The sequence below is a fragment of the Rhipicephalus microplus genome, unplaced genomic scaffold, assembly GCF_043290135.1.
Source record: "Rhipicephalus microplus isolate Deutch F79 unplaced genomic scaffold, USDA_Rmic scaffold_18, whole genome shotgun sequence".
Taxonomy (NCBI): domain Eukaryota; kingdom Metazoa; phylum Arthropoda; class Arachnida; order Ixodida; family Ixodidae; genus Rhipicephalus; species Rhipicephalus microplus.
Window position 1 is genome coordinate 7,407,686 of NW_027464591.1, and position 144,179 is coordinate 7,551,864.

The following is a 144,179-nucleotide window of genomic DNA, read 5'->3' on the forward strand; positions in this document are numbered from 1 at the left end:
CCAAGTCGCTGTGCAAATCTCGTTCTACGTGCTGCTGCAATACACCAAGAGCTGGTGGCCAGAGTAGCGATCCTTTTTTTCAGGCTGATAAAGATGTAGGCTCCGGTTTGTTCGAAATCCATACGAGGAGGCTTATATCGCAAAGGCGCAAAGATCAGAAAGACGACGTCACACTGTGTCTTATCTTGCCTTTGTGTCTTTGTGCTGTAAATCTACGCCTTTTTAGCCACCAGTTGCCATCGTGGGAGGCGATGCGGGAAGGCACTACGAACATTTTTGCAACGCACATTGTCATTGTTTTTACCGGGTGCACACAGTTGCGAGCTGTGAGGCCTTCGTTACCTCTGGCAGGTCTATGTGTTTTTAACTGCTGGTGAGTTCCACCAGTGATCCACTGTGTGACAGTGCTAACATTATTTTTTCGATTTTCCCGTGAAGTTCACATTCCTTTCGCTTCATTTTAATTCATTTTTATGCAGGCGTGCTGTGTGGCACTTCAATTTGTGAGTTTCAAACAAGTGCTGACAAGGACGTAGGCAGAACTTTACTTCGAAGTGGGGAGGTAGGAACGGGACGGGCAGGCAGGTGTTGCCGATTGTTTTTCTGCTTTTTGAATATCATGGCAAAAAAAATTTTGGGGGGGGGGAGGGGCGGACGAAGGGGGGTGGACGGCTCTGGTGTATACCACCTCCTGACTACGTGACCGATTGCATTTTGAGAATAAATGCGCTTGTGTAGCTTAATCCCGAGTCACCTTGTAACTTCCACAAGCCTAATACAAAGGATGGCTTAACAACTTCGGAGAAATTATTGTTCAAGGCAAATATAAAATGCAAAACGATCAAGAAACCAAGAAGGTTCACTCCCGAAATTAATTGTCCAGGAAAGACGGTGTTATCCTGGCTCAGATCTTGCGCAGCGGCCTTTCACTAATCCGCACGTTACGTCGAAGGATCACATCACTAATGGGACAGGCGATTTTTAAGACATTGCACGTGTGATGAATGACCGGGCTCTGCGACGCTGCCGAATACGCGGCGCCCGTGCGTGATTGTTCTTACAAGGCTAGGGGATGATACCCCACCAGAACAGATTGAGGTGCTCGCACGGTCATTACCTGGATGAGTAACGAAGCGCGTCCCTGAAAGGGAAGCTTCGTGATGACAAATTTTCGGAACGCTCTGCCTCCGCTGGCTTCTATACGAGAACTGATGCGTTTCCTGAAACGTCACCTGCGGCTTGGCTTCTCGCCCAGCAGTGGGATGAAGAAAACAAAATATGGCAGGAGTAATGGAGGTTAACCAAAGAAACATATATTTGCTAACGCTCGAACGGGAAAAAAAAACTATTTCGAGTCTTCTATCAGAGTGCTGACGAGCCACTTGTATATCACTCCCTTCAAATAAACACGTATATAGGGTGCAGAAACAGAAGAGCAATGGTTATCAAATGAGAGGCCATGAACTCCAAGGGTTGCGTGAAGCCAGTTTTAGCAGTCCACAATATGCGGGTTGGGAAAGAATAACGTGCACCCCCCTAATTAGAAATCATTATTACATGAAACTTGTCTTTATAATAGTTGCTGAGCGTTTATTGTGCATTGTTTTAGCAAAAGTAACAAATTTGGAAATCCCGTTAAGAACGGCAAGTAGCTTGAAACTTCCAGCGTACACCTCCAGCAGAAAGCACGCACCAAATAAGCGCACACAGGACAGGCATGGACTGGCACTTGTCACAGTTCGAAAGTTGAAGCACGCTGTTCAAACAGAAAGAATGGTGCACAAAACGCGCACCTAGATATACTCAGGACACGTGCGAACACTTGTCGCAGTTTTTCCTGCGTCGTGTGTCGGCAGTGCGCTCCTTTCGTGAACGCGGCCGCGGCAGCGTTCAAAGTGACCTCCGTCGTCTTCCGAATTACGAGTATGAAAAGCATGCGCGCAGGAGAGACCACTTTCTGTGGAGGCTGCGCTTCTTCGAGGCGACGACCTTTAGAGCGTGCCCAACGCGAGTACGTTACGCCATTTGCCACGAATCACTAAAACGTGCTAATTTTTCGAAGCTTTGAGAACTGCCAAACAGTGTATGGTCTTTATAAATGGCTTCGCGTTAGCATTCCCGACAAATCGCGCTCTTTGGCGTAGTAGATAGCGCCGCGCGCTGAGAATCGCGAGGTTGCTTGTTCGGTTCCTCACGACAAAAAATTGCTTTCTGTTTCTTTTTCTCTGCAATTTTTAGTGTGTATTTCTCAATGCCAATTCTGTGAAGAAAGTACGTCAGCAGAGCCATGGTGGACCCTGGCACGAAACACTTTCGTTTCAGGAAGGACAGTACGTACCGTGACCATGGCTTGGTATGATTTAAGTGCGCTTCACCAAATAGCATATTTGCATCGCGGTGGAGCTGACTGAGTCTTTCTTCCTCGTTTTTCGCACCCACACGAGCGCATAGTTTTTCTAGGCTTGTGTATTTGAAGAGCAAATATAGCTAAAGACAGGATGCATAAGGCTGCTGAGCACGCATCTAACTGACATATTGCTTAGTTTGAATAAGCGTGGCACTCGTTCTTGATTGTTCTTTCACATCAAGAAATTAAGGCACCTGTCTCATGCTGCATTTTGCGTTAGTTCAATGCGTCTCCCCCATCCCCTTTTTATTCACTGCACGGGAGCCCTCATTATTTCCACCAGGTGACAACAAAGCCGGCTCTCATATACCTATGGCTGATAGTCACTGCAGTAGAGACACAGAGAGCCGTGGGGCGAGGTTCCTCCCAAAAAGAGTTAGTGTGCGTCTTTAAAGGGTTAACGAAGAAGGTCCAGCTTTTTTTTTTTGTTACAAGTCTCAAACAAGCTCGCTAATTCACGCGGAAGGCCGACTGGAGATTACCGCAACGCGACGCGCCGTGCAGGCACTCCATTTCGAAAGCGACCCCTGCTTCTTACCCATGGGACGCATTACGCAGCGCCGACTAAGTCGATAGGTCATTCGAGCTACGAAACGGTGCTTTGGGCCTGTAGTGGCTGCTTTCGCCGTGCATTCCGCGTTCCCATGCTGCCCTTAGCCGTTTTGGTAGAGCCCCGAGACATGGCAGACAAGAGGTATCACTAAAACGACAACCTTGAAGACACCTCTTTATCCACGGCCGTTGGATAAAGAGGTGTCTCGCGAGTTTGCGTCTAAGGGAATTTGGCATGCGCCCTCACATATATCATTACTTCACACAGCTCGCCCCATGCTTCCGCACCATGGCCCTCTGACAAGAGTGATACGTAGACGAAGCCTTGATCAGTCACTGGCTGTGCGTCGATGGCGTAATTGCAGGCGCTCAGTTACGTTACGAAAGTCGGCGTAGTCAAGCCGAAGGGCTACGCATACCCCTTTTCACTGCCAGGGTGGCTTTAAAGACCAAGCGAGAACCCTAAACCAGTTGAAAATGGTTGTTCAAACACCAGGTAACTTTTTATTACTGCACTAAACCCCATAATCCTTCTGACAGCACGTTCAAATCTTACAAATGCAAATGCATTTCTTGCACCGGGAGGTTTTAAATGCGAAGCATTTTTTAGCAAACTTCGGCCACTTTGAGTGTATCTAACTATCTATCTATCTAGACGCTTACGTTTGGATGCTTTCGTGGTCACCCCTCTTAACTTGGCGTGCACCAAAATCAATGTGGGAGGGTAAGATGGTTTGAAGAATATGACGCGCTAGTGAAGACATGAAAAATGTCAAAGTCCTGTCTCTTACGTCGTCAAACACTTTCCGCCAGACAAGGGCACATACCCACGGGCGTGTATGTGCCGCTGGTATGCGGGTATGTGCCACAGGTGATGTACATTTAGTATCTAACGAGGAACGACGAGAACACAAGAGGAAATTTTAACGCGCGGGCGTTGAGAAATACCCGACATCGGTAAACAATGTCAGGGTCCCAACTGAAATCAAACCCAAGCATTCTTCATGGCAATGAAGCATTTTACAACAGAGCTACGCCAGGACTTGCCACTATTTTTCAAATAGATGCTAGTCTTCATGAAACGTCAATAGTGGTGGCAGTGATGCCTAACCAATTTTATAAACAATACATATGTACTCCTTTGATACAGCCATCACGTCGGGCTACCGTCAATTGTAGTAAGTTGCCATGCGCTAAAGTAGATTTCTGTTGCAATGTTCAGGGCCAGCATCTTGGCGAGCATCTGCGCTTCATATCAGCTTCTGGTGTAGCTAATACGCATGTTTCAGTTCGCATCGTTGCGCAAGTGCAAACAACTGGGTATATCAACATTTGCAACTCCACAAGATATGTTTCTGCGTGCAACATTTGTACATACATTATGCGTCATTTCATGACGTGTCGCTTAATAAAAAAATGCAACACGGTCACCTTACCCTCGGATGCTTCACATAACGTTGATTCCAAGGTACGTGGGTTCTACCAAATTTCTTTTACTGGCCCTGCTAAAAATAGTGCACATTGCGCGCGCTAGAAAAAGAGAAGAGCGAGAAATGGCGCATCGCACGTGAAGCTTTAAAATGCGAAGCCTTTCTTAGTGAACTTCGGTGACTTTGAGCGTATCTATCTATCTATCTATCTATCTATCTATCTATCTATCTATCTATCTATCTATCTATCTATCTATCTATCTATCTATCTATCTATCTATCTATCTATCTATCTATCTGTCTGTCTGTCTGTCTGTCTGTCTGTCTGTCTGTCTGTCTGTCTGTCTGTCTGTCTGTCTGTCTGTCTGTCTGTCTGTCTGTCTGTCTGTCTGTCTGTCTGTCTGTCTGTCTGCCTATCTAGCCGCCTACGACTTTCAGCTCTCCTGGCCGTTTGGATAATGGTATCAATACAAAACTTGGTATGACAAATAGGATGACTGTATGACGAGCATATTTGACTAGTCACAACATGAAAATGAAGAAATGTATGTCATAAATATCATGATTTACTTTTCATGGCCTTGCTGCTGTTGCGGTAGTTTCGTCCACATGACATGTTGCAAAACTGGTATGGTTTGACATGATTGCGTGGCGAACAGAAACGGCAGACCCTATCATGAAGATCATGACATGCATGTCAAGTAACATGACTACATGCCACGCTTATGATGTACTCTCGGCCATTTCGCTAGCGTAATATATACTAGATCTGGTATTACGGTACGTGAGTGGATGACGAAGGTATCTGACTTTCGCAAACATGATAATCATGTCATTCGTGTCATGTAACAACATGACTATATGCCACGCTCATGATGCGCTGGTGGCCATTTCGCTAGCTTCACTTACACCAAATTTGGTATTACGGGGCTTGAATGAATGACGAAGGTATGAGACTGGTGCAAACATGATAAACATGAGATGCGTGTCATGTAGCAACATCACTATATGCTACGCTCATGATGTGCGCGCCGTCATTTTGCTAGGTTCACAGATAACAAATTCGGTGTTACGTGACTCGAATGGACGGCATAGGTAAATGACACATCCAAACATGATAGTCATGACATGCTTGTCATGTAACAACATGACTAAATGCCACACTCTTGATGCACTTACAGCTATTTCGCGAGCTTCACATATGCCGAATTTGGTATTATGTGACGTCAATGGATGACGAAGTTACGTGACTGGTGCAAACATGATCAATCATAAGATGCGTGTTGTGTGAGAACATGATTACATGCCACAGTGAAGGTGCCATTACAATTAGACGAGACCCTGCCACGTGCGCGCCGGCGTTCGTTTCGTCACGTCACACCATCGTTGAGACACCAGGCGCCGGTCCTGCTATCGTTGCTTTCAACTCTATGATCTGAAGGCCGCCCTGTCCAAAATGACGCGAGGAACGGCGCTGGGTAGGGATCGAGGGACAGTTAGGCTTCTAGCCAAATCTCAACCCTCTCCAGCGCCTTCGCCGCCATAACCCCTTCCTGCACCCTTGCCTCATCTTCACCCTCTTCACTCTGCATATGGCAATGGAATTGCCGTGGATTAAGAAATAAGAGAGACAACCTCTCACTGTATATACAGGGGTTCATGGGCCCCTGATGTCATGTCCGTACAGGAGCCTTTAAAAGCTTGCAAACCCCTCGGCTATCAGGCTGTACATTCGCATCCTAGCTCCCCATGGGCTACCACATATATACAGAGGAATGTCTCGTTTATAGCGCATGATATTTCCGATCTTTACAGTGACTGCCTTCTTCTTGAACTTCTCCCACGTCATACAGGACAAGGCAAATGTTTTATTTTGAATATTTATTCTCATCCTAGAGATGGCCTCACTGCTGTTTTTGGAACAATCGATAGGACCATCCAAATAGCAAACTCTGCTCCCATAGTTGTAACGGGTGACTTTAATGCCACGCACGTAGATTGGAGTTACAGGAGAAACACTCGGAAGGGCACCAGCCTTTTTCAATACATTCAGCGAAACAGGTGCACTCTAGTCACTGACTGCATGCTACCAGCCCGAATTGGCAACAGTGTGAGCAGAGATACTACCCCTGACCTTACTTTCACTAAAAATGTGCGACAAGCTAACTGGACACACAGTGGGTTCAACCTCGGCAGTGATCATTAAATCCTAACAATTACACTGTCCATGCCAATTTTCGTCAACAGTTTCAATTAAAACCTATTGTTGGCTTGGACAAATTTCGCGAAATCCGAGACCGAAACCCGAAAAAAGAAATTCAAGACTACAAAGACTGGGCGTCTTAGCTTAAACAGGATGTAGCTCTTAGCGAAAAAGTAGCCCCAGCAGCACATACCTGTGATTCAGTAGACAGCAGGCTACTCCACCTATGGAAGGCCTATCAGAGCTTGGAGAAACGATGGCTCAAGCAAAAATATAATCATAAACTAAAACGCAAAATTTCACAAACACTCCAGCTTGTAACTGAACACGTGGCCGAACTTTCATCGCAGCAATGGAACCAGATATGTAACCGACTCGACGGTACTCTACATATGAAGAACTCTTGGTCCCTGCTTCGCCATATGTTAGATCCATGCTCCTCGCGATGTGAAAGTAAAAAGCGAATTACGAAACTCTTGTTTGAAGTAGAAAAACAAGGGCAAGACGTTGAAACTGCTCTTAAAACTACGTATTTCCCTGGCCCAAGGCGATAATCGCTACCAACCTACAATGGAGCTCCCAATGCAGACTTGGATGCACCAATTGCAGAGGTGGAAGTTTGGGCTGCCTTAAGCAAACTTCGCACCACATCTGCTCCAGGACTAAAAGGAATTACTAACAAAACACTCCGAAATTTAGACTCCAAGTCAGTGGCAGCTCTTACCGATTACATGAATCAACAATAGGAGCAGGGCACGCTGCCCAAGGAATGGAACTCAGCTAAGGTGACTCATACCCAAACATAATAAGCCGTTAGACCTTAATAATTTGAGACCGATCTCTCTTACCTCATGTACAGGAAAACGGATAGAGCATGTAATTCTCAATCGTCTTAATCGCCACATGGAACAAGAAAAACTGTTTTCCTCCACCATGTACGGCTTCCGAGCGGATGTCATGCTCAGGATGTCATGCTCAGGATGCCACTCAGTATGTCATGCTGCAGCTTAAGGAGGACGTACTAAATCCTACTTTTCCACACATCACAAGAGCCATCCTTGCATTGGACTCGACTGAGGCGTTTGATAATGTTTCTCACTCCTCGATTTTACACTCTCTTAGTGAACTAAACGTAGGCTTTCGCACGCACAGGTATGTCTCTGCTTTTCTCAGCAATAGGTCCTTCTGCCTACAGTTAGGCACTTTCAAAACCGATCCCTTCACGCTAGGTAGCAAGGGAACGCCCCAGGGATCGGTTTTGTCCCCGTTCCTTTTTAACGTTACTCTAATACCGCTAGCACGGGAACTTGCCAAACTTTCTTCCGTCAATCACTCCTTGTACGCGGATGACATCACAATCTGGGTCAATACTGGCAACCATGGCGAAATCGAATCGAAGCTTCAGTTGGCCGCTGACATTGTTGGTAAACACGCCAACAATATTGGGCTCACCTGCTCGGCGGCTAAATCAGAACTTCTAGTAACTGACTTTGAAAAGCAAGATACATGTCACATTCAAGTCATGCCTGATTACACCCCTATTTGCAGGGTCAATAATATCAATATTTTGGCCTTATTATTTCCCACAATGGTTCGAATTCTGACACGATAAAGTTAATCCACACCTCAGTTCAAAGTACAGCTTCCCTCATTAAGCGCATATCCAATCGTCATCGCGGCATGAGGGAAGCAGACACACGCCGCCTCATACAGGCCTTTTGCCTATGCAGAATAACCTATTGTATCCCCTACCTCTATCTCTCATTTACGGAGATCGAGCAACTTTATAGAGTCATTCGTAATGCCTATAAAACTGCGCTCCATTTCCCTAAATCAACAGCCACGGATAAACTACTTCAACTTGGGGTGCACAACACTCTGGGAGAGCTTGTAGAGGCGCATCTTTTCAGCCGATATTGAAGACTATCACTCACAGAAACAGGACAGGTACTCCGGCGCCGACTTGGAATCAACGTTCCTGGTCACACCACGGCCACGCACGCAGTTCCCGTCACTGTTAGCAGCAACCTATTAATCCCGCCACTCCCCAAAAATACTCACCCAGAACATAATGGGGCGCGACGGGAAGCTCGAGCCAAGTCCCTTCAGAAGCGCTTCCCTCCTAATTCTCCCGTAGTCTGTGTAGACGCGGCCGAATATGTAGATCATCGAGCTTTCGCGGTAGCCGTCGTAGATGGATTTCAAAAAATGGTCGCTAGTGCGTCCCTTCCAAATTCGACAGAATCCCTGGAAGCATAGAAGGCGGCAATTGCTTCAGCCATTTTTCACTCCTCCGCTGAGTATAACTTTTCCGATTCAAAAACTGCAATTCGTAATTTCGCCACTTTCCGAATTCATTCTCCGGCTGCTAAAATTCTTGAGTCATCTCTTCCGCCTGATCACCTCATCACCCTCCTCTGGGTCCCTGCGCACTGGGGACAGCCAGGCAACACGGCCGCTCACACCCAAGCCCGAGCACTCGCCAACCGGGCTCACAGCGACCTGCCTTCGCTTCGAGGTGCCAGGGATCAACTCCTCAGCTTTCACGATATCACGCTATTTTACCGAAATTCCCGCCTAACGTATCTCCCACCACAAAAATCTCTTTCCAGAAGTGACCAGGCTTTGTGGCGCAGACTTAAAACGGCCACAGTAACGACTCCTTTTCTCCTCTCCCTTTTTACACAAGCGAAACCTCGCCTCTTTGCAACTCATGTCCTAGCACCAGAGCCAACTTCCAGCACATATTTCTAAATTGTCCAAACAAACCCAAGCCCCCGTGGCAAGGGTCAGAACACCAGGAGCGATGGGAGGCTGCTCTGTGCAGCTCGCGACCGGGTTTACAGTTCCGGACAGTGAGCTGGGCCAGAAGGGTCGCCGAAGCACAGCAGTGTCCGGCCACATAGAGCGGCCCGAGGGCTCGTCGTCATCCTGATTTCAGTTCCCCTACCACAACCCCCCCCCCTCAAATGATTCCTTCGTGAATCAATAAAGTTGATTACCTACCTACCTAGGCTTCTAGCCAATCTCCCAGACCACGCATATCATCAGCTTTTCGACTACTTGAATCAAATTTGGGAGGGGCATGAACCACGGGCGATTGATTAGAAAACGGCTTAGGTAACGTTTTTTCCAAACCAGGCAAGTCTGTAAACATCGAAACTCTACGACCCATTTCCTTAACCTCCTGTGTAGGAAAGCTTATGGAAATGATGGTTAGGGATCGGCTCTTCGATTACCTCGAGGCGCGGCACATCTTTGCCGACACTATGTATGGTTTTCGATCACGTTGCTCAGCTCAGGACATACTCCTTGAACTCCATCATGACGTCGTTGAGCCGATCAAGCATCCCAGCAATGATAAGGTAGTCCTCGCCCTGGATATCAAAGGGACTTTTGGTAACGTCACCCACAAAATTATTCTTGCCCATCTGTTCCAAACAGACTGTGGGCATAATGCCTTAAGGTACATCCGTCAGTTTCTGACGGAACGGCACACGTACCTCCGCATCCAAGACAGGGAGCATGAGCCAAATTCTCTGGGTACTCGAAGAACACCACAGGGAGCGATCCTCTCTTCTCTTCTGCTTAACGTCGCCATGGCTCATCTCCCTTCACTGCTGAACGATATCCCCGGTGTACGCCATGCTATGTACGCCGATGATATCACGCTGTGGACAATCCAGGGTTCTCTTGGCAGCATTGAGGCCAGCCTGCAACAAGCAGCGTCAGTCATGGAGGACTCCGCCCGTCGTTGCGGCCTCGAATGCCCTCCAACAAAATCTGAGTTTGTACACGTTCGCTCCAAACCCAATGCCACGACAGAAATCGTGATTTCGTTGTGCACCGGGCCGATTCCGGAACGCGAAGAAATCCGCGTCTTGGGGCTTTTTGTACACAAGAACAGAAAAGCTGACACAACCTTGCGCAAACTACGTATGGTCGGAGATCAAGTAGGCTGCATGGTTCGCCGGATCTCGAACAAGTGACGGAGTCTCAGAAGCCGCGACATTCTGTGCCTCGCCTATGCTTTCGTGACCAGTCGGATTGAGTATTTGACACCATACCTACGTTTGCGCCAATGTTATGTAAACACACTCGAATGCATTCTCCGCGACTTATACAAGCGTGCCCTAGACCTCCTGATCTCGACGTCTAACCAACGCCTTGCAGATTTGGGTATGACCAACACGTACGGGGAACTCAAAGGGGCCCATCTCAACAACCAGTACCTGCGGCTTACCAAATCGCATGCTGGGAGATGTCTTTTACACCGCCTCCATATATCCTACACCTATCAGGCGGAAGAGCGGACCACGATCCCTGAGGACTGGCGTAGGGCGTTGAATATTCAGCCTCAGCCCCAAAACATTGCTAGGGATACTCACGAATTAAGGCGAACTGCGCGGGTTACAGTCTTGCAAGGACGATATGGGTCCCGTTTTGGAGAATTCTACACGGAGACGCCTGGCCTCACCACGCCGGCTGGTATACGGCAGGCCTAGTCCATCAAAACGTTCCCGTTCAAGGACTCGCTTTTTGAGCCCCAGAAATTACTCCCGCGGAGGAAGTCACCATAGCTCTCGCCGCAGTGGACCCCGCTTCTAATAACATCATTGCCGATTCGCGGAGAGAGAGTTTGTCGAAATCTTACAAAAGGTCGCATCACCAGTCGCACCGCTCGAATCATGAAGGGGTGTTATTATCTAGACGCCCAAACACACGTTTAGTGATCTGGATGCCAGCTCACGCAAGACTAGTTAGAAACGAGGCTGCCGATGCCTCAGCACACGCACTTGATTACCGGGAACCTCCTCGTTTTCCATCGCCTGACGATTCAGAAACTAATCCGGTCACCTCTTTTCGCGAACTTACAATCATGTACAGATCGAACAGGCTCCGATTTCCGCCCCCGGCGACGGGCCTAAATAAGGCGGACGAGCGCTTGCTGTTACGCCTTTACACCAACACAGTATTGTGCTCGCCAATACTTAGGCATTTAAATCCGGCTTTCACAGGGGAATGCCCATACTGTGATCATCCGCTCTAGGATACTTTCCGCATGGTGTGGGCATGCCCATCTAACCCGGCGGTCCCCCTAATAACTTCCCCTTCACCCCCTACCCGAAAGTGCTGGGAGGCTGCCCTGCTTGGCTGCCCTGCTTGGCTGCTCGGCTTAGGAGGGTCCAAGAGCCTTCGTGGCCAAGGCGCGTGCCGCCGCGGAAGACATAAGCGTCCCGAACGAGGGACTCCTCCTAGAGTTTGTACAGGGTCGGGCTTTAAGGCCGCCCCTATCTCTCTTACTTGCAAATAAATCTTTTTAGGGGCGAAGCTCCCTATAGCGGCACCCGTTCGTCCCCCGTAGTGTGTAACAAGTATAACATTTTGACCTCCAAGGTGGTGCCGGTGTGAGACTTCTTCCGTGCATTGTTGAACAATAAAAAATAGTGCTCCATGTACGTGTCAATGGCTGCCAATGGGGAATGAGAGACAGGAGCATTCGGCTTTTAGTTAACGCGCAGGCTGCTATCACCATTAGCAGCCATTGGCATGTACATTGAGCACTATCTGACAAGAAAGGGTTGCTACGTTATACTCGCTGGGTGTAACCTCCTTAGCTTTAGAAAGGTTTAGCGAGCGTTGAGCCGCAGTGCCATGAATACAATGAACTTGTATATACCATGAATGAACTCGAGGTGGTTAAAAATGGGAAGTAGATACGAAGCGCAAGCCGTAACAAAGTAAAAGCCGAATTCTCCGCCTCTCATTTCCCATTAGCAGCCCTTGGCATGTACATTGAGCACTATCTGACTGAAAAAGTTAGCTACGTCATACTCGCTGGGCGTAACCTCCTTGGTTTTCGAAAGGTTTAGCGAGCGTTCGGCCGCAGTGCCATGAATACAGTGAACTAGTATATACCATGAACTCGAGGTGGTTAAAGGTGGGAAGTGGACCCGAAGCGCAAGCCGTAAAAAAGTGTGCGTGTGCCACCTCTCGTTTAGTCCTTGGAATGTCCGCTGAATGGCGGTGCTTTTATATGGGGAATATATAATGAAAAGATGCGAGATGTGGTACTTGGAGTGTTGAATAGATGGACGAACGGACACATAGACAGATGCATGGATGGACGCATGAACGGACGCAGGGGCGGCTGCATGGACGAACGCAGGGACGGACGCACGAACAGACGCATGCACGAACGGGCTGATGTACGCGTGAACGGTCACACTGACGGACGCATGGACGGACGGAAGCAAGAACGAATGGACGGACGAATCCTTCGCCACACTCTCCATCATTCACTCCGTGGATATGCTGCCATTTTTTTCACCACCACCACCACCACCGCGCCGCTCTGCGTTGCTGTGACACATGCGTGTTTCAAGGCGTCCGGCGTCCCTCTGTCTCGAAAGGAGGCAGACGCAGTGCGGTCATGGTAACGATCAGAGCCAAATGCAGCTTGTCGCATTTCGCACCGGTTGCCGTCGGGCCGCGCCGACGGACGCTGGTCGCACCGGTCACACCTGACGTCATACTATACAGTGCTCGCGTTTTGTTAACGTAGCGTTGCTGTTCCCAGCGTGCGCGCGCGTCAAAGTTACGTTGGAGTATATTGGGCCCTTCATGATGCACACGAAGCCGTTTCACAAGGTCCACATATACGAAATTTGGTGTTACGAGACGTAAATGGATGATGAACGCATATGACTGATGGAAACATGATAATGATGAGACGCGTGTGATGTAACAACATGACAACATACCACGCTCATAGCGTGCTCACGGCCGTTTCGCCAGCTCTATATACTGAATGTGGCGTCGCGTGACGTGAATAGGTGATGAAGGTGAACGACACATTCAAAAATTATAATCATGACACGGAAGTCGTGTACGGCATAATTTACCTCCACCTCGTAACGTCGTGCTGGTTTAAAAGTGACAATATCAACATTTCTCATTTGTGCTTCGCATATGAACGATACCCACTGTACGTGGGATCTCCCAATTTTTAAAGGCGATAGTCTTTCTTGGGGACCTTCGACGCAAAAATTTTGGTCTGTCTGTCTGTCTGTCTGTCTGTCTGTCTGTCTGTCTGTCTGTCTGTCTGTCTGTCTGTATGTCTGTCTGTTTGTCCACGCTTAACGCGAACCGGGTACTCTAAACAGCACCAGCCGATACCCCAAACGGCCGACCCCATCCGCAGCGCCCACCAATGTTGCTCAAGATTCAGCATTCATACTTGTGCGATTGTCAATTAATAAGCAAATATTGCATATATCTGAGGCACTATAACAACACGTATATATTCGGCTTCGTGTTTTAATAGAAAATGCATACATCAATAATTCTAAGGACCGTAGCATTTATCACGCGCTGAACATGCAACTCTTGCACGAAAAGGCGAGCGTTTCCAACGCTTTGCTAAGACGACAGCGTGGTGGCACCTACCCGCCGCCTTGCGTTCTACACCTTATCCCCACTGAGACAGGTGCGTACGCCCATCTCAGAGCTACGCGCTTCGTTTTCCAAGAAAACTGCAAGATGGGGCTCATGTCTCTCGTGTTACGTGACTTGATGCGCTTGTTCGCCACCGCTGCAGCCTCGAGGCACTCTAACGCAGCGCCCCCAGAATAACATTGACCAATTTTCTTACGCAGAACATCAAATAAATGCTTTGTTCACTCTCTCCACATGCAAGACTATCGTCGTTTGACGACATTTGCACATTATTATGCAGATACGGGGCCAATTTTTTTGTATAGGTTAAGTGCTAAAATAAACGGCGTCGTCGAGACACTCTGTTCTTCATCTCTAGGCGTACTTGTCATTTGAACCCGGTTATCTACAATAGAAATGTTCAGATTTTACAGGCCCTTTGAAAGCATGTGTCAGGACTCCCTTTTTTTATTGCGATAGCAAGTATATGGGCACTCTCAGCTGGATTTTGCCGCCGGCATCGTTGTTGACCTCGGCGTCACCGTGTATTTACACGTATCTATAAATATGAAAATGCAAGAAAGAAAAAAAACGAGGAAAACATTGCCGTGCGCGGAATCGAACGTGAAACTTCTGCGTCGTGAAAACGAGACGTTAACCACTGAGCCACCCTCGAGCACGACCACCACTGTTCAAATGCTGAAAAGTTATTTATATCTACCACTTACCGCTACTCAAGAGCATCTCGGGGGGAATTCTGTTTTCAGCATTATCAGCAAGATGGCGCAATGAGCACGCGTTGCCACATCGCGCAGCGCACCCCCTCTAATCTCCTACGCGTATATCGCCCGGCTTAGAGAAGGGTAGTGACGCTCCCTCGCGCGCCCTTATCTCGTGGTGGCGAGGTGGTGGTAGTGGAGGTGAGTGGTTGTAAGGAAGAGGAAAAAGGCACCTAATTTCTGTCTGCCTCAGGGGCGACACGGCGCAGTGCGTTATAGGGGTGGGGGGAAGGAGGAATAAAAAGAATAGAAGTAAATAGATGAAGAAATAGACAAGGCAAGTGACGGAAAGTAGAAGAGATAGGAAAGTGTGGATCCTGTCGAAGCAGTCCAAGGGCGGGGCACCACAATGCGGGAGCTGCACGGCGGCACGAGACCGCAGAGGGCGAACCAGTCGGTGGGAGCTATACGCTGTCGTCGGAGATCGTGAGGGCACGACCGTCCAGCTTGAAACCCTCCGAGCGAATCCGGTGGCGAGGAGGGGAGGACCATACGTCTTGGCTGCCCTCGGGGTTTACCCTGAACAATTCTGCTGTAATTACCGGGCGCAAAAAGGTCACTGCAATCATTGAAGTCTCCATTTATGAAAAGCACGCGATTTTCAAACACAGCCAAATATCAAACGAGATGCTTATTCGCGTGCGTCCGCACCTGTGAGTACGTTTTATGCGTCATTTGTGCATGAGAAACGCGGGGAACGTTTTGATCTGCTTTCCATTGTGCGCGCGACCTTTCAAGTTTGTTGCTATCGCATTCATTGTTTCACCTTTGCGGCAAAGCTGTGACTTTTTGCATGTGTCTTCTAATGGAAGAAAGGAAAAGTGCAATAGACAGATGATATCAGCGGCAGAGAAAAAAATAGAAAGCACACAGAACTTCCGGAGAGGAGCGTTGTCTACAGAGGGCACAGTAAACGTTTCGTTCTCTCTAGTTTTGCGTTGTGCAGAAATAAAAATTAAAGGTAGGACCACAGGTCGTGCGCTCAAACCCTGAGTTAGAATCCTCGTCAAATACTTTCCTGCTTTGAGGAAGATGAAACTCATGTCTATACATTAACCCTAACATTCCCTTCAGCAGTCTGAAGGCTACATGGTTCCTTAGCCAAAAAGAAGAAACATTAGGTACTCCACATGTATTTATCCACTTCGCGTCGTCTGTTCAGCATCTTTATGGTGTCTGCTTGCACTAAAGCGAACAGACAGCGAAAACAACATAGCTGCACCAGTCGATGCTGGTGCCCTCCACTTTGAATTTCATTCGTCATCGTGGGCTCTGTGACTCGTAAGTTACAAATTGATGCTTGTATTTGCTTTGGAATATTGTGCTAATGCTTCGACATTGATGTATTCGTGACCATTTCTCTGTAATTCTAGGATCAAATATCAAATTTTCGGCTCGTTAGAATGATCAGGCGCGGCTGAACAACAGCACACCTCACAAATCAAGACAAATTGGACTTTATGCTCTGTCCTAAGCCTGCGATAGCACAAAACGATATGGGGATTCACCATTAATTTGTTGCTGCCACAGCAAGAGACGAATAGCAAGTGCAAGTTCAGGTCGGAAAGGGCGTGGTCGCTTCTGCATGAACGCTCCCATGTTGATATGTAACCACATTTTTACCACCGTTTCTTGATACTGCGATTAAAATAATAAACATACTAAGAAGAAAAGAACAAACACATCCGGCATAGATTTGAAGTATTACGTGGCAGAAAACCGCAACTATGTCTAAACACTGTCAATTGGAGGTTAATCAAGAAGCATGTTTTGCTACGGAAGCGTGTGCCTTGCCTAAACCCCGTAGCCTTGGTAGGGATGATATCTAAGACACAGAGTGCAGACGGTGGCTTCAGCCAAAGGTATACGGGACTGAGGATCCGACTGGATTTTTATACTGGCCAGACTCGGTGAGCTGCCTGAAAAAAAAATGAAGCTAGAACACAACTATACCGAGAATCACAAGTGCTACGTTATGTAGTCCAGCTGCCACCTAACTAATTGTAGAGTTAGATGAGACTTGCCATATGTGTGCAACTACCTTCAAAGCTCTTTCAAGTAACCCCTGGTTAGAAGTTTTCAGCTGTGGCAGAACATCCCGTTGAAATTAACTCTATTTTGGCGGCCTAGAGATCCCTGACATTGCATTTGCGAGCTTTGTGCACTTGATGTTTGTCTACTTAGGCCGCCTAACAATATCGTATCCGAAAAGAAAAAAAAACTAAGTACAGACCGTGCTTCACATCCGCCCGGAAAAACATTGGTACTTTTTGACTAGGTTGACGCAGCACCTTTCATCGGCGCGTGCCCTCGTCTAAAGCAGTCAAAACAGCAAAAATAAAAACAAAAGGTGACCAGAATAATGACAATGTTGAAAGAGCGCTTGCGTAAGCACCTTTTGTATTTTTAGCTACCACCACAGCAGTGCGCCAGACCGGCTGGCAAGGAATTTCTAAGCGATGATCTTTATTTACGAACAGTCCAAATCTTCTTTCGCTAAGAGGCAGTAATTCTTTGGCCTTTGAACGGATGTTACCCCCGGTTCCCGCCAGAGAAACACACACAAAGCCACGAATTCTCTGTGAACTCGCAGCAAGCTATCCGTTCTGTTAAATCATGCAGGTGGGGAAAAAGTGCACTTTTGAAATTTTAAGTTCGTGCCTTACTGCCCCAGGTTTAACTGGCAGAGGCGAGCCAGTGGCGCGAAGTGTTCAGTAAAATCTTTGTTTATTTCGCAAACACAGTTCCTCGCTTCGAAATGCGAGCATTTTCAGAAACGTAACTCGCGTACCTCAACCCCGCCACATTCGGTGCATTACTTAGCCTGCGAAGACGGCAGAGAAATGCAGCGCTTACACTCAACTTATCATATCAGTGCTGTGGCTCAAAGCTATCGCATGAAATATTTCAAGTCAGAAAAAAATGTTTGAAATGAACGTTATAGACTCGCAGTTGTCATGAATGTGCAATAAGGCTTGATTGGAAGAGAAAACAAGAGAATTACAAAATACCCGTAATGGTCTGATTGGACTAATGGTGTCCATAGACCCCCACGTTAATTTTTTTTTCAGGTACTCTCCTGGCCTTACATGCATACGCTTAACATCACTAGAAAGCGAGAGCTGTCTCATTTTTCTGCACATCCGGTGTAATGATCTTCCCCATGCTTCTCTCCGAATGCTTTCTGCGTATGACCTGGCTTTTCATTCATTGCGCCCGTGCATTATCAGCCTGCCTTTGACGAATCTACGATGTCCCCGCGTTAATTTTTTTTCACGTACTCTCCTGGTCTTTGATGCATACGCTTAACATCACTGGAAAGCGAGAGCTGTCTCATTTTTCTGCTCATCCGGTGTAATGATCTTTCCCACGCTTCTCTCCGAATGCTTTCTGCGTATCACCTGGCTTTTCATCCATTGCGTACGTGCATTATCAGCCTGTCTTGGACGAATCTACGATGTCACGTGACGACGCCACGTTTGAGGTGTTATCGTGACTTCATAATGGCACCACATGGACACCGCGACACGTGTCATCATAAGGTGATTACATAACGTGACTATGATTTCTTTTTTGTCACTCGTTTTTGACGTCGATGCCACGGGACTATATGCTCGACGCCTTCGTGCGTTTGGTGAGACCCTTTCAGCATCCCGATGACTCCGGTAAGGCACAGGGCGATGTCATCAACTTGCTGTGCAGGCAAGGAGCACTTGGATTCAAGCGAATCACTAGACAAAGACCTGATCTACGAGAACGTTGTTGTGACACCTTCGGCGTGATGAAAGCGGGACAGGGATGTCACCGTGCGTAGAACAGGTGCAGTCGTTGTACTGAAAAAATGATGTGGCGTTCTACTGCACTCTTGTCAAGAGGGTGTTGATTGATTGATATGTGGTGTTTGGCATTCCAAAACCACCATATGATTATGAAAGACGACTTAGTGGGGACCTCTGAAAATTTCGACTCCCTGGGGTTGTTTAACGACCCCCCTGGGGCTCTTTAGCACCAAAATCTGAACATACGAGCCTACAGCATTTTCGCTTCCATCGAAAATGCAGCCATTGCAACCGGGATTCAATCCAGTGACCTGCGGGTCAGCAGCCGCGTACTTTAGCCACAAGGACACATTGGCGGGGCGTCAAGGGGACGGTCTTATGCTAGTAGGCTGCTTGTCGATTAGAGTCTTGTTTCTGACTGTAATGGTCGTAACAGTGCGGGATCTGTGATTGGAATACACTTGAGAAGCACGGTCTGTTTGGTCAGTTGGTAGCTGATCCTATCTCAATAATGAAGTCTTTTTCTTCTCATCTAACAGCTGCTTCAGCACGTCTTCATGTAAACACTTGTACTTGTCTATTTCAACAAATTCTCAGTTGTTAGTGGACGCTGTGTTTAGTTCTATTCCTTTTGTGCTTCATTTTTTTCGCAAACCACCGTAAAACTAAGATTTCAATACGTTAGGTCAATCTTTTGTATCTGCACGTGACAATTTACTTCCTAAATAAGCCACTACATTTGATAAGAAGATTAGGTGAATTACTCGAGATGTCATATGTGCAAGCTATTACAGAAAAAATTAGAGCTTGAAATAAAATGACATTATGCGTAGGTAGCTGGAAGATGTTATTTAAAAGTGGGAGCAACCTTGCAAAATGTGCAAGCAACTACCCGTTTTTGCTGCCTCTTTTTCAGAAGATATGAGCAACATCTATACTCTGAAAATATAAAATATCGCACCTGGTACACTTCAACGCTTTCGCGCTAAATAAAAAAAAACGTTGATTGGAATAAAGCGTACAAGCCAAAACAACTGACGAAGCATACGATTATTTCATTGTTTTATTCGCGAAAATATATCATGAATGCTTTCCTATATTTACAATAAAAAATTGAAGTGATCTCGTAAACCTTGGGTTACGAATTATTCCCTCAAATAATTAAGAAGACAAAGAAGTTGTTTGAAAATGCTTAAGTACACGCCGCCCCAAAGGCTGTGAAGCGTTCAGACAACACAAAAATCAAACTACCTAACTTCTTCTTAATGCTAAAAAACCTATTTGCATAATTTTTTAAGTCACCACAATTCTAAACTAGCAATTGTGCTAAAAATTGAGCCCTTAAATTGTCCCACTTCTGATGAGGAAGTCATCACGTTAACATTAAATGATCAAACTTTGTATGGTGATGATTGAGCTGAAGCGTTAAATGAATCATTTGCCACTATAAATACCAGTTGTCACCACTCAAAAGCTGCGAACGCTATTAGAGAAATGACAGTAGTCTTTACCTGAAACCTTCAAGTTCATCTGATGTGCAAGCTCTCTTAACTTCGTTTAAAAATAGCTCGGCTCAGGACATTGACGATTTACAAATATGATCGATAAAGTACACGGCAGATTTAACTGGATAGCTTTTTGCCCATATTAACAACTTAGCTTTTCTGCGGGCACGATATCACAAAAATGCAATTTTCGAAAGTCAACGTCATTTTCAAATGCAGAGACAAAATCAGCCTCATCCATTATAGTCCAATTTTGATACTCCCAGTTTTCTCTAAAGATCTGTAAAAAGTTGTTGCACGCTAAAATTTACAACTTCGTAAACAACTTTGACTTTATGAATACATGTCAGTATGAATTCCGCAATGGTAGGTCCAACGAACTCGTTTTATTAACCCCAAAAGAAATATTTCTGCAGGTGTTTCAAAAGAATCAGATTGTTATTGGTGTATACATAGATATTCAAAAACGTTCGATTGGTTTTACACCATGACTCAGTACTAGAAAAACTTGATAGTTATGGAATGGGAGGTATACCACTCTCGCTATCGACTTATCACCTGCAGCGCCGCAGGCAATGTGTGCGGATAGGTGATAACATATCGTCTCAAAAAACTACGAGCACAACATTACCTCAAGGGTAGTATTCTAGGGCTACGCCTGTTTTATCTATACGTAATAAATATTGCTAAAATTAGTTCCAACAAAAGTACGTCCTCTATGCAGATGATTTAGACTCTAAATGCGAAGCATTTTTTAGCGAACTTCGGCGACTTTGAGCGAATCTATCTATCTATCTATCTATCTATCTATCTATCTATCTATCTATCTATCTATCTATCTATCTATCTATCTATCTATCTATCTATCTATCTATCTATCTATCTATCTATCTATCTATCTAGCCGCCTACGACTTTTAGCTCTCCTGGCCGTTTCGATAATGGTATCGATACCAAACATGGTAGGGTGTAACATGACTGTATGAGGAACATATCTGACTAGTCATAACATAAAAATCATGACGTGTATGTCATCAATGTCATGATTTATATTTCATGATCCTGCAGCTCTTGCGGTGGTTTCGTTCACGTGGCATATTGCAAAACTGGTATGGTAAGACATTATTGCATGGCGAGCACAACCGACGAATCCTAACATAAAAATCATGACATGCGTATCCTGTAACAACATGACTACATGCCACGCTCACGATGCGCTCGCGGTCGTTTCGCTAGCGTCACATATACTAAATTTGGTATTACAGAATGTGAATGGATGAGGAAGGTGACTGGTGCAAACACGATAATCATGAGATGTGTGTCATGTAACAACATGAATACATGCAACGCTCATGATGCACTGGCAGCCGTTTCACTAGCCTCACGTATACCAAGTTTGGTATTACGGGACGTGAATGGGTGACGAAGGTATATGACTGATGCAAGGATGATAAATATGAGAAGCATGTCATGTAACAACATGACTACGTGCTACGCTCATTATGCGCTCACGGCCATTTCGCTAGATTCACTTGTACCAAACTCGGTTTTACCCGACGCGAACGGATGACATAAGTAAATGACACATACAAACATGATTATCACGACATGCCTGTCATGTAACAACATGACTACAAGCCACAGTCATGATGCGCTCGAAGCCGTTTCGCTAGCTTCACATATGCCAAATTTGGTATAACGTGACGCCAATGAATGATGAAGGTATGTGACAGGTGCAAACATAACAGTTATATGAGATGTCAGTCATGTGAGAACACGACCACATGCCACAGTGAAGGCACCAATACATTTCCACATGACGCGGTGTGCGTGCTCGCCCGCGTTAATTTCGTCGCCTCATGCCAGCGTTGCTACGCCAGGCGCCAGTCCTGCCATATACTCGCAGTCGCGCGCCGCTCTACGTTGCTTTGACGCATGCGCGTTTCAGCGCGTCCGGCGTCTCTTCGTCGCCATAAGAGGGAGACGCAGTGTTGTCTGGGTAACGCCTTGGCATAGAGTAATGTTGCTCTATGGCACCAGGCAATGCAGCATGTCGCGTTTCACGCTGGTCTCCATCGGGCCGCGCCGACGGACGCTGGTCGCGCCTGACGTCAGACTATAGAGAGTGCTCGCGTTTTGCTAACATAGCATCGCTGCGCCCAGCGTGCGCGCGCGTCAACGCTACATAGGAGTATATTGGGCCCTTCATTATGCGTTCGCGGCCGTTTGGCTAGCTCCACATATACCAAATTCGAAGTTACGCGACTTCCATGGATGAAGAAAAATATGACTGGTGCAAACATGATAATCCTGACACGCGTGCCAAGTACGAAAATGACAACATCCCACGCTCATAGCGTGCTCGCGGCCGTTTCGCTAGCTCCACATATACTAAGTTTGGTATCATGTGACGTGGATAGATGACGAAGGTAAACGACAGAATAAATCATGATAATAATGACAAGGAAGTAATGAACGGCATCATTTACCTCCACCTCATAACGTTGTGCTGATTTTAAAGTGACATATCAACATTTCTCATTCAGGCTTCGCAAATCATCGATTCCCACTGTACGTGGGACCTGCCATTTTTTTTTACTAACAGAGAGCTCGAAACTATCCAGTCAGTTGTCAATAAGCGCCTTGAAAGTTTAATTTAGGCACAAGGAGTGTTCTTACTTCTTTAGATTTCATTTTCACTAAAACATAAGCAGTACTTTTCTCACCAAAACATTCTCGACGCGAAATGACACACGCAATCATTCTTGGTCAGTCGGCTATTGATAATGCGCATTGCATAAAAACAATGAGTGTATACTTCTATTACAATATGTTCCATATGTTCCATTACCATGTATGACCAAACAACTTTCTACGTGTCTTGGCGCCATGGACAAACTACGTACACTTCTAGCGTCATATATAACCATTAGGATTTATATAGTTTTATTTAAAAAATTATATTTATGTATTTTATTTACTGCTTTTTAGTCTGCGTCATAACCACTTCATTCAATATATATCCCCTGCACACACCTGAAAAAAAAGGCTATTCAACAAAGAGCCGGCGTACCATACGATGCTCATACGGAAGAATTGTTCACCATGTTGCATTTTACCTCCATGCTGAGTCTTTACTCGTGTACCCTGTCTACTAGATACAGTGTTCAAGGATTAATGAACAAATATTACTTGCCCTAGCTTAGTTAAAAACAGAACACCCCTGCATGATCCACGTGAGAATGAACCCCGGCAAGTACCATTTTAAAAAAAACAAGTACGGTGAGTAAAGCCTTCGATATATCGTTCGTGTTTTGTTAAATATGTTCTCCCAACAAAGAATAAAAACAAGAAAACCTATCTGCGCAAGTGATTTGCAACAAAATTTTAAATAATGGCATCAAACGCTTCATTTCATGTCACTGTTTTTTACCTGCTTGTGTTACTGGTGTAGCAGTGACGGATAGCTTTGAAAATATAGAGCAAATTGCACGAACTGTTTTTTTTTTCATGTTTCAGAGCTATATTTGCATTTTTTTTTCTTGATGTGTGTACCGATCATTGCAGCTACATTTAATTTGCACATGCCGATTGTCTGCAATTTCTGGGATAATTAATTTTCTCCTGTACATTTGTGTATTATCTCTCTTTTCTGTAAGCCTTTTATAGGAGGCCTGAATTTTTGCTGAGTGGTAATTGCCATTTTTTTTGTTTACATCTTCCTTCATTTTATATGACAATATACCGAAATTGAGTTTAAACATGAACCTTTTGAAGTGACAGCGTGGGCAGCGCGCAGGGTGGCGAGACAGTTCACATGCCGTCTGCCCAAGAGGTATCTGGCATCATTCTCATTACATCAGAATTGTGTTATTGTTGCTGATAGCTGGCTAGGTCTGCATCGTTAACGAAAAATAAAACGCAGTTGATACACCTGATTGTTGAATGGTAGCATAGAGTGAGAAGGCTATGGTGTAGCGCCTCGTGAAATGAAAGCTTTAGGTTCTTAAGTTCCTTTTACGGCAATGAAAAATATTCTCTATGGCGGCACGTGGCTGATGATTTCATCTGCGTCCATAATATATGATTACAAAGTGACTGATACAACTATTACCTTATGCTGTCGTAAAGAAACAAGTTTTATTTGATCAATACTTCTTTATACAACCGACTTGATTCCAGTTGGAAACTGCATTTTGCGTGGACGCCACTGGCTCTACTCGTCATTTTGATAAGGTTTGATGCTTCAAAGTAATCTCTGCCTCGATTGCTTTTTACCTACTGCAGGCGCCTTTGCACCACTCATGCCTTTATGATAATTATGTTTTCAAATATCCTTGCATACTTACGTTCGTAGAAGACCCGCGGAATAAATCTGTTTGAACCATGTTAATAACCACACGTTCGCGTCGCTTTCGGCTATCTTTATTTCTCTCTGCTGTTCCAAAGTTGCGCGTTCATCCTACAGATGGTCCATAATGTCCAGCGCTGGATGTTATAGTTCTTAGGAAACGTTCGCCCAGTTTAACAGAACAGCGGAGGAAAAAAATCATGCAGCGGGGGATCTGTTTTTCTTTCTGATCTACGCCGAAAAGAGGCAGCCTGAAGTTCCTTCCTCACATCTTGGCTAGGCTTGGCGGCCTTCCTTGTCTGTCTTTATTTTACTCTTTCTTTTTCTTTCTATCATATTTATCTGTACTTTGTCTTTTTTTCTATTTATTTTTTCATCATTTGTTTTTTTTTCTTGCTCCCGTTTTCCTACTTCTCTGTGTCTCTTTCTATTCAATTTTTTGTCTTTCTATGTTTATTTTTGATTTATTTCTCTATCTCACTCTGTGCCTTTTCAATGGCCCATCCGAGTTATTGCATTCCATGTGAGATGTCCAACCGGCACAGCAGGAAAGCATGTGCTGAGTGCAAGCGTTCGGGAAACGAAGCAGAAGTTGGAGAGGTAGAAGATGGCTCCTCAGAAGACGAATTTTCTCCTCGGGGATGAGATTCTTTCACACATGCAATTAGTTAAGGCTACATGTCACTCTGTGCCGTAGATAATTACACGAATAATAGACTCGGCAACCTACAACGCGAGACTACATGTGGCGAAACTTCTTTATATCTCAATTTTGCATTCGGAGATAAGATTCTTTCGGAGATGTGGTTTGTTAAAGCTAACGTAAAATAAATATTGAACAATGAACCTAGTGTTAGGCACACCATAGTTGAAATAAAAAAAATGAATAGATATGGTCATGGCAAATAGTGAGTAGGCAGTATAAGCTTTGGGGATTAGGGTAACTGACTGAATTTCAAGATTAGGGAACCGAGTGAAAGGAGTAACTGAAAATTAAGTGGCCATATTAGAATGGTTTGCAAGTACAACGTGGCAGCAAAAATCACAAGACCAGGCTTATTGGCGCAACATACGAGAAGTTCTTGCCCTGCAGTGGATGACTGTAATGATTATGATAAGTACTGATTGAAAACGGAAGCTGCTTTCTCTGTCCCCGCACCCTGTTCAACGGCTCAAAAAAAAAAAAAACGCTTCCATTATAGCGCTCCGACAGGACAAGGAAAATTTGGTACATTCTTTGTTTCTTTAAGCATTAGTACTTTGCGTTGAAGAATTTGGCTCCCCTTCTTACGGCTATGACAAGACGTGAAGTGTGGGACATCATGGGCACTCAGATCTTACACCTAATGTTTTCATTCAGGCATTAACTATATTGCCCTAGAGTGAAACGGTCACTGCTGCCATGTGGTCTTGAAGTGACCTTCAGATTTTTTTATTATTTGAGAGCAATTAGGAGATGCAATGAGCTCGTTTGCTGGTTATGACAGGTTGTTTGGTGTACAAGTTTCCCGAGTATATCGCAGTCTTGAGAAACAGTTGTGTTTCTCACACTTGGAATGGAGTCATACTTGAGTCGCGTGATATAAAAATGTGTCTCTATATGTTTGGGTTCAGGAGTTGATAAATCATATACATTCATTTACATTTTCTGACGTCTAGTCCTCCTTAATAAGGCTTGCGGCTGTGTGCATGAGCAGTATTTTTTTCCGCCATGTGCGTGTAGTGGCCGCACATAAATAAAAACATAATAAAAAATGCGCTTAACAAAGCTTATGTCATGCATTTCTTCTTGGTGTTTACACGCTTTCTTTACGCGCTGCTAAAATGCATAAATTAAAGCTTGTCCGCTGTGCCATTACTTTGGAGTGCACACTAGCATGCAGCCTTTGCATGCGTGCGCAAGGCATTAGTTGCGTGTTCTGCGAGGAAAGAAGGGATGGCGCCAGCAGTTTTTTGGTTTGGGTTAGTGTTCTCCCTAAAATAGGTAGCTCGGCTGTTTCTGAAGCGCCGAGCGACCTTTCATAATACTTTGATTTTCGGCTTGTTTTACCATCTGGTAACCATTGCATCCTGCCTATTCACTTAGAGTTCAGTCTGACGCAGAAGCTTAATTTGTTCACGTTATGTTTTACGCAACCATTTGACGGACATCATTATTTGACATAAGATGTTCCTCGGGTGTTCATACTGCCACGCTGTCTTGGTGGCAGAAGGAAAGAGCGTAGAAGTCTCATTTAACTCCGACACGGCCAGGCTATGTCAGAAACAAGAGATGGCTTGACCGCTTACACAGCAACTATTTTTGTTTATTGACTGTTTTAGCTCTAAACTATTTTTTTCAGATTGACTTTATTTTAATTTCAGTTTCATTTAAGTATCCTGCCACCCGGTTCTTCGCCCATCACCCTCTGTGGGTGAGCGCCATCCATCTGAGATAATCAGCATCAGCATCAGCCAGGCTACGCTTTTACTTACAAACTTCGTTGGCGCATGCATGTATTTTGCGAAACGCACCACCAAAGATTACTTGGAGGCATGTAATTTAGACGCCGTTCTTTTGGTCACGACGATCTTGACTGCAGAACAGCTGCGGCACCGACGTGACTATAGTCGCCTAGGCGCCAATCGCCAGTTTGGACAACCTCAGGGGGTAAAGCTCCCCAATCTCCTGTCGCCCTTTAGGGACTACTCCCGTACGTCGACGTGGGCGCTCATGGAAATTGTTATGTCGAAGCCCACCGTTGCTTCGGACCCTACCGAGTTGTCCATCGCCATGGTGAAGTTAACCACGATGTTGTGCCAGCAGAAACATTGCATTTTTTTTTTCTCGTAGACTAAGCTCCTCGGATGTGGCTCATGTCTCCAGGATGAATTCGCTTCATTCGCGTTGACTGCAAGTCACGAACGTGGTGATCAGGAACTCACCTTCAGGGCTATTGTGCATTTTTTTTCTCGTTTCTTTTTATATCGCCCTTGTGCTTCTCAACGGACGCAAACATTTTTGGATACCTTCCAGTGTTTTTAGGGGCATTCATATGATGCTTCTTTTTTCTTTGCAGAGAGGGGGTAATGCCAAGCTGTGTTGGTGTCAAAAGAAGAGAGCGTAGAAGAGAGTGGCGGCTGTAGACGAGTAAAAAAAAACGTTCGCATCGAGTCCCTCGTTCCTCTTGCGGCAATATGTAGCACGCTCGCACTTCGAAACTCTATTTAACCTGTTTGCTGCTGCTTGACTGTTATGCGAGATCATAGTTAGGGGCCAGAACTCATATTATGTCCCCATGTATATTAAAGAAATTGCAATTTTTTTAAATTAGGAATTATTTATGAACGATTCTTTTAACAGCCAAATATAATGCGGCTGGGCAGCACAATGTTTGAAAAATATTAACAATATCGAGATCTTTTGAACTGTTCATTCACAAATAGTCTGTCCGATTGCCTGAGCATTAGGTCATACTTAATAGAACATCTGAAGCAAGGGTAAATATTTTTGTTGTTGGCAACGAAGAATGTTTTAAATGGAAGCGGGTGCACAAGCATATCTCCCTCTATTTTTTTTTTGCTCTACCAGCACTGTGTCTACTCCGTTCAAAACAATTCATCGTGATCAAATAATTAATCTTGAACATATATCTTACACTGGCGACATATTCGAGTAGTAGTCCACAGGGGGTCATGACACTGCTTCAGCCAAAGGGCTCGACCAATTCATTCGCGGCGACCACGCTGGACGAGAGGGAGGGTTGATGGCGAAGGTTTTTCGCATCACCAGTAGTTAGAAAATAGCTCGGTGGAGAGCGATGTTCAAAATGAGATTACGCAAATCTGCACTTTAGACCGGAAAAGATATAGAAATAATGAGAGCAAGGATGTATTGGTGTCAGTCATCATTGTCAATGTGTCAACTCCACCTCATCGATGGCACCTCTGCCGTGTTGGAAGAAAGCCTAGGCTGACGTGCAAGAGCAAACCTTTTTAGAAAATAACCGCTGTCGTCTTAGTTCCGCTAAGTGTATGAATGCGCTTTCTTGCACATGGTACATTCTCCAAGGCGTTCTTTCCCGCCTCATTATGCGTGCGCCTGGGACGTAATGGTTAGACCATCGGTAGCCTGCAGTACTACTGGCTGAATTCAGAAGCTGCACGTTTGGTTTATATTGATACATAACAGTCGTCACAAAGCGGCTACATGAAAGAAGAGGACGAAGTCAGTTTTGGTTGATGCTGGACTGGCGTCATCTTGTTTGCCGAGTTCTTTGCATTGTGAATATGTTATTAAAGAAGGTACTCGTAATATTATATATATTACAGCGAAAGGTGTTATGAGATCACAACTCGGGCCACACGCAGTTGTCTGCCGCCACTGCCGATGTGCGTAACAACATCGCGTGAAATTAAAAAAAAACATACAGCCAATGACACAGTGGGGCTTGAACCCCGGTGCCAGGCCAGTATTCTACCACTGAGAAACGCCGGTGCTTGTGACTTGTTGTCAAAAATGCCTTAATATGACTTATAAAGCGTTTTAAAACAGCGAAAGAACAACCAGTCATCACACAATGCGAATAGCGTGACGAGTGGGACGTCCAATGCTCCAAACCATTAAAAAAGCTTGTTCTTGTTCCCCTAGTTACTGTGGCGCATACCCGCTTCAGCCATAAATCTTCATCGTCGTCAGTGACTGCATGAACAATTGGCACAAAATTTCTTGCAAGTGTTTAGCGGACACCACGCTTCTCAGAAGAATGACGAAAAATAGCATAGCGAATGTCAGCCTTCTACCCAAAAAATCTTATTAATGCCCTAGTGGGCGTCAAGCAAGTGTCTTTGCAGTAGTTGTTTCGAAAATGCTCCCAAAGGCGAAAGATTGATGCGACCAGCTGAGGAAGGAAGCCTTCAGAAGTCTGCTGCTTGAGAACGCAAGCGGCACTATCATGGCTTCACCATCAGCAAGATTTTGGGTGCATGGAACCACACATACAAGTTAATGCAACGAATGTGCTCAATTGATTAAGACACGGGTGTGACTCATCGTCTGTGATGTTGAGCACAAAGCTGCCGCTTTGTCGACGGCATGAGTGACATTCCTTTCTCTCTCTAACTTTTATTCCCCTTACCCTCTCCCCAGTGCAAGGTAGCCTACCAGGCTCAGCCATGGTTAACCTCCCTGCCTTTCTTTCATTCGTATTCTCTCTCTATCTCTCTGAAAGGCCGCTCTTCTAGCTTTCGCGGTGAGTGTGCTGCGCCTTCCGCGCAGGCCTGGTGTTTTTATATATAACCGCCAACGTCTTGGTGCTCTCGCTATCACTTCCTTAACTTGGTGTAAACTGAAATTAGTATGGGAGGGTAAGATGGTTTGACGAAGATGACTCGCTGGTCATAACATGAATAATGTCACAATGGCGTCGCTGATTGATTGATTGATATGCGGGGTTTAACGTCCCAAATCCACCATATGATTATGAGAGACGCCGTAGTGGAGGGCTCCGGAAATTTCGACCACCTAGGGCTCTTTAACGTGCACCCAAATCTGAGCACACGGGCCTACAACATTTCCGCCTCCATACAATCGCGTCGCGTACATCGTCAAACGCTTTCCATCAGACACTAGCACATACCAACAGGTGGTTATGTGCCACAGGTTATTGACACTTTATATCTACCTAGGAACGGCAAGAACTCAGGTATGTGTATTGTTAACCGCGTGAGCGTTAAGAAAAAAGCTGAAATCAGCAGCCTTCACCCGATGAATGCAAATAATAAATTTCAGCGTCCCAGCATAAATCGAACGCCAGCATTCTGCGTGGCAATCAAATATTCTGCCACAGAGCCACGCAATGATTCGGTACTACTTTTCATATAGATTCGAATGTTCGTGATGCGTCTATTGTGATTGCAGTACGGGTTATTGAATTTCAAAAGCAGTACGTATGTACTCCTAAGATACAGCCGTCACGTCAGGTTGATATCAATTGTAGTTAGGTGCCATCCGCTGACGTTGAGCTATGCAGCAATGTCCAGGGCTGCCATCCTCGTGAGCAACAGTGCTTCATATCAGCTTGCTGCTTCTGGTGTTGCTAATATTCATATTGCTGTGCAATATGCGACTGTAAACAACTGCAAGTGTTAACTGTAATATTTATGTTGCTGTGAAATATTCATGCAACTGTAATCAACTGATTATATGAAGCATATGCACTGCTTAACGTACATCGTTGTGTGAATTTGTACTTATCATTACAGCCACTTCCTAACGTTTCGCTCCATAAAAAAGTACAACTACAGTAACCTTACATCGACATGCTTTGCGTAAAATTGATTGCCGAGATTCGTAGAACCTGCCGAATTTCGTGGTGCATAAATATGAGCCCTAATTGTTATAGTGAAATGTTCATGAATACGATGAAGACTCAGAGAATTTGAATGAATGCTTTTCTCTGACTCCGTTCACTTATCAGTCACACTTGCTCTTGCGCAATTGTGTTCCTAGTAGTTCACGGATACCTTTATTTTGCGTACATTATCTTGCGCTATACCACCCACCCTGAGTTCTGATATCAAGAGATGACTTTTGTCTCATGCGGTCGGGCGTCGTCAATTTCGTCGGCCTATTTATTTATTCTCAAATTCTAACGGCTTTGTGGGGCGCTAATACGAGTACGAAGATGCAATGTAGCACTTCCAGCGCCACTGCCAATCCTTACGACGTTCAACTTTTTTTTTTGTTCGGGAATGCTCTTAGTCGCTTTGCTCTCTGCCGTGCTTGTGAGTAAATCGGACCATGATCGAAACACGCTTTCACACACAAGGCAGACACTATGAGGCAAAAGTGCCTGCTGTACGACGTGTACCACTACGTTTACTCGTCAAACTCCGTGCATTGAGTTTAGAAGAGAGTGGACAGCTTGTTACGGGTCAGAGGCTTGGCTTGCGCGAGAATCCGGTATTGTGCGAGCCGTCCACCCCTCTCGCTTTCTGATAGCCACGTTTGGCATCATAGGTTGTAGGCCTCAGTATATCCGAAAACATTGCTGCCGTTGCTACGGCAACAGCAACGCTCGGATGTCAACACGACTAGCTGCGCGTTACAACTTCCAAGTGCCTCATCAGCTGAGCAGAAAAGCGACCCGGGCTACGCAAGAATGATCATAGAAACTCCATCGCGTGCCATAACACGCACGAGCGCTTTAGCATAATTCATCTTGCTTGTTTATCACGGCTGTACTTCAACGCTATCATGCGTAAGGGTTGGTGTTGGAGGTTGTTTTGCACCAAATTGGCTACTTTTTGAGAGAGATTGGCGATCAAAATGTTTCAGTTGGCTGCTTGGCAATACTTCTTGGCTACGTTTAAACATGCGCATGCGTGTCCACCACCCACCAGCATACTGGTGCGCATCGAAGCACTCTTGGGTACCATTCGGCCCACCGGAAAATGCGGAGTATTGAATTTGCATGCAGGGTGACAAACCTGAGTTCAGCACGCTGCTCACGCTGCCCGACATCTTTGATTTATATGTGGGGTTTAACGTCCCAAAACCATCATATGATTACGAGAGACGCCGTAGTGAAAGGCTCCGGAAATTTCGTCCTCCCGGAGTTCTTTAACGTGCACCGAAATCTGAGCACACGGGCCTACAACATTTCCGCCTCCATCGGAAATGCAGCCGCCGCACCGGCATCAATGCTGATGCCACACACAAGTTTCTAAGAGTAGTTTTAATGCGCAATGCGTGTTTGCTGCAAACTTTACATTAGCGAAGATCCTACAATAAAAAGAAGCTGATAACAAAGGTGGGGGGGGGGGGGGCTAAATACACAACACCATAAAAGAGACATGGGACGAGCTTCTAGCAACTGAATTGTGGATTCACGAGAAATATTTGTGGCGCAGTTATACCAAATAAAATGTGTTATACGGTGACGCACAGGTACGATGGTTGAGGGAAGTCAGGTCTTTCTTATCGGGTTGGAGGGGCCATGTTGCATCAATCTGCAGGAGGGAGAGATCGCCTTGCTTGAACGACAAAATATGTTATCCTGCAGAGCATTTGTATGTTTTGTATTTTTATGTCGACTTATTTGGTTTTGTCTGGTATGATTGCAATATAAATATGTTTACTGCTAAATAATAAATTCCATACCTAGGAGCGCTTCTTCAATTGTCCTTAGTTCCCCGCGTGCTGTGTCTTATCAAGAATCAACGCAAACTTATTTAGGTTTTAATTTCAGGGAAATGAAGCGCGTGTGTTCATCCTCAAGCAGATTTCGCTAACTCAAGCTAGACTTGTATGATGTCAAATCCACTAATCAAATTCAGTCTGACGCTTCAAGCAATGTTCTCATGTAACTCTGTCTGCCAAGAACTTTAGCTTTCCTGCATTAAATATACCCATGCGCAATCACTTTAATATAGCTTGTACATTTAGTTGCAACTAATTTGTTGCTTGAAGACCAACCAATCTGGAAAAATTGTACTTTTTTGTCCATGGTGTGGCCTTTTCTTTATTGTAATACTTACTTTTGAACACTCATTTTGTCACAATTTGGCTATCAATTTAGCGATGATAATAAAATGGCCACATAGGCTATTTTTAGTTTGAGTTCTGGCTTCTTTATAGGCCCTCCTAATGAAAATTTTGCATGTGATACTCCTCCAGAGTTTATTTTGTTTCTTTCTTCCAAGCAATCACTGAGCAATAATTCCCGAGTGTTGTAACACTGACCCTCCAATTCTCGTCTTCCCTCGCATGTTTACTTTTTTCAACACGGAAGTCTTCTATGCCGAGGTTCACCAAGACTCCACTGACGTATTTCTGTCACAGAAGTGACGTTGAAACAATGCAACGATCGTCAGATAAAAGTTCTTTCAAAGAGAAGTCGAACTCAAGACTTCTCGGGTCACGATCACAGACCCCGGGCACGCTATTTACTGCGCCACGTTCACATTCTTCATTGGTTTTATAAATGCCCCTCACAGTACTCTTGCTAAAACGTAGTGATGCTTCATCACCATGACATTCATGATTAATTCCTTCAAATCGTGCTTTTTTACGCACCATACTCTTCAACGCTTTTTCAATAGGAAGAGTGCAATTTTGTAAACGCCTAACGCACCGCCACCTGGCAACCTTACCGAAAGCGTCGGCGTGGCTCATAGCATCCATATATACCGAAAATAGCTCTGCGATGCACCTTCTTCACCTGGACGTAACTCCGCATTTCCCGCTTGTGCACGATCCGCGAAAAATCCTGGCCAGGGCCAAAGGAGAAGACACAAGGCGCGTTGCGTTTCCCTCTAATCGGGCAGTGACGCTCAAAAACTCTAAGCTGCCGTTAGTGGGCGACCTTGGCTCAAATTGGCGTACAGCCACTCACGCTGTTCTAGTTGTCCCCCCCCCCTTTTTTTTTTGGTGGTTCTACTCTCAGCGTTAACTACTACGGCTACCACAGGCTTCTATGACCACAAAGGCATGTATATACATTATTCAATCTCTAATCACAGACGTTAGTCGTCGGGATGAAGAGGCATCACTAAGCGTCGACGCAGATGCAATTACATCAAACAGTGTTTCTGTTGCCAAACTCCAACATATATTGTATAAGCTTTCTTATTGGATCTGCAGTAATCAAACAACTAACTATGTAAGTAGACGTTTTCCTTTTTTGGTATAGAGATGTTTATGACGGGCCCCACCGCGGTGGTCTAGTGGCTAAGGTACTCGGCTGCTGACCCGCAGGTCGCGGGTTCGATTCCCGGCTGCGGCAGCTGCATTTCCTATGCAGGCGGAAATGTTGTAGGCCCGTGTACTCAGATTTGGGTGCACATTAAAGAACCCCATGTGGTCAGAATTTCCGGAGCCCTTCACTACGGCGTCTCTCATAATCAAATGGTGGTTTGGGACGTTAAACCCCACAAATCAATCAGATGTTTATGACGGATGGATCAACCCCGTTTTTGGTAATGTTCTATTGAATTCTGTTTATTTATTATTCAAAATTTATTCCGTTGCTTATCTTCCCACTGCCACGCATGTTACGTCTGCCCATTCCCCATTCTTCCTTCGAAAGCCGTGAACAGTAGGAAGTTGGACGAAATTACTGGAATAAGCGTTCTTGAAGAAGTCATGATCGGCACAGCAAATCATCGCGTACGTCCACCAAGCGCAAACTTACCTTTGCGACTTCATGTCGATGCTCTCGAAGCATTCGCAATCTTTCCCCACGTGTTTGGCCTTTTTTTTGTGTCAGTTTAGATAAGAAAATTCACCGGCACTTTTAGCCTCTGAGACCTTCAATGTTACACAATTGGCGATATATTTCATAAACAATTGGCACTCGTAAGCGCTTTTCTTGCGTGAACAGCACAGTCGGTGGTTCAACACACACCTCGGAAAACAGCAACATCGAAAACGAAAAACGAGACTAGGTATATGCAAACAGAAACATTAACTAAACAAAAGACAAGAAATTGTTTGTTATCTATTGTCCGATGCAGTTGTTGTCGATGTAAACGGTGAATAAAGATGGTGTCTGTCAGTTGATATGCACATCGCGACATCTGTAAGCACAGTGATGTCTCCACGCAAGCACACTTGGGTATGATTGTTTGGCCGTGTAACCAAAAAAGTTCACATCGCCAGTGCATATCCTTGTCTGCACAGCGCAATTGTCCCGCAGGGTATCAGATCCTCAAATGACGAGAACGTCAATTGTCCAGTCTTTTTTTTTCTACGCACAAACTCCCCGCTTGTTTTCTTTCACAGCATGGTCTGCTGATGGTTGGGCTACACAGACGGACTTCTGCCGTCAGAGGAACGTCTTGGAAGAAACTGCAAAGGAAACGACTAAGCTGTGAGGGCGCCTTTCGTTACGTGTTAGGAGAATATATGAAGAGTTTTAGCCAAACTTGACAAACGAAGCGTAGAATGCTTCGAAAGGTATGTTTCGGAGCAGAGCAGTTCTGCAGCTGTTTAGCGCACTTTAAAAATACTGTGTACCGGTGGCAAACAGAGACAAAAATCTGAATTTCAAATTGTTTATAGCGCAGCTCATGTTTTGTAATAATTCACGTTATTATATGCGCGCTTGCTTTTTTTCCTCGGCGCCTTGAACAATCTTTCTCCTGCTGTTTATCTGCTTTGCTTCTCAACCCTTTTTATTGTAATATTTCTTCCTGAAGTTACGTGTAATGTTTATTCACCACTTTTCAAACCCTCCTATGAGTGCGATAAAATGGCTTTAGACGGACCCACCCTCCGCCAAAAAAAAAATTGCTTTTTTAAAACATGCCTCTTCCAGGCTTCCACCACCAGTTTTCTAGACTGCGAGACATGCCTGCCTTATAATGGTTCTTCACCACTGCGGTTGCTTTTCAAGATACGGTCATACTTGGCAGTTACAGTATTTTACGTATATATTCATCAAAATAACAGCTGTCACAATACCATTCAAAATGGTTTCGTGTGGCAGATAGCTCACTTAGCATAGTTATCATTCGATTACACCTCAGCTACTCTAACCATACAACGAGCCATCATTTCAAGATGCCAAATAATGCATGATCAGTCTCTTATACCTAAAACTCTAAGTGGTATGTCTCTAAAATAAGCAGTTCAGACGAGGTGATGTATTTTAGGTGACGTGCTGAATATCACAGACTAAGAATACATGCAGGTTAAGAACACATTTTTGAAATCGTGCTAGTTCGAGCAGTTTAGCAGCATACAGGTTGTGTACCTATGACTACGGGCACCGGAACAGGAGTGAGTGTATTGCACGATGCGAAGCAAATGTCATCGTGAACTTTCATGCTTTATTGTGCTCCTTTGAACAGAACAAATATACAATACATATATACTACGGGAATCAGACAAAAAGTGAAGCAACACAAGGCTCTTGCAGTGGCGAACATTTGCATTTCTACAGCTATGAACAGCAATAGTTCATTGATACAAACGTTATACAGACATATGATATACTACGAACATAGAGCCAGCATTGCTGCAAGAATCTAAGAGCTTGAAAGAACAAATGCGACGTCATCTGCTCAGTCAGTGAAACATGGAGGCCAGTCTCCGTGAACATACATTGGTTATACGTTTGACACACCTAATGAGACGAAACTCTGCGGTCACACGAATCGTGTGCTTCAGACGCAGAACAAAAATCTGTACAAGTGAAGAATCTATGTAACATCAGTTTAGAGCATACAGGTGTTATAACACATGACACCTTTTTTGGCAATGCGATAAGAGTATGCGGTACAGGTTTTACGAAAATATGTTGTGTAGAATATAGAGAACACCGTGCATGAGCGCACGTGGTTATATATTCTCTCGGAACAAGGAATACTTTGTCAACACAAAATGTAGCTCGGAGAATGGCGTATGCTTTCGATAGCCGACACTGTGAAGCAAGGCACATACGCTTCTATAATAGTATACGCGTACTTCACTAGAGCTGGGAAATGCTTGGGCTTGGGATATGGGAAGGATAACAGGAATGAAGGCGCTGGAAGAAGAAAGATGATCATTACACGTTCTTGCTAAGCATGCAAGCACTGATCTTCATTGTGATGTACTTCAAGTCGCCGCATGGCAGACCTGTGAAAAAGGGTGGGCCACCAGCAATGTCTTCGTTACGCAAACCACTACAACTGAATATGTCCAGCTCTGACCGTCAACCTAGCGATGATGTCTTGGTGCGAGAGGTGCGGATGATGGTGACGCAATAAATACTAAACACACATTATTGGAGTGCATTTCAGGAACACAGCAGCACGAATCTAGATTGCAGTGTGAAAGTGCGATTCCATGTATGATGATGCCACCCTCCGTTTGCCCCACAAAACAAAGACGAAACAAACATTCTCAAATCTACAACTGGATGTGAAAACATTGCAGTATATTAAGATGCTGAAACAAATTTAGCGTGACGTAGGAAGTATTTTACAAACGCGCTATCTTTATAAGCAGGTCAGAGTTTACGGCATCGAAGGGTTCCCGAGATGTACTATGTACGTCAAACGCTAGCGAGGTTGTGGAATGAAACTAAGATCTTACTGCATTACGCAATGAAAACGCGCGATGTAAATCTAAGACACAGAATTACAATCTGTTGCAGGCGCCAGAGTGAGAAAAACATTGCGCGCAACAACATACCCTGTGTGCCGGATCTTCCGCGTATCACTCGGCTCACTGCTAAAACAAAGGGGCAACCTCTCATTGCAATAGCACTTACGTCAATGTATGTACATGACTCAACACATCTATGAAGTGTACTGCGCCAAACGAGGCAGTAACGCAATAGAACCACGGGGATTCCACTAGTACTCTCGCAAGCCACACCTCATCTTAACTTCGATAAAGATGCGTATGCATGCATTTGATGGAAAAGTGCCATGCACGCTGGCTCGCTGTACACAGGCGGCAGCTATCGGGAAGCACGCGGAACGCAAGAGTGTCAACGCTAGCACGCAGCACACGTAGCCAAGGCACGGTGCTCAAATTACGGTCACGCATTTATACTTTTGCGGGGGCTTCCTAAAGCGACTTACGCTGATGCTGGTATTCGCGTAAGACATCCGTCGGCCATCGTTTCTAAAACATGGAGTCTGCGAGAGTGTCTTCCGAAGGACGCCTAGAACCTGAGAGAGGAGGGAAAATGAAAAGAAAAGGGATAACTTATTAGTAGGAGAACATGTACTTCAGTTTATGAAGGAAGACTGATCACAAGTGAAACCGAAAATTTAGAAACCGTTCCCTTCTGGTGGTTCAACTAAGAACCCTTCGTTACTGTCATATGGGGCCCTTTATCTTGAACAATAAAACCATTCAAGAAATTAAACAACTCATTATCAATTTCATCAGAGATGTCTTACCTTTGAGCTTTATTTATTTAACGTGAAAATTCACGATCTAAGGCGCGTATTATGAATCTGTCACAGAGGCTAGGAAATCAGCATCCGTTCCTTGGTCGTGTAATACTAAAACGCCGGTCCCAAAATAACAAGCCCATTTTCCATTACTGGTTTATTGTAATACGTATAAATTTTGAATTTGTGAGAATCTAGGTTTCCTAAAGTTCATGTTGGATAGTGCCACTTGGTAAGAACCACCTAATACAGACAGAGGGCAAGCCAGTGCGAAGAACTACAAGTGCGGAACATTTATGCCTTTAGTATAATATACGACTAAGTGCGGCTTTCATGCAGTCCAAAAATGTTGCGTTCAATTTTAAGAATGACATTTCGGCTCACCTCTCCGTTGAAGAAGCAGAACAGGAGAGCAACACAAAGACCCTGAAAAGTAATGAAGAAGATGTGATTCAGAATTTTGACTGGTGGAGACACAACGAAATGAAAGCAAGATGATTTTCACATATGAATTGCGCACTTTCCTGTCCAAGTGCTCCCATAACTTTTCCACATACTTAGTTGAAATTGGGGTTTCAACAGACGAAAAATCTAATATGGTCATCATATTCAATAACAAAACACATTGTTAAATAGTTTATTGGCTACAATATAAAAGCTCTGGCCACTTTGGTGTTAAATTGAATGGCCACCAAAGTCAAGCTGGAGATCACTGCTGGTAGCTGGCGCATGATCATAGCAAATGTCACTGCGATGAAACATTACCGGCACAATATGGTACTTGCTGGGCGTGTAAAGTGCACAACGCTGACTTGAACTTGCTTGTTTAAATGGTCGCGAAAGACCCATGCTTCAAATTGGCAAGAGTTCTCACCTGTAATGAGGTGACCAATGCTGAGATGATCTCGTAAGCGAGGAAGATAGATCCTTTGTCTGGTCTGAACGGAGTAACCACGTAGTACAAGCCCAAAAGAGGAAGCAATATCACTGTAGCCCGCACAGCTTTCCTGGAATGTAATGCATAGTCTGAAGTAAAATTGCAGAAAGATTCGGTGACAGAATCACGACAGAAAAAGTTATGTGATTGCTCAAAGGCAGTTGTTTAGCAAAAATAGACTGTGCGACCTGAGTTTCCGTCAAACTTCCAAACTTAAGCTTTCAAATAAAATTTATTTTATTTGAGTTAACGTGCAGTTCCCAGAAAACGCTTAAATGTAAGCACTTCGCGTTGAACGGATATCAGACTAAGTGTGTATTGTAAATATTGTAGGTCTTCATGAGAGTGAAAAAATTAACGAAGGCTTTTGGTAGAATATGATCATGCTTTAGCAGGTTTCGACGGGGTTTAAACAAACTTTTAATCTCTTAAATGACAGCCATTCCTGATTCCACCTTTGCTAATGTGCTGTTCAAGCATTATGTGCACTCCTAGTATATATGCTGGTCTGTTAAAGTGACAACGTCAAAATTATTCCATGTATGACACGACCGTTGGGAGAAACTTCATAGCACAAAAATCATCAATAGTGACGTTTCAATCTTACCTTGTGCTCTCGTTGTCAGGGGAATTGACAGCCCGAAGCTTCGTCACCAGTACCCTTACGATGTTGACGAGAAATGCGAAGCTAAGCTGCAGAAAACGAGAAAGATATAACATGAAAACATAGTGTACCAGTCTACAGTTTCAAAATTCATAAATTAGATTGCTCTCGTTAGCTTCTTTTATTGTTACTTTGACATTTTCTGCTTAGTTGGTGTTTATTTCTAGTTTAATGTAATAGCAGCTGAATATGCTATGAAATTTTACGTTTGGCGACTGACAGGAAATAATCCACAAGCGTGTACTTGTGGCTTCTCATTTATGCATTCCACCGTGCTGCTGTCGCTGTTTACGAAAAATAAAAGTTCATTAATTATGAACAGGCAGTTAAAGTACACACATTCTTTCACTCAGCCAATTCCAACAGATTATTTTCTGATCCAATCACTACTTTATGGTCTCACATCAGCTCATTTGCTGCGCAAAAGTACTGAGGAAATCATTTTTTTTCTCAGCACAATAGAAGACATGTTAATACACTTGTCACTCATCTGTTCAATCTCCCCTGCTTCTACAATGTTGTATGCAAACTGATTTCTATTCCTTTTTTACAGTTCTGAAAATGACAAACGCACGAACGCAACCACACTTCTTACGGTTCACTGCTAGGAAACCAATGACGCGATTATCACGGGGTCCAATTCGTAGGCATGTTAATTTCAAAGGAGCGAGTTCAGTTAGGCGAAAACATGAGGAGTCATGACCTCATGGCTCTGTTCATCACGTCGACGCACCGAGCCCCCCCAGCACATTCCCAGCGTAAAAAGAAACTAAGTGGGTGAAATGTTAAGTAACAGGACACTTAAGCGTACTCAAAAAGTCTGAACGTGTGTACGAACGTGTTGAGATGATTGAAGAGCGATGCAGAGAATGCGTACCGACCATTCCGGGGCGTCAGGCGCGCGGTCGCGTTAAACCTAATTCAAGGGCGAACTTTAATAGAGTATATGCACAGGCTGCCAGATGTGCGCCTAAAAGCAGATTTCTGTGGACAGCATTCGTTGCGATGAAACTCATTCTGTCTTTCTCACTTGTGTCAAGAGTTGTGAAAGCTGCTTGCCGTCGAAATGGCATTGCAGCCGAAAGACCGGAAACAGGCGGCGCGCTGCTCGCCAGCTCAAGCCAATCAGTGCAGTCCTTATGGAACATGTCCACGTTCATCGTGAGAATAGCTCCTCGGGTGGTTTCTCTGGAATGTGTTGTAAGACATGTGCATGCCATCCTTTCTTCAACACGTGCAGAAGTGTGGAAAGAACTAGAAATCAGTTTGCACGTGAGATTACAGGAGCAGTGGAGATTTAAAACGTGGGTGATACGTAGTAACAAGTGTACTACCATGCCATCTATCGTACTGACGAACAAAAATTTTCCTTTATGCTTATATTAATGTCGAGTAATGTTCTTGTTACTTTTGAGCAGCAGATGTGCTAATGTTCAGCTATATAAGTAGGATTGGGATCACTAAATAAACTGCTGAAAGTTTACCTGCCAGAGTACATGTAAGTGCCTTCATTCTGTGTTCTTCCTCAGTGCGCTCTTACAGTTCGTAAATATCCATGGACTACCAACGTGCCCAGACCTTCAATGCGCGTTTAGTGCAGGAATCAAGCATCCGAATTTAAAAAAAGTATTGCTTCACAGACTTGCGGTCGTTTTCCTTATCCCTTAGTCCCGTTCTTTCATTAGATAGTAATAATGTAATATAAAAAAAACTGAAGTTAGGAAGACTAATAACATGTACTTAAAAGTATAAATACATAAATAATCACAAGACCACACCAGAAATAAATACACCTACCAGTATCGAGAAACAGACATGAATGCTCAGAATGTAAGTGTACCACACGTCGTGGTCCACCCAGCACCTGTAAACATAACGAATTAAAATCATTCAGTGCCCATAATGGCTCAGTCACAGTGGGGGGTGACAAAATTCTGAAGGGGACAAAAAAAAGTTCGTGATGTTTTAAAGAGGTTCTGGCTCAAAATGTTAACTTGGGGAACTCTAAAGCACAACATCCTGGCATTCGTTTGATTAATGTTCTGCTTGTTGAGGACCAGCCGTAAATTGTATTCTGAGACGTCGGTTGTTATACAATATGCAATGGAACATGAACGTGTACAGGTGAGCTTAATTTTTTTTAATTGAACGTCTTAAAGTATAGTTTTTCTACACCAACGCTTTTTACGAGCTAGCACAACACAGTGCCGTTCTTGAGGCGCAAACTCCATGCTCCTCATGACATGCTGAATATTTGTTCATGAGGTAGCTACTGTCTGCCTAATGTGCGGCTATAGCAATACAAGACAAGACTAAGCAACACGAACTGAGGTCATGTACTTACATTCTTGACGCCTCTGGATCTAGGCCACGCATTACAGCGTAGCCAATGGTTGGAAGCAGCGGAAAACCTGGACAGGGTAAATACACAGTGACATGTTATGAGGATGAGTAGATACTCTAGGGACACACAACTTTTTTCAAATCTCTAATTATAAATACGTAGGCGACACAGAAGGACGTTTCCAACACTACTGGTGTTCATCGAAAGAACTTAGTGTTAACAGAGACTACCACTGGGGGAACAGAAAGAGATAGATGGAGACATAGTGCAATTCTAAATTCTACACGGGGGAGTAATTGTTCTTGCATCAGAGCACGCAGCAGCAGGGGGATAGAATGGTGAGACATACACTGGGACACATTGTTCTCAGATTTTTCAATGTTGCTTCTCTATCGGACGTACGTTTTTTTTTTGTGTGTCAAGTGGGGTTTTTGCGAATTCACTTGAACCTAGCTTAAATGGCCCCAGCCTTCCGCAAGAAACTTGCACTGCAAAATGCAGTGAGCGTAACACTTACCCCATCCAATGACGAGAAACCACTTGAGAATTTTATCTTCGACAATGAAAGCCATCACGAGTAGCGTGTGTAAGTAAAGACCCTCGCAGAACATCCAGAGGTAATTGCACAAGAGGAAGTACTGGGTCACAACGTGCAGGGCCTGGCACCAGCTCTGATGCAGAAGAGGAACAGCGACAAAGTTAATCACAATAAACACCTTATATTGATCTTTTTTTCTGGTAGATTTATTATATAAATGCAAGCAACGCTATTATTGACTTACCGGGCTTTCTTCTATCACATGAGGCTGTGCAATGACGTGTATGTACCACAGTATCCAACATAGATTATTGATGATGAACAAAGTGAACAAATTTTTGTGAATAGTGATTCTCCTACAGCGAAGAGATCTGAAAAAAAAATAATGGTAAGGCTTGAAAAGAAGGAATAGGAAGGACAGGGAGGTTAGCCAGTTCTCAGACCAACTGGCTACCCTGTGCTGGGCAAGGATGTAAGGGGAATAAAACATGACAGAAAATGACATTGCATGAACTTCTAATGCTGGTGGTACGATATACAGAAGTACACAGACAACCCCTAGCTAATGTGTTGATCCGCCTTAGCGACATACCACTATAGCAAAAAAGTCAGAGCTAGAATGCCGATGTGAACTGCAGTCACACTGAATATCAATCAAGGCCTTATTGCGCTTTCTGGGTAGTAGTGACTTATTGATTAGTCTATATTACTTTCGCTCTGCGCTTGTTGTTTTTTTCTGCGCAGCTGCTTTTCCTTCCACTCTGTTTTCAGTTCCCCTCTATTTAGTAAGGAACCCCTAACCACAGTCTATGTTTCTCACTGACCTCCTCGCCTTTCTCTCATCTTGTTACCTCTTTTCCGCTCTCTAATTGAACAAAAACGTTACATAACAATATTTAGCTGCACGACAAACTCATATAAAAATAAGCTTTAAGCGAGTTCGATACCTGTAGAAACAACGTCCGTCACTCTCACAGTGTTGTTTTTTTGTTTGCATTGTATTCATGCTCCAAAGTAAACGAGGACTTATTGCTGAAAACTTTAACATCACAATTCATAATTAGGGAATGTTTTACACCCATCGGCCGAAAAGCCTAAACATCTGTTCTCAGGTGATATCCGGTGAACGCACGTGACGCGTTGCCAAGCAGCAAGAATATCCAAGCCCACAACATATCACCATAAAAAAACAGGACCTTACGATTTCACCCTAGTTTGGCTGCGAAAACATATTCCGGCTACCCGTGAAGCTTCACTGTAGCACCAGCATGATCTACATGGAATTTTGCTCCAACAAGGCAGTTCATCATTTTCTTCTAGCCACCCTTTCCTAGATAAAACGGTTATGTGTTCTAATCTATTTGTACGTGTAGAGAAGAAACATGGAAGTTATGACCTCTGCCCCTCGCACAAACGCACTAGCTTCATTCTCCTATTCCCTTGATTTCCTATACCAGATTCGATGAAGGCAGGGCCTCTTTTTAGGCCACAGCATCAGGAAAGAAGAACAGTCCGTAGTTGCATAAGCTTTCTGGGTCAATTGCCTAAGAAAAGATGCCTGGTATCACTGGGACACTATAGTTAATAAATCATTTATTTGCCACAGGTAACCTTACTGGAAAGTTTGGTCTGACTGTCCGGAAATTTCATGTTTGCGTGAGATTAGGATGGAAATATATGACAAATAAATGGTCTCTAAATTATTTTCGTGAGAAAACACGAGAAAACATTGAAATAACATGTATGGCTTGATATTGTAGGGGAGGGCAGGTGGGTATGTGTGTTTTTGAAACTGCGGAACAATTTTTCTAGAGGCCTAAATTTCAATGAGCTATTCCGAATCGATGTTTCGCGAGCTAGTACGAGCATTGAAAAGCTGTAAAAAGCTAACTCACCTGAAGTAACAAAATATGAAAAGTGACAAGAGTAGGGCAACCAGTGATATGGAGTATCCCGTGACGTAGAGTGAATTCACCAAGTTTCGGAACTGCAAAAAGAAAATAAAAGTGTGAATAACAATAGGTCCAGTTAATTGAAGCAATACTACCCAGACTGGTTTGATCATCATCATCATCTTCGTCGTCGTCGTCGTCATCATCATCATCATCAGCCTGACTACGTCCACTGCAGGGCAAAGGCCTCTCTCATGTTCCGCCAGTTAACCCGGTGCTGTGCTTGCTGCTGCCAATTTATACCCGCAAACTTCTTAATCTCATCTGCCCACTTAACCTTCTGTCTCCCCCTAACCCGCTCGCCTTCTCTGGGAATCCAGTTAGTTACCCTTAATGACCAGCGGTTATCCTGTCTACGTGCTACATGCCCGGCCCATGTCCATTTCCTCTTCTTGATTTCAACTATGATATCCTTAACACCCGTTTGTTCCCTAAAACACTCTGCTCTCTTCTTGTCTCTTAAGGTTACACCTGCCATTTTTCTTTCCATTGCTCGCTGCGTCGTCCTCAATTTAAGCTGAACCCTCTTTGTAAGTCTCCAAGTTTCTGCTCCGTAGCTAAGTACCAGCAAGATACAGCTGTTATATACCTTCCTCTTGAGGGATAGTGGCAATCTACCTGTCATAATTTGAGAGTGCTTGCCAAATGTGCCCCACCCCATTCTTATTCTTCTAGTTACTTCAATCTCGTGGTTCGGCTCCGCGGTTATTATCTGCCCTATGTAGACATAGTCTTTTACAACTTGAAGTGCACTATTACCTATCTCGAAGCGCTGTTCTCCTCCAAGGTTTCTGTACATTACTTTCGTTTTCTGCAGATTAATTTTAAGACCCACCTTTCTGCTCTCCTTGTCTAATTCCGTAGTCACGAGTTGCGAATCGTCCCCTGAGTTACTCAGCAATGCAATGTCATCGGCAAAGCGCATGTTACTGAGGTACTTCCAGAATTTCTTCCAGGATGTTTATATATACTTCATAGACGCCCTGATTCCGCAGTGTCTGCATGACGGCTGATATTTATACTGAAATAAACGGCTTCTCGTAATCTATGAAGGCTATGTAAAGTGGTTGTTTATATTCTGAGCATTTCTGTATTACCTGATTGATAGTATGAATGTGGTCGATTGTTGAGTAGCCTGTTCAAAATGCTGCTTGTTTTTTTGGTTGATTGAATTCTAATGTTTTCTTTACTCTATTAGCCATTAACTTTGTAAATAGCTTGTATAGAGCAAGCTGATCAGCCTGTAATTTTTCAAGTCCTTGTCATCTCTTTTCTTATGTATTAGGATGATGTTAGCGTTCTTCCAAGACTCTGGTACTCTTCCCGGGAGGAGACACCTCGTAAACAAGGTGGCTAGTTTTTCTAACACAATCTCTCCTCAACCTTTCAGCAGATCTGATGTTACCTGATCCTCACCTGCAGCTTTGCCTCTTTGCATGCTCTCCAAAGCTTTTATGACTTCTTCTATCATTACTGGTGGGGTGTCATCTGGGTTACTGCCAGTTCTTATAGTATTAAGGTCGTGGTTGTCCCGGCTATTGTACAGATCTCTGTAAAACTCCTCCACTATTTTATCTATCCGATCTATATTGGTAGTTATTTTGCCTTCTTTGTCCCTTAGTGCATACATTCGATTTTTGCCTATCGCGAGTTTCCTCTTCACTGCTTTGACGCTTCCCCCGTTTTTCAGAGCGTGTTCAATTTTCTCTATGTAATACCTTCTTACATCGCATACCTTACGCCTAATAATTAACTTCGAAAGCTCTGCCAGTTCTATACAGACCGGTTTATCTAAGGTCAAATAAGCAGCAAATGCGTTTTTGATGAATTGACAAAAAGAGTGGCTTTATTTCCTTTTCTTTATTTCATTTAAGACTAACTAAGGAAATCAAAGAGCACATCGCAAAGCGCCCTCTCTTGTGAGTTATGACTCATAGCTAGAACTTAGTGTACGCAAAACACCAGCGGTAACAACACCTTGAGTTCTCAATGTCCGAACAAGGCGCTAAGTTCTCAAATGAATTAAAGCATATGTGACCCGTCGGGACCGTGGTAAGTTGCTCCACCCTACACGAGATTAGACTCTCGCTCAATAAATTTAATTTTTTTTCTGTTCACTATGCCACAGTATGCTACATGTGGCATCGAACTTATAAAGCGGTACTCATCTCCGGTAAAGGTTCTTTTTTTTTCAATATTTTCACGATCCCTTTTGTCTTCATCAAACCTGGAAGAACCAGTTTTTTCAATGCCACTTTGTATGCGACACGAAAGTTTGCACATGAAAAATATTACATTCCTAACTTCTTTGTTATATCTCAAGTTAAATGGCAGAGGCACCCAAATCTTTGAACATTAGGCGCAGGGGTGACTTTTTTGTGTGTCAGCCTTATATGATAAAACTCAGTTCCGGAAAATTGTTTTTAGGAAGTGTGCTTCGTGATTGATTGATTGATTTGTGGGGTTTAACGTCCTAAAACCACCATTTGATTATGAGAGACGCCGTAGTGGAGGGCTCCGGAAATTTTGACCACCTGGGGTTCTTTAACGTGGACCCAAATCTGAGTACACGGGCCTACAACATTTCCGCCTCCATCGAAAATGCAGCCGCCGCAGCCGGGAATCGAACCCGCGACCTGCGGGTCAGCAGCCGAGTACCTTAGCCACTAGACCACCGCGGCGGGGCAGTGTGCTTCGTGGGTATGTCCTTCTTCGCTCTTTTTGGAGTGATTCAGTTATGGCAAAGATACACTGAAAACTTCGTCACTCGCATCGTATACGTAAAAGATTTGGGTGACTATACCTGCCAACGATTGTTATACTTAACGTAGCTTACGGCGCGAAAAAAAAAACACGAGAGAAGGACAAGCGCAAACTATCAACTAAGTTTATTCGAAAAAAACACACACACATATATATACAGGTCAACAAAGTCACAAGTCATACTAGCGGAAAATAAGTACTTTTAGTGGCAAGCACTCAAGTAATCTATCTCGGTGGTATGTAACGTGATTAACGTGATTGTAACGTGGCATGTAACTTAATGAATTTTGTTGATAGTTTGCGCTTGTCCTTCTCTCGTGTTTTTTTGTCGTGCCATGAGCTACGTTAAGAATGAACCAACTCGCCGAACAAGTCACTCTGCTGTCATGCATACGTTTACACTCTGATCAAAAACGTTTTTTTTTTAATTTGGTGAATGTGAATGCACTGCATTTTGCTGATGACTACTTGTCATACTCTTTTATTTGCTAGTTCGGCAGAGGAAGCTGCCCAATGAAAAAAAAAGCCCGTGCACTCAAAAGAATCTCTACGCGATGGAGATCGTCGTTGCCGCGACAACATCCCAGGTTAATTCCGGTGAGTCAACTTATCGATCAGCCGCCTAACTGATTTGCTGCAAAACAGCTTCACCATGAGCACTCAGCATATTTCTTTTTTCAAGCGTGCGAATAAAATCATTCGGCCAGAATTATTCACGTAACGCTCACCTTCCTGAAGTAATAAGGCTTGAAAAAGATGAAGACGTCAGTTGACTCGAGTAATGAAATTTAAAACGCAACTTTCACAAAGAAATACATATAGACGTTTAAATAGTCAGTGGTCAAGCTCACGAAGGAAACAGGAACGAGGAACAAGGTACGCTGGGAGATATTTTTGAACAATTTGTAATAAAAAGAGAGAGCGGAACGATCACTATGTTAAAACGGCTAGTATAGACCACACAGTCCAAATCAATCTTTACACCTCACACGATGTAAAAACAGGTCTTTTAATGTTGCTAGGTTATTTTAATAGATACGAGTTTAGAAGAAGTACGTGTCTTAATGAAGAAAAGAAGCCTTCGTGTTGTTATGAAATGGATGTTACGGACAAGCCTGTAGACACTTACCTGAAGGTCGTGAGTGTCGACGCATGCAGTGTAGTTGGACCACACATGACCAGTAACGGGATGCCGGAACCACGTTCCGTTTGACGTGCATAATTTGTGCGCTTGCCCTGTGGGGAAAAATATATACGACGGTGAGCTCAAGGCTCTAGCCTAAAACAACATCAAGTGATTACTGTCAGTGCCAGATCGCACTCAATCGCACAAGAGGAAAAAAAGTGATATCACTAAGACATATTGATTAGTCGCTGTTCGCGAAGAGTACCGCAGCTTTACTAAAACAAACTTATTGAAACGCCGGAGCACAAATACTAATTTAGAATAGTGCACAGATATGCGAATTTCCTACATTCTCACTTCGTATAGCACACCGTTCTACTTTGCAGTATGAAGTTCTGACGTGGTCAAGAAACAGCCGTTAGCACTGTTTTACGAAACATGGTTCTCCTCAGTGTTCTATGCACTGAATTCGTCAAATTCGATATTCTTCGCTGACTTATATGAGAAATATCAAATTGAACTAATTTAATTGAAGTTTGATTTTATGGGCAATACTATCAACCTTCTTCTCTTCCTGTTTACCGTGCACTTGAAGCTACCCCAACTAGATACCTTTTCGGATTTTTTGCTGTATCGTTCTTAACGAAGCACGAGCACACTCCTCGGGAGCGCCTTTGTGGCCAAAGTGGTCAGCCTGAAAAATTCACTCACTAGAAGACAGAAATCCGGCCACAAATCGGGGGCATGGTGCGAACACAGTCTGTCCAGGTGGGGTGTCATCCCGGCAGTTCCAGCCATCCCATGTTCGTGGGCATAGGGATTCGTTCGCTCCTGCGAAGGAAATCAATGAAGGCATCGTTCAAAGTTATGCAGTATTCATATACTGGTTGATTGATTGATATGTGAGGTTTAACGTCCCAAAACCACCATATTATAATGAGAGACGCCGTAGTGGAAGGTTCCGGAAATTTTGACCACCCGGGGTTCTTCAACGTGCACCCAAATCTGAGCACACAGGCCTACAACATTTCCGCCTTCATCGGAAATGCAGCCGCCGCAGCCGGGATTCGAGCCCACGACCGGCGGGTCAGCAGCCGAGTACCTTAGCCAATAGACCACAGCGGCGGGGCCGGTATTCATATACGATTTCGGAACTTGTTTGGAATATTAACGCATCATTCCAATTATGCGCGTATGTTACTGTTCGCTTGAAACGAGAAAAGAACCTTGGCGTGAGTTATTAAAATCTTAAATCCATCATATCAGTCAAAGAGACAATACAGGAGACAAAAAGCCGTCGGAAAGAGGATGTCAATGAACTTCACACTTCGACACTTCGTCAAGACAGCAATTGCTGTTGCTACCCAGACAGTCTTCACCTTTTCGCAAAACAGCTTCAAACACGCAGTTGTCTGTGGCATAAACTCTAACGGCCGGTTCAAAGCTCTCACCATACTGTCGCGCTTGGTATAAGCTATACCGCAGAAATGCGTAGCCCAGCGCAATGTTAGGTTCCATAGTGGCATTCGAGTTGCCATTGCTTTGGTGGTCTCTGCGAGCGCGCATCACCTCCACCTTATTTAACGCTCGTCCAGGTTTCACGCCGCAGCAACTGAGAGTGCTTACAGCAACAAAGTGCTTACTTAACAGACGCGATAAATAAAAAAAAATTTCGCTGCCGCTTACAGCGAAATGGGTCATTTCCAAAAAGAGAGCAGTAAACCACAGGTGCGAAAGGTGAACTCGTTAAGCGACCTCTATCAGTGCTCACCGAGCTCAGGAAACGGCTTGAGCAGTACGTGCTCTAGGCAATGCTTGAAGTGGTCGATCTTTTCTTGCCACATCCAGTTCTCTCCTCTAGGAGAACTCTGTTCCCAAGGAACGTACTCTCCGATTTCTTCGGCGATGTCAAGGAGAAGCTTCAGTTCGGGGTCCTGGAAAGACACCATGCTTCAAATACCCTAGAATAATGGCCACTAAATTAGACATACGGTTTTAATACGTGGGTACCTTTGTAAATGTGCAGTTAGGAATGTATGTTTCGACGAATAACCAAAAAACACAGTTCATTGAATTTCATAATTTGTACTGACTTAACGCCAGTACGTTTGCTGTAAGCGAAATAGAAATAGACGTTGTTTAGTAGACACGTGACACGTATTCCGTAGTCATGTGCCTGCCGTGTCATATGAGTATGAAACATGAGATGTGCATTCTGTCTACAGTAATGCAGTATTACATAGACTATACTCTCATGGGGCTGATGGGTGGCAACACAACGAAGGTGGAACGTTTGCTGTATGTCAGTGTGCCTTAAAAAGTGGAATGGTGCTTTGTCCTGTATTGGAAGCCCGCTTCGTTCCACGTTAAGGTGGGCAACATATTGTGGAACTCTCAGGAGGTTACACGTAAATTATTATCATATTTCAGAACACTTTCGAAGCTGTGAGTTGCTTGAGGCATAACAAGTTAGCCAGTGCACACAAATTAATACTCACAAAGTATGGCGATACTGTGCAGGCGTCATAGTTCCCCATTTCGTCTTGCCAGGAGCCCCTTATGAGACAGTGGTACGTAGCGGTAGCTGCATTCACAACCCAATAGAGAAGAAAAAATTCTTAGCAAGCGTACATCTAGTACAAACATAAGCAAGTAATGCCCCGAACACGCCTAAATACTGCTGTTTTGACAGGTATTGCGTTACCGTTTTCATTTGAATAAGAGCAAATGAAGCTTCTATGAAAAAGGTACATGGCTAATCTTAATAAACTATGGGCTCTAACCCGTTCTCAAACCAGTACAGTAGCGAATAAAAATGTTAATATTCAAGTTACGCCATGAAAAAACTCACGTGATGACTTCAACGGATCACTTGAATTTAATGGGGTGCTATTACTTTTTACCTTGACTAAGAACGGTTAAGTAGCAAGCGCTAATTAGTATGCATCAACTGGGTAACTGTGCTATTGTCACATAACGGCACTGGCACCAAACTACACAGGACACCTAAGATAAAATGGGAGATTGTTTGCACGTGCGCACATATGCGTGGTTCGTCACCCCAGCAAGGACGTAATAGACTCGTTTTCACCGCTAATCACCACGTATCGGATCGACGGCACTGAGCACAGACAAAAGTTATTAAATGTACTCAGTTCACGTGAGATAAGTGGTCAGTGACGTGGTCTCTGGCGTGCCTCAAGGATAGCTTGCCATTCATTACCTTCGGGCATGGAAGTGCATGACGCCGGTTTTCACGGCGTGTTTGTGCAACCTGCCACGTGGCGCATGTGTTTTTCCACAAATGAGACCAGTGAATTCAGCAAGCAAGCTTAGATTCGTGCTTAGCGTTCACGTTACAGAAAGCAAAGGCGTAAAAGACGAAAATGAATGGACAAACTGTCAACAGGCTGGGTGCACTGCAACATTTCTCGTTTACTCCACTTTGATCTGATAATGTCACATCGAGTTTACGTGAACGCGCTTATTACCCGAGACGTTAACGTTGCCAGGCAGCAGTGTCGGACATGGTGCCTTAGCCGTCATTCCCCGCGGCGTTGGTGGCCAACACTGCCTTCCGTCAAACCTCCAGTCACATCCAGCTGCATACGGGAAAAATTAAAAGTTTAATCAAACTTGAGTGGCGATTTCTTACCAGATAACTTCAAAAGAAAGTTGTACGTATACTGGAGCGAAAATGAAAGTATTTTTGTACGCAGAAACAAAAAGCAGGCTTCAGCATGTCTACTCTCTCCGAGTATTTCTAAAAATATTGAAACACTGTTGCAATATAAACTTTTTAACCATATATTTTTTTTCTTCTCAGGCCGGGGCCACTAGGTCTCGCGTGCATTTTAAGTTACATAAATTAAACACTTTCAATATGTAGAGGCTCCTTTTTGTAGAGTAGGACTTGGGCTTAGCTTTGTTCAACCACACCTTGCTAAACTGGGGGTTTGTTTTTTATTGTCTTGCATTACACATGCTCGTGTGTGCTTATTCTTAAGCTCAAACCCGCTTAAATTGCGCAGTGAGACGTGAGATATGTAGCGTGCTCCACTGGGTATACTATCGTCGCCACTGTAAATTCCTCACACCAAACTCTGAAAATCACCCCACCTGTCGTTTAATTAGCGATTAGCGGTAACTAGCCAGACCAGCGTGATGAAACCAAATAGCAATGAGTCATTCACCAGTGTCATTGTCTCCGGCCTCGAAAAACGCCCGCTGTTCGCACTCGCGCAACGCCTTCAGCTGGGCGAACACCCGTTCGGTGCGGGAACCGAATACACTGAGGCAACCCCAGGGCAGCAGGCAGGTGGATAGTATCTGTGTGAAAGCAGAGAAACCGTCGAATATGATGTACAAGGTGACGGGAATGCGGGTGACTGAGATGAAACTGACAAAGTAGAAAAAAAAGCCTGTTGCTCAGTTTAGGGCTGTCTTCATTTATTGACTTACACGGGGTGTTCCAGATATGACGTAGCTTATAATTTAAAGCAAGACGAACGTCGTTACGTGGAACACACCAAGTGCAGGCTGTACTCTGTAGGCACCTGTAATTTTTTTTACTAGTGTGACTTAATAAGTAGTGCTCATTATATTTCTAACTTTACAAATGTTTCCCAATTCATCAAAATGTCAATGAGGCAAACGTTGACATCTTCAAATCACATCTAACTGGGCTGTTCGCCACTATGTACCGAACCCGTGCTCGTTTTTTTAGGGGGGAGGGGTGTGGGGGGAGGGGGCGAAATGGGGGTTGATGAAAACAGCCCACGTATCCTGAAAAACGACAGGTGACTATACTCACAAGGAAGCAGGGCCCTCAGACAGGATTATGGTGAGGTAGAAAGTCAGGGCTATATGCTCCCACCTTTTGCGGGTGCGAGCGTATTCATGTGCTACTTTTCATATTTTGCGTGCTTTCTTTATCAGCCGGAACAAAATGTGCATGTCAATAGTACGTTGCTAAAAATAGCGCAATTAGATGACAATTGAGCATACCTTCACATGTCTCATTGACACTTTAACGATTAGGTGAGCACCTATTCATCGACTTAGAAACACAGTAATTACTAATTGACCAAGGCGCATTGCCAAACAATAACTGCGTAGTTGGTGAAGTTTTATTATTACGAATCGCGTTTTTTTCGAAATCTCAAAGTACCTAAGGGCTCTTCCTAAAAGGGACTTGAATTCATCCCTTCGACCACACTCCTCGTCCAAACGAAGTAACACCTTGACTCATTATTTCTACAACTACTTCCGTAGTGACGAATTAATTATTATTATTATTATTATTATTATTATTATTATTATTATTATTATTATTATTATTATTATTATTATTGTTACTACTACTACTAAAATAACAGCTCTTATAGTTTAACGCTCCAAAAATATTCACATGTATGTTGCCACAGAACAGCTTGTTCGGAAAGCTGCTGACAAATATTTTATTTCCCTTATCTTTGTACATCTTTGGGCACATTTCTTAAAATACCCAGTATATATTTCAAGTCAGGATTCTCCGAACAGAGTAGCAGACAGACAGACAGACAGACAGACAGACAGACAGACAGACAGACAGACAGACAGACATGCCGCAATGTGGGCTCTGTGGGTCGATAGTCATTTTATTGTGGTCATTTATTTATATGGACACTCTCAACTGGATTTTGCCGCAGGCGTCAGCGTCGGTGTCGCCGTCATTCACCGTACGTGTATACGTAACTATATGCATAAAAACGCATGAAAGAAAAACAATTCAGAAAAAAGCACCTCAGCGTGGAACCGAACGTGGCTCCTCTGAATTGTGAGTGCGAGGTGTTAACCACTGAGCCACGAAAGAGCACCTCCTCCAACATTCAAACAGCAAGCTATATATATTTACCGCTTACCGCTGCTGACGGGCATCTCAGGGGGAACTATCGTGTTTTCAGCATTACCAGCAAGATGGCTCAATGAGCGCGCGTCGCCACATCGTCACGACGCGCGCTCTCATCTCTCGCGCGTACTTTGCCCCGCGGAGATGATGCAGGGTGGGCGCTAACGCGCGCGCCAGTATCTCGCCAGTATCTCGCCAGTATCTCGCCAGCTAAGACGTACGGTAGGACCGTACGTCTTAGCTGGCCTTGGGCTTTCACCGGGACGAATCTGTTGCAGTTACGGGGCTCGCAAAGGTCACTGAAATTGTTACTCAGTCTCCGTTTGCGAAATAAGGCGTGCTTTTCAGACACAGCGAAGTAGCAACTGAGACAGTTATTTTCGTTCATCGGTACCTGTGAATACGTTTCGTATGTCATTTGTGCGTGAGGAACGCAAAGCACGTTTCGATCTGCTTGCCATTCTGCGCGTGACCTTCCAATTTGTTGCTATCGCGTTCATTGCTTCTCCTTTGAGGCAAAGCTGCGACTTCTTTATTAGTTTAACAATACCTTCAAGAGCACTGTTGACGTTGATAGTGTTCGCGAGCACTGTTTTTATCACGTGATAGAACAACTTTTTCTCATTCTGTGCCGGTTACGCAGTCCACATAAAAAAACAGAAGATACGGTAAATGGACAGGACGCAGCACCCCGAATAGAAGACACTCTTTCTAGAACCAATAAAGTAGAGCGAAATGAAAGCAAAGCAGTACGAGAGGGCAATACGAAGGGCAATACGAAAAGGGTACACGATGGTGTTTCTCGCAAAGCTCCGTACATCTCGCGAACTCGCTAGAAAGAGTCACCTCGAATCCGGGAACGTGAGCGGTGCGCGAACGTTTTACTGACAACAAAACTCAATCTGGAATATGTCGTGTTTTGTGAAGACATCATCCGTTTCGTTTATACACTTCCACCATCTCAAGAGAAAAAGGCACGCACGTAACAAACAAAAAAACGGACAGATGAAAACTTGTGAGCGATGGCTTTAAGGTGTAACTGAAAGTGAGATTGCTTCCACGGTGCAAGACGTTCGCAACTGCTGCGTTGAACCTTCCAGGACCCTCCGCAGCTTCCCACGCACAGGTACTCTACTATCTGAACTGTCGAGGCAACATGCTCTTTTATTCTAAGCTGTCTTTGGCTTGAAATTGATAGTTGGATGAAATCCCGCATAGTCATAAGCGGACATGCAGACAATTAGAACACGACTCTGACCACAGTTAACAACAAATATAAACAAAACGTTACGGCTGCTGCGTGGAGACGGAAACGACTTGCATTAACTTGGTTCAGTCACTTGGTTGTCAGTAACTTGGTTGAGTCATTGTAGACTGGTTTATAAGGTTTATTATCAGCGCGTTGTGGGTAATATACCATCGATAGCAATTTGAGAACCGCATACGATGTAAAACACGAGGGGGACCACACACGATGTAAATGAGTTTCTTTACCGCGACGCTGCTTCGAAACGTTGTTTCCCTAGAACATGGCGCCAGTTTAGATGTGCATCAAGGATATTGAAACTATAAAAGGAATGGAAAACACGTTCTTTTTCGTATTCGCGAAGAGATTTTTATGACTGCTAGCGGCACTCTGCCGTTCAGACAGGCCGAAATTTCACTCGTGTAATGTAATGAGCGACAAGGATGTACAATCAAAGATCCGAGACCTGTCAAAATGTTTACACGACACAAGTATAATCACTTAGATCCTGATGTGGTGAGGTTCACACAGTCCAAGCGTTTGACCTTGGTCCAAGAGTTTGACGGTTCTAGTGGTCACTCCACTTGTCGATAAATTTGGTGGTTGACAGGGCCACGACCCGTGTTGTTACGAAGTGGTGCTCTGTGTAGCCTAACACCTTCTCTCCACAAAAGCATTCGTGTATATTTTGGATAATTCATATTTTCATTGTGTCCTGTTCCCGTATGATGATTGTTCTGGACCCCAATAACTGCTGCTATCTATTTACCTGCTGTGAACCGGGTTAGGGAATGACGTGTCCTGTTCCCGTATGATGATTGTTCTGGACCCCAATAACTGCTGCTATCTATTTACCTGCTGTGAACCGGGTTAGGGAATGACGTCTTCATGATGGCGGAATAGTCCACGAGGCAACGAACTCTCTTCTAACCACAAGCTATTTCTTGCTTCGGGCGCATGCCATCAAATGTTACGGTGAGCAAACGTATACAATTCGCTTTTGAGGTTGGCTTTACTTGTTAACTCCCACTACACAATATACCTATCTGCTCTGCAGCTACACGACTGCATTCGAAACCAACTACACTGTAGAAAGTGACATCTGGTCCCCCTCAGATCTTAGAAATTTCGCTACAACTTCTAGAAGCAACCTTCATGATTTCGAAGGCAGCGCCAATTACGCCAGCTGCTGCTTGAATTCTCATGGCTGCTATGCGCTGTTGCCTCGTTTCGACTCCCGTCTTCGAATTTCTTGCCTATAACTTTAAAGCAGTCGGTTCATTCTTGAACATTCGTTTTTCTTTGCTTAACTCCCCTTAGAAACCAATAAATTATTTTGTTTCCCTTATTTCAAAACTAAAACACGAATTGTGTAGTAGTAACCTTCTGTCGACTCCTCTTCTGCCCAGAAATCGTTCAGCGGGTGCTCAGCAAGAGCAATCCACTTTCTTTCCCTTACGAACTGCATTCTCTCCATGGAAATTGACAAGATCCTGAAGAGATTCAACTGTCCCACGCATAACACATGAGTAGCGAACCCTGCGTTCTGAAACCCGGAAACTGTAGTAACAGTGACGGGACCGTTATGCTGCTTAAAAAGCCGTAAAAGGGGCCCAGTCGGCAGGGAATGGAACGGCACTAGATATGAAAACGCAATGTAAAAAGTAAATGCAGAAGAAACGCGTGTTTGAGAGAACAAACTTTATGGCAAGGCAGTATACAGCGGATTGAAGCAGCAAACGCAGCATCCATGGCCAATCGGCCTAATGCTTCCCGGCTTTGGAGGATGACGAAACCCGGAATGGATGCCATGTACAGAGCACAGCAAGCATAAATAGGAAATAAACTGTACAAAAATAGAAAAAGGTTTTACTATGTCCAAGAAAAAGAGACGTTTCAAAAGGGTGGTAACGAAAGTGTAAGGGTTCCCTGTGGTCAAAAGATTGCATACAGGGAGTATAGGTATATCGAGGAAATGCGAAAACCTGGCTGGGCTTCTTTATGATATTTTTGTAGGAAGGCTAGAATAAAGATAAAGTTCCTCTCCGATTATATATACGAAGTATAATAGCGTCCCTGCTGCTGAAAAATTGCTGCATATTTTATGATTTCGAGACTGCGAAGACGTAAAAGTTTGAGCAGAGAACTCCCACTGAGGTGCCAGCGAGCCTGGTGCAGAAGCACTCCTTCTCCGGTTCTTTACAGGCTTGCGACGACAAAAGCTTCCATTTCGTACGTTTCTCAGGAAAGGTTGACAAGGTGCAGTAAACTGTAAGAAGTTTTTAGGGACATAATGCTGAAAAATGCGCAAGCAGGCAGCGCACGAATTTCGGCTCCTTTAGGGATTGTCCACTTTTCTTCACGCCAACCTATCTCATAAGCTGCGACAGGAAAATACCTTGTGGATAAAAGTTCGTCAAAGGTAGTCCCTGTAGTGAGCGTCGGTGTGATTGACGTTTGTAAATACTTAAGGTAAAAGCAAAGATGAAAAAACCAAAAGGAAGTAATGTGTATGGTTGTAGTGTTTGATATCTTCGTACTATCAATAAGTAAATATATTTTTTATAACTCGAAGGATATATTATCAGTGTCTTTACATGCCACATTCACAATAAGAGACGCGTCGTAGTCGAAAGCTGCCCTAGTTTTGACCATCTGATATTATTTATTGTGCACCGTCTTCGCACAATAAACAAATCTCTAGCATTATCGGAAACAGCTTATCTTAAGGTTAAATATTGTTACATGCGTATATGTGGCTGGGCACGTATACGCATGAATACGTGCCTAGAATTCAAAGAATGACGTGCAGCGTGTCAGAAGATTCCGGCAAGGCAGTTATACGGAACTTCTGGCAGCTTCGGGCGCAAGGTAAAAAAGAAAAACAGCTGGGCAAGAGAAACCGAGGCCACTTAAGCGAAGACAAGCTGATAATCCATCCCCAAGCACTCGCCTGGGATACTGACATGAACCAACCGGTCCCTCTTCGGACGCATGCACATTAATATAGTCGTGAATGACGTGATAAACTTTCTGGCTTATTGTGGAATGCGCAATGTAGCGCGAAGAAAAGTTTTACACCATAGTTGTAGGTTGTCAATTGTCCGAACTTCAAGAATCAAATTTATGAAGTTACTGTTTTGCTTGAAACGGTGGAAGAACATATCGCCATGGCTACCGAGTCACGGTTAGATAACACAGTATCATATGTGGAACAATTTCACCTGACTTCACAGTGCATCATAAATATAAAGAGAGGCATGGTGGACGGGTGTTTCTTTTATTTCAAGATCCCTTACCAGTGAAGGTGTTTTAGATAATAAAACTGAATTATGATGGTGCCACTTGGTAATATCACCAGGGTATCAACATATCGTTTTTCAATCAATTTACCGCCCACTTAACCACAGAAATAAACGAATAATTGAACTTTTCAGCATGCTGTCGCATATGCCTGACTGCGTAATACTAGGATGAGGCTTCAATCTGCCCAGTATGAAATGGGATACCGACAGCGTAGCCCCAGAGAAAACTCAAATTTGCTCTAACTTTTCAGAACTAATGAGCATCTGTGGCTTACAGCAATGTGTGAACGAACCAACACGCTTTAACGCTATCCTGTGTCTTTTACTAAGCGATGATCAAAATGTTATTATTTGCACAAATGAATGTCCAGGCATTAGTGACCCCGGCTTTGTTGGTGCAAAAGTGAAACGTTTCCAGAAGACATGCACGTAAACAACCATTTGATAGTGTTTTCATGTACGATATAGATGACTTCGATTACGTTTTCAAGGAGTTGCTTTTGTTCTTTCCCACTTTTTGATGCATATCACAGAGGTTTTTGAAGTACAGCAAGAAGCAAAAACCTGAGATGCACAAAAACTCTGAGATGCACAAAATGGTCAGAAAAGCAGCTAATGCCACAAAATAAAAACTTCTTCAAAACAGAAGATCACTAAATAAAGCAAAGCTCGAAAGTACAAACAAGCTGCCTCAAGGTAAAACTGAAATTTGCAAAAGATTTCTTCGAAAAGATGAAAATACACCTGAAGCGTAAGCTAAAATTCTTTTTGAAGGTACGTCAAGAACAACAGAAAAAATGGCACAGTTATCCCTGGCCTCTTAACTACGGAGAAAACTGCTATGTATATTCACGGATGTTCTTTTCGGTAACCTTAACTCAACTTGATGACCAGCCGCTTTTCGAGCAATCTAAAAGGTCATGACCTTCTAACTGGTAATCGAGAAGCGGTGAAAAAACTTTCAGGTTTCTCCAATCAGCCAGCCTCATCTAACAACCATGCGGGATCCTTGCGTATGTGAGTATTTGCTTTTTCTTTGCTTTAGCATTTTGTCATTATTTTTCTTCTTACCTTTCTGTGTTATCATACCCCATGCACATTGCAGGATACAAAACTAGATATTCACTTTTCGGTTAACTTCTCTGTTACATGTTCACACTTTATCTTTCTCTTTCCCTCTTTTTGTCTCTTTTTTTTCTCATTGTATGAAGGCTGCCATGAATGAATGACTATTCAGCGAAGCGCAGCAGCCGGCAAATCCAGTGGTGAAGGGCAATGAAGAGATAAAGAAATGACTGAGCAAGCTTGCTATCATTCACATCCCTAATAAACATTACCATAACTTCTACGGTAAACCACGTTAGCGGACAAACTGGGGTTGCCTGCACGCATAGACTGGCAGTGTGGTCACTCTTGTGATTTGACGTAGCTTCGCAATATCCTACTAGCATATCACAATATCCTACTAGAATATCACAATATCCTACTGGTTTCCCGATTTGCAGCCAAAGTACACAATATATGAATACTCGGCAAGGTCTTCAAATTAAAACATGCAAAATTGCTAAGATATAGAAAAAGAAACCAGCACAACATATTTCTTACCAATGTGACAGAAGCCCGACGCTCCCTGGTCATTACGAAGGACTGCGTTGTCGAACCTGCAAAAGCCAAACGACCACGAATCCAGAAAACATCGTCTTCAAGTCGGCCTCGTGCCATCATAGATTCCATAGCAGTACGAGCACGGAAGAGCTTATGCTATGCTATGGGTAGATATACAGCAGTGCTTGACTGTAATCGCGGAGAGCCTAGCCTCGTTTATAGTACGGCTTGCTACGCCAGGAGTCAAGTGCTGATTAAGGTATGTACAATGACCACATATACAATATATTCACATACACAGCCGAGTAATCTCTTATGTTCTGTTCACTTGAGTACTTCTTAGAAGAAAGCAGCGTTTTCTGGTTGCGTATTGTACAGACTGTGCTTCGCGAAGAACCGAGGAACTCCAAACTCAAGCCGCGTGTCAAATGTGCCATTTTCATTTCCAACCCCTCATAACCGACAATAAAAATAATCCCACAAGGCGTCTTTTATGTATTCCTGATTGTTAGAAGTTGTGCGCATCGAGTCAGGCTGTTCAGTCTTGTACCTGAAGTAGTTTACGCAACGTAGAGTCTGATATACTGAACGTACAGTTCATCTTGCGCCATTAATCTTCGTGACTCATAAAAGCTACAAGGTAGGTCTACATTTGTAGCGATGCGTGCTGGCTACTTGAGGGTATGATGACGGTATACAGAATACTAAGGAATGATTTGTAATTATTGGTGACGTGTGCTCAGCAGCCAGCGCTATCTACAAAGCAAAATAGGCATACGTGAGTTATTTGAGGCATTAATGGAAACATCAATTTCCTCATCTAACTTCATATATACAAAAATATATACAAATATGCCCATAATTACTTCAGAGGGCTTGATCACTAGTGTTCTGTTCGCTAATAGGGCCGCGCTGTAAAACTGTGAACACCACTGACGACTAGAAGTACTTGTATACTTTGCTCTATTCGCTATGCCAATACCGTTTTTACCGCCATGGATCATAACTTAAGATCAAAACACATCCTGTGCAAATGTGAGTTGCTCTTGTTTATTTATTTCTTTCTTTTTGTCATTCTACGCTATTAGCGTATATTTTCCCCTGTCAGCCCACTTCCTCTATAGCACTTTAAGGGCTACACCATGAAAAATATGTAAGATACATTAGCGTTGTGTTCAGACACGTGCCACTTGTATTCTGCGGAAGTAGGTATTTTTCCGATTCGACTGCGTCGCGAAGCATCATAAAAGCCGCAGCACTGTACCAGTGAGATCTTAGCTTTGTCGCAATAGAGTCAGTAGGTGCACGAGCTCCTTCAATGGGTTTCTTTCCGGCGACTGTTGCAAACAATAGCTAAAGCAAGCCCCCTTTGATATTTTTGAACACCACTGCATTATTTCGCCGTAATGGATGTTATGGTAATGGATGTTCTCGATGGTAAAATCGATACATGTGCACCATGGATGGTGTGAAGGACCTCTCCAAAAAAAAGCTAAAAAAGGGCAGTTTTTACGGTGTGTTCACCGATTTATTTTTGTTGGCAATGTCTCTCCTCAATACATTGCCCGTTTTTCAGGGCAAGGAATACATTGTGTCGTAACGGCTTCGGAAGTCGCTCGTAAGATCATTCTTCGAGTCTTGCTGTCAACAGCGTCTTCTTTGCGACCAGCTGCTTTTTCTGCCTTTTATATATCTCGCTTATGCTCTCGTAAGAGGGGAATCGCCACTGAGCTTCCTGAAATATCTGCAAGGACAACAATATTTGATAATTCGCTACTTGTAACTCATCGCTTCTGTATGTTTTCTTCAGATATTGGGTTCAGTTCTAGCAGCTATGGATCTTTTTGATAATTTAGGCACCGTTAACGGGTGCCTACGGGTGAGTATGCGCGTGCGTTACTGCCTTTAGCCGCGCCGTACAGCACCTGCTGTGGTTTGGCACCGAACATGTGACCTAAAGATTGACAGCACGGCGTTTAAACTACCTCCACAGAGTGAAATAGATTGCCACGTGACTTTATAGGAAGTGCATGTAGTTCCCTTGATGCCATTTATCACTTAACGATATGAGGAATATAATTTGATGCGAATTGATATCAGCACAATATAACCAAAGCTCTTCATAGTAAAGCGTGAACGTGAACGTGAGTGGTGAGTGGGTGAGGAGGAAGAGGAAAAGGGCGAAGCGAATCGACGAAAGTGAAATGCGGGTGCGCCTGATTCTTGTTTTGTTTTAAATGCGAAGCGTTTCTTAGCAAACTTCGGTGACTTTGAGCGTATCTATCTATCTATCTATCTATCTATCTATCTATCTATCTATCTATCTATCTATCTATCTATCTATCTATCTATCTAGCCGCTTACGTTTGGATGCTCTCGTGGTCACCCCCTTAACTTAGCGTGAACCAAAATTAGCATGGAAGATTAAGATGGTTTGACAAATATAACGCGCTGCTCAAGACCTCAATAATGTCACAATACCGTCACGTATGTCATTAAACACGTCCCGCCAGACAGTGGCACATACCCACAGGCAGGTATGTGCCACTGGTATGTGGTCATGTGCCACAAGTGATTGACACTTACTATCTACCCAGGAACGATGAGAACACACATGGGCAGTTTCAATGTGCGAGCGTTGACAAATAACCGAAATCGGTAGCGTCAACAAGACGAATGGAAATAATAAATTTCAGGGTCCCAAGTGGAATCGAACCCTAGCAATCTGCGTGGCAATGAAGCATTTTACCACAGTGCTATGGTCTCGGAACTGCTGTTCAAATAGACGCTAGTCTTCGTGAAACTTCAATAGTGCTTGCAGTGCTGCCTACCCACTTTTATAGACATTACACATGTGCTTTTTTTTCATACACCCGTCACGTCAGGTTAACGTCAGTTGCAGTTAGTTGCCATGCGCTGAAGTTGATTTATGTGGCAGTATTCAGGGCCAGCATCCTCGCGAGCATGAGCGCTTCATATCAGCTTCTGGTGTTGCTAATACGTACGTTCCCGTTGGCATCGTTGCGCAAGTGCAAAGAACTGGTTATATAAACATCTGCAACTCTTCAACATATGTCTGTGCGTCCAACGTTTGTAGATATATTTAGCGTCATTTCATGGCGTGTCAGACAATAAAAAAATTGCAACACGGTCACCTTCCCTCTGCATGCTTCGCATAACGTCGATTCCCAGGTACGTGGGATCTGCCAATTTTTTTTTTTTTTACTGTAGAAGCTATACGGCTCAGTAAAGGAATTGTACCGATTACGCGAAGGAACGCTAGACGCGCTCGCTACAAAATCGCTAGTTGAGAATGATGCGGACAACTTGTCTGTAAAAAATGGCGACCACGACGTGTTTCGGGCTACCGAATTGAATCTGACGTTAAACATACATGACAAAGGACACTCTTAGAGCTTAGTGACTGATAAATAGGGATAACTGTCTCGTTTAGTGGCAGTTTGGACACCACATAAGAAGGAGTGGACGAAGTACGAGCGTTGTCAAAAGCACCCGTGTTGTGTTCCGTCTTTCTCAAACTCCGTTATTTGGAGCTGTTTTGCCTTTCCCAGCTATGAAAGTAATACCTAGAGTTAAAGACGAAACTATAAAATTGTGACTGGAGTATGCCTTTGATTACGAAAAGTTTAATAAATAGAAAACATGCGCGAATGTGCGACAAATAACATCAGCAAGAAGGAAAAAAATCAGACGCCAGCGCACAAGTATACGTGGTGAAGTCTCGGTGCAGTACGTAAATAACAGACTAGTGCAAGCAGTACACCATGCGGGAATGTCCAGCGGCAAAAGTTGAAGAGACTTTTTATTTGGCAAAGCCTGCAATTTGGCAAAGCCTGCTACCCGAAAAATCTTTGCTTGTACTTAAGACTTGTAAAATTTCCACTGAACGCTGCACTTGCTTTGTGTACACGTTCTTCAGTGCCAGAACCTGACCGCATCGCCTACCACGCTTGGTGTAAACTCGGAGATCATGCTCGTAAGACACTATTGCTGCTATACAGCGACTACTGACAAACTGGCATATAGTTCCACATGAATGGAGGTCAAGTTGCCTGATTCCACTTCTCAAAGCCGGCAAGCCGCTTTTGGACATTTTCTTCTACTACCCGATCACCCTCGCGAGCTGTGTGCGAAAAATCAAGAAGAGAATGATTCTAACGCGTCAGGAATGATACTTAGAGTTCTACGAAATATATCCAAATGCCATGTCCGGGTTATGACGAGGCCACTAATCAATTGACAGTGTAGTTAACTTGGTGACATGAGTAGAGCGCCAGAAGGCCTGTAAACGATTGTTTGGTGCTCTGTTTGTTGACGTTAAAGGGGCTTACGACAATGTCACCCACAAAGCCATTTTCAGTGCATTAGAAGTAGTGGGACTCGGTGGTAAGGTATATATGTGGGTCCAGAGCTACCTACAGAGTAGGTAATTTCACGTGCTAACAGAGAATGGCCCGTCGCCCGAGTACGGTAGCCGAGGAGTCCAGCAAGGCGGAGTTCTAAGACCGATGTTGTTCAACCTAACACTCATTGGACTAGTTGGCAAGTAGTCAAGAAGCATACGACTTTGAATTTATGATGATGACTTCTGTGTATGGACGTCAGGTGTGACTTGACTTCTACTTCGCGCTTGACTTCAAACGGGAGAATCAGCGGCATTGCACTATCTACGTAAACAAGGGCTCGAGATCGCTAGTGGGAAGTGTGCAGTCGTGGCGTTCACCAGGTGGTGTCTCCCAGCCACAGTCACAGGTTCTTGGAAGTCATAATCGACCTAGACCTGTATTGTATGCCTCACGTAAACTACGTGAAAGAACGGCTGACTGCCATTAGCCACTTGTTCAGGTTCCTTGCCGAGAAAACTTGGGGCGTGTCCGTCGAGACTATGTTACAGCTGTACAAGGTATTTTAATTGAATTTCTGTGGTGCAGCCTACCTGTAATATCTAACACATGCAAAAGGAGCCTGCGCACGCTCCGAAACATTCAAGCCAAGCCTCTTCGAAAATCCCTTGGTTTACACATCACCGTTGAAAGGATGCTTACTTATATGCTAGGAACCCTTCTCACCGCACGGTGAGCCTTGTTACTGAGAGGCCCCATACTACATTTCATACAGTTGTCTACGCGCATCGTGCATCCTTTACGTCAGGTTATACGCCTGCGGAGAAGCTGGTGTATCCTCCGTGGTGCCTGGCCCTTTCACAAGTACGTCTTTCAATACCAGGAATGCAGAAGAAAGTAAATTTGCCTTTGTGCACCCTAAAATAATTTAGCCTGTTTTTTTTGCAAGACATTTATAGTGCCAACGTACACATATACATGAATAGTTCAAACACAGCGTCTAGTTTTGGCGGTGTTGTTGTGATACCAGCTTGAGGAATAACCTTGCCAATCAAGCTGTCACTTGTCGCTACGTCTACGCCGGCGGAACGTGCGGCTTTGCGCGGTGCCCTAAAGTACATCGCATCCCAGAGACGGAGTAAATGGACTGTGTTTTCCGACTCAGAACCGGGCTCACACAACATGCAGTCAGTTTTTCGAAGATGTTTCCAGTACGGGATTGTCAAGCTTTTCCACCAAGTCTCAGAAACAGGTCACGAGGTCCGTTTTCAGTGGCTACCTGGTCATTGTCAGATCAGTGGCAATGATTCTGCAGACAACGCGGCTCGCACATTCCACCAAAAAAGAGCTCACCCTTCTGATTCTTCTGCCAAAGACAGACGCTGCAAGACAACTTCGTCCCCTGGCACGTAGTCTCTGGCTGCAGGAGTGGAACACCCTAAGCATAAGACATACAAGCCCCCCCTCCCCCCTTCAAATAAACCCTCAAATAGAACTTCTACCTTCATGTGGACTTTGTCGACGTGAAGCTTCACTTCTTTGTTGGCTGTGGTTGAGGGTCGCCTTCACGAGAGCATATACAACCCTCATTGGAGGGACCGACACTGCGAAAATGGAGGTCTACGGCACCGAAGAAGAGATCGGCCATCTGCTATGTCGTTGCTCTCAATTTGCATCCGAGAAAAAAGAAACTATCTGGCACGTTGCGACAATTTGACGATCGGCCACTCTCTGTGCAGATGCTGGAGCACCGTCGCCGTGTTTCATCGGTTCAAATAGCAGTCAAAGCCCTCTCACGCTTTCTGAGAACTAAAGGGCCTATGTGAATGCCTTAACCTTTTGTTTTGTGCCACCGCTGCATGCGCGTCAGCCCATTCACTGACACTATTTTGTCTCCCTCTCTTCTCTTTCCTTTTTCTCATCGTTATACTACCCTTTCCTATTTCTCCAGCTTTGGTAGCAAACCAGGTATGTGTCTGGTAACCCCCCTGCCTTCTCTCTTGTTCTTCCTTGCTTTGATAGTAATATTTGGAAGCTGTATTCGAAGCCTATGTTGTAATCACCATGACCCCTCCTGATTGCGAATTGAGTAAATGGGCCAAAAAAAAAAAACGTCGCCGTATGCCCCTCGTCAACTCTTCGTGTAAAAGAGCTCTTTTTTTTTGTCAAGAACTTCGACTGATTCAAATGTGGCAGCGTATGCGTGACAAATACGTCTCCTATCTCTCTCTTTCTTTCTATTTCTCTCTCTCTTTTCTTATGAGAGCAAGAGTTTGTCTTTAAGATGTCCCGGAACGCCCTTTTGGCGTATTATGCAAATATTCGTTCCGTTGCGCACAAATTCTCCGCGAAGTAATTACAAACTTCCAATGCGAATTTGTCGTGACAGTGAGCTGAGTTCGGTCTTCAGCACTAACGTTCATTCTGCGCTTGGCAAGAAATGTCACGCACAGGTCATACAGGCATTATGTCCCCGTACGTACTGCATAACTGATGTATGCCTTGCGTGCTTTTATTTATCCTCATGCGTGTTTTTTTTAGCTCATGTACCTTTACCCTAATATAATTTGTCAGCACACAATAGAAGCTTATGTTTGACCTGGTGACACCGTCCAGTTATGTCTCAGTAATGTTTGTCATCCTTGCTAATGCAAAAAAAAAGGCGCATCACTGCCCAAACCTATATAGCTGAAGCTATAAAATCGCGCAGTGACGTTCGGGGCTCCACGCGACCTTCTGGGGCTTAATGCACATAACTTCCGCAAGTACGGTTTGTTACTGGTCAGTCAGTTTCGCTAACGGCATGCCACGCGATGGACTGGCTGAAATATTTTCCCCAACAAACATTTTTAGGGGAAAAAACTTTTTGTGAATGTGGGTTCAGCATTATGTGTACCGTGTAAAGGTCATTCAAACGCACATGCTTTTTTTTATCATTTGCAAGCACAGAGTCCTTTCATTTCATAGTGTCTCTGTGTGTAAAAGCAGTACACGGTTTCAAGATTCCTGTGAATGACGACATGATACAACTTTGAGGACAGCGCTGAACGCAAAGATCTCACCAAAACCACTGTAGTAAATTGCTGTTTGTTAGGAATGCTGTCAGGTTCCCGGATCTATGCCTCGTTCCGTATCACTGAAGCGAATCATCAATTTTTGTTATGTGTTTTGAGTAAGCACCAGATCGTCATTGTTTACGAAATATTTCAGCTTACCTTTTTATGTCAGCCTGCATCTGTAGGAGCCACACCACGCCTTATTATTATTTTTGTAACGGAGAAGGCTGGCGATGCATCGTTATAAGTGACAAGGTAAAGGTTTAAAATTTGTTTCTTTCTTCAAGTTTTTTTTGTATTTTTAGTGAAATACATAACACATAGCAGGCCGTAATAACACTTGAACCAAACTTGTGACGCAGTAGTCTACATGAAGCTATAAATCTTGAAGAAAACAGTTTGCCTAAACCATTTTATACGTTTCCGCATATATCTATCTCTGCATATGAGCGCTTAGTGTTGAACCTGTAGTGTAAAAGTTTCTAGTGCCGCAGTAGCGTAAGAACGCACAACCTGCTGGAACGTGAAAGCAAAATTAGAGGTACGTGCTTCCAAATATACGAGACACATTTATATCGCTCAAAATACGCTGCACAATTATAAATACGCAATATACTAAGTAAGGTTCAACTTCTTTGTTAGGGGATATAGCACAGTATATGTTGGAGTCAACTAATATGAACGTCGGTGGTTCATGCATGATTTCAGTGACATCAACTCTTTTAATGACGAAACGTAAAACGCAAGAGGCGCTGCAATACCTACTTCAAGAAAAAACAGTTTTGTTGGCGTGAGACTGGAACCGTAAAAGGCAGCAGGACACCTAAATTTTTTAATGAGGTTGTGGCATTAAAAGTTCGTTGAAACGCGGTAACGAATGTTTGCGAATGTTGTTCTAAACAAGTGGGTCTAACTGATCGCACTTCCTCAAATGTACTCTTCAAAAAGCCACATAAATATTGCCTCGTCTGCAGTGGGTCCCAAAACAAGGCCTTTTTTGTATCTAACATTTTCAAGCAAGCCATACTGTATACCAATCCGCCAAGCCGATGTTCATGTATAATGTTACGAGTGCCGGAAATAACGAACTAAAGATTAGTGCGAGCGCTGATTTTTATAGAGCGGTTCGACTCTCAAGCTTGGTGGTAATATCATTATGAAAGAAAGTTTCCTTTTTGTTGCTGTAAAAAATTGTGTGTATTTATTCTCGCTACATGCGGAGTATAAGAGTGAAGTAAATATAAAAGGACACTCCTCGAGGCACTCCTGCGTAGTAGTAGAAGTAATCAGCGTCAAACCCAGTCGCGGATTTATCACGTTCTCGACTGTCGCGATTCTCAATAATATATCACGAAGGCGAATGTTTTGTTCTTGATGCAGTGGCAACAAAAGAGGAGTTCGCGTCCACCTACTGTCATCACACGTGCAACTAAGGCTCGTGGTCAGGCTCTTGGCGACACGTGCGCGAAAGTGGGCCCGGAATAAGCTGCACCCTGAGATACCCGCATAGACCGTTGTGCCATAAATAAGAGATTCCTCGGCCCACAACACATGCCTTGGCAGGGATAGAGTCAACAAAGCGTGCAGCCTACTCGCTGCGTAATGGCTACGAGGAGGCGCATCAGAATGAATCTTTCACTCTTCGCGGGGACTCCTGATGGCTTGTATGTGCGCGTGGCGCGAACGTTAAGCACGTGTGCGTGTTCCGCGGCCTGCTGTGGACAGGCCGTCGTTCGCGCGCTGTCGGCACCTCCTCCAACACTGGTCTACGAAAGTGATACATGTCGAGGGTCTGTGCTTTGTACCGAAACGTCGTGCTAATTTTCCACGTGCTAAGTCAGTGTGCCATATTCGTATGTCAGTGATTTTTTTTTCGTCTGTTCTGCCGCCATGAATGCTTTATCAGGATATTGAACGCTACCGTCTGGGCGAACGAGGCAAGACGAGGGGAGTGATGGGGTGCGTCTGAGACCTCGCAAGCATTCCACAATGCACTGAAGAGCATCTGGAGTCTCAACTTCAGCATTATTAAACGTGTTCGTAGGAGAGGTCCACATGATATGTGTCCACATTTTATGTTTACATATAGGCGATAGTTTGGTTTTGAAGAAACACTCTCGACTGTTAAGCATTTTCATATCTAAGCATATTTGCTGACACATTATGGCCCACTCTTGTAATGCCAAGTGGAGTGAACTGAAGGAGTTTTTTTCGTAAGAAACTCACCAGGTTGTGTTTATGCGCATATATTTCATGCACATTTGTTTATGCATACAATGAGACGTCCTTTCGGTTGCAGATATTTCATGCTAACACCTGCGACACATCATTTTTGCTTCACGACATTGGTTTCACGCTGCTCAGCGGAACATGTCGGACGTGATCGATAACCGCATACAACTAGTAGCGATGTCGGTAGCAAATTTGCAGTATTATAATGATGATTCTCTTTACATTATTATGAAATGCAATGGCACTATCCCTGTTCAAATGAAAATAAGCCGCCATCATCATCAGAGCACCGTTGTTGATGAACAACGTACTGTTGAGATACTTTGAAATATAGCAAAACAATACATAAGCTGCAAGAGTTTAACATGCTAGCTACATGCTAGCTTTTTTCTTACTGAAGATACCGTAACAACTGAATGTTGTATATTTTGTTTCTTCTCTCGTTAACACCATGTATGGGAGGCCCCCTGACAGTTTCTAACGTTGGGGCTCCTTGTGTGTATCACCAATCCTGTACGCACTTTTCCGTAAACTGACATCGTTGTTGAATCAAACTTGAAACTTGAAACATCCAGCAAACTTGCGTGTCGTGATTAGTTTGCGAATCTGTACAGAAACATGCAGAACTAAACGTCAAAAAATTAGCAGAAGTTAAGGTATCAGAAAGAGAGGCAGAGAGAGAAATAGAGAGAAAAGGCAGGGAGGTATCAAATTACACATCAAATCATACAGGTGAATTTTCCTGGTGTTGTCTTCGATTATTGTTTTAGGCGCAATAGGCAAAGTTATTGTATAGTTTAACTTAGCAACAAAGAAAGAAGGCATACACGAGAGAGCGGGCGACAACCTTTGGTAATCGAAAATCGGCGCTCACCTTGACGTCCGCATTTTGTTTCTAGATGTCCATTTGCATCTCGTGATATCGTTATCTGGGGTTTTTTGCCCCCAAAACGAGGATACGGTTATGACAGAAGACGTAGGGGAGGGCTCCGGAAATTTATAACATCTGGTGTTCTTTAACGTGCACTTACATCGCACAGTACACGAGCTTCTACCATTTCGCTTCCATTGAAATGCGACTGCCGTGACCGGAGTCAAACCCGTCACCATCGGCTGAACAGCCGAGCCCCCTGACCACTGTTCTACCGCGGCGGACCATTTGAGTCTAGTCTCCCCAGTGTTTGTGGCCACTGAAACGGAGTAATTTGCCTATCGCAGCGATAACCACTTTGATAATATGCGCATTTTAAACAGTACGATTGAAAATTTAATCTTAGGGTTTGTGATACTATTCGTGTTCTCAGAATCCCTTTTTTTAAACGCATCAAACCAACTTTGTGTCTATAATGTAACGCTCCTGAGCGAGCCAGTGTGAAATCGACTGCTGACAGCGGTGGTAACATAGAATCAGGTGTTATTAACGAGCTGTGAACTCACCGGCATCCTGCTCACCTTAACGTGGGATAAAACAAATTTGGACTCAAGAACACTGGAAAATGTTTTGCTCTGTAATTGTAGCCAGTATAGCTACAGATAGCAAGCTAGAGTAAATGGGTTAATATAAACATAGAGGATTTCGCAATCTGAAAAACATTGCCACTGATACACTGGTATTTGTCAGCAATTTTCAGTTAAATAAACAAACAGGCGTGGATTTGAGTCATCTCCTCATGACTTAATGGGTGTCTGAACTTTGTTGTTGTGGCGTGGATCACTTTCTTCTTCAGTCAATCAAGTGAGGCGGCATCTGGCAGAAAATAGGCGGGCTAGTTCAAGCACTGGACAAAAAGTTTTGGCATGTCCGAGATTTATAGCTGGATCCTAGAACCAGTTTTCTGCTTACGTATTGTTTTTTTTTTCTTTCCGTTTTTGAAGCATCCCGGCGCTTTCATCAAAATGTCACGAAGACAAACCGCACAACGATTTGTCAAGAGGGCAGTTCAGCTATAGCACCGAATCAAGAAATACTTTTACGGTCGTTCCTTAGACTTCATAACTCATGAGCGCACGCACCGTAAGATAGCTCAACTTTTTTTTTTTAAATACTAGTGGCGCGTTGCCTTCAAGAAATTTTCAGCGCGTGCAGCATTCTCAACCTCCGGCTCCCGATACGTCCGTGGTATAATGTACGCAATCACGTACGTGCACAAGAGCGAATAGCGTTCATTTGTCGTAAAATGCACTCGCGAAGTGCACTGAAACTTAGTATGGGTGGAGACAGAAATTATTTTTGCGTCATCTATGCCCATGCAATGCGGTGCCTCCAAAAGCATATAGCATGGTAGCACACGCTGCACTAAAACTGTGAACACAAGTTTGTGGAAACACGTATTGTGTACGAAGGAATGTGCATTCTAAACGTACGTGCAGTCGATGACTGTAGGACTTTTCGCAGCTCTCAAGCCTGCGGGTATTGATCGGCTAGAAGAAAATTCGTCAACGACGGAATGCCTATAGAGCGTAGAATGCCTTTGCGGAGAACTTGCGCGGTACCAGCCATCGAGAACTTTCTGGGTTTTCCGATGGCTGCCATCGGAAAACCCGAAACTCTCAGAAGGCGCCAAGAAAGGCTTGCATCAGTGGAACCTTTGGCCTGGAATAACATTCACAATACCTATGCTATGTGTCACGCAAAAGGTGTTTTTCTTGAACGCAATTTACCATCGGGAACAAAGTAGAGGGAAGCTGAGCAACATAACCTCTTTGTTAGGGCTCTGTGCTTTAACAACGCGAACATTATAAGAGAGCTGCTGGCAGTCGTCAGCTTCTATAATCTGGATTCAAATTTAAGATATTGCGCACTGGTCGGGCAACGCAATTCCGTAATTTCATATCTTATCAGTGTTGGCGAAAGGCTTAACAAAAGAGAACTCACCGAATTTATTATGCGCCGAGGTAAAATAGATGCGATAATTTTGTCTTCTTTTTGCTTTCAGTTTTGAAAGATCTTGAGATTTCTTTTTGTGCAAAAGGCAATGATCAGTTTCTCGCTGCGCGAAAAAGGGCACAAAATGTGACTACTCGAAAATGGGGCGCATGGTCAGTTCATAGTGCACTTCAAATGAGGCAAGCCACTAAAATGACTCTGGCGGCGAGGATAATAAATGTGACACCCGGGCGATGCAGTGCAGAAGTAGTGAAGTCAAAATATTTCAATTTGAAATCAGATCGCGCCCTTTCTCAATAAAGGTCGCGGCCATGACTCCCCGAAGAAAGATATGCATAATCCGAGGTTCAGTCAACAAAAAAAAAAGAACTAAGAAGTAAAAAGCGAGAAATTGGAAATTTTCTAGGCCACCGAAGGCCCGTGAACGTAAATAAAAAAGCGCGAAAGCTATCATACGTGATAGCAGCTGGGTCTTGTTTATTCTTTTTTTTCACAGAATGGTAGAACTGATTCTGCGCGTGCGTTAGATTACAATGTGTGAGGGTCGATACGGCATTGTTCGCTGAACCGCGGTGGGAAATCTTGAGCATCCTTGGGTGGAGCTAAAAGAGGGCAAGAGAGAGACGCTATGCCCCGAAGCACATAACTGTAAAAGGAAGTGCAGATCCAGGGAACCGGAGACAGACCGGATCAACGGCCCGATAGCCTCAATGAACTTGCCGTTGGGAAAACTCAATTTCTTACGGGGCGCTGAGGCTGGCAAAAAAAAAAAGTGCCGCAGGATGGACGGTGGGTGGAAAGAACGCTGGCTTATCGGCGCTGAAAGAGGAGGCGAGATTCGCTTCCCGGTCGTATGACGGGGGACACAGAAGGAGCTAGGGTAGTAAGGGTTGGGAAGTTGGAAAAGAACAGACGAGGAGGAAGGGAGAGATGGGATGAGGAGAGAGGAAGTGTAAATGCCTTCGAAAACGCAGCGGCTATAGGGCGAGCTGACGAAAAATGTACTGCGTCGATTTTCGCAGGTATAGGTATTTGAATTTCTTAGCGCTCCGATGCGTTTCACCATCTGCTCAATAGGCAGCTGCTGTCTCCCCCGTCCCCTACTCTGCGCCTCTTCCCTAACTGTCTAGTCTTTTTTTCTCACTCACAGACTTACAATCCACTACTTATTCGTCGTAGCCTTCTATCGGATGAATAAAGTAAACGAACACCAGCTCCACGTTAAAGAAAATGGAACTCTGTCTTGCAGTTAAGAAAGGATAGCTTCGCTTCAGACAAATGTGGAGTGAAAACGATGTCCCGTCTATGTTTCTGAGAGCCAAAATCTGGCGAACCGACTTCGTACGAGCCCGTGCGATTTGAAACCTGGAGATAAGCTTCAAAGAATAGATGGCTGAACTCGGCAATGAGAGAGCTGAAGTTTACCAGGTATTTGCTTTAGGCTGTTGCTGGCGTGGCGCTGCAATAATCTTATTTTTACAGTTCCACCTAATTATGATGTATACGGACGTCCCAGTCGAAACTGCGAATGACTGCACTTGTGTGTTGCTTTTTTTGTCTCTTAGTAAATGTCGTGAATACCGAACTGTTAAGCATGAAGTGAGTTGAAAGAAAATTTTGCATGCTCGTTCTCCTCAAGAAACAATACGATATACGATGTTAGCTCACAGAACTGAAATATTGTTTTGTTTCTCAGAGAAAAGATTACTAACGATGCGGTTTAACAAAATAATGTTATATTTCATGGCTAGTTGTGCCAACATAAGAAAAAGAAAGCCATCTTGATTCAGTTTAAACTCATTGCTACCTTAGCTCTCTTTTTTGCTTGCAATTGGTACATGTGAGGTCGAAGACTGATTCATAAATAACGGTGTAAAACGTCCCTCCTTTATCATCATTTTCGTCAGACCGTTTATTGACAAATACTGAACAGCAAGCTTTTTATTATATAACACAAACGCCGCGAGGCCTAGTATAGCTAATAAAAAACATCAAGGTCTGCTTATCAAGCACATAATACATCGAGCCATCGAGCCAGATGTTTGTGCTAACTTGAAGCTGACTTCAACAGGCATTGTTTCACAGCGAAAGCTGTATATGGCTTGGAGAAACAAAAATCCGTCCGACAGCGATGTTACCAGCGGTCACCATTGGCTGTCCTATCCGTTATGTCATTTTCGGCGTCGTACTTAAAAAGGCCCGCCATTGGCTGCGTTATGAGTGACGTCGTCCGTCCCGTCACAGCCGTGGCGCCGAGCGTGCGCGCAACAGTTTCTCCTGAAGCCTTCCATATGGGTATGCCACGGACAACTCTAGAAAAGCTCCGACAATGGAAACGTGAGAGATCTCTCATACGCGAACTCGCTTGCTGGATTCCGTGCCAACCAGTTGTGCGCTCGCGATCTCCGGCGTCAGCGTAGCTCTGGCCGACTGGGCTCGCCCTACGTCATCTCCTGGCGCCGACCGCCGACGACAGTGTAGCTCTGACCGACTGGACTGGCTCTACGCCATCTCCTGACGTCGACAAGAGCTCTCGCAAGTCGTGCCCCGTCCTCGGACTCCTGTGACCGTGTTTCCATCTTTCCTATCTCTTCTATCCCCTAGATTTGTCGTCGCTTTCTACACCTTTATTCCTATCCTTTTAATCCCTCCTCACCCCCATCCCTTGTAAGCTACTGCTGAGGTGTCGCACCCTGTTGTAGACAGTTGTGGGGCTCACTTTTCTGTTATTTTCCTTCTTCTAAACATAGTCACTCCCCCCCCCCCCCCTTTCATACGCCGGGCCGACGGGGAAGCCCGGGCACAAAAACAGGCCCGGGATGTCAAGTGCTGGTACCAGCGGCGTACCAATGATACGGCAGCCTTCCAAGCCACGCTAAATCGCGAACGGGAATGCAAGCGCCGATCACGGGTGGATCCTGTAAAGCACGCCACGCAGCAATAAATATTTTCACGATCTCAAACGCTTGCAACTATACGCCGCACCGAACAATGAATGCGTGGTTCTTGAGGAAGGGAAAAAGGCATCTAATTTCTTTCTGCCCATAGGCGACACGGCGTAGGCACAACAATTGGCGTCAGCGTGATCATCGCGGGAGCGCATTCACCGGAGCGCATTCGCGGAAGCGCATTCGCTTTCGGATTCTCCTGCGGCACTGTGGTTTCGGTTGCGGCGTCCCTGACAACCTGCGTTATGAAGAAGAACCACTGTCACTGAAGCGTTGCGAAACGCAGTTAACCACTCATTGTATACACTCCTCTATGACCATGATCATACGAGGCAGAATATGGGGCATGTGAAACAAACACTGTGGTAAATCCAAGTCAAACGTGCGTCTCACCTTGAGAATCATGAACATGTGAGCAATAATTACGCAAAGGCATCAGTGTCATGTCGGGTTCAACCCACTGCTAAACACCATGGGCCTCAAGTTTCAGCTTTCGATTTTTTGTTTATTCAAAAAGCTATTTCGGTCCTGCACATAAACCCAATATTTCTGAAAGGAAAATACACGCGATTTTTTCTGTTCTTTTTGCGTCTCTATTTAGCGCCCATGCTTGTACACCCAAGACAATGATCACCCACATAACCTAAACAGTTACCTTACGAAGACTAAACAGTCCTGCATTTGCTCCACCATGGCTGGTGAAAATTTTGTAAAGCTACCGAAACGGGGACATAGAAAAAAAACGCATAGATAAACGCAGCGCAGCTGACGTTTGAGAAAGTTTTCCCACATGTACCAAGGCGAATGATGACTACACAACAGTAAAATTGGTGCAATATAGAAGATATTAAGCGGTGATCACGCTGGCCAACACTCTGTGTGATAAGTGGTTGTTGAGGAAGGGGGAGGAAGCAACAAAAGGGAGAAGGCAGGGAGGTTAACCAGAAAGACATCCGGTTGGCTACCCTACACTGGGGGATAAAGGAAGGGGACAAGAAAGACGAGAAAGAAGGAAGAGAGGGAAAAAGGGGTGGGAGAGAGACTGACAGTAATTTCACTGCAGTGTGTAGAACTCTACCGCATGTCAGAGGCGTTCACACAAGCCTGTCTTTCTCAGGAAACGCAGCAGGGCTTTCACTGCCTTGTGGGCTGTCGAGGCATGTGTACGTTGCTGTAATAGCACCTGCACAGAAAGAGGCCGATCATCCAGTCGCCGCATTGCGTTGGCAAGTACTTGTCTCTCTGAGGCAAATCGAGGACAATGACACAGCAGGTGTTCGATATTTTCGTCGGTGCCGCAAACATCGCACGCCGCACTGTCAGTAATTCTGATTAACGTGGTATAAGCTTTCGTGAAAGCAACTCCCAGCCAAAGGCGATAGAGAAGCGAAGCTTCACATCGATGTAGGCCGGGTGGAGGCCGGAGTTGCAGTGAAGGGTCGAGCTCGTGCAGTCGTGTACGTCGTATGCTTGGTGTGTTCCACTCAGTCAGTGTGAGACTGCGGGCCAGTTGACGAATCTGCCTCGCCGCATACGCTCTTGAAAGCAGTATCGGAACGCTGTTCGCTTCTTTATGTGACGTGCGAGCAGCATGATCTGCAGAATCATTGCCGCCGATACCACTATGCCCAGGTAACCACTGGAAGACGATGTCATGGCCTTTTTGTATTAACAGGTGGTGAAGTTTCACGGTTTGGTAGGTCAACTGGTCGTGCCATCCGCGTCGGAGAACTGATATCAGGCACTGTAACGCTGGTTTTGAGTCAGAAAACACAGCCCATTTACCTGGTCTTTCTTCTGAATTGATGTGTTCCAGTGCATTGCGCTGAGCCTCGAGTTCTGCCGTCGTGGAACTTGTCACATGTGAAGTCTTAAAACACCGAGTTATCCCTTGTGATGGTATAACCACTGCTCCACCTGAACTAGACGGCGTAGTAGAGCCATCCGTGTAAATGTGCACGTGGTTACTGTAGTTTTCTTCCAGTAGGAATAGACTCAGTTGTTTCAGGGCATGTGTCGGTAAGTCCGATTTTCTCCTCATTCCTGGAATCATTAAGTGAACTCGCGGCCGGCTCAAGCTCCAAGGAGGAAGCAGTGGCTTTGATGCAGGTGCGTATGTCTCAGCAAACGATGAACGATGCTTGGAGACAATAGTGCCGTATGTCGTGCGGGGCCTTTCAGCAGCTAGGCTCGCCAGGTGGTGAGAACGGGTCCTGGCATAATGCCTGAGGTGCATGCGCATTGTCTCGGTAATAATATGCGTATTTATCGAGTGATCTTCAGCGATGGCAATGGTTTCAGCCGTTGAAGCACTGCGGGGTATTCCAAGGCATATCTTAAGTGCTTGGGCTTGAATGCTCTGAATTGCGCGCAGGTTGGTCTTGCCGGTGTTAGACATTGCAGGTAGGCTGTACCGTAAGAATCCGATAAACAGCACTCTGTACAGTTGTAGCATGGATGGTATGGGCACTCCCCAATTTTTTCCTGCAAGGAATTTGAGCATGTGGCATGTTGCGATCAGCCGCTTCTTCACATAGTTCACGCGTGGAGTCCACGACAGGTTTCTATCTATTATGACTCCCAAGAACCTGTGGCTTCTGCTGAACGATATGTATTCTTCATTAATCGATATACTGTAAGCAGACATTGGTTTCCGCGTGAACGCTACCACTGCAAATTTTCCGCAGGACACCTCGAGGCCTTGTTTACGAAGATAGCATGACGTCGTTGTAGCAGTCTTTTGAAGGCGGGCGCGAAGCTGAGGCCTTGTCACACCTGATGTCCAAATGCAGATGTCATCAGCATAGACAGAAAGTTCTACAGTGCTAGGTAGCTGCTCGACTAGACCAATGAGAGTTAGGTTGAAAAGGGTAGGGCTTAGCACTCCTCCCTGAGGAACTCCTCGGCTGCTGTAATAATCAGGTGTTGGGCCATTCGCTGTCATCACGTAAAATGGTCTCAGCTGTAAGTAGCTGTACACCCACATATATATCTTCCCACCAAGACCTACTGTTTCCAAAGCACTAAGGATGGCTTCATGGGTGACATTGTCGTAAGCCCCCTTAACGTCTAGAAACAGGGCGGCGCACAGTCTCTTACAGGCTTTCTGGTGTTGAACATATGTCACCAGATCAACAACGTTGTCGATTGACGAATGGCCGCGCCTGAATCCGGTCATGGATACTGGATAGATTTCGTAGTGCTCTAAATACCACTCCATTCGTGTTAGAATAATTCGTTCCATCGTTTTTCCCACACAACTGGCAAGTGCGATAGGACGGTATGAGGCAATATCCAAAGAAGATTTACCAGCCTTTAGAAGTGGAATGAGGCGACTTGACTTCCATGTCTGGGGAACAGTACCAGTCTGCCAGGAGTCGTTGTATAGGCGTAAGAGTGCCTTCCGAGCTTCGTCTCCAAGATTACAAAGGGCACGATAGGTAATGCCGTCAGGACCGGGTGCTGAAGAACGTCTGCACAGAGCCAGTGCCGCCTCTAGCTCATCCATAGAAAACTGGCATTCCATACGGGGATCACGTGAGGGCGGTGGGTTGTCAAAAGTTCCCGTTCTTGATACTGTGAAATTGGAATCACCGGCAATTCTTCTACAGAAAGGTTCTGCGACGTCGATCTCTCTGCATCGAAGGTGAAGTGCCAGAGATGTAAACGGGTGTCGCTGACCCAAGGTTGTGCTAAGACCCCGGACAGTTCGCCATATCAGTGATAGGGGCTTTCGTGGATCCAACGACTCGCAAAAGGATGTCCAACGTCGCCTAGCCAGTTTATCCATGTGCCGCTGCATTTTCTTTTGAATGCGTCTAGCCAGCCTCAAATCATCCATGCACTTTGTCCGTCGGTACCTTCGTTCTGCACGACGGCGTATTGCGCGAAGTTTCTCAAGCTCGATGTCGAAATCGGTGCGCTTGTGACTAGTCAAATATGTATGCGTGGTATTCTGCAGGACATTCTTTATCGAGTCCTCTAGGTTATATGATGAGCCGTCGGTACAGCGGTCTTCCATTAACATTTTGAATTTCGGCCAATCGGTGTACTTGAGGCCTCTTGAGGACTTGGAGCTGGTGAAACCTTCTATACACAGGTAAGTTGGTATATGGTCGCTGCCCCGCGTTTCCAGATCCGAAAACCAGTGCACTTTCCTGATAAGTGAGCGAGAAATCAATGTAAGGTCCAGGCAGCTGCTATAGGCTGATCCGCGTAAATATGTAGGGCTTCCATCGTTACAAACGCAGAGTTCGTACTCCGAGGCTAAGGACACCAATTTTCTTCCTCTAGAGTTGTCCCTGGAGCTTCCCCATAGGAAATGGTGGGCATTGAAGTCGCCAGTGATCACCCATGGCCTTGGAGTCGATGTCAGAATACCGCGTAAGCACTCGCAGTCAAGGCGGCTTGATGGAGATAAGTAAACTCCGATAATCGTGAAAGCAACCTTATCCTTCTTCACAGTAAGGCACACATACTGATTCCCTTCATCAGGCGAGACTCTGTGGTGAACGTAAGTGAGGTCATGGCGCATGAATACAATAACTTTGCTGCAGTCTCTGTGAGTGGAGGACATAAAGCACTCATATCCTGACAGCTTGATTGAAGCACACAGGTTGGGTTCACAAATCACAATAATGAGGAAGCGGTTCACAAATACAAACTGTCTAAAGTCAGACATGCGCGACTTCAGTCCTCTGGCGTTCCACTGAAAGACAGATGCATTCTTGACTTCCGCTCGAAACGACGGTGCCTCGCTGGCCATGGTTTTACCTTAGAGCTGCAAGCACCGGACTCAGGGTGTCCAGCACATGCAGTGCGGTCTGCGCAGCAGAAGTCTTCATATTACTCAGTAGGACACGCATGGTACTCATCAGTGATTGCAGCAAGCTTATCACTTGATCTTCATTCATCGCATCACTGGTTTGAGGGGTCGTCGAGGGCGGCGGGATTTGATGCAGCTCCGAAGTAGGTTGACGTCGTGGAAGAGAGGGCCACTGTTCGGAAGGCGCGACTGCTGTCCCTTTCTTCTGTTTGGCAGTATCCGTCTTCAGTGAGCTCAGTGTTTGTGGGTCAGCCTCTTTGATAGAAGATGACATCTCTCTATCGGTAGAGGCGTTTTTCCGTGATGGTCTTCGCCCACGACGCCGTCGTCGGCGTAGTGTAGCGGCAGCTTCCCTGTGCGTTGAATTGTCCCGCACCATACGCCTGAGTACCGCATGCTCGTTTCGTACCCGCGGGCAATCTTTGGATGAGGCCTCATGAGCGCCATGGCAGTTTGGACATCGTAGTATGGTGGCACTGCAGGCGTCTTTTGAGTGAGACTCAGCGCACCGCGGACACACAACTTTGTTCTCTCAGACACCTTTTACGTGTCCCATCTTGAAGCACTTGTAGCATTGCAGTGACATAGGGATGTAAGGACGCACTGAGTGGCGAACATGGCCAACTTTGACATACGAGGGAAGGCTGTCTCCCTCGAACACAAGCCTCAAGCAGCGTGAGTTGCCGAGTCTGGTAATGTGCGTAATGCGGGTGCCTTCAGTCGCTGGCTTTATTAGCATTGGCAGGTCATTAGCTGAGATGGAAAGATCCACATCATAAATGACGCCAACAGTGCCATTACAACTTGTAGCGACCATTGGCCGAACTTTCACGTTGCCGATTTCTGTTATGTGCCGAAGGCTTTGCAGTGCGCTACGGTGCATAACGTCTACAGCAAGGACATTCTTTCGTGCATTAATCCTCACGTCTTTGATCTCATTCGGCGCGGTTTTCTCGAGAAGCACAGAAAGAACTTGTCTGTTGAGGAGTCGCAAGTTAGATGCAGGGTCGTCAGGCATAAACAGCATGGTGTGCGGCCACCGCTGTGGTGCAGTCTTAACGGTGGAAACACTTGCCGACGATGCCGTCCGCAGCAGTCTTCGTTTTGTAGATCGATTCATGACAACCGTGAAGTCATCATCCGATGACTCAAAGCCATCCGAATACAAATCGGTTGCCTCACTGTCGGTGTCGCTCGACGCGTTTCTACGCTTCCTGGACGACGAAGTCCGGCGCGACGGTTGCACGCCTTGAACATTCTCAGGTGTGTCCTGAAGCATCACCGCAAAGGAGGGAGCGGCGGCTCCCAGGATTTCCAGGAAAACAAATGGAAAACACGGAGACACGGGCACAAGCGTTCTGTGAGAGAATTACTTCGTGGTTGTTAAACGTCCAGGAAGGTCTTATATGGCCGTATATGCTCTTTCGGTTTTTTTTATTTGTCCTTGCTTGAACGAGTGTACTATGCCCATGAAGCTTTTCGCCAAATTTACGTTAAAACTATGACAGGAGTGTACGGATATTTCTAATTGCTAGCGAGCGTTCCCCTGCCAGTACATTACCATGGAGCACTTCTTCATTGCTTTTCTGACACCTCTTATTTACTAACACGCTCGTGTTGATGTTTACAGCAAAGCTGTATTTGCCTAACCTAAGCCATTCAATAAATTCTTCCCTCTTATTTCTCTCTTTTTCTCATTCTCACTTCCTCTGGTGTAGGGTAGCAAAGCACGTGACATAATTTTGCTCTCCCTGCCTTATCCTCACTTTTATTTCACTCTTTTTCTCGTGCCGTTCTTGTACCGTAGAAGGCGACCGCTAAAAAGCCATTGACGGAGCTAGCCGGTCACGTCATCCCCCTTGGACTAATCAGCTGAAAGCAGGTGCATTTCAATCCTATTGACCTTACCTGATTTATTCTGTGCAAATGTACGGGGTATAACAAAGTGGGCTGCTACTGCTTTAACCTGCATTTTTCCGCTCTGTAAAGACGCCAACACCTATGTATCAATGCACAAAGGCGACATGAGAAGCGAAAGTAACTTACCGTGGGATTGTTCTTGAGTTTGGAAACCACGCTTTCCTGAAGAAGGTATACAGGCGGCCGCAGTCACTGAAAGTCCGCTACGTGATTAGTCGCGCAGTGGCACACTGGAGGCGAGAGCAAGGATGACCTGAGATAGCAGCATACATGGCAGCTGTGATGGCTCGTACAGGGGACAGACTCGTCGATTTCCATGGCCGACAAACACTTCCTGCGTGTAACGAGCCACTGTGTTAACTATTAGCGTGAATTTGTCCTCATAAGGTCCATCACCGACAGCATAAGGACATAGCATGGTCAAATTTCTTGTTTTTTTTTTCTAAAACATTGTTACAGATGTTTGCTTACTGGCCCGTCAAAGCAGGCTGAACTATACCACCATTGTCATCATCATCATTATTTTATTATTATCTTACTTTTATAAAGATTTTGACAGGATAAATGTGTACTTCCAAGTATTAAAATGAGTGAGTCCCCTTAACAAAAACTCTTTGAAGCAAAATAGTTGACCTGTCACGGCATGTTTCAGGTAATAACTACACTGCACTGAATATTGCCACGTTCTACTTCACAAGTTTTTGTTATCGTTCCGAAACACCACACGATTCTCGGCGCAAACCGCGCCTGCAGGTTTCGAGAAGGTTCCGGACTGTAGTAGATCATTTCGATAAGATCACGCCCACTGTGCGAACGGTACAGATTGTTCTGGAAACCTACGCCACCGCCAGCGATAACGCTAGAACATTCGACGGCAAGGGTATAAATGCCGACGCGCTTCGCCGCTTGTCAGTTGTTGATCGAAGGCCGACGCTGCGTTCGCCGCTATCAGTCCGAGACTGCTATCTGTGCAAGACTGCTGCTGTAATTAGACTTTCCCTTTACCGGGCACAGGTTCGCCCAAATAAACAGTTAAATCCCAACACGAAGTTTTCTGTCTTTGGCCACGTCACGACCCCGTAACATCTGGTGGAGGTGCTGCTTCGTTCATGTACCGGACGCCCCCGTCAAGCCGTGAACCCAGCCCCCTTCGCGGAGAAGACACCGACGCCAACCAAGAGCAGCGAACGAGCCGCCGACAGCAAGGTCTCCCACCGGAGTACGGCCTGCTACAAGACAAGGCGCGGAAGACCAAGACCATGACCTCGACTGCAGCGACAATGACAACCGGAGCGTCCCAGCCCGCGATCGTCATTCATCAACCCAGGGAACCACCAACGTTCCATGGCTCATCGTTTGAAGACCCGGAAACCTGGCTAGAAACATACGACCGTGTGGCCGCCCTCAACCACTGGGACAACGAAGAAAAGCTCCGTCGTGTGTACTTCTACCTGGAAGACACCGCAAGGACCTGGCTAGAGAATCGGGAGTCCAGGCTCCGAACGTGGGATGTCTTCTGCGGCGCATTTCTTCAAACGTTCGCAAGCGTCGCTCGCAAAGAGAGGGCCGCTGCTCTACTCGAGACCCGGGTTCAGCTACCAAACGAAAAGGTTGGAATTTTCACAGAGGAGATGACCCGCCTATTCCGTCACGCTGACCCAGACATGCCTGAGGAAAAGAAAGTTCGTTTCCTCATGCGAGGAGTCAAACAGGAGCTCTTCGCGGGACTAATGAGGAATCCACCGAACACCGTCCACGAATTTGTATCCGAGGCGACCACCATCGAAAAAACGCTGGACATGCGCACCAGACAGTATAATCGTCGCCTGACTCCAGAATGCGCTGCTGCTCAAGCCAGTGACTCCGACGACCTGCGTGAAACGATCCGAGCGATCGTGCGGGAAGAGCTGCGCAAACTGTTGCCTTCGGCGCAGCCTCAAGTGGATTCGATCACCGACATTGTGCGAGAAGAAGTCCGGCAATCGCTTCGAATTCCCGAAACACCGCCGCCCGAGCCAGAAACTATGAGCTACGCCGCTGCAGTGCGCCACAACGCTCCTCCCCGTCCACGCCAAAACGCCGCCCCGTCACACTTCCGTCGCCAGTCGCCACCGCCGCCACCACCCCAACCGACGTTCTACCGTTCCCCAGCGGGCCAGCGCAGTGCACCGAGAAAAATGGACGTTTGGCGTGCACCTGACAACCGCCCGCTCTGCTACCACTGCGGCGAGGCCGGGCACACATACCGCCGTTGCCAGTACCGACAGATGGGACTGCGTGGCTTCGCCGTCAATGCACCGCGTCCGCAGCCAGGAGATCGGCCACGTGACATCGCCGACTACCTGGCAGGAACTCAATGGACACCACGAAGTCCTTCCCGTTCGCCGTCGCCCAGCCGCCGCATGTCACCGCACCCCCGGCAGTACTCTGGCCCAACGCGGGGCCGGTCTCCTAGCCCGTATCCGGGAAACTAAGGGCAGCAACCGATGGAGGTGCGGTTGCTGTGCGACGAACTACCGAAGATCCTCCGACGACGACGCCGACGCGGCGGAGCTTTTTGAACACAACCCCAACCAAGAAAAGCCCTGAAGGCAAAAGCTCACTTACCGAAGGTGGCCGGACGACGCAACATGGAAGCAGCGGAACAAGCCGACGCAGCCGTGACCCGACGCCACGCCCTAACTGTAATGCGAGACGGCGAACTAGCGACCTCGATGTTCTTATCGACGGCCACAGTGTGACTGCTCTCGTCGATACTGGAGCCGACTATTCTGTCATCAGTGGGTCGTTCGCCGCGAAGTTAAAGAAAGTTAGGACAGCTTGGAAAGGCCCTGAAATCCGCACAGCCGGAGGTCATCTCGTAACGCCTGCAGGAATCTGCACAGCGAGAGTCACCATTAACAGCCGTATTTATCCTACAGACTTCGTAGTCCTACAGCGTTGCTCGAGAGATGTCATCCTTGGCATGGACTTCTTATGCCTCCATGGTGCTGTCATCAACCTAAAAACAAGGTCGATAACGTTATCCACAGAAGAAGCACTACCGCCGCGCACGCCGTCAGGACACCATGCCTTGAATGTGCTGGAAGAACAAGTCACCATTCCGCCTCGCTCAAGCGTCGTTATTTCAATCGGCGCTCCTAAATCACCTGACTTGGAAGGCGTCGTTGAAGGCAGTCAGCATCTGTTGGTCACCCGAAATATTTGCGTCGCAAGAGGAATTGCAGAGCTGCGGGGAGGCAAAGCAACGGTTATGCTCACGAATTTCAGCAATGAGTACAAACATGTGAACAAAGGAACAACGGTCGCATACATCGAAGAAATTGTCGAAGCCACCAGTGCTTTCGCCCTCGCCGATTCTGCGGAACCTGCTCAGAGGAACCAAGCCCCTCCCATAGCTTTCGACGTCAATCCCAGACTTCCGAATGATAAGCAAGAACAGCTCAAGGCTCTGCTCCTGCAATACGAAGATTGCTTTTCGTCGTCATCGAAAATTTGGCAGACCCCAATCACGAAACATCGAATCATAACCGAAGAAAATGCCAGACCACTCCGTCAGAGTCCGTGCAGGGTTTCGACGTGAGAACGTGAGGCGATGAAGAGACAAATTGATGAAATGCTGCGAGATGACATTATCCAGCCGTCCAAGAGTCCGTGGGCATCCCCCGTGGTGTTAGTGAAGAAAAAGGATGGGACCCTACGTTTCTGCGTCGATTATCGCCGCCTGAACAAAATCACAAGAAAGGACGTGTATCCTCTCCCACGAATAGACGACGCCCTTGATCGGCTCCATAACGCCAAGTACTTCTCGTCAATGGACCTCAAGACTGGCTATTGGCAAATCGAAGTCGACGAAAGAGACCGAGAGAAGACGGCCTTTATAACACCGGACGGCCTCTTCGAGTTTAAGGTGATGCCCTTCGGCCTTTGCTCAGCGCCTGCAACTTTTCAACGCGTTATGGATACAGTACTGGCAGGATTGAAGTGGCAGACTTGCCTTGTGTACTTGGACGACGTCGTCGTGTTTTCCTCGAGTTTCGACGAGCATCTTCGGCGCCTTGAAGCTGTACTTCAAGCCATCAAGACGTCCGGACTCACACTGAAGCCAGAAAAGTGCAGATTTGCGTATGAGGAGCTCTTGTTTCTTGGACACGTTATCAGCAAGTCTGGAGTTCGTCCCGATCCACGGAAAACAGCCGCCATCGCCAATTTCCCGCCGCCCACTGACAAGAAGGCCGTGCGCCGATTTCTGGGCCTGTGCGCCTATTATAGGCGGTTCGTGAAAAACTTCGCCCGCATCGCCGATCCTCTCACTAACCTTACCAAGGCCGACTCGGAGTTCAAGTGGGAAACGCCACAGGAACACGCTTTCCAGGAGCTTAAACATCGCCTCCAGACGCCTCCGTTACTTGCCCATTTCGACGAATTCGCCGAGACAGAAATACATACTGACCCAAGCAGCGTAGGTCTTGGCGCCGTTCTTGTGCAGAGGGCTGACGGACTTGAAAGGGTTATTAGTTACGCCAGCCGATCGCTATCCAAAGCAGAAGCAAATTATTCCACAACAGAAAAGGAGTGCCTCGCCATCATCTGGGCTACGTCGAAATTTCGCCCCTACCTCTACGGCAGGCCCTTCAAAGTTGTGAGCGACCACCACGCCTTGTGTTGGCTAGCCACCTTGAAGGACCCTTCTGGTCGCCTCGCACGATGGAGCCTGAGACTTCAAGAATATGACATTACTGTCATTTACAAGTCCGGCAAAAAACACTCCGACGCTGACTGTCTCTCTCGTGCGCCTGTCGACCAACCGCTACCCGACGACTCGGATGACGACTACTTCTTGGGAACGATAACTACCGACGACTTCGCTGAACGACAGCGGGCTGACCCGGAACTTAAAGACCTAATAGAATACCTCGAAGGCAGGACCACCGAAGTCCCGAAGGTATTCAAGCGCGCACTTGCGTCGCTCTTTCTACAAAACGGTCTTCTACAAAAGAAACACTTTTCACCGCTTCGAGCTAAGTACCTCCTTGTGGTGCCTTCAGCTCTGCGACCAGAACTCCTGCAGGCCCTGCACGACGATCCGACGGCAGGGCACCTCGGTGTTTCCCGCACGCTCGCGAGGATACAAGAAAGGTACTACTGGCCACGTCTTACCACCGACGTCACTCGTTATGTGAGGACATGCCGGGACTGTCAGCGACGCAAGACACCGCCGACAAGGCCAGCGGGACTTCTGCAGCCAATTGATCCACCTTGCCGACCTTTCCAGCAGATTGGTATGGACCTACTGGGGCCGTTCCCGACGTCGGCTTTCGGAAACAAGTGGATCGTGGTAGCTACCGACTACCTCACCCGCTACGCCGAGACAAAAGCCTGCCAAAAGGCAGTGCATCCGAGGTAGCTAAGTTTTTCGTCGAAAATATCGTCCTACGTCACGGCGCCCCGGAGGTCCTTATCACCGACAGAGGAACGGCATTCACTGCGGACTTAACTCGAGCGATCTTGGCATACAGCCAAACAAACCACCGCCGGACGACAGCATACCACCCACAGACCAACGGCCTCACCGAGCGGCTTAACAAGACGATCGCCGACATGCTGTCAATGTACGTCGATGTCGAACACAAGACGTGGGACACCATTCTTCCGTATGTGACCTTCGCATACAACACGGCGGTGCAGGAGACGACGCAGATATCTCCATACAAATTGGTCTACGGAAGGAGCCCGGCAACGACACTCGATGCCATGTTACCCAACGTCACCGACGAAGAAAACCTCGATGTGAGCGAGTACCTTCAACGCGCCGAAGAAGCCCGACAACTTGCGCGTCTTCGTATCAAGAATCAACAGACGACCGACAGCCACCGTTACAACCTTCGACGACGCTTCGTGGAATACCAGCCCGGTGAACGTGTTTGGGTGTGGACGCCGATACGCCGACGTGGACTAAGTGAAAAGCTTCTGCGACGGTACTTCGGACCGTACAAGGTGGTTCGACGTCTCGGCCCTTTTGATTACGAGGTTGTCCCCGACGGCATCACGAACTCTCAACGACGCTGATCGCGACCTGAAGTCATCCATGTCGCGCGCCTCAAGCCGTTTCATGCACGTTAACAAACTGAAACAGTGTTTTTTGTATTATTGTTGTATTGTAATTTATTCATTGTACTTTCTTACATTGTACCTTCATCTTTAGTTAAAGCATCGGGACGATGCCTTTTTTCAGAGGGGGGCAATGCCACGTTCCATTTCACAAGTTTTTGTTATCGTTCCGAAACACCACACGATTCTCGGCGCAAACCGCGCCTGCAGGTTTCGAGAAGGTTCCGGACTGTAGTAGATCATTTAGATAAGATCACGCCCACTGTGCGAACGGTACAGATTGTTCTGGAAACCTACGCCACCGCCAGCGATAACGCTAGAACATTCGACGGCAAGGGTATAAATGCCGACGCGCTTCGCCGCTTGTCAGTTGTTGATCGAAGGCCGACGCTGCGTTCGCCGCTATCAGTCCGAGACTGCTATCTGTGCAAGACTGCTGCTGTAATTAGACTTTCCCATTAGCGGGCACAGGTTCGCCCAAATAAACAGTTAAATCCCAACACGAAGTTTTCTGTCTTTGGCCACGTCACGACCCCGTGACAATATCCGTGAACATTACGGACGACACACAAGATTAAATACACATTATTATAAATCTAAGAAACTATGTATAATAATGCGGACCTATCAGGTTACTTAATAAGCGAAGCGTGATGCCTCCACATAACAAGTGCATTTTGCCTAACGTTTAACTGAATGTCGACAAGTTCCAAACCGATACATAAGTGTACATTTGTTTTTGTGTGTTGAATATACTTCCTTTTCACTTCTGACTTAGCCGCCCTACAATATAGCCTCGGAGCACTTTAGGTACTTGTTTCAATAAACAATCAACCATGTAATTCATTTATATTTATTATTAAATAATTACGATTGGTAACATAACTCATGATTACAATCATCATAAAAGAGCCCACTTTGGCAGGCGCACTATACCGAGGGAACTTTGGTGGTTGTATGTGTCTAAATGTGAGCGCATGAAGCCGCTTTATAAGTTAAACGTAAATTTCACGTTACGATTATATGTCAATATGCGGACCTTGATGTCGCAAACATTGATCGCCGAAACTAGCAGTGAAGTCGAAAAGCAAAATTTTTTTAAATGAAAGCTTTTGAATGACCCAAGCGCATTCACATGTACGTCTATCGTTTACTTTTATTGAGCTTGCGAACGACCTGAGAATAAGAGCTCTCTAAATGTAGCATCCGAGGTCTATACGAATAAACGTTGTATATCTTCAGTTTGTGATTTTGCCATCTTCAATTTTCGTACACGGTAACTTTAGTTTACACCCGTTCATAGTTCGCAGGCGGTTGCAGAGAACAAATTTTTTCCGCTTGCGTTCGTCACATGTGAGGCTGTGAAAGTGGCACACCTAAAAAACAAACAAGTGAAATATCTCTGCGGGGCACCTACAAACATCAACGTTTAATCGTAATGTAGTACAGGAGAGAAAAATATTCTTTAATGTGTAGGGTACCCTCTGTTCGAGATTATATCAAGAGATTACAGAAAGACACTCCATTCACGGTAGCCCAACGTGACGTTTTATGCTCTAACGTCAATGCATGTGCGCAGTTGTTAACAGTGCAGTTCAAATCAATACATGCACATTGCATGCTAGGCAATTAAACGCTATACTGGGAGTGACTATGTGCTGAAGGGTATAGGGTGACGGTGAGGCTGACTGTGAGAGAGAGCAGTAGTGACGCATGGTGACTGCATCCACTACACCGGCGTTCAGTCTATAGTTCTAAAGCCATGACTAAACGAACGCGTTACAACGCGTCAAGGTGTGGGCGTGCAGGCTCGGCGTCCTGCCGTGTCTCTAAGGGAAGGGGGGGGGGTGATGCCGCAAACAAGGAGATGGCATGCCACGCGCAGACGTGTTGTAATGTGAGCGTGTGGTTAGGGCTTTTTTAGTGCTGCTGGCGGAATGCTGCTTGCCATTAGTTGCTAGCCTTGCCCTCACGTGCCCCGCCACTCATCGAGTTGCAGAAGGATCTATTGCAGTGCTCCACCGGCGCCACCGAGTACCACAGTCTGCATGGCTGTTTACCGGATTGCTCTCGTCCTCACCGTTACCCTCTCCAACAAGAGGCACGTGCTCCGAGCATCGAATTTTAATCATCGAGAATTACACATTCACTACTGGCACGTCGACACTCGTGCAAAACAACGACCGTACTTCCGAGAGGTTCGTATCAGGAATCGTAAAGTCTGTAGGTACTTGCGGACATACTTCTTTCACTGTTCATCCACAAGGCTGTACTTACTTTTTAAGAGCTAAAAAAACTGCTTTCATTTCCGTGAGTGACGTAACTGAAAAACCTCGTGCACAACGTAACCTGCTTCATAAATTAACTCAGAGGAGGGATACCTTGATTTGAGTTGAAAGTTTGTAATGGGGAGATCGCAGCTACACCACTCGTAAATATTCCGCGAGAAAGTATTGGCAGATGGTACTGTACGTGTCGGATTCTTTACGTAGATGTAGTGTACCAGTGCGGAATTCATTAGCTCTTTTTCGCGCAGATAGTTTCGTAACCTGGCCGAAAGATTATCTACTCGCCCGAGCTTCCTCTTCAAGATACATAACAATAACTGGCTCGCTTGTACACGGTCGGTTGTTTCAATAAACGTACGCGCTGGACCTACGCCAACGCGGTGCGCCGAGGCATAGTCACCTGACCGATGCGCTGCTAAAAGATTCGTGAAGAAATGTTGGGTGCCCGTCGCGGTGGTCGAATGGTTGTGGCTGATAATCCGAAGGTCGCGGAACCGAATCCTAGCTGCGGTGCGTGCATTTTTGACGAAGGCAAAAATGTTTTAGGCCAGTGTACTTAGATTCAGGTGCATCTTCAAAAGCCCCAGCTGGTAAATTTCTGGAGCTCTCCACTAAAGCGTCTCTCATAATCGCATCGTGGTTTTTGGGACGTTAAAGCCCAGATATTTTTATTGAGAAACGTTGGGTTCATACAGTGGCTATGCTCTCGTATTCGTACCAGGATCAGGAATAGGTACGGATTTATGTACAACTAGGTATCATTCCGCGTAGGAAGGGTGTCGGATACATATACTTTTTCACTTTTTTTAGTGGGAATGTTTTTTAATCACGTACATGTTTTATGCGGCCCATACCCAATGAATCAATGTCAGGGGGACTGTATGTACCATTTTTGTGCATGCACATTTTCGCACCAAAACAGAGAGGGATAAATTGGACACGCTCATGCGTAAAAGTGTTAAGAAAGTGCTCGGTATCCCAACCACGCCTAGAACTGAAAAGTTCATGAAGTTGGGAACGCATTATGCCACTTCTGAATTGATCGAAGCACACAGGTCGGCCCAAATCATTCAGTTATCAAATTTCAAAACAGGAAGACAACTGCTAGATGCGGTAGGCCTTCGTCCTATCTTTAATCAGGGAGAAACCATGCAACTGGATCACCGAACAAGGAATACATTTACTGTTGACCCTTTTCTAAGAAATGACATCCCAAACACAATGAAGGTCGCAGATTAACAAAGAGCTACGGCTTTCATACGGAAGCTCTCCGGAACGGAAACATTTGTTGATGCGGCGCGCCATGCCGGCGGCCACAAGTTTTCTGTGGCAGTTGTCAATGAGAGAAAAGAACTCCTCTCGGCCGCTTCGCTGAAGTCCTCCTCAGTCGGTGTAGCAGAACAGACTGCTGTAGCGCTGGAATTGCTGGACTCAAAACGCGCAACGACATACACCTACTCCCGAGCAGCCGTTAGAGCATTTTCATCAGGATTGATAGCCACAGATGCAGCCAGGATTCTCCGACATTCTTCGTTACATAGCCTAGTTTTCAGCTCACATGGGGTCAAACGTACTACCGGGTCCCCTGACCCCAAACGAAATAGCCCACTACCGTGCGCGAGGTTTCACATGCCGTGACGGGCTGGTCTCTCGCGTGAGTTCGGCAGAGCACCTCCACAGTGATCCTCTCGTTACCTTTCACAAGATAACATCTCATTACAGAGGAGAGCGACAGACATTTTCCTTTCCTCATTTAGAGCTCCATAGATCAAAACGAGCATGCTTTGCATGCCCCAGATGGGGTCTTAACCCTTCAGGGGACTTCTGAGCATGCTTTATTCGGAAGTAAAACCACTTTACCCAGATTGCGGTGAATACTGTTTTCTGAGTCAGATACTCTGGCAGTGCCCTGAGCTACAGGACTTTAATCTAGAAGTGGACTGGAAGACGGCAATCACAGACCCCACACAAAAAACCCTTCTCAAGGCTGTCCAGAGGGCCCGTGAACGTGCTGAGAGGCATGGTCTCTATGTTCCGACATGGGACTAGCCGACGGCTGGGTGGGGACCTACTTAATTGACCCACTGTCTAGCCTCTCAGAACGAAAATAAAGTTGTTTGTCAGTCTGTCTGTAGCACACTTGTCTACATGTATCGATGTTTTCTATTTACTCTTATTCACGGTTATATCCTTTACCCGCCGTGCCATCAGCGTAGTCACACTTGTATGGACATGCATTTATCTCCGGGAGCATGATGATTCGCGACTCGCCACGTGTTGTCAAGGAGGGAGGAGGTAAGCTTATTTACAGAAAGGCAGAGAGGTCGGCCTGAGCGATAGCTTGCTCTAGCCTGCTACTCTACACTGGGGGAAGGGAAAGGGGAAAAGAAAGATTAATGGATGACGATGGTGAGCTAGAGAGGTGAGTATGTAGTGTTCTTTCTAGCTGAGACACATTTCATAGCCGTGCACATAGTCCAGTTGTTTCCAAAAAGCTTATAACTGCTCTTGTGACCGCAGTCGCACTGTTAGTGTCTGGCCAAGGGCCCAACATGGTCTCATCAGTTAATGACCTACTGCGATATAGTTCAGTTGAAGAATCCACCGCATTCGTCTTGGTGTAGCGTACACCAGACGTTACGCACATATCATCGGTCACAGTGACACCGGTCCTAATTGTGAACACTGTGATGTGCCAGAAACACTTGAGCACATATTTTGTGTCTGCCCAGCATACGCACGTGAATGACAAACGTTTGGTCAAAAACTGTGCACAACCTCACACATCAAGTATGAAATGAGTGTTTAAGGTGGACCGTTAGATGTAGATATTATGCTAACGTACTCTCGGCGTTGACTCAGAAACCATACTTCTATAAGTAATATCCGAGCCAATCCGCTTCACAAAGAACAAAAAAACAATCCTTATTACGATCATCAGAGCACATGTTGGTGCATTTCATATTATGAAACAATAACAAGAAGAGGAAAGAAAACGATAATGCATGCTAAACATCAAAGTCTGCGGGCCTTAGTTCTCGTGGCAGCACAAGGTCTTGGCATCCATCAAACAACGTATCAGCTAAGACGCCTGACGTTGCCAGAGATACGAACAGCAATACTAGTCTTGCTGTAACCTTGAGTACTTTGTAATCATGCATTAGCGGGGTGGTCGTTTACCGAAAACCGAGTAGTTCACCAAAACACGAGTGGTGCTTAAGCAACTGGCGTTGCGTATATAGCAAGGTAAGTACACTTAATGTCGAAGTTCTTTAGCGAGTAACATAGCTTCAGCGTTATACATACCCTCAGCAAAGATTCGACAAAAGCCCCGCCGCGGTGGTCGATTGGCTATGGTACTCGGCTGCTGACCCGCAGGTCGCCGGATTGAATCCCGTCTTCGACGGCTGCATTTCCGGTGGAGGCGGAAATGTTGTAGGCCCGTGTGCTCAGATTTGGGTGAACGCTAAAAAACCACAGGTGGTCAAAATTTCTGGAGCCCTCCACTGCAGCGTCTCTGATAATCATATAGTGGTTTTGGGACGTTAAACCCCACATATGAATGAATGAATGAATTATTGAATGAATCAATCAATCAATCAATCAAATATTCGACAAAATGTTATACAATGCACGCACTTTCTTTAAGGAGATAGTACGCATGCGCGCTAATTCTGCCACTGTCCGAAACCGAAGAGTCAGTTGATTCACAGAGGCGTGAGGCCTTTATTCTTTTGGACACCGACTCTGGCGCATTTCGAACGGATCACTGGGCTTTCCGCCAACTACGAAACGAAAAATGACGCACGTACATGCAATGACACTCAGACTAGAGGGCGCCGGCGCTCAGTTGTTCATGCACAAAAGAGCGCTAGACGAGGGTGGCCACGGTCTCGCACGTCATAATATAAAGTACACTCGCTCTCAATGAAGAAAACCGTTTCTTTTGTCTCAAGAGGCGCGCAGTGTCAAAAAACGAGAAAAAAAATAATAAAAAAAGGAAACACGATTTGTCCCACTGCCAGACTTCTCACGAGGAACAATAGCAGAATCAAGACTAGTTTAGGCCTTGCATTCTTATTTTAAGCAGAAGCCTCCCACTGCAGCACTCTTGGACAAGAATAGGCCGTGGCCAGAACGATCCTGTTATCTCTGAGAGCAAAAAAAGAAGTACGGCACAAAGGGCACCGAAGCGTATAAAAATAACAAAAAAGCAGAAAAAGAAAGAGTTTACGATTCGCTGCATAGAACACTCGTGCGAGCCTTTCTTTTTCTTCCGGCACCGATCTGCAAGTCAATGCCATCCACTGACGTGCAGCACGCCTACACAATCAGCTGTATGATAGGGAGATTGAAGAAAATGCCTGGATAGACGAGGCGTCGGAAAAAGTCCGCCGCCACAGGAACCCCGCGGGTCTCATTTGAGAGAGATAAACGCGGTTATTTCTCATTTGTCCGGGAAGCAATAATAATGAAGCATTCGCGAGGTAAAGACGTATTTATTCATATTTGTTTAGGCACGCGTACAATCTGAGTACGAGTCTGGCGCATGTGGCCATTGCTGTCATAATAACCGTAAAGAAATATTTGAGATTGCGGCCCGGGTATTCTCAAGTGGTTGTGGAGATTACCGATCACATTCGTGGAAGGTCGATTAGAAAATGACACAAAACCCTCCGTGCAAGAAGCTCGCGACATTCCTTTGTCTCCGAGAAGAAAAAGGAATCTTTCTTGTAGATCCTCAATTAACACGTTATCACTGTTCAGAAAGCAACAAGTGAACTCCCTTAAGAGATCATTCTAATTTCACTAGAGTGCCGTGAGACCCAAAGAAGAGTTACCATAACTTATTAAGAAGAGTCATATAGGTGTTACGTCAGGACTCCTCGAAAAGAATAACATGCAGACTTGAGTATATTCTTTTCCTAGAATGTACTCCGTACAAGTTTGAAAGTACTCTGTGCATGTTGAGAGTTGAGCCTACTTTATAAGCTCCACTTCCAACTCTGTCACCCTCCAGCCCGTATACGCAATCAAACTGGCACCCTGCTACGTCTGTGACGATATGTATACTATCAGTGCAGCGGGGATATTCTGCTTGGCTGAACAGGGACTACGAGAAAGCCGTCACTAAGCTGCCAAAACGAGGCAGTGCCGCTTTGACTAGCGGTGATAACATTTCGCCAACGCTGAAAAAAAAAGACCGTAGTTCTTACAATGTGATAAGGCTTTCGCTACCCTTCGACGTGACAGCAATATAAACTGTGCTGAACCGCATTTGCGCACTTCGGAGCGTGAGCAGCAAGTGTCATGAAGAAACTGGGTATACATGACTGTGGCTTGACGTCAAGAACTTGAATAGACAGCGTGTTTATTTGTTTTTCAAAGCGTGTTATTTTTTGTTGTTGTTGTCAGTGGCCGCACTTTACCTCAACGCAATAATAATGATTGCTAGTGTTTAACGCCCCAAAACTACAATACTATCATGAGAGATGTCGTTGTGGAGGGCTCCGGAAATTTCGAACATCCACAGGGAACAAGCATTTGAATACCGACAGCACAAACAAATTCTACCCGAACCCCGTGCACCTCCACGGGAGCTATCCACACCTATACCCGGACAATAGATGCAAACTATACGCAACAAAAAGAGCTTCTTGAAAAACATATGCTGTGCAAATGTTCCAACTTATCAACATGTTCCCTCTGAAGCCCACTAAGAGCGGTGCTGGCTAGTGCTGCTCAGCTAGGAAATTCAAGACCAAACATAGGCTATCTAGCAGGCCAGAAAGGCTAAATGGAGACAATGTCTCCTGGTACCTACATGTGTGGTCAAGCACATACCACAATTATGCCGGATCATGCAACAATGTTCATACACTTACTGCTCATTAACGTGTACGGTCATCGTGCCGTACACGGGACTCTCACATTTCGTATATATCAGAATGCGACCGTCGTGGCAACTAAATACAGTAAAAAAAACGGAAACTGCCAATTTACAGCCTCCACCAGTTTTCCTGTGCTTTACTTGCTTCATTTCTAAAGATAACGTGATCTGACTGACTCCTCATTTTTAATTCATATGACACACTTGAATGGAATATACAGTTGGAGCACGACAGTAAAACGAAAAGCTGGGCAAGTTGGAATGATGTGATATGAATACAAGATATAAAGTATGATACCACTTCTTGTCGTACGCCTCGCCAAAACAAGCAGAGAATGATCCTGTAGACTGTACGAAGCTTTTCCCGTAGTCATTTTATATATGCACCCTTCGGTAATCAGTGTTAATAGGCATTTTTCTACGCTCACTTTGTATGTGGATGCTTGAGTTATATTTTACTGTTCTTTAATTACTTCTTCATTGCACTATCGTTCGCTGTGTCAGTCTTTTTTTATTGATTGATTAACATTTCAGAGGCTGAGTAAAGCGTTCGAAGGACAGGGACGCAGGAAGAGCACAAGACGAGCACTCGTGTCGTGTTTTGCTGGCCCTGTCCTTCAGAGGCTTTACTGTTACTAATATATGCAGCTAGATCTCTACCTTAAGAATAACAACCAACAACTTCATTACGTTATTTCTTTTAGCAGATGACGCATCTTTTTTTCGATACTGGACCTAATGAGTAGTTGTGCGCACAGACGGTTAGGTAAAAGTAACGTTACTGGTACCTCAAAGGAGGTGTTTATGCTCAGGCTCTGCTACCTCTGCACTATGAGCGAACCGGACGTACCGTGGAAGGGCAACCTCTTGTTTTGCCGTTGATGCTTTTCTTTACTCTCTCTTCTTGTGTCACTATTTGATCCTACTTCTCGCCTTCCTTCGCACCTCATAAACGTAACCGGCGTTCACTTAGCTCTCCGCTCACGTTGCCGGTGCCTCCACGTGCTCATAACGTCGGCTCTTGCGGTCACAAAGAGGAAGAGCCCCTGCAGCCGCCTGCCTGTCTGCCCTCACCCACATAGCTCTCATAGTTCGTGGTACCAACAACATACCCCTCCCTCCCCCTTGCGCCACTATACGGTATACGTGGCCACACAAGCGTACGTGGCTTCCTAGAGCTGCACATTGAGCGAGGCTGCAGTTGTTTATTTTTTGCAGCATTCTACTGTTTTTCTTACGAGCACAGCCTGCAGTTCCAGCCGTTCTCTAACCTTTCCCCGAAGTGACAACGTAACGCCACCTTTGATGCCGCTACACCATAGTCGCTAGCATCATAGAGCGTACACGCCGAACTAGCTGCAATCTCCCGGCATCCAAAACCGTTTCTTCCCCCATAGTATAGCCGAACGGTAGTTGAGGAGGCCCGAAAAAGGCAGTCGATTACGGTGTGGCCCTCGCTCACGCTCTCTTTATTTGGGATACGACTTTTTTTATCTTTTAGGCAGGAACACGCGTTCACTCTAGCGTACTGATAAGGCCGGTCACGTCTGCTGAACTGCAGCACAACCACTTAGTGGATTCTCTGCCCCACAAGCTTTGCTTTTCTGGTTTGTGTATCTTCAGAGGCCAGGATTAGTTTGCTGAAATCGTGAAGCCGTGATTACAGTGTGTAACGCTGAAGATTGCGTTTCTTTTCGGCATTTTAAATTAAAAACTTTTCAGATAGCAAGGACGTCATCATTGTTTGTGAGCCATCAATTACAAGCAGCTGTTCTCCCTTAATTCCTAGCAAGGCTACATGCAAAAATCCCTGCCGATGTGGCAATAACTTCAACAAATAGATACCGAATACAAAAAAAATCGCTAAACTCAGTTGAGCAGGTGAGAATGTGTTGGCTTTTTTTTTCTTTCGTTACTTCTTTCTTTTTTTTTGTACAGCAGTAAATTGCCTTCCACACAAATATTCTGTATGGATGTCATATTGCTGCCTGTGTGCCTCACAAGAATTCCTCATGTCTATCTTTTAAATGTTACTGTATTGTTCAACCATAACGTGGAGTAGCGTGGCATGTTATCAGCTGATGCGAGCAGGGAAGTAGTTTGATCACAGACGTGACAAGTTGCGCGCTACCGCCTTAATATGTGGTGCTCTATAGCAGATATGTGGTGTAGGAGAACTCAAGGAAATAAACAGTACATCAAACACAGAAACAGAAGTTCACAGGCGTCTTGAAAGAGTTCATAGCAGGTGGGCTGTTCTATAGTAGAATGAATTGGGTGCTCAACCTGTATCAGGTTTGTAATCAAGAGGAATGCCCCAGAGAGCCCCCCGCCCCTGCCGTCGCGAAATTCACCTAGTAGAGGGTGTTGGTGTGTTACAGAAAACAAAGAATGAAAGTAGGTGCTGTTCAATGCGTTCAACAAGTGCCTCCTCTCTACCGAAAAATATTCCTGGAAACAGACCTGGTCTGTACTCACGCTAACGCTAAGCTAAATAAATACTATTCTGCAAATATTGGAATACGTAGTCTCAAAACATTTACTAACAGTTGCTTAGAACAGTCTTCACCAACCAGCATTCACTTTATCTCTGATTACTTGAAAAAAGTGTACTCTTAATGTGTTTTATAGGCAGCTAGCTAGGGCCAGAATCCATAAATCAACCTTGCAGTCATCTTTTGTACTAAATTTTGAGTTTTTAACACGCGCTACGAGTGCCATAACGATACAGGAGAGTGCATAGCCGTATTAATAATGCAGGCTTTCATTCGATTTTTTTTAAATAGCTGTATTCAGAAATCAACCTTACTTGTCGTTTTGGGCATTTAATGAGCGCCAAGGGCACAAACAATAAGAAGAACAAAATATAAAGATTATGCTGAATTGAAAATGCGTGTTTATAAGGAAAACAATCTCGCAGGCAATGCCCACATTGTTATCGCAGCTATGTAGCACAGCCTGAAATAAACATGAGAAAAATTATTCGAAATACCCTGGACGTGCAGAAACCATTATCGAGGTCGCATCTAACAAGCTAAAATATTTTGTCGACACTGTGCGCATTAGTAGCAAAGATAGCCGTATAAGAATCCAACGTAGTACGGCTGGCGTGCGCATATCTATATTTTCGAGAGTTTCACTAGCCATAGCGGCGATATACTTATGAGGCCTGCTACAGAAGAATAATTGTAATGTAGGGTTTAACGTCCCAAAACCACCATATGATTATGAGAGACGCCGTAGTGGAGGACTCCGGACAATTCAACGACTTGGAGTTGTTTAGCGTGCATCAAAATTTGAGCACATGGGCCTACAACATTTCAGCCTCCGTCGGAAATGCAGCCGCCGCAGCCGGGATTCGATCCCGCGAACTGTGGGTCAGCAGCCGAGTACCTTAGCCACTAGACCACCGCGTCGGGGCCTGCTACAGAGGAGGGCCTCAGCGATTTAGACTAATTTTTTTACGTGCACTGACAATGTAGAGTATACGGTCCTCCACCATTTGGCCACTTTCGAAATACAGTCGCAGAGACCGAACCCATGATCTTCGGGTTCGGTCTCTGAGCGGGGCCTGAGTGGGGCCTGAGTAGCTGAGCGGGGCCCGTGTGTTCAAGTGTGACATTTCATTTACTCAATTACTTTTGTATATTTTACGCACTCGCTGCCACGAATAATGGTTGAAAATAAACCTATCACAATTTTAACGTATACAATCGAGAAAGGAGTGCCAATGAACGGGTATAGCCTTGTATCTACTTGACTGACTGTTTTTGCGCCACGGGGATATGAGAACAATGATGCAGTCGTAATGAGAGTTCGATACTCAAGATGGCTTTCCACTTGTTTGCTGTGCTCGTGGGGATCACTCTAGCATGCGCGCATAGCAGGATACGTGGAAAGCGCTTACGAACGCGCAGAAAAGAAGCAACGTACTCTCTCTGCTACTGCGCTGCTCGCAGTGTTACCTCTGGCAATTTGGTGCAACTCCAACACGCCTATGGCTATCAGTATGTACCACTCTTCCATAGCCGGCCCGAAGGAGTTACGTGTTTAAGGTCGACTTACGAGCTGCCGAGCCCAGCTACGCACTGAACAGACAGCAGATAGAGATAAGCATTCGCACACAGACAAGTTGTCTGAGCTAGTACTCGATTTCTACCTTAAGAAGGTCATCTTCCCACGCTTTCCGTGAAATAAACATCTAGAGCGAACTGCACCAGAGAAAACTGCATGAAAGAAAGAAAGAAAGAAAGAAGGAAAGAAAGAAAGAAAGAAAGAAAGAAAGAAAGTTTTGGCGTTATTGCCGTGGTTTCGTATTGCTGCGCTTCAGTCTGCATAATATTCACGTGCGTTACAAAATATGCACGTATTCTTCGCAACCACCTTCGCCCTCTTTCAAAGAAAAAAAAAGAACCAATCATTCAACAATCTCTGAAGAGGGTGGCATCCTTTTCGGGAAGAGCGAACAACGCGGGGCAAGCCTCGGCTCTTCCAATGCGAACGAAAGCGAGCACGTCAACTTACGTGCGCTCTCGGCCGCCCACGCGTGGTGTCTGAACTGTGCGCGTACTACGCACGACGGTGAAAGCCGTTCGTCGTATCCTTGTCCATGACGACGTGTCCTTTATCACGTCGTTCGATCTTCGAGAATCCATAGGAGACTGGTTTCTAGTGCCCTCTCCGCGACCCACGTCACCTCTTGCGACGACCGGTGGTGTAAGCACCCCACGCTTGAGCTTTATCGCCGTCCTCGCATTGGTCATCCGCCAAAGCCACGTGCCCCCGGACGTGAGTTTCCGGCGAATATATCTTCTCGCGCGCCGAAGCTCGTTCCTGGGCGGGCGACTGCGAGGAGGGCTGGGTCTGAGTGTGGTTCGATCCCCCGAGCGTAAGAGCTGTTGCGCTGCTTAAGCTCGCATTAAGAAGTAACCAGGGGCCGGATTCACAAAACTCACTTACGAAAACGTTTTTGCGCAAGAGAAATTTTGTTGCGTAAGTCGATTCACGAAACAAAAAAACGTCGTAAGGGGCCATCGTTGTCGCATCGGCCGCTGCAAATAAAGCGCGCTGTGACTGCCCGGGTACATGTCAGCGATGGTGATGCAGTTGCTATATTTGCTTACGTCACCGAAAAGTGCTCGTAAGTGGATTCACGAAGCGAAATTGTGCGTAAAAACAGCATGGCTGAGAGAAAATCCTAAGAGTGGTCCAGACCACTCTTAGGAACAATGTGGCTACTTAGAACCTGCTGCCGCGGCGGTATACTTTGGTGCCCTGGCTGGTTTTGAGTTAATTCACGCCCATTAAGGGCTGCCTGATGACTGCTCGTGCGTTTTTATTTCTTTCGGCGCTTTGAGCTTCGCGTGTTGTTTCCCTTGTACGCAGTGGATGGTGTTGACAACCACCATCGTCCAATAAGTTCGAAGTCGCAGTAATTGAAGAATTCTATTGGGCGTCAATGGCATAAAACTACGTATGTAAAGATTTGTGGTTGGATGAAAACCAATGTGACACGTGAATGGTCGGTGCATCCGAACGCGGCATGGCATAGGATCAACCTTATTTGTTATGTTGTTGTGTTGCGCCCCATCTCATCCAATTAAAAGTGCGACTCGAGATCCTGGCCTCATTGGTGGAAATTACCACCAAAGAGGTTAATGGGAGCACTTTCTTGGCACGCTATTGAAAATAAAAATGACAGGAAGTTTTCAGTGAGTGGTTCATAAAGTTTGTGCTCTAGTGTACTTTCATTGGCTCTAACTGTCCAATGGTTGCGATCTCTGAAATACAGCTGTCGATATACTTTGGGACGATCTGGAACAAAGCGTACTTTGTAAACCATAGCGTATTAGGGGTGCGCGTGATTACGCATGGAACTACAAACAAATCATGCATCTTCACCTTCACTGTTCAGACACGGATATGGACCGTCATAATATGGCAAGCAATCGGAATGAAATGACCCTAGTAACTTTGTATGACACCGAAAATATGCAAACCCTCACGATTCTGGAGCAAACCTTGGCTGAATTCATCCCTGCGTCAATTACCAGCCATTTAACTTGGCGCACGAACATCACTCAAAGGTAGAGCGAGCCACTGACATGTATTTTGTGCGACGCAGCGACCACTTGACCTCAGAATAATAGCGTTGCGAAGGCGAATCCCCTGTCGCATGCTCTGATCGAAGCAGACGACAAACGCGAGCAGACGACGGCTTGGCCGACAGGCACAGCTTGTGATTGGTTGTGAAGCAATACCCTCTACATCAGCTCACTCCGTGACGTTGCCAAAACGCTTCTTTCATCTGGCACGCCTGTCCTCTTCGTCATATCACCCCCCTCGCACATAAGAGAAAATTTTTTCACGCCGTGAAAATAGTGCAAGTACTTTCTAAGAGCTCTCTTATGTGCTGCGCAGTTGTCGAAAACAACATGGCGTCGTAACAGCATATCGGTCGGTAGGACTTTCAGCAAACACTTCGTGCACGAGTTACTTCAGCGTTTGACCGGATGTGTTGTGATTACAGCAGCTCTTTCGGTGCGTGTAAGCAGTGCGGAAAGCTGTGGCAGTGCAATGGTGTACGGTGAAGCGCAGCGAAGCCTGTGCGTCGGTGTGGTTATCAAGCGGGGATCGGCGTCGATGTATCGACGGCAACTAGCACTCGAGAAGCCTGCAATGTGTGTTTGTGTGCCGGTAACAGTTCGTTCGCTTGACTTTCCAGTCTCTCAGTTGGGTGCTGTGCGACATTTCGGATTGACAGCGTTTTGACACGTTACTTGAGTGACCCCAAGTACGTACGGAAACGTATGAACTACGCGCTCGGTTCTTGCTTCGCCACTAGTTAGCCCGTACGCTTCTATTTACTTGAGAGCAATGTACTGTTTGGGAGTGAAACGATGTTCGTTGTGAACAGTGGTGCTGTGTTGACGTTCCAAGACTTGTGAACAAGCTGTGCTCGTGTGACCGAAAATTGAAAGACAGCGTTGATAACTGTTTTGCCCTGCGAAGCTGTGGTGGGGCAGCTTGGCGCTTTTGTTTGTTAAGTCGTAACTTTTCCTTTTTGTGATAACCATAGTCCTAGCGCTGTGATGTGATCAACCAAAACTGCGAGATGCTACATTCTGTTGTGGATCGTGTTACTTTGGAAGCGCGCCTAGACTGTTCTTCGGTAACAACTTGAGAGTTCTATGTGGCAGCGAGAGCCCGTGAACGTCAAGCTTCCCTCCGGCCCCCAGACCTAGCGCTGTGATGTGATCAACCAAAGCTGCGAGATGCTACATTCTGTTGTGGATCGTGTTACTTTGGAAGCGCGCCTAGACTATTCTTCGGTAACAACTTGAGAGTTCTATGTGGCAGCGAGAGCCCGTGAACGTCAAGCTTCCCTCCGGCCCCCAGAAAAAGCAAAGATTTCACCGGTGCCTTGCTTTGGATGAAGTTGTAGGCCAATATCGCCTAACTACAGGTTTCCGAGTTCGTCTGGCCATAGTTTTGCACGGCACTAGAGCCTTGACAACAGCCGGTCATGGCCAGTTCTTACACTTTATCAATGGACGTGCATGCCTGGCCAGCCCTTCATTGCTGTCATTGGCAGCTTCAAGTCTGCAGATGCCCTTGGTCTGTTGGCCGTACTTCGTTCCTCATGACACCGACGGCTACTAAATGCTGCCATCGGTGAGTTCACCTTGCAGAACTAAATTTCACCGGTACTATAATTCACGCAGTTCTATAACGTGTGCAAGTTTTTAAGCCCATCAGATGTAATGTTTCTCTATGGTAAGTTGAAGCATGAAAAATTTACTACTACTGTTATATACATACATATAATATGGAGAAAATACATAAAAAGTTTTTTGCGATTTGATACAAGTGAGCTCTTGTTTGATTTTGAGGTTGGGCCTGTCAATTGACCACGTTTGATAGTTGGAAAGGTAATGTGAATTTATTTTTCAGGAGCCAGGTTGCACCTAAAATATTTATGTTATTTTGGAAAATTGATTCTATAGACGATTACCACTGTGGTAGTACTATACTTCAGTAGGACATATATATTGCGGTATGTAAATTTTACATGAGGCTTCAGTTTATTTCAAAGTGATTATAGCAGATTTTGGTCACTTTAACGAAGTGATAGCTTCCTCAAATAAGTATTAGAAGTGAGGGCTTTTAATGATTGTTTTGAAATATCTCGTTTTTGGCTCTTCACAGATCAGAGAGATTGGTTTGTTAAGGTCCTGTGATGCATCGGTTGTACATTCTGGCTCATCAATCCTCATCATTACTTGGAGCACCTGTACAAAATATGAAGGACACGTTCTCCCTGACTGTGCAAGCCTATGTCACTGCTGGGACTGTTATCATTCAGCGGATGTGGCGTGGAAGCATGCATGGCAGCCTCATCTGGAAGGACTGCGATCTGCTTGGGAGCTTCGAGGGCACAAAACTGCCTAACGGCTGGCTGCAAGGTTAGTTTTTCTTTAATACATACGATTACGTGAACACCACTTACTGTGCACAAATTGAAAACCCAAGCATGGTTGCTTTCAGTGGATACCTGTAATAATCTTACACATAATTCTTATTCAAGATTTATACAACTAAATTGCAAGATAATTGAGAATGTTGAAAGCTGGAAGCCTGCAGCTTATGAATGAAACTCCAATAATGTGAGACTCAAAAGCTTGTGCTTTGAAACGAGCACAAATACTTTGATTCCTTATTGAGCTCTCGAGCTTGTGACCCCCTCTGTGAATCAGTGCTCTGGAAGGAAATGGCAAGTGGGTGAAAATTGCCTGGCTGTTCACAACTTGCAAGGAGAAAGACCTATTGAAGAAGCCTCAGATGGCATAGGGCCAGTAACTGCATCTTTTACCTAATGTAGCTTTTTCTCTCTCAGTGCTGTTGCTTGTGTTTCAGCCGAACATGTTCCCCACGATTGCATAGTGATATATATTTTTCTACAAATTGTACCTGACCGAAGTATGCATTGTTGATCTCTAAAGGTGACGTTCAGTGTGTTTCAAAGCCATGGCTTCTCATTTCTCTGTCTGTGGCTAGCCTATTTCAGCAGCAGAGCGATGCAGCTAGCACACATGGAACCCAAGTCATGGAGCGCTCTTTTGGTGTTCTGTGCAGGACGCAGCATATCCATCCGGCAAGACACTGGTGTCAACAATAATGGTGAGTGTTGGTGGCACCTCTAGGAGCCCGTTGTGTTTGTTGCGTATGATTATTTCCCCTGATGAAGTGCATTTTTGAAAGGTTTTGTTCATTTAGAATAATAGATGTCAGCAACAAGCACACTCATAATCCACAAGTTCTTCGTGTCTTCTACACTGCCCATTTGCTCCTATATGCGGTATGGTGAGCTGGCTATGTTAGACAGCCTTAAAGTTATGAACATTGGCTGTTGTGTTGTAATGCAGTCTAACTTGTGTTTCTTAGTGAACTTATTTGTGGTCTACTTCTCGCACCTAGTGTAAAGTCGAAATAGAAGAACCTCTATTGGCTTTTTATGCCTGTCAGAAGTTTCATGCCTTCATCTATAACATTGTAGTTTTGCTCTTGTATCATATTAAATATATTTTCAGTGTTCATTGTTTGTGTATGTGTGTGTTGAGGCTTGTCATTGGCTTCTGAAAATACAATATCTGTAAATATGAGCACATAATTGACAACTATACACTCTTGCATGTAGCATGGTTGTAACAATGATCTGTATTTTTATAAGTTCCAGCAGTAACAAGGGGTTCGGTGATCCACGGTCATGTACAGTGTATCAAGAACAGAGCACAGAAGACCAACAAGTATAAAGGGACTGCCAGTGACTGTTCTCCTGCTCAAAGTTTACAACAGCAGAAAGAGCACATTGTGATGTCAGGAGCAGCTGCTGCTTAACTTCTTAGCAGTTAATTATTCAGCAGTTCATTTGCTTGCATTCGAAATAATTTAAATTTTGCATGAAAGATAACAAATTATGACACTAATTTAAAGGCTGCTGTAGTGTTCGTGGGCAAATATTTTTGAGCTGAAGTTTTTAACATGTGTGTGAAGTGCCTGCGTGCCTCTATTTACATGCCAGAAATCACAGCATCCATGGTCGCCAATTCTAACTGTGTTTGCATTCTTTGTAGCACAAGAAGTAAAGCCATGGATGCAGTAATCATGTACTTAGTCGATGTAATCCTTCAGTGTACACTCATTTGTATAGCGCCAATGATGCCATGAGTGTATAAGCTCTGGGAAGTGAATCTATGTGGATTATTTTATTTGGAAGAAAGAGGATCATCACTACTCCTAGTATATCTTAACAGTAAATTTTAGTGCTTCGGTATTATCCCACTGCCTGTCCGTCCTTCAACAGTCTACTTATCTACTGTGTAAGTGTAACTTTTTAAGTGTATACTTTGCTCGCATAGGTTTGTTCATAATGTAATGCAAGTGTCTTTTCATATATGCAGCTCTGCTCAGACTAGAAATAAAAGTATTTATTTTTATATGTAGCTATAGCATGAATTCACTTGTGTTTTTCTAGGTGCCTGTACAATTGTTTAGCCCTACAAAAGTGCTGGTATGAATCTGGCATCTTAAAATAGTTTGTTAGTGGAAGTAAGAATGTGTTTACAACCAATATTACTATCCTCAGATGAACTGTGAAAACTCTGTGGAAATTTATTTACATTTTTTGAACTTTGTGAAGGCAAATGTTATGTTCTTTTATTGTGGTCACTGTTTCATGCAAATGACACATAATTACTTTGCAGTGGCATAGTATTAGTTGTTATTTTACACATATGTGCTGAGCAACATCGCAGTTGAGGCCAGCAGCAAGACATACATGCAGTGCACTGGAGCATCACCTCACATAGTGTACAGTCTTTGCCCACCAGTAAACTCAATATTTTTCAAGCAGACTAATAGACAGCTGTATGGGAACTGTGTTGATGTGCGAACTTTGAAGTCTTCTTGAGGAGTGTTTTTCATCACTTTTGTCCAAGTGAAGTAGCTTCCCAAGGCCACAAATGGTGGGAATGTGGTGGTTTCCTCTCTCCAAAAGCACTCCTACCAGCTGCCTCAATGTTATTATGGGGTGAATTCACGAACTGGAAAAATAATTGGTCTTTGTTTTCTTGGCCGAAAGAGTCACTTCCACCGTTGAGCCACCATGACCCGCCAGAATAGAAACTTTTAGCTAAATAAAGTTGATTCTACTTTTGAAAAGTGTTTTGGGGAAACGAGATGGCACTTATAGCTGTCAATATAAACACTGTTTGCACCAAGGAGCTTAATAGCTTATAATTGTATTATTCATGTATTGTCTAGGATTTACTCACGCTGTGCCAACTTTCCGCCCAAGTGTCCTAACATGCTTTGTTAGTGGGTTGTGAATGAGCCAAGCTATATAAATAAACAGAGTGATATTGCAGACATGTACAAAATATTGATGCACAGCCCTTTTCTTTAGCAAGATATTGTCAAGGGCTTTATTCTTGCGTTTTTTAAAAAAACTGCTTGTCACTGGGCAGCAGCGTAAGACTATGCATCAAGCTTTTGCGAGATGGTTCGAGAAACACCGTGTTCAGACATAACAGTGCCGGTGGATTTCTCTCGTAAGTTACTCTCTGTAGTATATTCAAAATGAGTGTATTAGAATTGTTGTTTTATAGCCATTCATTTTAATATTTACACCTGAGTGTGTGTATGTATGTATGTATGGGTGTACATATGTATATGTGTGTGTGCGTATATGTATGTATGTATGTATGTATGTATGTATGTATGTATGTATGTATGTATGTATGTATGTATGTATGTATGTATGTATGTATGTATGTATGTATGTATGTATGTATGTATGTATGTATGTATGTATGTATGTATGTATGTATGTATGTATCTTTTAAATGAGAATCCGTTTATCATTGGTGAGTAAGTTTGGTAATGATTTGGCTGAATTTGTTTCTAGTTATTTCTCTTTTGAGCCATTATACATTTCAATTCGTTTTGTACTGCATAAAAATAAATGTAACCTTACACAGAATATGTGTGTTCGAAGAAGTTTCATTTACCAACCTACAGTCATGGGCAAGAAATTGGGTAAAATGAAACGAACCTGCGAAGATTAGTTTCGAGCATAGCTACTCTACACGGCATATCTCGTACACATTGCGTTGGTTGAATATGTCGAATTCAACCTTTTAATTTTAATCAGAATAAGCAAGCTATCACCCGTGGTTGTATATGTGTGTGATATTTATGCATACTGTGATACCGGTTCGCAATTACAATTAAGGTCACAAACCTAGTCAAGCTGAATACACGAACTTTGTCCATGCACCTTTCATCTGCACTTGAACTGTTGTTAATAAAAAATAAACTTCAGTTTAGAAATTTATTCTAGTAACCATAAGCAGGGTATCTCTTTATCACACAAATCAAATTGCCATTGTTCTGTTCCATTCTGGACAATAGGGGACCGTCTCAGCAGAACTCGATTAACTGCTATAGTTCATTTTAACCATTGACAGTGACATTACACTGAAGCGTGCAGCATGACAAATAGCGGGAGAGAAGACACAAACTAATCACTCTGTTTGCGTCAGCTCTAACTGTCCGGGCTCTTTGGTCTTGCTGCATGTGATGATGCCCACCAAATTAGCACGAAAGCGTGTCCCTACAAAGGCAGTCAATTTGGCTGCAAGCAGTTAGCTCACTGCATGTGTAGATTTTCTTCAAAACACAGTGAAGACGGATTGCTGGTCGAATATCCAAACACATGAAAAGTAAAATACCAGGTATGATATTGGTATTTCAGCACTGGACACTTTTGCGATAAGAGAGGATGGAGGAGAAAATTATGAACCCTGAATTGTTTCATTTTTGAAGGAGCACAGTACAGCGCTTTTGGGTCAAAAGGGGAGTAAAAGAAGCAAGTGCGAAAGCCTACTTCTCAAAAAACTAGTACCCGCCACCACGCATAATGTCAGGCGGGGCAACCTCTTAAAAAAAAAAAAGTGCTCAGTGATTCTGCGAATCGAACCAAGTACCTCCTAGACTGTAGTTGAGCACTGTAACCGCTCGTCCACTGCAGCAGTGCTTGTGTTCGTCCTATTGCTGATATATCGTCATTCCTTCGAATGAAGCCAAATGCAAAAACGTCCCGTGAAACTTTATCAAAAATAGAAAAAAATAGTTAGAATGCGTTTTCCCAAGGTTACTATAGAAGAGAGAAACCGCCACGTGTGACTGTATAACCGTGCGCTATTTATTCTTGTACATTACTGTCATGACGTTGGGATAGCCGGCTCTAACGTACGCTACCTTCTCATAGTTTTCCGAATATAGATAAGAAAATAAAAATATATATCGGCCTGTGACAACGCTAATCAACTATTATGAGTTCACTGTCACTAGTGTCACTTTCACTAGATGAATGCTCAGTTTGCTTCCATTATTGTTATTTAGGAAAGTTTTGGCTTATTAGCTCAACTCTCTTAATTAGCATTGATTCTCACATCTAAAGACAGTCACACTTCATCAAGCTTTCTGTGTGGCTGTCGCTCCCATAAAATGCGTACTCCACTTTTTTATGCTCTCCAAGCATCCGACGTTTCTTTGCGGAAACTTTCCCTGACATCTCTTGGGCCAGAAAATTGTCTTTATTATCTATTGATTTCCAGCTTTCGCGGAGGCAAAACGAGAGTCTCTCTCTCTCTCTCTCTTTCCGTCCTTTTTGCACGTGTGATAACGTCTCTCGACTTCAAGACTCGTATACACGTCTCTAGGTTTGTTTGGACACTCAAACAACGCTGGGCGAAATATTTGCACCGTGTTTTGTGAAAAGCATTAGCACTGAGACACCTCCCGACGAGTCTCCCTTATTTTACGTAGACATATACCTAAGCGTAAGCGTATGCACGTTCTCGCATTTCGGCATTATAAAAATGCTGCGGTGCATGGAACCAGCGAAATTGCGCTCACAATTTCATTTGATTACTGCTGTTATCTATTTCCGCACAATTCGTCTGCAGGCACCAAAGTCGCTCATGTGTCTTGTAATAAGAATATTCTAACAAAGGCTACCTTTGACTATAGGTACAAAACACCCTTACGTTCACCAATATACCGTGCTAGATTGCACCGAATTAGTTAAGTAGCAGCGCAGCTTCAATGAAATATAAGGTAACTGGTCACGTTAAATAGGGGAAGACATTCGAGGCACATTTTCAAACATTGCATGCATCGATTTATGTGTGGTTTCATTTATGTGGTACCCCTGGAGTGTTGTTTACTTGTACTTGGCGAGACAGTGCATGGATTGCTCGGTGGCTTAAGGCCATGGAGCAATTATTTTCTTTAGCTACAGTCGTTAATAAAGGCGAGTGCTTGGCTTTGCACAGCCCACCAAAACGTCTATTACAAGGTACGCGGCATCCCGTAAGCGCTGTAGCAGACGCTCGCGGAACTGAAACTTAGATGCAGCAAATCATTGGCTATCATCGTATACTCTCGATGCTAGACGCTTTGCGTGCTACCTCGATATTATCGGCACACACTTCTTTCTTTTCTTGTCGTTTCATCGCCTATCGTGTGTCCTCCTTGCCCTCTTAAGTGCCGAATAAGTTAAATTCATACCCGCGCTATAGTAATCCCTCCAGATAAGAGAACTTTTGGCTAAGAAAATGCGTAGCCAAAGAGAAAGCTTTGTCAATTCGGCCCCAGATTTACGCCTTGGTAAAAGAATTCTCTGATTGCTTTTCAAGTGCCTCGAAGGTCCAGCGCACGTCAATCACGAAACACAGAATTATAACGCAAGACGACACGAGGCCTATATGCCAGCATCCATATCGGGTGTCACAGAAAGAACGGGAAATTATCAAGAAGAAAGTGGAGGAGATGCTTTCGGATGATGTCATCCAGCCTTCGAATGGTCCATGGGCGTCCCCCGTAGTGCTCGTTAAGAAGAAAGACAACACACATAGATTCTGTGTCGACTACAGAAAACTGAACAGTGTAACTAAACGAGATGTCTACGCCTTGCCACGTATCGACGATACACTAGATCGGTTGCGATCCGCAAAGTTTTTCTCCTCCTTAGATCTGAAAAGCGGATATTGGCAAATAGAGGTCGACGAGCGGGACCGTGAAAAAACGGCATTCGTAACACCAGATGGCCTCTAGAAATTTAAAGTGCTTCCATTCGGCCTCTGTTCCGCACCAGCAACGTTCCAGCGTATGATGGACACTGTCCTTGCCGGATTTAAATGGCAGTCATGCCTAGTGTATTTGGATGACGTGGTGGTATTCTCTGCAACGTTTTACAAACATCTAGAGCGACTACGCACAGTATTGGAAGCCATCCGGTCAGCTAAATTGACAATCAAACCCGAAAAACGCCACTTCGGCTTCGAAGAACTGCGATTCCTTGGACATGTCATTAGTTCCGATGGTGTTCGTCCTGATCCCGAAAAGACAGCCGCTGTTCAGAGGTTCCCCACACCCAGAGACAAAAAGTCAGTGCGTCGATTTTTGGGTTTATGTGCCTACTATAGGCGATTTGTTGAAAACTTCTCAAAGATTGCGGATCCTCTTACAAAACTGATGAAAGACGACCTGCCCTTCACATGGAAAAGCGAACAACACAAAGCTTTTGACGAATTAAGAAAACGACTTCAGTGTTCACCAATACTTGCCCATTTTGATGAGACAGCCGACACTGAAGTGCATACCGATGCCAGCAATGTCGGCCTCGGCGCCAACATTGTCCAATGGCAAAATGGTCAAGAGAAAGTGTAAGCCTATGCCAGCCGCAAACTATCAAAAGCTGAGGCTAACTACTCTGCAACTGAAAAAGAGTGCCTCGCAGTCATCTGGGCAATAAAGAAGTTTCGACCATACCTTTATGGTAGACCGTTCAGAGCTGTCAGTGACCACCATGCTCTATGCTGGCAGGCAAATCTCAAGGACCCGTCAGGTCGACTAGCAAGATGGAGCCTCAGGCTGCAGGTGTATGACATTACGGTCGTGTACAAATCTGGAAGGAAACACAGTGATGCCGACTGCCTGTCATGCTCTCCCGTCGATCCAAGAGTACCAGAAGAGGAAGACTTCCCGTTTCTAGGCGTTGTCGACGCATCCGAAATCGCTCAACTACAACGAGATGACCCGGATTTGCTGGCGCTTATAAAACACCTGCAGGGTCTCGACGTTCAAGTCCCTCGCATATTCTCCAAAGCGCTCTCCGCGTTCTGCCTTCGAGGAAGTGTCCTTTACAGGAGGAACTTCGAACCTAATGGTGAAACGTTTTTACTAGTCGTGCCCACAGCCATGCGAGAGGAAATTCTGCACGCATGCCACGACGAGCCAACATCTGGACACATGGGTGTGAGCCGAACATTCGCCAGGATTCACGTGAAATACTATTGGCCTAAGTTGCTCGCATCAGTGCAGCACTACGTGAAAACTTGTCGTCAATGTCGACGGCGCAAAACTCCACCCGTAAAACCAGCCGGCCTTCTCCAGCCAATAGACCCTCCAGATGCCCCATTCCAACAAGTCGGCATGGACTTTCTAGGACCTTTCCCGACATCGTGTGCAGCAAGAAATTGATAGTCGTAGCCACAGACTATCTGACCCGTTATGCTGAGACTGACTCTCTGTACAGTGCGACAGCTGCCGAAGTCGCCAAGTTCTTTGTGAACAACATAGTGCTCAGACATGGTGCGCCCATCGTCGTTATTACGGATCGGGGCACCGCATTTACTGCAGACCTAATGCAATGCCTGATGCGCATGACAAATACCGATCACAGAAGAACAACGGCGTATCACCCTCAGTCAAATGGCTTAACCGAACGTCTCAAGAGAACTCTGACTGACATGCTATCAATGTATGTCGATGTTGAACATAAACAGTGGGATGAAATATTACCCTACGTAACATTCGCATATAATACAGCCGTTCAAGAAACAACCCACGTTGCTCCTTTCGAACTAGTATTCGGCCGAAGAGTGACCACCCCGCTGGATGCCATGTTACCACTACAGGACGAACGCAGCTATCCACCTGACTTAGATGACTTCTTGCAAAGAGCCGAAGAAGCACGGCAAATGGCAAGATACCAAATACGCCACCAACAGCACGTCGATTCTAGTCGGTACAACAAGCGACGCAGTGACGCACTTTATCATCCCGGTGACAAAGTGTGGATATGGATACCAGTGCGCCGCCGCGGACTCTCTGAAAAGCTTCTTTGCCGATACTTCGGCCCTTATGAAGTACTCAACCGTATCAGCAACGTCACTTATGAAGTCAGAACCGCTGAACACGTGACTTCAAGACGCCGCAATCCCACGGAAGTGGTACACGTAGTCCGCATGAAGCCTTATCATGACAGATCGTCGAAAAACGAGTGAGAGTGCGCATGTATCTTTCACTGTCTTAAGCATCGGGACGATGCGTCTGAGGAGGGGGATAATGCCGCGACAGGTTGGCCACGTTCAAGTAGCCCGCCACAATCATCGTGGCAAGAGCACAAGCAAGACCCGGCTGGCATGCGCGACGCGTTCGTGCGCTCCGGCAACCAGGAAGAGGAAGATAGTTGTATCTGTGCCACTCAGCTACTCGGACTTGAACACCCCACTCTTTAAAATCGTGGGCACAAGTTCGCCCTAATAAATACGCTTGTTTTTTAACTTGTCTGCCTCAGCATCGCTACAATATGATGAAAAGATGCGAGATGGTGGTACTTGGAGTGTTGAATAGATGGACGAACGGACACATAGACAGATGCGTGGATGGACGCATGAACGGACGCAGGGGCGGCTGCATGGACGAACGCAGGGACGGACGCACGAACAGGTGCACGCACGGACGGGCTGATAGACGCATGGACGGTCACACAGACGGATGCATGGACGGACGAAAGCGAGAACGAATGGACCGACGAATTCTTCGCCCCACTCTTCATCACTCACTCCGTGGATATGCTGCCATTTTTTTTTTCGCAGCCAAAGGAAATTTTCAATTTTATGTTCACATATGGTATAATGTACTACAACAGGGGGCGTCCAGAACGAGCGTCGAAAAGTGAAGCCCAAACTAGGTCAAGCCACTTGGGGTGCTGGATCAGTAGTTTGAAATGAGTCTTTGCCTTGAGAGCGGCACGCGGCTGCACCAAAGTGCCGCAGCGGTAGAATACCCGCTTCCCCTTCGAAAAGCTCGGATTTGAATAGCAGTTGCCAAGTTTTTATTCCGTGTACCTGTTTCCTGCAAACTGGGAGACAATTGACGATGCTTCAAGACCACGATGTATTTAATCTGAAGCCATCTTTGCGGACACCAGCAGGAACAGGCGCCATCATCTTGTGCTTGTTGTGCCATCATTGTCTTCTCCTGGTCGGATTTTGGTAGCCCGCACTACTGTGCTACAGACTTAAATAAGCCTAAATATGTGCCAGACGCCACTCTCTGGCAATGAGAATTTATTAATACACAATTTCGTCTGGAAGAGCAACTCTACTCTGTATCGTCATGCGGAACCGCATTAAGCCGGATGCACAACACTCCAAATATCCAAAGTGTGCTATTTTGTATCAAACATCGGACATTGGAGCAAATTGAGTACAAGTGTATTTTTACAGCTACCCTCCTGAGGAAATAAGACTACCTTACCGGAAACATAGTTAATTCACTTCAGTGCTAATTTTGTATTGAATAATCATTCAGAGATTTTACAACTAAATTTTAAAAGATCGGAAAACGCAAAAAAGGACATATTTCCACAGATTTCATCACTGGAGTTCACGCAACACGTTCATCAAAAGTGTTTAGTTCTTCATTTATTTTTTTTATTACAGCCATGATAGTTATGGACCCTGCATGGGACACACATGGTCATAACACTCAGCTGACGATCGATTAGAAGAACAAAGCCGTAAAAATGCGAACAGGAACAATAGCCGTATGTTGCTGAATAATTGTTGAACAAAGAGTGGGAATCCGAAGACTCAGTGACTGCAATGGTGTTATTTTAGTTACAATAATGATTTTGTTTCCTGCCTATGTTTTTCTGCTTGATTTTCCTATTACTGCGTTTCAGGACTGCCGAACAGCCGCCTATGCTCTCACCGACTCTGTCCGTACTCGTGGTGTCAATCCGTGCTCCGATTTCTACCAGTTCTGCTGCGCACTCTGGAACGTATCGCAGCAGGGTCTCGAGGACGGCGGCAACCACTCGGGCACTTATCAGCAGTGGCTGGAACATCGCTACGTCGCCCACGTGAACACCAGGATGCTGGAACTGCTCAAGTCCAAGAACACAGACGATGACGACGACAGAAACGATCCTTCCCCACGCAGGGTACTAGCTGAGTTTCGATTTCGAAGTGGTACACTAGGAGTCTCAGTTTCCGGGTGCTGCACTGACACTTTAATGAGTGTGCGGCGTTTTTTATTTGATATCGCGTCCCCTCTTTCAGTTCTAACGCGAGAACATAGCAAATGTTCTCGCTCACATCCTGAATGTGAAACACTGCTGCAGCCTTCGCACCGTCCGTCCGCTAACGTCATAATCGAGCGTCCTCATCGGCCCTTAAAGGCGACCCTCACTCACCGCGTTGGTGTAGTGGTTAACGTACGAGGACGCAAAAGACGCGGGTTCGATTCTGGCTGTGGCAGTCGCCTTTCGATGGAGGTGAAATGCTAGAGGCCCGTGTACTGTGAGTCTGTGATTCTGTGAAATGTCGAAACATGGTTAGCAAGCCCACATGTCCAAAATTTCCGGAGCCCTCCGCTACGACATCTCTCAATATCATATCGTGGTGTGGGGATGTTAAACTCCAGATATAAATAATAAGGCGACAAACATCGCATGGGGAGATCTTACATATCTAAGCGTACTGAAATGTTATGCTATTGCTCGCGCTCTTTTGTTACAAACAACTTAATGTTGTGTTATTGTCTGGAATGTTAATACCTTGTGCAATTCATAACAGTCTACTGCCAACTTGATCAGGCAAAGTATGAAATAGTTATCCAACATTAGAGAAGCATACAGATATTCATAGATATGCAAGAAAATTCACACACATCCGAGGTTAAATATTCACGTGTGTATTTGCTTTTGTGCATTCACTGATTTAAGCATGAACTGGTGTTACTGCCAGCTGCAAGTCATGGGACCGAGAAGAATAGCGAAATACATACCTGTATTAATGCAAGAAATGGTGAATGCGCGGTTGATAACCGTGAATCAAGTATGAGCTGCCGAGGTTTAAAGATTGTGCATGAAATTTCCATCTTCCGATCGTTCTGGAAGATGTTTAAAAGCAACGCAATTTCACGTCCACAAACGATATATGTGAAAAAGGTGATCGCCAGCCTGCCACTTCAATAAAACAGATTGTGCGCCTTTGTTACTTAAACGTGCGGTTATCGAAGGTTTTCAAACATAGCAGATAATGACTTAACTTGATTTTAGCAGCGCACCAGAAGATGAGGACTAAGAAGAAAAGGATGTGCACAACACGGATCTTCTATGGTGAATTCCACTAGGAGAGCAGGTGCTCCCAACAGAAAGCTGAAAGTGCTCTCCTCAGAGCCGGTGTGTTTTAGTGGTCGAACAGGTGCAGGAGCCCTTTCAATTCATTGGTTGAGCGAGAGCGCTTCTGCTGCACCGAGAGAAGCGAGGAGCAGTTTGTATAGTGCTCTAGCCTGAAAAGCGGAGTAGGCGCAGTACAACGAGTCATATCGACTATGAACGTCACTTTCTCCCAATTTGTCTTAATCCGGTGACTACGGTGGCATTGGTCGGAATCATGTGTAGTTCAAAACCACTGTTCCCCGTTTCTTTACGGGTGGCGACGATGGCAGCTGAACGTCTGCCAAATGCATCCTTGCACAAATATACTATGTACTAGGGTAACGAAGTAGTGACTGTCCGATTTCAGGCGTATTTTGCTTTCACATGGTCTCCGCACTCATACCCCTCTCACCTGCTCCCCGGGAGCGGGCCGCATTCCAGTGGGAGATCGTGTGACCCTGTTTCCCAGTGCTCTGTCTCCCACTCCCCACTGCCCTGCCCCTCTACTCCTTTTCTCTCAATAAAATTCGCCAATTTTCCTCGTTCCCAAATTCGCTGCTAAAATAAAGATGAATACGTACAAACTTGCTCAAGTTTCAATTCTTATGCAGATTATGACATGATTGATTGATTTATGGGGTTTCACGTACGTCCCAAAACCACCATATGATTATCAGAGACGCCGTTGTTGAGGATTCCGGAAAGTTCCACCACCTGGGGTTTTTTACCGAGCACCCAAATCTCAGCACACGGTGACAGCATTTTCACCTCCATCAAAAATGCAGCCACCGCAGCCGGGATTCGATTCGGCGGCCTGCGGGTCAGCAGCCGAGTACCTTAGCCACTAGACCACCGTGGAGAGGCCAGATTATTACATCGGGAACGCATGCCAACTGCTGCGAGCTTGTTACAGAGTCACTTTTGTTTTCAATTTCAGGGGGCCAGATCGTACATATCTTGCATCGCCTTTTTCGATAACACGACCACAAAAGGTCACCTGAGCTCAATGTGGCATGATGCTAAATTGAACACGGACGCATGGATGCAGGTGTCCACTTTCTCAGCGCTCTTCCAACTTATGGTTCGCGGAATTCTGGAGAGCCCCCTGCCGTCTGCTCTGATGATTCGCAGCCACAAAGATGAAACAGTTGACGTGTACCCAGGCAGCCCAATTGGCACGTACGGGTAAGCAAGGGTATACGATAACAAGGGGATTAGAAACTTTAGTTGGGCATACGTAACGAGCTTACGTATAGGCAGCGTGACTACGGGAGAGAAATGCGCATGCGCAGTACGTAACGTATCTATTCTACCGATGCGTGAATACGTCCGAAAAAAAAAAAGAAATACCCGACACACGCAAACGTAACGAAATGTAGTGCTGGCTACGATACTCTTCCACGAGATATCGAGTCAAAGAGCAGTCGATTGCAGGATGGCACAGAACGTAAAACCATCGATCCAACTATTGGTTTTGACTTGGATGCCAGTAGCCAAGCACGGCCGCTTCCACACGATGACGAAAGAAGCGCCAGGAATGTGGTTCAGCAAAACTTGAAGCTGGGCGAGTTAACTCATATTTCAAGGTTTATTGGTGTGCGCAAATAAAGGCAGACACAGCGCCTGATGCGGCTCTCCCTCTCCGGTCTTTCCGTGTCCTTCTCTTTACTTGCACACACAAGTTTTTCTTGAATCTCCCGAAAGCTGTTTCGTTTCGCATGTGACACATCGACTTGAACGAAACGCATCTCGGTACGGTCGATACGATCAATTAAAAGTGTTGTTGAGCGCTTCGCTTGCAGCGCATACAACGTATCGTGCTGCGTACGTAGGACGGTTGAGTACGCCCAACTAAAAGTGCCCAGTTCCTGACTAGGGACATTAATATGTGGTGTGGTAGCGTATAGCTTCTCACTGTGAACGTTTGGCTCCACTGTAGCTTTCCGTTTGCATTAGAATGCACTACAACCCACCACTTTGGTCTAGTGACTAAGGCACTCGGCTGCTGACTCGCAAGTGGTGGGATCGAATCCCGACCGCGCCGGCCGCATTATTGATGGAGGCGCAAATGCTTGAAGCTCGTGTGCTTATATTCAGGTGCACGTTAAAGAACTCCAGGTGGTCAAAATTTCTTAGGCCCTTCACCACGGTGTCTCTCACAATCATGAGGTGGTATTGGGACGTTGAACCCTAACGATTATTTCGGACTCGCTCACTTTATTTCGTGCCGACCGGTTGTGTCGCCGCGATCTCCGACAACAGCGCAGCTCTGGCCGACTGGACTCGCCCTACGCCATCTCCTGACGTCGACAAGAGCTCGCGCCGAGTGGTGCCCCGTCCTCGGACTCCTGCGACCGTCTCCATCTTTCCTATCTTCTCCTTACTTCTGTCATTCACTGTTCCTTCGCCTCGCCCTTTCCTTTCTCTCTCTCTGTCTCTTTGCCTTCTAATCGTATCCTTTAAATCCCTCCTTTACCCCCAGCCCTCGTAAGCTACCATTGAGGTGTCCTCCCCCTGAGGGACAGTGACGGGGTCCACTTTTCTCTTCTTTTCGTTTAAAATCACTCCCCTCCCCCAATTATTACATTATATTGAACGCGCTGGCGTCACTATGTAGCGCCGTTTGTAAGCTTGCTGCTTCTCTTTCGTTCTCAGCAATGCCTCTGATCTGATGAGTGCGTTGCTAGACGAGGCCTCCACTCAACTCGAGATACAAGACATTTGTGCTCTAAACATCCACGTGAAACACTTGGACGAAGCTGTACGCGCATTCGTCCACTCAGCGCAAGTGAATGTTACGCCCTTGCATTCGATAGAAGGTGACGCTCTAGACCTGGACGAAGAAAATGTCAGGTGAGAGAAACAACCATGTTCATTTTTCGCGGAAATAATTTACATCTTCGTTTGGCTGGCACTGCGAAAAAGCCATCTTTCTCTCTCTCTCTCTCTCTCTCTCTCTTTATATATATATATATATACATATATATATATATATATATATATCTTTATATATATATATATACTTCATAGATGTGTTCACTGGAAATCGTAAAAAGAAAATTTAACAAGGACTAGAAGTGGTCGATTGCTTATTACAAACACTGCATTTTTAAACCTCCGAATTTATTCTGACAGTGAGGTTTTCGCTAAGCCCGTAGCACAACACCGTATCAAAGCCCTTCTTTATTCCACCTTCACGAGAAAGCGGTTACGCCATAAAGAAAACAAACAAACCTGTGATGTTGCGGTTAACAGGAGCTCAGAAAAATGCCAATGTCATTAAAAGTGTCCCACTATGCAACAAAAAAAAAAGCCAGTGCGTTATAAACCGATTCCACGGTGAGATTCTAACCTCAGACAGAGCCAGGACGCTTTTATTGTGTAAGATGGTTCGTCATCAACTCAAGCAATGGGCTGCCGACTTTAGCTGTCAGCAGCACTCACTGCTCATCACTACAACACGATGAAAGTGAGGAATCACGTAGAATGATTGTTCAGAGTAATCACGAAGTGTGGTGTGGTACGATTAGGCAAGTCAGTCATATGTTCTGGAAAGATTCAGCGGGAAAAGATGTGTGGTCGATACTTCGGGCAAACGACACGTGTAACAATGAATACTTGAAATTTACGCACTGCCTCAATATTTCCGCAATGAATTCAACTTAGAGTATTTGACATGATGGTAAAATAAAGGTATTTAAAACAAAGTCTCCTTTTAGGTTGTCTATTAACATGCAGCTCAGAAAATTATTAGCGTAAGTGATGTTGTTAAGAAATAGCAAGACGAGTGTGAAACATCCTGCCAATAAAAAATACCAGTAATAGAGTCAGTGCGCAATTAAAGCAGTCTTCACCCTTACGAGAGTTTCACCATGCTAACTAACACCCCTATACTAAAAAAGGATGTACAGTATCAAAATGCCCATATCATGAACTATTGCCATTCACCTAAACATGTTTATCACTGAGAAACTGAATAAAAAAAATAAAGCATGCCGGTAAGATAGCATGTCAGCACAGATGACATCGATATGGAAGGTTCACGTATGCTCCGAACTATGAATACAACAGAGCATGCTGTAAATGCCACATAGACCAATATCCCGCGCTTCATAGCCTTAAGACGACCGCCTGAAATACATAGCGATAACATTCCTGAAAACGAACAGACAGTCATATTATAAATGTCTAGGGGTTGTTATTAGAGGTAAGGGTAATGTAAATGTTTCAAAAGAAAAGTGACGCGCTACGGTCATGGTCTAGGGGCCAAGTCACTCGGCTGCTGACCTGTATGCCAGCTATGGCAACCGCATTTTCGATGGAGGCGAAATCGCTTGAAGTCCGTGTGCTCAGATTTGGGTGCACGTTAATGAGCGCCAGGTAGTGGAAATTTACGGAACCCTCCACTACGGCATCTCTCGTAATCATATGCTGGTGTGGGGACGTTAAAACCCAACAATTAAAATTATATATTATAAAGGAATTAAAACTGCAGGAGAAGTTAACTTGCCGTTGACAGGGACCGAACCTGTGACCTTCGTATAGAGAACGCATCAAGTTAGCCAGAACGAGAACATAACTATGAACGCAGGAAACAGACAGAACGGTAGATTAACTCGTGATTTGCGCCCTGGGAAGAAGGCTCCTAAGAACCTATTGAAGGCAGCCGCCGCGACTGGGTTGGGAAGCAAATGTTGAGGTGGAAATCTGAGGGCTCGTTTTTTCTTGATTGGCACAATGACAATGAAAACTAATGCACTGTTGTGCCAATAATGGTTGTGCCATTGTTGTGTCGAAGTCGGCTGGCCGCGATGCCGAAGAAGAAGAAGAACGAAAGGCCACAGCACGCTGACGCTGCCGGCGCCAGCCACCCACGACGTCAGCGCGGAGCGCCAAGAGAAGAATATCCGCCAAGAACAAAAGCTCGTCACCAACTATAGCGGATGTCACTGTATGCCCTTCAAACAAAATCCCGTAAATTCCCACTCGTTTCTTCCTTCATAGCCTCCTTCGAGAGATGGTGCCATTCCAACAGTGTACTTGGCGTGGTCATGCGGGTTGGGCTTTGAATGAGACAAGGTTGGGCTTTGAATGACATTCAACTCAAAACAGGTTTATTTTGGCTCAGCAAGCTTTCAGGATTGCATTCAAGCTTTTCGTTAATCATTTTCACTGTACACATTTAATGTCACTCTCATAATTTTAATACGTATATGGTTTACCAGTCTTTAGTGCGAGGAATATTAGGCCCCTATACAGCCAGTCACCACACTCATTACTCACTTCCTTTGTCTGATGTACTGGCACTCTTTGGCCATTACATGGCCCTTGGGCCAAGAAACACTATATATAATCATCAATTACTACAAACTAATATTACGGTAATATAATTGGCAATAAATCTGCTTTACAGGTAGCGCTTTCGTGATTACATCTACTCTCTCTTATGGCAGAGCTGGCTATAGTTAAACCACTTATCTGAGAAGCCCTGAACTCACCGCAATTAGCGTGCCGCAATCCGGAAATTTACTGCCGCAAGTACCGGGAAGAAGGTTAAAGGGGAGAGTTTGGTGAGGAACGTTTCGCCAAACGTAGTCACTTTGCATATCCCATATGTCATTAATTTTTGAAGTAGATTTTGCGTCAGTATTCGAGAAACATATCCCTATACTGATCTCAACAATGATTTGAAAGAGGTCGTCGATTGTGACTAAGAGATCTCGTACCATGCTTTCGTTTGAACAAATGCATCACTGCATGGGGTGCGTAACGAAAAAAAAAACCCTCCGAGACGAGTCTCGTCTCTGTAGCTTACCCCAACAAAGCGTTAATAATCGCCATAAGAGAGGTATTATCACGAGTACCATTTGATATAGTCACAAACATTTTGTTTCTTGTGTAGCTGTGTGTCGCTATTGAAACGTCTTTGTTTTTCCCTCTCAATAAAGTTTCTTTCTCGTCCTCCTCAGCAGGCTGCACGGGGCTACCGCACCGCGTGTTTGAGGTCCCTTCTACATACCCTGGCTGTCCACGCGCGCTGGTGTGCGGGATTGAGTGATGTGTCACTTTTAGTATCGTCTGACAGTATAATAGTATCATCTGTGATATGTAACAAGATCTAAACATAGCTAGCCGAATTGCATTTGCAGCGAATTTGCAGCCGAATTGCAGTGCAGCAGGCCTATATATAGCGCGTTCCAACACCGGCGAGCCTCATAATCCTTTATCCTAACACAGTTATTTGACCTTCCCTGCTTTTTCAAAACACACACCTGATAAAGAATCACTTTGCATTTGGATAAAGCTGCACAGAAGAATATTTACTCATTTAGCTCTCTCGGGTCAAGTAGAAAAAAAAAACAGGTTTCTCGCATTACGAATACCACTTATGCACGCGAGGCCAGAAGGGGTGATCACGCCTGACGGGTTTCGCCATTACGAAGAACCCGCAATCGTTATTCATCAAAGTCACGCGGGGATTTTGCATCGTAATATATATACCAAATGAAATGTACAGTTGAAACTATAATTAACAAAGTGATTACCCTGCTCAGAATATTCGGTTAGATCGGGAACGTCGTAAAATGAAGAAATCTGGTATTTTTAACCTGAAGTTGCAATGTAGCGATATCCAGTAGCTATCATGGCTTCGCAGCTTTGTTGTCAGCGGTAACACACACCTGTGCGTCCTAAGTCTTCGAGGGCCGCCCGAGGACGGCTCGTACAGAAGGGCGCCAAATCATGTGCGGAATATGCAGGCCAAGTAGGCGGTTACATAGAACAGTGGTGGAAATATTCCACCGTACGTTGAGCTATTACTGGTTAACGATCTGCCACGACGCGGAGAACGAATGAAGTGTTTGTGCTAAGTGGGTAAGAGAAAACGTTTTGAGGAGATAATTAGTGCTGAAGCTGCATAAATCACTAAAGAACGAAAGCAACTACCGTCGCCGCTAGCTACGTTCACTGTACGTAAGTGGGCAACCAACGGTGTAGTGTGTTGATCTGTGCACGGGCGTGGCGTGCAGCCTGGTAAGAGTAAATCAATGTTACTAAGGCACCTCTATGTTTTAACGTGATATGGTTCGGGCCCAGTTCCGAAGAAAGACCCGTATCTGTGAACACCAGAAAGAAATCACCTTTTCTTTGCTCGTTTATTCCTAGTAACACTGAGTTCTTTCGGGTGTGGGGGCGAAATTATTGCTCTAATTCTAGTTTATGGCAACAGTGCACTCTGCGATTGTTTTCCCGCAAGTGTGAATGTCTCAAATAGATAATATTGTGACATTGGGTTTCGGTTGATCCAGGTTGGACCACATGTCAAACTAATGATTGATATGTGAGGTTTAACGTTCCAAAGCCACCATATGATTTTGAGAGACGCCGTAGTGGAGGGCTCCGGAAATTTCCACCACATGAGGTTCTTTAACGTGCACTAAAATCTGAGCCCATGGGCCTTAACATTTCCGCCTCTATTGGAAATGCAGCCACCACAGCTGGGATTTGATGCCGTGACCTGCGGGTCAGCAGCCGAGTACCTTAGCCACTAGACCACCGCGGCGGGGTAATACATGTCAAACTAATAATGTGCCCGGCACGAGATGGCTCTTGTAGAATTTTATATTTTCGGCCACGCTGAGTGCAAGCAAACGGTGCAGGATATTGGTCATTTGATGCGCGAGAGGCACTGTTCATGCACCGCTACGTTGCGACTTAGAAATTTTGTACCACGCTTGCTTTCGAACACGTGCATGAAAGTTTCGGATACCTGCGAAACGATGAAACATATGGGTGTCATTAAGTGCACAATGCTATGCCACATTGAGCCTTCCAATTATCGGCCCATTTCATTATCATGTACGGTTGGTAAACTGCTCGAACACATAATCTTAAAGCACATAACGAAACACCTAGAAGAACACAAAGTACTGTCCCCTTTTCAACACGGCTTCCTCCAGGGCATGTCTACTGTAACACAACTCATTGAAATGGTCCATGACGCCTCAATAAGCATCGATCGCCAAAAACAAATTGATCTTATTCTGCTAGATTTCTCGAAAGCATTTGATCGGGTGTCACACAGCAAACTCATCTTGAAACTCGAACTTCTTCTAGGCAAGGGCCAAATTGTTGACTGGATTACTAACTTCCTAACAGACAGGTCGCAGTTCGTGGAATTAAACCATGTCCAAACTTCAATCGTACCGGTGACCTCTGGCGTACCGCAAGACAGTGTTTTGGCGCCGGTACTACTCTTATTTTCGTGAACGATCTTCCTTCAACTGTTAATGTTGGATGCAGATTATTTGCAGATGACTGCATCCCGTACAAAGAAATCCACTCACACGATGACCATATCGCCTTAAATACAGCGCTAGACGCAGTTTCAGCCTGGTGCAGTGATTGGCATATGAACATCAACGAAAAAAAGTCTGCGCTCTTATCTATAGCTAGAAAAAAGAATCAATCCAATTTCAATTACGTCATCAATTCAGCTACCCTTTCTATAGTCACGAAACATAAGTATCTAGGAGTCATTCTGTCACATCACCTACGGTGGGACGCTCATATTCATTACATCACATCATCTGCGCTGAAAAGACTTGTTTATAAAAAGGCAATTACAGCAAGCACCACCACACACAAAGTTACTGGCCTACAATACACTTATACGACCCATCCTGGAATACGCAAACACTGCCTGGTTACCGTACACAAAAAAACTAACCAGCAAGCTCGAAGGTGTTCAACGAAAAGCGCTTAGGGTCATCTTTAACAAATTTAGCCGAACAGATTCACCTACGGGGCTGCTTAAAAAGGCTGGGCTACTAACCATAAAAAACCGGGCGATATTGGCACGCTTAAAGATGATGTACCAACTGTTACATGGTCAACTAAACATAGACAAGTCCCGCTACATAAAGCTATCCGCTGCTGGAACTACCCGCCACAAATACTCTCATACCTTTGCCCCTTACAGATTTCACACAGATGCCTTCAAATTATCGTTCTTCCCGCTTGCGATCAGAGAATGGAATAACCTGTCCCCCGCCATTGTCAGAAGCACATCCTTAGCCACTTTCACAAACCAAGTAGAAAGCTACTTGATAGCCTCGGAAACATAGTATGGTGCTATGTGACCTTTCTTGTTATTTAAGTTAAAGTGCCAATATGATTGTACTTTGACAAATGTGCTTATATGTTTTCTTTTTTTGTTGTTGTTTTGTTAATTTTTTTTTATTATTTTTTCCTTTCTATTGACTGTACTTAATCACTGCCTTAGATTGTCCGCCTGTTATAATCTCTCTGGGATTGACAGAATGTATAAATAAATAAATAAATAAATAAATAAATATGATTGTTGACAGAACTCCCCTGCTCTGCTTACAACTGGTCACGCCACATCATTTAGCAGGAACAGATTGATTTGGGTAAGCTGATGATTCGGGGTGTCTTAAATACTGCTGGACAATACCGAATTGCCCGGAGTTTTTTTTCTAAAATTTAGGGTGTGAAATTTCAGCCCCGTACTATATGCGGATCCCAAAAAAATTTCGGCCCGAATTCAGTTTCGGTTTCGGCATTGGTTGGTGCTATCATCATTATCAGGTGTCTGCGCACTTCTACGTTAGGTGGCGTGGTAGCGTGAGCGGCGTTGGTCCTAGAGACCTACAGGTACAGGCGTGCATCAGGCGAGCAACAGTGGCCATTGCAATCACTTGGCGCACATCACGACGGCCACGATTTTACTTCCGTGATTTTAAACCATGTCGGGACCGCGCAGGCAGTACTCGGCTGCCTTTAAGAGGAAAGTTATTTCTGCTGCCGAAACCATCGGCAACTGTGCGGCGGAGCGGCAGTTCGGCGTGAATGAGCGGAGCATTCGCGGTTGGCGGAAGCAGAAGGAAGCCCTTTTTGCATGCTGCGGCAAGAGAAAAAGTTTCCGGGGACCGAAAAATGGAGCATTTCCAGACGTGGAACGAGAACTGACGGACTTTGTTCGGTAGCAACGAGCTGCACAACTCGCTGTGCACATCGAGCTGCTGCCAGTGTTGCCAGATGGCAGAATGGGGCGCAGCCAAAATTTAAAAAACATGTAGCCCAAAAATAGCCACCCATGCAATTGGGCCCAGTTAAGAAGTAGCCCAATGTAGCCAAGATCGATGTTCAAAAACCATGCTCTGCAAAGTGGTACAAAGAGTTTTTTTATTAGCAAGAATTACTGTGACAGAAAAAAACAAGGCTTTTACGCCTATACAAATAAATTGAGAAACAGCAAGATACTCTAAATCAATCAATAAAAAAAAGACAGTGAATTTCTTCTAAATACACATCCATGGAGATACAGCAAAAATGAAAACACACACCTCGCAGCACAAGACTTGCTGCCAAATTGATAACAAAGAGATAAGAAAATACTAACTTCTGTGTAAATGCAACTGACATGAGACATGCAAGAAAACACAGCATACCTCGCCGTACATACAACTTGCTGCCAGACTGATGAGACCGAAAAAGACTGGCCGACTTCCTTGTGATTACAAGTAAACTGATGTAAAGCAAGACTAGGAAAATATTGCACATCGTCGCGCACTATTCGATGCTCTAGGAACGTATTACACCTCATACATGACAGCACTGTTAAATTTCTCCAAAAAGCGCTCGCTTGGCTTAAAATTGTTACAGCAGCCGAAATACTCTTTCAAGCCACACCGAACGTGCAGAATCATTTCCAGATTCCGCACAGTGAGTTTGTTTCTGTGGTCCGTCTTTGTTACAGTCATGAGACTAAACACTCTCTCTACAGCGGCGTTCGACGCAGGTAAACAAAGAAGTGCAAACACCATCGCTGACAAGTTAGGAAAAAGAGCTTCACCCACACTGTTAGTAGCTTTCGCGACAGCCCTCCAGAATTCGCTAACATTGTCGCTCAATGCAAGAGAAGAGTGCATTGCCTGCAACGACACATACTCACTCTCAAGGATTGATGTGCTGCATGGTGCTGTGACCATAGAAATGACCTTGTGAAATGTACTAAAAGATGCGTCGCGAACATAGCAGGGCCTTAAGAACTTAAAGTTCTCGAACAACTCCAGGTTGCTTGGCAGCTTTTTGAGCAGAGACTTCACGCACGACACTAGGTACCCACGGCAGCGAACCAACATCTGGTCCTTCTCTTCCTCTGAAAGCGTGCTGTTGTGAAGCGCGTCTAAAAAAACAGTTCCAAAATTACAAGCCCGCACATGAAGCAAATGCTTCTCCCACTCCGCAGTGAGAAAAGCGTGCTCTTTCAAAGCTACTCGCAACAGCATTGACTTGACGAGCAACTCCAAGTCTTCAAAAAGCTTGACCGGGTCAGGATTTTCGGATTGGAGTAACCTGTTCACTTTGTCAAATTCCATTATGATGGGCTGAGCGAAAAGGAGGTACAAATGGTTTTTTTCGTCCTCAAACATCTCATGCAGTAGTCGTGCAGTATAGCACCGCTCAGTATTTTGCACTAGTCCGAAATGCAAACGCAGTTCGCTCCACTGGTCAATAATGCGATTTACTGCGGCAGCGACACTGAGCCACCTTGTGTTAGCTATGCTGATGAGCTTGAGTGGGTCGCAGTCATTGATCGCGGAATAGATCCGGCGATACTGCTCTCGCCGTTTCGGCGAACATGAAAACCAGTTATAGCATTCCCGCACGAGGAACTCTATGTTAGCTGGGAGAGCAGCAGTCGCTTCACTGCAGGCTAGATGAAGGGAATGGCATGTGCATTTTGCAAGAATCAGCTTAGGGTTTTCGTCTCTCATCAAGGAATACAACGAATGGTTCCGTCCACACATCACACTCGCACCGTCCGTGCCGATGCCAACACACCTTTTTAGGTCCAAGTTACACGACTCAAGAAATGATTTCAGTTCGTTGAACATTCCCGTAGCAGAAGCATCTGTTATCGAAATGAGCCCAAGAAACCGGGTTTAACAATTTTATACTATAAATAGAGAAACAGCACTATTTAAGGCAACAAAACAGCATAAATTTAACAAGCAAAACTTGTGAGGCCAGTTGGTAACCAGCGGCCGCCAGGGGCGCTGCTTACCCTCCGACCAGCGCCGAACAGCCCACCTCTCTTTCAGTTCTCCGTAGCTTTTAGTACGCTGCATACCCAACCAACAAATGTCGGCACATTCAGCACCTAGTTCCACGTTTACCAAACGCAGCGCGCATCAATAAAACACGCTTTTTAGAACGGGCTATCATTTGTACAGATGCAGCCCCAAAACAGCCACATAGCCATGCCGTTTAAAACAACGCCAGAAAAAAAAAATAAGTCGCCCAATTTGGCTATAAATAGCCCAATCTGGTGCCACAGGCTGCTGCAGGCAAATAAATGCATTTTTTCTGTTTTCCTCGAACAATATTCGCGTGAAAATGTTTTTTCTCGCGTTTGCTATCCCCGAGTTACACCTCGAACTATACGCGGGTCCGAACTATACGCGGGTTTTTTCGAACTTCGCGACGACCTCCTACACAGGCGCAATTACAACGGTGACGGCCGCCAGTGGCTACTAGTCATACCTCGCAGTCTGCGCGCTGACATATGCGAATTCTTTCATTAATAAAGCGGTAAGAAGAAAAGAGAAAGCGACTGTACTTTCCTGCCTCGAATGTTCTTTTCACTGACGTCGTGCTGCAGCTACCGCATTAACAAACCGGCTTTGCTCCTACCTTATAAAAATGTTACTAGCATAGACTATATATGGTACGTTACATGCTGAGGAGTATTTAACCTATACTTCCAGGTGGATGCCCGTGCTCGATGTATACGCCCCATCTTCATCGTCCCAGCTAAAACTTCGGGCAACTAACGTTGATGCGATTCTCGGTATTCTCAAAGCACTGGCAAAAAGCAAGCTCGAGGCCGTGCAAGTGTACTTGCTTCTCGTTCAGTTCACCCCCTTCATAAGGTTCGCCTCGGAGACCAAACGAGAACCACGACTTGAAACCAAGGATGTGCAAAGAAGGTACGGCAGTTGCCGGCTTATACAGGTAACCCCTTCGTTGGACTCTCGTTCACTTTAAGCACTAAAATCATGTCACTAGATTACACATGGCAAAACTACGGAAAAGCAGGTCGTAGCAATGCATGATGTTCATCTCTACATTCAATATCAGTGGGGGCTTTACACACACGTCCCTCAAGAAGGCAAACTCATCGCTGCACTAACGTCAGTCCAGAATTGCCGCACTGGGCGGTACAGATGTTTGGATCTACACTCCGAACTCCTCATGCGAGCTCGTTTACGCGTTTTAAGTACATTTTTATCGTTTGCTCGTGATGCACGTTATTGATTCGCATCTCGCTTCCACAGTTACGGCACATTCACAATTGAGAAGCAAAAACGAAAGTGCCAAAGTGCCACGTTCACGCACGTCGAAAACGTTCACGTTCTTTCTGCATCTCGTACATGTCACCGCCGCCTTCACCACCTTGAGAATTCATTACATTTTTCCTTTTTCCTGAAGATTAAGTTTTATACCGCATTTTAGGTATGTATTCAAAGCACGGCAAACGAACAGTGTGCACTTTTTTAAACGTCGTTTTTGGAGCTGCATAGGCAGAAACGACACGAGCGGGCAGCGGCGGTGGTTTCAGCCGGCTGTAGAAAAGCGAGACACGTGGGGGCATGTCGACTCGCTGGAGCTGCACTTTTTTCAGCTTCCGGTGTCCGCGGCGATCGTAATTAAAACTGGACTCTCGACGATGGTGTCCTTGTCCAGGCCATGTGCTTTGTCGTGCCGCACGAGCAATCAGCATTTACGGTGGTGCGAGCCACCACGGACGCCTTTGCCGCCACGTTGGATTTGCAGCTGGTCGTTGACATCCCGTAGTTTGGGTTAGTGGCACCAGTGCAGCAAAAGCCGTGCAGCTCAAAGGCGATCCGTCGCCGCGTGGCGCAAATATCGTTCTACGACCAATTCGTTTCGCACCGGCCTCGTGGCGTAGTTTTCAGGCATCTTAGGCGACATAGTGAGTGCATTTCAGCTGAGGTTTGCCAATTTCGCTCTCTTTGAAGGCAATCGGGAACGCGCTTTTCGACATCGGGCTCGTACGGAATCTGGAAAGATCACCACTGACTTCCTCAGCCCCGCAAGCGACGTCCACACCAGTTCACCTATCGTAGGTGCAATAAAGCATTTAAATAGGTAGCTTGTATCGCAGGAATTCTGGTGACGGCATCGTTGATTAGCGGCGAAACATTGGCGTTGTCTGTGAGCAAAAATTTCACATAGTATACGATTGCCTGCGTGGAGAGTTTTTCTTACGTACTATGTATATGTTAGTGCTGAAAACTGTTGCATAATTCTTTTATCAATTTTTTTGAATTCAAAGTACTTGCAGCACCTGAAGCATTGTTGTAGGGGGGGGGGACACACTGGGTAACATATGCTTGCATAAAAATAATGTACACGCAAACAAAACAAAAAAGAAGAAAAGAGAAAAAAATGTTGCTACGTCTTCAAGCAATCTTTCAGTGCAGCAGTAAACAATCTCCAGAGAAAGTAGATTGCACCGGAAAATTGTGCGATGAAAGAAAAAAAGAACGAGCATTTGTAGGCGCGTGTTCTGCAAAAACTTTTCTTTTCAATTCAGAGGTTGGTCACTTCTGTGAGCTAAGATATGGGGAGGTAAAGGTAAGATTGAATATTTATTTTCACCACATTCCACAAAATACTCCGAAAAAGATTTCTATTGTGACATTTTTTTCAGGTACTTCCTAGTGGCCACCATAATCTCTAAACTGCAGTAGCGCTAAACGAGAGGTCATAGTTACAACTGACAAGACGAGCTGCATTGTTTTTTTTTTACCAGGCTGAGCATAATAGATAGGGAATTAAGTTGCGAGACCCAAGCTACACAGGCTTATGTAAATATAGGTGTGACGTACGAAAGATAAACTACTTATTTTATTTTGAGAGAAGCTAAGCGGTAGTTAAGTTTAACAAAACTTACATTCTGTAGGAATAACTACATCATCATCACAGGGCTTAGAACAAGTAAGAGTTGATGAAAAATAAACACCAAGGTCTCTATATTTTATCATCGGTTCTCGCGTTAGCTGACAATGTCTTAGGTGTAATTCAACAGGTTTGGATTAGGTCAACAAGTGAATAAGATATGTTGACGCTACTTAACACACCAGCGCCTCTGAAGTGTGAGGATTATCATTATAGCATGTAAATGGCGTAGTTGAAGCGTAGAATTGAGCCAAGCGTACAAGAGAGAGAGAGAGAGAGGTAAAGATACAAGGAAAGGCAGGGAGGTTAACCAGACGCACATCCGGTTTGCTACCCTGCACTGGGGAAGGGATAAAGGGGAGAAAAGAGGTTGCACAAAGATGAGAAGGTACACACAATCACGAGCACACTCGGTGAGCACACACAGTTCACAGGCGGTCGCTCAGGTTTGTTGACTTAAGGTAAAGAAGCAGTGCTTTAGTTGCTTTCTGCGCAACTGAGGCAGATGCCCAAGGTCCTAGTATCTTCTGCACACAAAATGGTCCGGGGTCAAGTCGATTCAAAACCATCCGTAGCTGGCATCGCTGTGTGTCGTAGCAAGCGCAGCTGCAGAGGACGTGTTCGATGGTTTCTTCATCTCCGCAGTAGTCGCATGTAGGAGTGTCTGCCATACCAATGCGAAAGGAGTACACCTTTATGAATGCAACACCCAACCAAAGGCGGCATAACAGTGTCGCATCGGAGCGGGAAAGTTGTGATGGTATCTTTAGCTTTAGCGAAGGATCCAGTTCATAAAATTGACACCTTTGGAAGCTGGTAGACGACCAGAACGTGCGTGTGAGATCTCGAGCCAGGAGGTAAAGTTGTCTTGCTGCATCATTCCTTGATAGAGGAATCGGGACTACACGGGTTTCTTCATGGGCTGAGCGGGCTGCATCATCGGCTAGTTCATTTCCGGTAATACCGATATGTCCAGGCAGCCATTGATATATAATATCATGCCCTCGTGCTAGAGCTTCATGATGGCAATGTCTTATTTCTTGTACCAGTTGGTCATGGCTCCTCCTACGCATGGCAGACTGCAAACTCTGAAGCGCTGCCTTCGAATCACAGAATATGACCCATTTTCCTGGACGTTCTTGAACGAGATATTGTAAAGCAGCCCTTATAGCAGCAAGCTCTGATGCCGTAGATGTAGTCATATGCGACAACTTAAACTTGATTGTCATTTCTGCAGCCGGAATTACAGCGGCACTTGATGAGCTGCTGGATGAGACGGACCCATCAGTGTATATCTGCGTTCGGTCTAAGTACAACTCATGTAATAATAGCAGTGTTGCTTGCTTCAATGCTACTCTGGAGTGACTGCTTTTCTTTTTGATTCCCGGAATTTCTAGACGTACTTGCGGCTGGTCGAGGCACCACAAAGGGCAGCCAAGCGTACAAACTTGCGAACTGTGCAAAGGGGTTGGTCTAAAGGCCCACTGATTAGAATGGACTCATAATTATTTATAATCAGCAGTATCATCACCAAAGCGTGCAGTTGTGAGTGTTATCTTACGGGGTCATAGGGAGTACTTCGCCAATTAGCAGACGTAATTCGGCGTAGTCAGCACTGCGCAAGTGCACTTGCAGCATACATTCTATAGGATAGCTTCAACGGGCCAATGCTAAGTGCCCAAACATTCCTTTCCTTGGGGAGCGAAAGGTCCACCGAAAAAAAATAAAATAAATCGGCGATGGCGTAGTGTTGACATAATAAGATCAGCTCACCCCCAAAAAATGGAGTGTGTCTGCCTGCCCCAGTAAGCACTCTTGCCACGCAACGCACAGCCCACAGCAAAAGACGCTGGGTATAGGCCGAAAAAACTAGTCTCTCAAGAAGCAAAACAAGCGGGTACAGAATGGCGCATGATAATATATGACAGCACAGACAAAGGACATGAACATTAGAAGGCACATTCATGACAACATATATAGCGCTAACTTTGCTAACTGCGCTGTCATACATTAGGGAGGTTTAGATTAACGTTCGCAGGCGTTGCGGGCGTCGCTTTAGTTGTGGGCACCATATGAGCTTTGGAATAGCGTTTGCTCCCCCTTAGGAAAGTTCTAGGGACTTTCACCCTGACCGCAAACCCAAACGCACGGAAGCTGCACGAAGCATTTCGCAGGCCTCGCGGGTCACAATCGTCGCACGCTATTTCGGAATTTCTGTGGGCGGGCCGCAAACGCGAATGGTGACTCCCGTTAAGACGCATGCGCAGTGTCAGTGAGTGTACCACAAAGGCTTGCGGTGCGCTATTCTAAACCACCACATTATCACGCTACCATACTAACAAGCCGAAATCGCCACCTTCATTGACTTCAGAACGGCAGGTTCAGATTGCCTCAGCGCGTGAAACACCCGCCGGGGTGCGTAGCGCAGGCACGAGAAAATTAGCGGTTCGTTCAACTCACACGTGTTGAATTCCTGTTGGCCTCAATGCGGGAGCACGTTCGGCCGACTAATTCTCCGCAGCGATTGCTTCGTGCGTGGCAAGAGCAGCGATACGTAATCCATGGGTCGGGGATTGTGTATCGGCATAAGCACAAGCACAGCACGTATGGTCGCAGCTGGTACAGCCATCAGCACATCCGTATACGGTTGTTGTTGGGAGCCGGCGCACACGTAAAATGGGGTGAGGTGGCTGCCGAGTTTGCGGCGGCGCCGGTGCACTCGTAGAAGGGAGCGAGGTGGGTGCCAAAGGCGACAGTATCCTGAAGCGAGCAGCCCTTCTGTACCACCGCACCGCGTCGCTGGTCGGTATTGTTGACAGCAACGCTGGCGTGTTGAAGCGCTTAGCGACATGTCACCAAGTCATCTGAAAAAAATAATATACTCGGATGCATATGCCGGTCCGACCCTCACTTCAGATAGAGAAGATTCACTACCCCCTCGCCCTCAGAGAAAAGAAACTGTGGCTTACGTCCCTGACCGTACAAAATCAAAAGCAGTGACAATGCTTGTTCCGTAGTGGCACGTTTGCGCAGCCGTTGGCGTGAGCCGCGAGATCATGCACTCTCCGCCAACCACATCCTGGCCGCTAAGTAGAGCCAAATGTAGCAGCCGAGCCGACGTAAATATGATGTGAGCTGTTGCGCTAACACATAAATGCGTGGTACGCGCGTGCCCACCTTTATAGGTTAGTCTGAAAAATAAAGATGAGAGGAGGAATTGGCAGCGAGCGCATACGACCGTTTTCACTTCGTGCACAATTGCTTTCGCACACGTTCGCGAAAAGAACCTTCACAGCGATAGTAACTATATATACACTGTCGGTGAGTTTTGTCGTCGCGTTAATGTTCAGTTTAAAGTCGAATTAATAGCGTCCTTCATCGGATCATGTGTTCTATGCTCAAGTAAAAGAGCGTGAATGTGGAGGATAAATGCGGATGAAGCAGAGATCAAAGGAGCCAGCCGTAATCCGTCGCACGCAGCGCGAGACCTAGTGCGAATGGCTCCCCAACCAGAGAGGAAGTACCCTGCACGACTTTTGTCAGGAGAAAGAGTTTGATGGGGCTACCGGTATAGAGAGGGATGAGAGGTGGTGTCGCTTGAAAAGTAACTGCAAACTTTGATCAAAAGGACTTGGTTGTGAGCTCTGTTTCGACAGACAACAGATACTGCTCGTATGCCTCTGCGGATTCTGTGCTCTGACCACTTACTTAGTGTTATGACGACAGACAGTGTGTAAATCACTCACTCTCTGGGGTGGCCGTATCCAAGTACAGCGGAATTTTTTACGGCTGCACTAAATCGAATTCACAAGAATCTGCTGCTTGCATTATTTCGTACAGCATTACAACTTTTTCTCAGCTGGTTCATTGCTTTACCCTTACGACGAGACACTTTTTTTTTCGTAAGGCACCTGTTGTATCGAGGTCACCGCCTCTCCGAGAGCACCACCAACACCGACATCAAAGCTACTGTGGACACTCTACCTAAGCTCTTCGTTTCAGTTAGGTGATGGTCACAGTTCTTAGTTCCGCTCAGGAAAAACGGTTTTCATCTGCTTTCTTCTCATAGTTGCTTGCAGAATTTTCCAGTTGCTTATCGCTTTCTGTGAGGTTAGTTGCATTTTGACCTAATGGAAATACAGAGCTCGTTTCGTAGATGGTATGGCGTTGGCGTCGTTGGTTGTCAGCGAAAATTATCATATTGTGTGTGACCGAAAAGTGGAGGAAGATCCAAATAAAATAAAAATAACAAAAAATTCTGGGTCCGACTGACGGATCAAAGGCGGGTCGTTTGCGAGGCAAGCTGATACTCTACTACACAGCCACGCGTCCGCTTTTGAGTACAGTGAAAATAATTTAATCTGCTTGAAAATGAAGTGGAAGTAACTTTGATGCTTTACAATCACACGCGTCCTTTGTACATGTATCACAATACAACGTGAAGTATTTGAGCAATGATGTGTGGTGCGCACAAGCGTGCTTTACGTACGAGCGTCAGAACATGTGATTAGTATAACGACTTCATGGTTTAAAGCCGATCACCCACTCCAAAAGGCTCACACATTCCTCTGCCTATCCTCTTGAGGCCATATAGTGTGCATAGCAAGTTCGAAAAGATTTCACGCACCAGGTGCCCGATGTACGCACTAGGGACAGGGCATCGCTATCGCGTTCAACTCTTAAAGGCGAAGCTGTAGGCTTCCGCAATTTTTTTCTAGTGATTATATATATATATATATATATATATATATATATATATATATATATATATATATATATATATATATATATATATATATATATATATTAGTGATCACCGCGTTCACCAATAACGCGTTTATCATTCACAAATAACGAATTTCCAAAAGTTTTAGTGGTTGAGTGGTGAAGTCAAGCACGTATTCGTTGGGGAAATCAACAAGTAACATTAAATAGGCAATTGAAAACGTGCATTTAACCACATTGATATTATGTTGAAGAGAATGTCAAACAATTATGGGGCTTTCGCTCGTAGCTGCACGTATTTTCTCTGTACAAAATTGCTGATGTGATCTTTTTAATGCGGCTTCGTATATGAGCCACGGTTTTTTTAAACGTTCCAAATATTATTGATATTGAAAAGAAAAATTATTACATTGGCTGTACTTTCGCACTTCATTTGTGCTGATTATTAGCTTGTTGGCTCGACAACATCTAGAAATTATGGGAGTGGTACCCAATTTTGAAAAATGTGTTCCTACGACTCAACCATGACAAAACGATGAGAACACATGACAGTACTTCATTTGTGTGTGTCTCGCCGAAGATGTGCTTTTCCTATTGCACCCAAATGCAGGTGCGTGCAGGTCGCGCAGTTACACTTCGACCGAGAACTGCAGGATGCGATCGCTGAGGATGAGGACAGCCAAGACAGGGAGGCGGATACCGTCGTTTCCATCTGGAAGCACGTTCGCGGACAGGCATTGGATCTGTGGAACGTCAGCACAGGTTTGGAGCTGAACAGGACGATACTGCGCAACCACATTACCGCTGATCAATTGCACTGTAAGGGAGAGCTTGTTTTCCGCTAAGGTACTTGTCTAAAAATGAATATTTTCTGCCGGTGACGCAGAAGAGTCTCGGGTTTTACTACCGTATCCTTTTATTTCATGCACTCTTACCTCAATCATACCAACGCGATTGCGTTGTCGGGATGTGTAATCGAGAAATTAAATTCACTCGACTAATTCTTCGTGAGAGATGTTTCGCATTTAGGAAACCGCCGAGAGTAATGCTGCCAAAAACACAAGCTGGCATCCACTCTGTGGAATGTTCACGTAGGTATTCATTAGGCTAGAGCTGTTCCGAACGTACTCAGAGGTTAACTTTCGTTTTCATCGTAAGCATTAAAACAAATCAAATCAATTTTTATTCTTTCACAGAACAATGTGCAAGATAAGGATATACAGAAGAAGGATATACAGAAGGAACTGAAAGGGGACATCCCAATGATTCCCATTGCCTGATCGCGCTGGCTAATTATGTCTCCAATATCAACACTGCTTGATATCATCCCTTGTAAATTATGCAAGCGTAGGAATGTTTATTTATTCATTTATTTATTTAAAAAGTACTGGAGGCCATAAAAATGGCTTAAGCAGAAGTGGGAGGTGGTACAATTATATTAATAAGACCAATTAATAAATGTACAGTTATAGAGAAAAAAAAACAAAGAAAACAAAAACGACAGAAAAATAAATCAAACAGGTGTACAATATATTCGCGGCTTACATAACTCACTTTTCAATGTAATTTTCCAGAGATTTTAGTACATTTGCAGACTCAAAAAATATGGTGCGGCAGTTCGTTCCAGTCTTTTATTGTGCGAGGGAAAAATAATAGTTAAAGTTGCTAGTGCGTGCAAAGGCAGGTGTGAACTTGTAAGAATGGTATCCTCTAGTAGGACGGGAAGATAATCGAGTGAGGACGTGCGAAAGGTCTATGATAGTGTTTTTCTTAGATAGGTGAAAAAGAAATTTAAGTCTAGCTAGTTTTCTTCGGGATTTTTAAGTTGGAATTTTGTTATTATTAGTTCTTTCGGGGAGCCAGACTGGCGGAAGCGATTGTAAATTACCCGAACAGCTAATCTTTGGACTTTCTCAAGATTATTAATATCTTCTTTAGTGTGCGCATCCCAGACTTCAGACGCGTACTCTAAACAAGGCCGGGAAGATAATCGAGTGAGGACGTGCGAAAGGTCTATGATAGTGTTTTTCTTAGATAGGTGAAAAAGAAATTTAAGTCTAGCTAGTTTTCTTCGGGATTTTTAAGTTGGAATTTTGTTATTATTAGTTCTTTCGGGGAGCCAGACTGGCGGAAGCGATTGTAAATTACCCGAACAGCTAATCTTTGGACTTTCTCAAGATTATTAATATCTTCTTTAGTGTGCGCATCCCAGACTTCAGACGCGTACTCTAAACAAGGCCGGACTATTGTGTTTGAGGGTGTGCCTTATAGTAACCCTAATTTTCTACGGGCGGATGAGCAAATCTTTTCAATGTGGCAGGACCAAGTTAAGTTGTTGGTGATTGTGACGCCAAGATATTTATAACTTTGTGTAAGTAAAATTACAGTTCCTTCCTTTAATACCAATCGAGTAAATCAGGGATTGTTTTTTTGTTAATAGTGCGCATAAATACAGTTTTCTCAGGGTTTATGTGCATGTCCCAGCACTCACACCAGGTATTAACTGCATCAACACTCTGATTCAATAACTCTTGGTCATTTGTGGATTTCACGGAAATAAACAGAAGGCAACCATCGGCAAACAGCCGCATTTCTACACCATATTTAGCACAGGATGTAATATTATTGATGTAGATTAAAAATAGTAGTGGTCCCAGGACGCCACCTTGGGGAACTCCGGAGTTAACGGGAAGATAATTGGAGTAGGTACCGTTTATAACGACAAACTGCGTGCGAGAAGACAGATACGATGTCACCCATTTAACAATGGTCGAAGGAAAGCCAAGCAAGTTAAGTTCTTGAATTAATTAGGAGTGGGTTATTTTATTGAATGCCTTGCTGAAGTCGAGGAAGATGACGTCAGTTTGACCGGATTTATCTACGACTGAGGAGAAAGAATGTATACAGGAAAATAATTCATTGATATGGCTCCGAAATACGGTTCAGGAGTTATATGCGCAAGATTTATCAGAGATAAAACTATTAGAGAAACGAGGTGAGCCAACGCTTCCACGAGCAGACGACACTCCACCGGCGCGCCGGCTTCCCATAATGCTTTGCGGCGAGCCTAGTGGGCGCGCGTGAATTTCAGGAAGACTCCATTAGAATTGACGTTACCTGACGTGACGGCTGTATCGTAAAAGTATATATGCAAGGTTTATAAAATTAGAAAGCTAGCAATGCAACCCGAAATGGTATTTCAGGAACATCGGAGTCTATTTCAAAAGCATATTTCCGAGATCTGGCGTGGTTCTTTCGCAGAATCCTGGGGCTTTCATTTCTGCTGGGACCTTGTCATTTATTCTTTGCGTTCATCGGGTCAACACTGCCTATGTTACTTTTTCCTTGAATCTCAGGCGTTAACATTACCCGTATATGTTTTCACTGTTCTTGGGTACTAATAAACAATCAATCAGCTGGGGTACCTGTTTCCGCATAGCCATGGCACATACACGCCTGCGAGTAAGTGCCACACCTGCGGTGGAGAGGGTTTGACGACGTACGGGACTAGCTTGTGACATAACTCACGGCATGACCAGATTTAAAGGCGATAGTTGTGTGCTTTGAAAAAGTTGCTAACGATTTTGAGTACTTGGTACTCTACCATGGAGGAGCGAAAAGCCGTCCCAAACAAGCAGACGAGGTCAAGGCTACAAATGTTTTCTTGTGTGTTTACAAAAGTGGTTAACGATATCGAAAACTAGGTACTCTACTATGGGAGAGCATAAAGCCGCCCTGTCACTTCACCTTAGGACACGTCGACGTAGCATTTTTATCTTTCACCCAATTCTATAGCACGGTGAAAGTTTAACCCCTTCTCAAGTGACCGGTCATCTTCATACGGTATCTGCTCTCATACGTGCCAACATTGTCAATCAAAAAACAAGTATTATTCATGTTTTGGACCAAGAGCAGTACGTGGTCATCAGGTACTGTGCTACTTGTTTTCAAAATTGCATAGATACGTAATTATAAACACTGCAGTGCATATTACGCGGCGCTGGCAATGTGATGCTATGACAAAAAAAACTGTGTTTGATACGCTTTATTAGAAAAACATGGTGCTCTCACCTACCAGTCACGTTGCGTTCTATAAAAAATTTAGTTTCTTCAAATTACTGCTAGATTTCGCCCATATTTTACGCAGCGCCTACTCGCAGATTTTCTATCGCAGAACGACAAACATACGTTCGTTTCTCTCTCTCCAGACAGAATAATATCGTCTTTCAACAAGCTCTGCCAGCGAAGCAAGCAGATAGGCAGCCAATTTTATGCCCGCTGCAACCAGCAAGTCATATTCGTCAAATCATCTTACACTCCCATACTACTTTTGCCTGACCCCAAGTTAAAGGAGTGATCATTAGAGCACCCAGAGATAGATAGATAGACAGATAGATAGATAAATAGATAGATAGATAGAGAGATAGATAGATAGATAGATAGAGAGATAGGCAGATAGATAGAGTTATAGATAGATATACAGATAGATAGAGTTATAGATAGATATACAGATATATAGATAGATAGATAGATAGATATATAAATAGATAGATAGATAGATAGATATATGGATATATAGATAAATAGATAGATAGATAGATAGATATATAGATAGATAGATAGATAGATAGATAGATAGATAGATAGATAGATAGATAGATAGATAGATAGATAGATAGATAGATAGATAGATAGATAGATAGATAGATAGATGGGTAGGCAGGCAGGCAGGCAGGCAGGCAGGCAGGCAGGTAGGTAGGTAGGTAGGTAGGTAGGTAGGTAGGTAGGTAGGTAGGTAGGTAGGTAGGTAGGTAGGTAGTGCTTGTAGTATGTGAAGAAATGATTCGCATTTAATGAAGAAAATGGTGAGTTTGTTTTCTAACACGCGTGGCTACTTTTGGCAGCTTTTTCCACCCTTGGCTGAAGTTTATGCAGCTTTTTAATTCGTTTTTAATGCTTTTGACGAGCTTTATATTTTTCATCATGGCAACTTTGATCTATCGAAAGGCCTTATCATCTGCTTAATGTTCACACACCAGAAACTGGCTGACGATAGCTAAAACTGCTAGATGATTTGGCTGGTTGTCATGTGTGCCCACAGCGTTTCATCATTTTACAGCCCCTACTACAGTTTTATTACTGACCTATGATGTAATCACGAGGGCGGCGCGTAATGAGAGTGGTATTTCAAGCGTACACCATATTCATTACTTTTTTTTTCTGCAGATGCACTTGAACCTAGCGATGAAGACGCACCTTCGCTGAAGGAAGCCTATGGCCCGGACTTCCTCAGCAACCTCGTCCTGAACACGAGACTCACGGGGAAACAGATCAACATCAGCCGGGGGCTGGCGTCCTTGCCTCTGACACACGGGAACTTCGACGCCATCCACGTGCGGCCAGACTTCATGTACCCGTTGGCCCCGGAGACAAGTATAAACTACGCCACGATGGGCGTAATGATCGCAAACATGCTAATTGGAGCCGCCCTGCAACCATCATCGCGAGACGCTGAGGACCAGGAGGTGGAAGATTACGGAATGTGCCTCGCATCGCATGCGAAAAAAGCGCTGAATATTACTTTGGATCCCGAGAATTGGAAGGCTTACGCTGTCATGAAGTGGGCTTTGGAAGTGGCGTTCATGGCCATGAAACGCAACCACAATTACGTGGATAAGCTCGTCTTCGACCAGTTCTTTTTCGTGCGCTTTGGCCGGACCTTCTGCGGCGAGGATTACATCGGCTTCCTGCGCTTCGCGACCAACACGTCGGCTCTTTTTGCCCGAGCATTCGCTTGCAATCCGCCAGTTGATAATACGTGCTGATAATGGCCTATACCTTAAAAAAAAACTTTACTCGATTTTTTATTGTCTATGCACAAATGGAATAATAAGTACGAATATTCGATGGTTTTGATGTGTTTTAGTTTCTGCGTACCATTTTAAAACATACGATGTTTTTTCGGTCTGGGTAAACTTTCTTTACATGGGAATGCCAAAATTGGCCAAAATATTCAGTTTTTTTTGTGGAAAACCACCAGCTAAGAAGAAAGAAGTAGTTATTGTTCTTTTCTTTAACCTGGATTGGAGCGTTTCAATTTAGTTTCAATTTCGTTTAATTTTTTACGCCGATGGGAAAAATTATTGCAACCGCCGAAAAAGTGTACCACAACAGTTGTTCATTTTTCTCTTGTTGAGGCATACAAATGTTTTTGTTCCTTATTTTTCTGCCGTACATTCTGCGCGATGTTCACTTCGTCATTGCCCCTTCATCTGCACATTACAGGGAAATCATAGCAGAATACATTAATCAAGTTCGCAGCACTCGTTCATTTGGAGTTTAATAATACCTGAAGTTATAAATGCCATAACTATGATATGATTATCCGGCACGCCGTAGGGGAGGGCTCTAGAAATAGCGATCAACTGGTGTTTTCTAACACGCCCTAACAAGAGTGTGTTCAAGGGTGTGGCATGAACCGTGTGATTCGCTTCCCGCGTGTTTGGAATGAACTGATTCGATTTGACTGATTGATTGATTGATTGATTAGTTGATTTATTGATTGATATGTGGGGTTTAACGTCCCAAAACCATCATATGATTATGAGAGGCGCCGTAGGGAAGGCTCCAGAAATTTCGACCACCTGTGGTTC

At 45.0% G+C, this 144,179-nt stretch overlaps 2 protein-coding genes across 7 annotated transcripts; one reads left to right on the forward strand and one right to left on the reverse strand.

The window, feature by feature from the left end:
* Positions 1 to 36,052: 36,052 nt before the first annotated feature.
* On the reverse strand, positions 36,053 to 101,906 carry LOC142785106 (calcitonin gene-related peptide type 1 receptor-like). The gene is made up of 18 exons (XM_075883536.1): positions 101,733 to 101,906; positions 83,046 to 83,253; positions 60,688 to 60,743; positions 52,835 to 52,970; positions 52,133 to 52,243; positions 51,140 to 51,225; positions 50,413 to 50,575; positions 49,353 to 49,472; positions 48,645 to 48,751; positions 44,696 to 44,787; positions 43,045 to 43,171; positions 42,780 to 42,933; positions 42,263 to 42,329; positions 41,716 to 41,782; positions 39,862 to 39,947; positions 39,192 to 39,324; positions 38,702 to 38,743; positions 36,053 to 38,089 (listed from the first exon to the last, which is right to left on the reverse strand). Exons 3-18 carry the CDS (start codon positions 60,718 to 60,720, stop codon positions 37,946 to 37,948), a joined length of 1,668 nt encoding a protein of 555 aa, XP_075739651.1. The 5' UTR covers positions 60,721 to 60,743; positions 83,046 to 83,253; positions 101,733 to 101,906; the 3' UTR covers positions 36,053 to 37,945.
* A 148-nt stretch (positions 101,907 to 102,054) lies between these two features.
* Positions 102,055 to 120,805, forward strand: LOC142785107 (uncharacterized). Of its 6 annotated transcripts, none has more exons than XM_075883537.1 (4): positions 102,055 to 104,882; positions 105,417 to 105,673; positions 106,266 to 106,388; positions 116,308 to 120,805. In XM_075883537.1, exons 2-4 carry the CDS (start codon positions 105,448 to 105,450, stop codon positions 116,535 to 116,537), a joined length of 579 nt encoding a protein of 192 aa, XP_075739652.1. In that variant the 5' UTR covers positions 102,055 to 104,882; positions 105,417 to 105,447; the 3' UTR covers positions 116,538 to 120,805. The 6 variants fall into 6 exon arrangements, with proteins under 6 accessions (XP_075739652.1, XP_075739655.1, XP_075739653.1 ...); XM_075883540.1 differs by having other exon boundaries at positions 106,344 to 106,388; XM_075883538.1 differs by lacking the exon at positions 116,308 to 120,805 and adding an exon at positions 106,939 to 109,611.
* The last annotated feature ends 23,374 nt before the right edge of the window (positions 120,806 to 144,179 follow it).

Excerpts from the sequence above, each read along its gene's own strand:
- LOC142785106 (XM_075883536.1), bottom strand. The coding sequence starts at position 60,720 with ATGACCAGGGAGCGTCGGGCTTCTGTCACATTG. Across the intron at positions 52,971-60,687 it reads GTCGGGCTTCTGTCACATTG|ATACTATCCACCTGCCTGCT; the intron begins GTAAGAAATATG and ends GCTTTCACACAG. Across the intron at positions 44,788-48,644 it reads TCGACACTCACGACCTTCAG|TTCCGAAACTTGGTGAATTC; the intron begins GTAAGTGTCTAC and ends TTCTTTTTGCAG.
- LOC142785107 (XM_075883537.1), top strand. The coding sequence starts at position 105,448 with ATGCATCGGTTGTACATTCTGGCTCATCAATCCTCATCATTACTTGGA. Across the intron at positions 105,674-106,265 it reads GCCTAACGGCTGGCTGCAAG|CCTATTTCAGCAGCAGAGCG; the intron begins GTTAGTTTTTCT and ends GTCTGTGGCTAG. Across the intron at positions 106,389-116,307 it reads CACTGGTGTCAACAATAATG|GACTGCCGAACAGCCGCCTA; the intron begins GTGAGTGTTGGT and ends ACTGCGTTTCAG.